Below are 120220 nucleotides of genomic sequence, written 5' to 3'. Positions count from 1 at the left end.
ACTGGTGCAACACGTCTTTGTTCGAGATGAGACTCCAAGCTTCGTCCAGATACTCGTCCAATTTTTCTTCTTGACTTAACATCAGGCATTTATCGTGTTGAATTTGACTGGGATGATCGTTTTGACATCCATAGCAATTTTTCTTGATCAATTCCGTCATTTTGTCGACCAAGTGTTTGGCAAAACAGGAGACTAAATGGGCTTCTTGTTCTGGCCATCTCGACTTCATCAAAACTTCTTCGTCTTTGTCTTGAGATTCTTCTCCTTCCACGGTCTCCTCACATTTCATCTCCAAAGTTTCTCCACTAGGTAAAGAGGGATAACAGTCTTCCATGGCTTTCTAATAATCTAGAATGACTTCTCTCAAACTGTTGATTTCTATGGTATTATCGAATTCTGCATACAGGATGACGTTCACTGTCTTGTCCAGTGGCTTTGCAAACTGAAGTTCCACACGAATCTGGCCAGATTTTATAGGGTGGAAATGTCCCTCGTCGCTGCCTTGGTCTGGAGTGAAATCGAAAGCCCACAAAGTATAGCCTCCGTCATAATCGTCATACTCAATGCCGTGACTGGTGTTGGTTCCTAACTGGCCGGTGGCTTCGTACAGGGACAAGTACGATCTCAAGTAATTCTTTGCATCACCAAATTTAGGTTCGAAAGGTCGGGTACACAAGGTCTTGCCATCCCGACTGACTTCGATCTTGGACACGTTGAAGTGTTGAAAGTTGAAAGGATTTTTAGCGATGGCTCCGTTGAAGGCTTCATTATCGACCATACCAAGGATTAAACGCTTGGGTAACTGTCCTTGAAACAGATGATCTTGGGTTATGGATTGAAGGTTAGCGGGAATGGTGAACGTTTTCACTTCCACGCGTCGGATGGGATACTTGGCGGTCGTTCTGCTCAACGTTTGACTGATTTCGTTTGCCACTTTAGGTAACACTTCTACGCGTCGTACGTAGAGTTTGGCCTCTTGGATTATGCTTTTAGGAGCCTTAGCAAGATCAGCAGCCTGCAAATGGAAAGTGGTACTGCTGCGGTTCAGTCTCAAGCGGACATTCACCCCGTTCAGCAAATATTTCTCTTGCAACCACATGTCCAAATGCAAACGATCCATCAGTTCTAAACTGTTCTTGTTTAAGATTTTGCTTTCTCTTGTCTCAAAGCCTTCATTGCTTGGATCTATTGCGTCGAACTTGTCTGGTGTGTCATCTACCCACAGCACACAGGCATTGAGATGACTTGTCTTGGCATCTGTTCCGTACGTCAAGAGATTTTCCAGGTAGGCACGGTAAGGGTATGTATCCATGCTGCTGCTGACCAGTTTGTTATTCAAGTACAAATCCACTGAGCTGAACAAGGAATGCATGAAATTGTTGACGGGAGCTATATTATCATCGTCTTCTACTCCTTTATCATCTTTTTTTAGAACTTGGACTTTCAAGTACAAGTAACTGCTATTCAGATCGATGTAATCTTCGGGCTGTCCTTTGATTTCAAACTCGATGGGAGCGGAATCGGTCAATGAGGAGATGGGATTAAATTCCACCCATTGGGATTCTTGCATGGTCATCATGGTAGGGGGCATGGCAAACAGATCCAGTTCCGTCTTGGAACAAGCACAAGACTCTCGGTGCATCATTTTTGTTGTTGCTGTGTTTCAATAATCGAAAACGTCTAAGTCTCGAACGGTTCTTCTTTTCTTGGCCTTTCTCGCTTGAAGTCTGGTGAAAGGGTGTTTTCTTCTTCGTCGTCTCTTTCTGCCTTGTCCTTGCTGAATGCTTGACTCGGTAGCGTGCAGGGCATTTATAGGTGTGTCTCGTCGGCCCAAAATGTCTTTGCCCGTTTGCAGCAAGACATTTTTACCTGCCCTCATGAAGGCTTCTTTAGGGTTTTGTTTGTCGATGATGACATTTTGGAGAAATTCTTTGCCTTGTGTCAGTGCCGCATCTTTCAAGGCGTGCAATCCGCGTGTCACCATCGGTTTCAACACTGGGGCCACCGAACGAAAGGCCGATTTTAACATGTCTCCTAAACCGTGTCCTCGCTGTCGAGCTACCCCTCGGTACACTGGATACATGACTTACGAGTCGTGAGAGAACCGTTTTCGAAAATGGAGTTTCACCGTGACTTTTCCTTTGGTGAATGGAATATTTTGTCCCAAATCTCCTTTTATAGTAATGTTGACCGTGTCCAAATACGACTTGCTGACAGGCAAATAGTGAGGATGGACAAATTCGCGGTGGACGTGGTAAGTGTTTCCACCTTCCTCGTCAGCGTTCGTGGCAGAATCCACTTTGAAAGGAATGACACGCAGTAACGGCACGGAGGTGTGTCCCACCACGTTGTATTCCACCACATCGGAATACACAAAGATCAAATTCAGTCCTTGGTTCAGTTCTACCGGGCTATTAAAATACTGGCCAAAAGTCACGTTGTCGTAAATGATGGGTAATTCGGGTGGTGTTTTTTGTTCTAATTTCTTCCTCAGCTCCATGTTACCGCCCAACATGTCAAACAATTCAGGACAAAATTCAATGGACACGATTTTACTTCGCTCAAATTTCATCAAGAAGCGACGAGCTACTTTGTGGTACTCCAGGGTGACACTTTTGTTCTTGACAATGTCAAAAGCTTTCCCAAACACGCCATTAAACCTGGAGGCTATGGCGCTGACCAAATGATGACCACTGAAATAATAGCCTGGGAGAATCACAAAGTGGTAGGTCCACGTTTTAGTTTTCTCATTATAGGTTTTATTGTCATATTTGACATTCTTATCCAAGTACTCTTGCAATGGCTCGTCATGAACTTCCACATCGAATTTATTTTGATTGGGAATGACATTGTGAACTTGGGTCGGGTGAATCATTTCCACTAAAGCCACTTCCCAATGGGCTTCGTGATCTAAGGGGATGGCTTGAGGTAATTTGGCCGTGTAACAGCACAACGTGTTGTTGGGAAATACCTCCATGGAACTGTCACTGGGTAAGGTTAAGTAAAATTGGTTTTGGTGACTCATAATTCTAGAGTTCTGTGGCTGTCCGAGGGGATATTACTGGATGTCAGAGGCGTGTCTCCGCCCAAAATGGGGTTCTGGTTGTGGTTGGAGTGGTGACTGGCACTGACACTGGCACTGGACACAACGTTCCCGTTCGAGGAGAATTTCAGGGAGGGATTGGGAAGTAGGTAACCGATGCAACTGCTCAATAAAATGGTCCACAATTGTTTGTCTCCTTGTTGCAAACTCAAATTGGCGATGGCTGCCCCGATGACACAATACACCACGAAGATTTGGCAGAAAAAGACGATTTGCGTTTTAGGCACACGTTCTCCACACCACACCCACAAGGGTTGTTTTTGTAAATCTTGCACAGAAGAACTAGGGGAAGAAGGACTGGTCGACGTAGCTGCGTCTGATGTGTGAAAGGGCATGATGGTCACTTCTTCTTTTTATAGTCGATGACTTGCGAAGCGTCGATCCAAGAATCGAAACTGGGTGGATATCCTTTCCAACGTACTTTGACTTCTTTGACACGTCGTTTGCCCACTTTACGGGTTCTGCGTTCGAGAATGCTTTCGATGTCGTACACGTCGTCTTCTTTTTTGGTGACACGTTGTAACTCGGGCAAATAAAACGTTCCTTTGAGTACTTCTCCGTTCATGTCTTCCAATTTATAGACGGCAGGATGACGACCATGCACTCGTCCAGTGACGCGAAACAGTTCGGTCGTCCAGTTAGGTAAGTAACCTTTGTCGAAAGTGCGTTTGGTTTTGCCGATGCGCACCCAATCTCCTACGGTCAACTCTCCACTTTTCTTGGGGACAGCCCTCGTCGGGGACGTACCGAACAGGCGCTCGAACACCAGCACTTCGTTGTCGGGAGTCACGTCTTGCGGGGCACGTCCGATGCTTCGATGGTAAGATTGGTTGTACGCTTGCACCAGGTGCGGTAAGATGTCGATGTACTTCAGAGTGTGGTGATGCGTAAAATATTTCCACATGCGTTCTTTCAAAGTGCGTTGAAAACGTTCCACGATGCTGGCTTTGGTTTCGGGATTCTCGGTGGTAAAAAAATGAATGTCACGTTTCTTTAATTCTTTTTGGAAAGCTTGGTTCAGAAATTCGGTGCCTTTGTCCGTTTGCCATCGAAGAGGGTGACGACCGCTTTGTTTCAACACCCGTTGCAGGGCTCGCACTAACTCGCTGCTCGATTTGGAAGTCAATGGCACGACCCAGGCAAATTTGGAAAAGACGTCGATGACACAAAACAAATATTTGTAGCCACGATTGTAGCTGGCCAAATGAGAGACATCGGCTAAATCGGCTTGCCATTGATGATCGATGCCTTCCACTCGGGTGCGACTTCTGGCAAACTTGCGTCGAATGGGTTTGTGTAAAGTGTAGGTAGCTTGTTCTTGTAACCATCGTTGCACTTGAGGTAAACGGAGACTTTTCAGTTGCGTTTTGGCAGCACGATACAATTTTTGAACTCCTGCGTAACCTGCAGAATGGGAGGGATCGTAGTAAATGCTAGCTAAGACTTTTTCCATTTTTTGTGTTGATTGGTGTCTTAATAAGGCACCCACTCTTGGAAGAGGCTACTCTTTTTCTCTTGGGGTATTTTCTTGGATTGCAAGGCTTTGCGTGTGCGGCCAGCAATAGGTGTCGAAGAGGAGGAGGATGTCTGAGCAGGGGATATCGGTTCTTGTTTCACTTCTGTCTTCACTTTCTTTTTCTCTTGTGAGGAAGAAGGGGTCACCATCATCTTTTTAATCCATCCAATTCTGGAGGTAGGTGGTGTTGTTAACTTGCGTACTTTTTCTGGTGGAGTTTGAAACCCTTCTTCTTCTTCTTCTTTTCCTTTTTCTGTCTTGGTCACAGGTACTGGTGGTACTGGTACTGGTACTGGTACTGGTGATGGTGCTGGACTTTTCATCAAAGTCTTAAAATCTTTCAGAGTGGGTAAAGCTGTTTCGTCTAAAGCTTTCTGGTGAAAGAGTTGCAGTCTTTGCAAGAGTTGACCGTACTTTTGCGATTTTTCTGTTTCGGACAAATCTTGGCGATCCAGCAAGGATTGCAATTCGTGTTGTAACTGGGACATTTCGCTCAAATTGGGATTGGGAGGTAAATGCGGGGTGCGTTGTTCTTGCCACCGATGGTATTCCATCCATCGTTTGTAAGGCACTAAAGCTAGTTTTCGTCCTTCCATGGGGTTGTCAGGGGTGAATTCTGAGATCTTGGGACTTCCGAAGGCCTTTTTATCTTGCTCCCATCAGTCCTCCCAACATGGTTCCCAAGACTCCTTTCAGTATGGGGCCTAACAAGAGAGGTAAAATGCCTCCACGTTGGACCAACATCTTCTTTTTTTGACGAATGGGAATTTTCTTTTGAACCATTTTCCGAAGAACGTGACGATGTTTGCCTAAGCATTGTTTCTGGTGTTTGGACAAAGGGATCGTGCCTTTCAAAACGTTCAAACAACATTCGCACACGGTATCGATGACCTCTTTGGAGGCTGTTTGAATGAGTTTTTTTCGTAGGGGTGGAGAAGCTTTGGACAGGACAGATAACAGGTCCCCATGTTTGGCTAAACGTGGTGGTAGTCCTTTTCTTTTCTTTCCTTGGGGTTTTCTGGAGGGTGACATCTTTGAGTCTTTAGGAGCACCTAAAAACACTGATACCCTACTCGGTCACAGGCCTTTTTTATACTGGAACGCGTCGCCACTGATTGTCTTTACGTTTTATCAGTTTGAGGACAGGCATGACACGTCGTGCAGGGGTACGTAACGGACTAAATCGAGCCAGTTCTTGCTTGGACAAATCCAGTAAACTTTGTAACATGCCCGATCTTTCTTGAACTTTGATTTTGGGAGAAGGTACTTTGTGAGCAGCAGCCACTGCCGCTAAATTGGAAGGTCCTACCACTGGGGAAGTTCTTTTGGGGGTCATCAACGGAGAAGTTCTTGGTGTAATCAACGTCTCCAAGTACTCTTCAGTTCCTGGTGACATCAACGGAGAAGTGGACAAACGTGAGGCTGCCGGAGACGTTGTGGCAGGTCGTGGCTTGCGAGTGTAAGGTTGCGTCCTGGCCGAAGTGCCTCTCTTGCGACTAGTTTTCTTCTGTGGACTTTTCTTTTTCTGGGGACTTTTTCTCTGTTTCTTTTTCTTGGGGCTTCTTTTCTTTTTCCGGGGTGATGGTGGTGGTGTCTGGTAAGAGGAGGGTCCCGCCACTGGAGAAGTTCTTCTTGGGGACTTGGTCTTTTTCTTTTTCTTCTTGGGGCTTCGTTGGACTTTTGTCTTGGGGATAACTTTGGGGGCATTAGGATCCCATCTTAAGAGTGAGCGAATGATGACCCCTCCTAGAGTACCGCTCCCTCCAGGTTTCAAAATGATTTGTTTTTTGGTTTGAGTGTCGATGCGGGGATCTGCCAGTTGGACCAAAGCGACTTTGTTTCGATCGAAAAAGCGTTGGGTTTGATGAGGAATCTGAATGATTCCTTGGAGTAATTGACGTGCCGTCACCGTGAACCATCGTAAGACTTCTTTGAGACTAGCTTCTAAGACACGGGCTCGTGTTTGTGGATCTTTTTCTCGACTGATGCCATACAAGGCACGAATCAATTTGACGGGAAGATGCGACTGAAGGGACGTCATGTTCACACTGTGTGAGACAGACGAAAAAGGGTCTGAGGTTTTTATAGATTTTTTTCATGGGAGGAGTGAAATGAAGTCGAGGACGGAGACGTGTACAGGACAGGCCCTCCGTCTTGGCACCAGTGGTGAAACAAGTGGGTACGAAATCGCAAATCCTCGGGGGTCGTAGGTTTCAAATCGACGAGTAAATAGGCGTGTGGCGTTTGAGTGGCATCGTCGTACGCCTGAGTCAGCCAAGGCGTTCCTAACTGTTTGGCTAAGACTTGCACTTGCGATTTATCTCGAGGGCTTTTAAACAAGACTACGTAATGCGCATTGAGACTGATGGTGCGATGGGCTTTACTTTGTTGAAACAAATTTTGGGTGATGTAAACGACACTGGCATTACGGTGATGCCCTTTGCGCGTAAACCACAATTTAATTTCTTCTTCGTCTTCTCCTAACATGTCGTCGAAAATGACCAAATGGGTTAGACGGGAGTCAGAGACGATGCCATCGTCTTCTTTAGGAATGCCTTCCACAAACACGATGGAATCGCCTTGACTTTCACGCAAGAGGCTGTACGCCGATTGCCACTCTTTGTAACACCACACGATCCGTTGAGGGGGCCGATCGATCAAATGATGTTTATGTTCGATCAAACGTTTGACGAATTCGGTTTTGCCTGAACCGCTAGGTCCAGCAATGAGCATGTTAAAGGGATGGCGAAGATACAAAGCCTCCCAACTGGCACGATCTAAGTGTTCGTCGATGACTTTGACAGTAGAGGAAGAGGGAGCAGAGACAGCAGAGGTAGCCATGGTGTGAGAAATGTCACTTGTGACACGAAAACAAACAAGACAAGAGTTTATATACTTTTTCAGAACACGTTTATTGAATGTTTTTTTTTTTTTTTTTTCAAACATGAATACGAAAGACAAAAATACATAAAAGCCAAAGGCTTAAGTACAAGGATAAAAGGCACATGATAACGATGAACGTGGAATAAACACAAGTGTCTGTACAACAATCACATCTTTTGGGTAATGTTCTAACCAGTTCAACAGGGGGTAAGGTCACACAAGTGTCCTCCCGAAAGGGTCTTTCAGGTCTGTCCACGACAGTCCTGTCCTGGGTGACGGGTTCTTCTGGCACCGTCACTAACACGGGTTGAAAAGTAACTTTTTTCCTTGAACAACTCTCGTGCATACTGGGCCACTTCTTGGGTCCAAGCCTCAAAATCCCATTCTTTCCAGGCACGGACATCTGTCCAATGGGGATGTAAGTCACAAGCTACACACACATCGTCATACACGTCTTGGGTCGCTAAAAGTTGACGAATCTTTTTTTCCCGTAGAGGTCGAGAAGTATCCAGATGAAAACGCAAGGCTTTGAGCAAGAGGAGTTTTTCGTGACCATTTAAGGCCATGGAGGTGGTAAGTACTGATCGTAAAGAGTCCACAAAGAATCGGCTGGTAAACGAAATCCCAAAAAACAAGTCACTAAGACACACACCACTTGTCGTCCAAAATTGAATGGATACAGTTCTTGTAATAATTGATGGTAATGATCCACGGTTTGAATATGGTCATTGAGTTCCTTCCACGGAATCTGTTGGATGACATGTGACATAAACCGTGGCATGGCAGCCTGTTTTTATATTCTCTTTTTTTCGGATGCAATAGACGTACTTTCTAGCCAGAGATCTTCGTTCTCCAGTAGGGAATCTAAATCTTGCATACTGTAACCGAAACGTCAGAGTTCGTTTAGGTGTTTCCTCTTCCTCTAAGTAGATTCCACGTAAAATATGTTGGTAATCCTTTAACTTGTCTTCCTCAATGCGTTGTACTAGGTGAATCTCGAAGTAACCATAATTATGAACATGTCGATCATTAGCGACCTCAAAGTGTTGAACAATGTCTGACCATTGAAAGAATTTCTGACGAATCAGTTCTCTTATACCATTCAGGTACCAGTGGTTAAAGATCTGGTGACGTATCGGATGCAATTGTTCTTTACGTTTCACTTGTATTTTCACCAGCTCTCGGTAAATCCTTTCTCTCATCTCCTCAGGCAAAGCACGAATGTTCTCTAGCAAAGTATCCATGAATAGGTCATACTAAATCCTCTTTGGTCTGACACAAGAAATGTACTCTTTGCACAAACATGGTTTCACTTCAGTGTCAAATTTAAATCGTTGAGTCACTAATCTACACATGACAATTCGTTCAGAAGTTTCCTCTTTCACCAAGTTGACATTGTGTTCAAAAAGTTTGTAATTCGTTAACTCTTCCTCTGGAATTCGATGCAATACGTTTACAATGTAGTAACTACAATCGTCCATACCAAACCATTCCTTTTTATAACCAGAAGGTCGTTGATCAATGTCTGTCCAATGGAACACTTTCAATTGAATCAGTCCTTGTATAGCCTTCAGGTACCAGTGGTTCAAACACCGGTGACGTATCGGATGCAATTGTTCTTTACGTTTCACTTGTATTTTGACCAGCTCTCGGTAAATGCGTTCTCTCAACTCCACAGGCAAAGCACGAATGTTCTCTTGTAAAGTATCCATGAACAAATGATTATGGTAAGAAGTTACTTCAATGTCTCGGTCCCACTAAAGGTAAGTAATGACAATTCGGTGACCATCGAGCATGTTCTACGTAGGCCGAATCTTGCGGTTCCCAGTGGTGAAGTGACACACCGCAACTGAAGCACTTGACTTTATCTCCTTCGCCCAAGTAGAAAAATCCGGCTCTGGCTAATTCTTCGGGGGTCGGTCCTCCCAGATACTTTGGCCATTTTCCTTTGAACGATTGAAGACGATTTTCAAAGTCGCAGTATTCCGACAAACGCACAGGGAACGAATATTCGTCTTTCACAGGTTCGTTTCGATGAGGGTTGGGTGACAGGAACAGGAGTTTGCTCAGGGCTGGATGACATCCGTAAGGGGGTAGACGTGAAGGTGGACATTCCCCTTTAAAACGAAACCCAGTAAAATGTCCAAGAGGACGAGCAGCATCGCTTTCGCATCCCACAGGTCTGACACGCACAGCATCACTTTCCATGACAGGGGTAGGAGCACTAAAGTTCCCATGATGCTTTACGGCATCGCTCAGGTCACAACGTACAGCATCGGTCCCATCGCAAGGCTCACAATCGCACTCGTCTGCAAACTCCGTTACGCAATTACAATGGTAACCACATGGACAATCGCAGTTTCCTTCCGGACATTTTCCGTCGCAATGCATGGGTCTTATCCATCCAGTATTAGTCACACTAGAGGAAGATACAACTTTTTTACAATCCCCAAACTGAAACGATGTCTTTTTCAAAGTATTCATCTTGTTCGCTCGGTCTTGGTAGTCACAATGAACTATCGATCTTGACCATAGCCCCTTTTTATACTAGTCTCAATGCAGTCTCCAACTTGTACATCTTTCCTTTTTTAAGTTTTTTATGTCCTGTTCTGGAAGGTACCGTCTCTAAGGTACCGTCAACATTGTACCGTAGTGCAATGGGTGGAAAGGCCATAGAAAGGTAAGGGCAGTGCGGAGACCATCGAGTATGCTCCAGAATAGCTGAATCTTTATAGATACATAGATCCATTCGTAACTTCAGTCCGCAAGCGAAACACTGTACCTCGTATCCCAATCCTGACTTAGGTCCCAAGTAGACAAATCCTGTTCTAGCTAAAACATGCGAAGAAGGTAATCCTTCCCTATCCGTAGGCCATTTCTGAAACGTGTCCAATCGACGGGCACAATCACAATAGTCAGGTAAGAAGATTGGAAAATGGTAGGGTTTGAACTTGGAGTTCTCATCGGGTTTCTCACTCGATTCTTGCTGTGGCGAAGTCATCTTTCTGGTGGGGTAACTATCCTCTTACAACCAATGTTTTATACCAACGTGTCCATACGGTAAGGTGAAATGATTGGGAAGTCGAACTCGCTTCTGGTACACGATTTGATAGACTTTTTCCAAGGGCCGACTGACGATGTGGTGAGTGGGTAAACGTACAATCTTGTTCGGTTGGTGAGTGGTCACTTTAAAGTTTCCATCCTCTCCCGATTGCAAGGCTTCTTTCAATACCCCAAAGTTGACCACTCGACTGGTACGATAATTCAGAGTCAGTCCTTTCACTTTGCACGTCGTGTGCACTTCTCCTTGTGGGTCCCGGTATTCGTAGCCGTAATTTTTGGGACCGCCACTGACGAAACTTAGAATCTTATCGTCGGGATGCTCGTCTGTCCAGGCTCCTAAACGGTCTCCTTCGATGTTAGGGTGATGTTGAATCGGGTGATGGATGTAAATGCAACTGTCCGTGTCAAAGTACAGGACGCGTTCTTCTAACAGTTCTAAAGCTTCGTACAATTTTAAGCGAGCATGGGCTGTCACGTAAGCCGCAATGATGACATTTCCAAAAGGGTCGTCTTGCACAAAGTCCAGATCTTCTTCGTAATTGACCAAGATCAAATTCTCTCGAACGACGTCCACGTGTTTCATGTATTTGGTTTTGTCGTGAATCATCTGGAAGTAGCGGGAAGGTTCTGTCAAATATTCCGTCTTGGGTAAACACGGTCGTTGTGCCATTTTACCCCACAAGCAATTTAACATCACTTTGGCAAACGATCGCCTGCCTTCGTTTTTCTCGATGTGGTCTAAAGAGATGCCTTCTTGTTCGTAGTATTTCTCTTTGAATTTTATTTGGTCTTCGGGAGTGTGACACCAGGAAGGATAGCCGCTGGCTTCTTGTTTCAGTTTCAAAAAGGCATCCACGTAGTCAGCGAAAATGCCTTTCTGACTGGGATCACCCTTGTGGTATTGTTGTGTCTTGGGAAAGTGGCAAATTTCGTACACTTCTAACAGTTGGTATCCCATGTCCAGAGCTTTGAACAATTCTACGCTGACCCAGGTTCCCGTCAAGGCCCGTTCTTCCTGGGTGTGCTGACAAGGCTGATCTTGGTTGCACGTTTCGGCACAAGTACGGCACAAGGGAAACATCAGTTTGCCTTGACAATGGTGAGGTAAGACGGGATGGTATAGGTTCGTGGGAGGCAAAACTTTGCACTTGATCAAACCTTCGTATTGTCGAATGTTGACCAGGTCGATGTGTTCCGTCAGCAATTGCGGGTGCCCTACGGGAAAGCGACAATATTTGCACACGTAGGGATACAGCGAACACACGTCCAAGTATTTGATTTCTTCTCCTTTCTCTTCGTCGGCTTGGTACAGCAAACAGGTGGCATTGGTCCTTCCTCCGTACAAACTATCCCTCGGGTTCAGCGGGTCCACGAACTGGTAACTTTCCACGAGGCGTTTAAACTCGGGATCGGTTTTCATACGGTGATCGTACTCGTGTTCCCACATTTCCACCACTTGGTATCCTTCCTGTTCTAACTTTAGGCGTCGCTGACAAGTGTCCTGGTACAAGTCTTCCATGGTTCGTTGCAAAAACTGATTTTTAGTGCCACGGTCAGGGTAACAGACGGGACATCCGTGAAATAAGCAACCGTTAAACTCGTACACGATCTTGGGGTTTTCTAAGTCCCAGCCATCGACCGAATACGTTCCGATGGTCTTTTCGCCTCCTCCGTTGCGGGCATGCTGAATCCACTTGTCTTCCTTGTCGCACAAGTAATGTAACCAGCGTAGGGCTTTGACCGAGTATTGTCGTTTGACAAAGTGGGTCGTTTGAGGACTGATGACAGCCACGGTCTTTTCAGGCATGAATCGTTGTCGATACACTAAGGAACACGCTTTGGCAATGGTGCAAGCTTCTTTCAAAGGATCGACCCCTCCGTGTTCCATGAACAGTTCTCGAAATTTTCCACAGCAACGCCGTAAAATGTCCACGTCGGAACGACAATACTTTAGCATTTCTTCCTGAAAGTCGAAAGGGTCCGAGGCGTGAGCCTGGTACCAAGCGTAGAAAGCTTCTCGTTGTTCGGTACGCATGTTGTCGGGGTCGTAATAGTGAGCCTCAGGTAAATGGGGTAGAACGGCGTGTTGATTGGCTTCCGTATTGAAAAAGTGTGGAAAGTACCCTTTAGCCATTTCTGTCATTCCAAACGTTTTAGGCATTCGACTCAAAGGCATGGCCAAATAGCTCATCGAATCTTTAAACTGTACTTGTCCCACTTGCATGAAAATGATTTTGGCTCCGTTCAAAGTCACTTTAGGACGTTCGGTGCCTTGTTCCGTATAGTACCTCAAAAGAAACTGTCCATCGTATCCGGAGAAATTGTGAGCCATCACTGTGGCATGACGATGACAATCTCCGTAACGTTCGATGTCCTCTTGGCTCCACGTCTTGTCGATGGGGTCTAAGACCCATTGGGCAAAATCGGCTAACGTGTTCGGTCCCCGAAAGATTTTTTCACGCCCTCCGGGTATCTTGCTGCAGTGAGGGCAATGACTGAAGATAGGTTCTTGAATGCACTTCTCGCACGCTCGATGAGCCACGCAGAAATTAGGAATGTGAATGCCAGTTTCTTGCATGCATTCGAAATCGAAAAAGATGAAATTGCCTTTATTCTTGTGACCGTCCTCTTTCTCTGGTGGGGGTTGGTATTTTTGCACGTAACATTGGTGTTCCAAGTCCACGATGTGGTGACAAATGTGACATTTTTTCTTTCCTCGACATACGTGTGCCTTGGTATTATTGGTACGTATGACTTGTTCACACGTAGAGCACAATCTCAGCAGTTGACAAGCGCATTTCTTCTGTGAACCTTGCGTTTTCAGATGTTGTTGGTAACAGGTAGGGCTGACAAACGTGCGCAGACAAGTTGAACAAGGCACTGGTTCTTCGCTCAGACAGGGTGAAGAGGCCAAACATCCTGTGCATTTCGATCCACAATGCTTGTGTTGCTCTCGATTGTTATAACCATGGTCACATTTCTCACAGTAATAACTGTATTTCAGGAATCCGGTGATACTGGTAATGGTATCGAAATGTTCATCGTGATAATAGACATGAATGTATTTTCCGTCCTTAAAGTCTTGCCCTCGAAACAATAGAGGTCCGCGCACTTCTTGAGGGTGCACTTTCAAGGTATATCGTGGAGCTAGGACATCTTGCAATTTTTGCATCTCAGGAATGCCACAGGGTGTGTCTTTGGACAGGCCAGCTTGTTGCAACAGGAGTTCTGCTTCGTTTCCTTGTTTGGCTCGATGGGAACGTTGAATAGTGTCCCAGGTTCTTTTCCATTCTACCGTGTCGTTCTTGTTGGCATAGGTTCGTCCCACCACGATGGCACGGGCTAAACACATCTGGTCATGAGGGTTGCTAATTCGGACGAGACTCTTTTTGGTGTTGCGAAGGTCGTCCACCAATAACATCTTTTTGCGTCCTGTCCCTTGAGGAGGAGAGACGTGGGTCATGTCCAGTGTGGCTTTACCATCGGTGATGTCAAACTGATCATTAGATTGTTGTACGTGTTGAATCTTGTCCATGACTTTGGAAGCAGTTAATTCTGCAGGGGTGCTAAACTCGATCCAAACAGGGGATTTCAAACCGTCGTGTTGTATGGAAAGTCTCAAGCGATCGTCTTCTTTGGGTTGACATTGTCGCTTGAGTGCAGTGAGCAAAGAATCCCACACCTCGGTGATGAACACTTCTGCTTTCTCTAACGGTACTTCGGACTTGAAATCTTTAAACTTCACCGTGTATTTGTAAGCCGTGGTTCTAAATTTTCTAGAGGAGCGCTTTTCCGTCTCTCGAATGGAATAGTACTTTTCAGGGTTGACAAAGGGTGGTGAACTTGGTTTAGAGGGTTTGGATTCTGGTTCACTCATGTCCTCTTCAAAATCACTGGCATGAATTTGTGCCAAGATTTCAGCCCTGGTACGAGGCGATAGATCACGTTTCTGCCTCTTACTTTCTTCTTTCTTCTCGAATGAATGGGATCGTTTCATCTTGAAAGCAAAAAGTCAAATGACTCAAGTTCAAACACCATAAACTACTTTATAGTCCTGGCAGACCAGCGTATATAAAAGGGTGTGTGTCTTGTCCTTTCACTATTCATTTCACTCTCAAGCCGAGCACAACGATGGAAGAGACTGACCAGATGGAACGTTTCGTCAGAGCTTTGCGAGGGGTCATTAGAAAATTCTCTTCAGACCAGCCTACGGACTACTCTCCTTCCTTTAGAGATAAAAGTCAAGATACTTGCTATATCTGTCAGAAGAAAGGGCATTGGTCTTCAGAGTGTCCAGACCGTCAAAAAAGAAAAAAAAACAGGGACTAAAAGAGACAAAAGTGAAGATACCTGTTATTATTGTCAAGAAAAAGGACATTGGTCTCCAGATTGCCCCAAAAAGAAACAAGAGGAGTCAGAAGAAAAGAGGAATTCTTCAGAAGAAGAGAGGGATTCTTCAGAGGAAGAGAGGGATTCTTCTGAGGAAGAAAGAAGACAGGTGAAGAAAAAGAAACAGGAGAAAAAAAGAAGAAGGGAAGAAAGCGAGGAGGAAGAAGAGGAAAAGAGTGTGACGGTGAAGAAATTCAAAAAACAGAGAGACTAAACAAGGAGAAAAGAAGAAATTAATGAACTTATTATTAAAGTGTTGTGTTATAAATTGTGAATTGGATTGTAAAAAATGGAGAAAAGAATAAATGAATGATATAAGGTAAGTGTCTTTGAGTTGTGATTTTAAAATAAGAAGCTACACTCACACACTCATACACAGACACGTACTATAAGGGTAACATGGGTGAGTTTTTTTGAGTTATTGGCAAATTGAAATTGTATTTCTTTTCGAGAAATGTGGGTGGCCCTGAAAAGGGCCTTTTTTCTTCATGGTGTAGGGGTGAGTTTAAGCAATCAATTTTAACTGCCTTAAGCCTTTGCCACGGCCAAGGCCTACTTCTGGACTGCGTAATGTTGATGATGATAATGATTGGGTTGAAATCACTAAGGGTGGTACGGTAGGCTTAGTCACAGGGTTGACATGTTTGGCTCGGGAAGGTCGTATTCTCTTCGGTCGTGATAAAGAAGTCTGATACATTTGTTTCAGACTTCTTAACTCCGCTAAAATGTCCAACAGTACCGTGACCGTTTGATTTTCACCCTCTTGTTTCTTTGCTGCTACTTCTTCTTGCTGTTGTTGCTGTTGTTTTTTTTCTTACCTCTTCTTCTTGTTGCTGTTGCTGTAGGAGAAAAGTCTGTTCCGCTTCCTTTTGTCGTTGTATAAATTTCTCCAATTCTTCTTTCTGTCTCTGTCTAAAATTCTCCACTTGCGGTAATGAAGAAAGTAACGAAGGTTCTGGAACAAATTCTTGCGAGGAGAGAAAATCCACAAAATCCCAATTCACCTCTTCTGAAAGTAAGTCGGGGTTCCCTTGGGCAGTCTCCCCTGCTGGTGCACCCCACTGAATCGTTTTCTGAGTTTCCGTCATGTTGAATCACTGTCGCATAGATTGACTGCACACAAGCGCTAGCGAATCTATATTGACTACGTGACGTCACAGACTGCTCTCTTCGGATTGGATGCGAGCTGACTGAATTCTGTAACGCGTGTTAGGATTGGTAAATGAACTCAATCCGTTTCAATCCTTCCTCCGCCTATAAATAAGCGCCGTTCACTGCATTGATTCACCTGTTCTCGTCGCTTCAAGATGTGGACCACAGTTGAGTCATCCACCCTTGTGTCTTCCATGATGTTCCGGACGGACATGCTCATGTATGTCCGAGCCAAGTGGACCGTTGTCCACAGGACAAACACCAACCTGTGGATACGTAGGATCTACGTCGAAAGACAAGGATGCCTGAAAAGAGTGCTGATGTACGGACCAACAGTAAGACGCAGCCTAAGGACAAGAAGAAGACCAATGCGGTGCCATTTATGTTAATGAATACATTAACATAAAACCCAAAGGCCCTTTTCAGGGCCAGCCATATATCTCGAAAAGAGATAGTCTTTGAATTGCCTAAATTTAAATTTAAATTTTAAAAATTTTTTTTAAAATTTTTTTAAAAAATTCCATGTTAAATTCCCCTTGTCCGTAAAGTGACCCACGATTTATTCCCATGTTAAATTCCCTTGTCCGTAAAGTGACCCACGATTTTTCTCCATGTTAAATTCCCTTGTCCGTAAAGTGCCCCACGATTTTTCTCCATGTTAATTTTCCATTGTCCGTAAAGTGCCCCAAGGGTGTTTTTAATGCTAATTCCCATTGTCCGTAAAGTGCCCCCCTTCACTACTAGTGGGCATTTCAATAATAACTCATGGTAATTCCCATCCTAACCCCCCTGTCAGCCGTCGCATAAAGTACCGCATGTAACATCTGTGGATATGCGTGTTTGGGTCCCGCATGCCAGAATAATTATAAAATGTTAAAACAATTGGTTCGAGCCTCTATGGGAAATCGCTACGCTAACTAATAACATATACTATTAATAAACGATTTAAAACATTTGCCATCCTAGATTAAACTGCATAAATATGCACACAGGTGATAACGAGTGAGGTCGTTGCAAGATACGGGTATCCAACGTCTGTATCCTCGGATTAAGGTAGACATTAAAGAGTAACATTTTTCAGTGTTTTCTTAGTTGCTTGAAATTACGAAAACAAGGACGATGACAAGAAACCAACAATGTAATAAACAGATATGGAGGTTTAACCGAACATTTCTACAAATGATAAACACCAGCTGGAAAGGTGAAGCAAATGAATGGGATGTAAGCATATGGTTTCTGGCTGAGGTTTACTGTGACAATCCAAGCCAGTCAACTGGGTTAACGCTAAATATATGCATGATTGATAGTGAGTTCCTGGCTATCGTGGTGACGAAGTGAGATCCTAAGGAAATCATGTTGACAAAATCGGAGATCCTATCCATCGTACATGCTTGGTGGCACTGAAACATTTTCGTAAAGCAATGACAAGGCAAAATGATAGCAATAACCAAAAGCTGTACCAACGTGAATGTAAAGACGGGGACCCACTATATCATCTTCTTGAACAGACCAAATTTGGAACATGTTCAAAGGTACGGCTAATATATAAGGATCCTTGTTTTGCTGGGAAAGAACAAATTTATTGAATTTGTACTCGAGAGGAATGAGCGAGGAAAGAAGGAAATAATCGACCATAACAGGTTGAAATTGTAAGTGGGTGACAATCCAGCAAAATGGGTGAACATCACGTACAGATCGTTATTATAACCACGGATCTGAAGAGGGAGGCTAATCCCCGTTTCGCCTCCCACCACGTATTCCCCACGTTATATTACACTGTATATTAGATCCACAGCCCATCAAGGTCCTCTCCAGGATTTGTGACTGTTGAACGATTACGTACAAAACTTAGGAGAAGATTATCGTCACTATAATGAGCACAAGAACATAAATGAGTTATGCCATCTATAGATGGCTTATGTTTCATTGGATGGTTGTAATCTATGACCGAGAAACCGTCCCGTATGCAATCACACTCATACTCTCTGAGGCACTTTTACTGGTGCTCACAATCAAGCCTTTACCTGATGCAGACCATCCAACTGGCAGTTTGATGTTGAGGGATCTAGTATATGGATAATATGCCCCAACCATTATAACCATATTATATATGGCTTATGTTTCATTTCGATCGTTGCAATCTGACTATGACCGATCAACCTTCCCGTAGGAAATCACACTCATACCAGCTGTTCCTCACACTCGAACCTTTACCCAATGCAGACCATCCAGCTGGCTGCTAGATGTTGAAAGATTTGGTCGTCAAACACTACGATCTCTGACTTGCAAAACGACTACACCATACGATAGGACCACACGTGCCGTACTACACACATTATCATCACACATATCCAACTACACAGGATTACCACACGTACCGTACTAGACACTTGATGGCCACACTTACCGTACTATACACAGGATCTCCACATGTACCCAACTACATAAAAGATCACCACACTTACCCAACTACACATAAGATGACCACACTTACCGTACTACACACAGGATCACCACATTTACCGTACTACACACAGGATCGCCACACATACCGTACTACACACAGGATCACCACACTTACCGTACAACATGCATGATCACCACACCTATAGTATTACACACATGATCACCAAACTTACCGTACGATAGACATGATCACCAAACGTACCCAACTACACAAACAGGATCACCACACGTACCCAACTACACACATGATGGCCACACGTACCCAACTACACACAGGATCACCACAGATACCCAACTACACAGATGGCCAAACTTACTCCACTGCACACAACATGACCACACTCACTATACTGCACACAAGATGACCATACTCACTCTACTACTCACAAGATCACTACACTTCCTTTACTACACAAAAGATGACAAAACGTACCGTACGACACACATGATGACCGGACGTCCTCACGTCGCAAATACAGGATAGACAGTCTACTAAATCAGTACGAAGGACAATATATTACTAAATTATGTTTGAGCAATGAATTTTGAATAAATTAAATTAAGTATTTTCCCGATGCCAGTTAAAATTAATTACCCTGCTTACATAGATTTCTAGTTTCAAGACAGTTTAAGGTTTACCAGCAATCTTAATATTTGATACTTCTCCAACAGTCGTCAAACTTTCAAGTTTTCCAGATAAATTACGAGTCAATGATATTTAAGGCTCGGATATTTTCGAATTTAAATCAAGCAAGACGGCTGAAATCCTATATATTGGATATGTACAGCAGCATTTAACAGCCAAGGGTTTTTAAATAACCACATCCTGAAAACAATAACACATGTGTTTATATTTCAAATTTATATTAATTTACTACAGCTGTTTATTTAATAATTATTTTCGAACTATTTGTCTGGAACTTTTAGGATCTTGTTATCTAACACATAATTACTTCATCTGAATTGAGGAACATGGACGAGACATTTTATCACCTTGTATCACACTTAGTACCTTCTCTATATCTACATATGATCGTTGAATGAATAGGTTTCTGATCAAATATCATACTTTCCATGTCTAAAGTGTCATGTGTCGTGAATTGCAATGACTTCGTCAAGTGGAAGAATTGTTTGCAGATACCAAATAGAATCATTCGTAACAGTCGGCACAGTTAAAGGGACTCAACTTTCTCCATGTTGGGGGAAACCAGTCAAAGGGAAAGTTGTCTCCCTTAATATGTTGCCATCCCAGTACAGTTATTATTTCAAACAAAAAATTGGAAGAAATAAAATTGTATTTTTCACAAGATTGTTAGTGGTTGAATACATGTAATTACATGTAATATCGGTCGCTATATAAACTGTAACCCCCTCTAACTATGAGATATGAACGGTAAACCCGACAGCGATAATAAAAATACCGTCTCTATCAATGTCATCGACATGAACAACGAGGTTTCCCGAAGAGTATGCTGCCGCCATTAGCCGAGTCATATCTCCTTCTGCTCTATGTAGTTCATTTGAGCTGGTGTGACGGTAATTGAAGAATATGGTAACTTTTTATACAGAAAATTTACTTTTGTCTTTGTTGCAGGGGACTAGCAATATCAATTTAACACGAATTTAAAAACGATGTGCATGAAACATAAATTTTCTTTTTTTATAAATCGTACAATAACACAAAAGAAAAGTGTAGCGACGACGAACTCAATGAGAACAGTCAAAATATGAACGCGGATTATGATTTATACCACGTGCGTACAAAAGATAACTCCTCGTAAAGTGTAACCCGAAATGTCAATGTGAACACTTGTAAAATATGATAAACAAATGTATATGAGATCGTAAAAGACCGCCTTTTGCGAATAAGAGAATATGTTAACCAGAAAGTCATTAACAGTATTCACAAATTTTACTCGGAACAATGATGATTTTCTTTTGTGCAGAATGCAAATTCTTCTGTACCTCTTCAGTTCAGACATCAGTAGGAGAAATGTCGATAACATGTAGGTACAATTCATCAGAAAACAAGAGTTTTTCACTCAATCACAGATACCCATATATATATATATATATATATATATATATATATATATATATATATATATATATATATATATATATATATATATATATAAAGGTATAGCAATGCTGAGCACAATTTAAAGCACTTGCATGCATATAAGACAATAATAATCTCACCCATGAATGACCAGGGTACAATTTGTAGATAGAATGAGCCATGGACCATAAAGGCTTATCTAAATCCGCCTCAGCTACCACCATGAAAGAATCACGATGATTTACACAAATTTGCCATAGCAAGGACGACGATAAACACAACGGTAGACGTTAGCTTGCATTAAAATCCAGATACATACATTTAAAGACGTTGCCAACAAGGCCAGTATCCATGAATACAGCCACGGACTAGATTGTAGAATAAAGGCATTTGCAATGTGCTCATTTAGTTCGAATTGCATGACTGCATTTTCTGGGATTTGCCGTATTATCCATTGTGGACACGCTTTAGGCATTGAATATAGATAATCAGTAAGAAATACGTTTTAGTTTTTATAATACACACACACATACTCACACACACATACACTTATATATTTCCACATAAAATGTTGTTACTGCATTGCTCTAGAATCCAGTCGGTAAAGTGACACTAAATGAATATTGTATATCATTGTTATGTATATTTGATTTAATTATATTTTATTTAATATATAATTATTTCAATTTAATTGTATGTTAGTTTTAATTTTTGTTCATGACATGCTATTGTACTGTAAATTTATTCACTAGAGATGATACATATTTCAGAAAATAGTTTGACTTTGATTGCTTGTTTCGTAAACACCAAGTGTTGATCTAGATCCTGACTTTGAATCAAAATTAGTAGCCACCACGTAAAACAGTTCTATATGTATTTTAAAATGATTGGTTGTTGTGGAGGTTATGATGGGACTCCGTGTTTAAGATGTTAACTTTTTTATTTCTTATGGCAAACTGATTGGTTTTCGTCAAGTCCATACTGGGTGTACATGATCTTTTTCAAGTACACAATTTCGATGAGGTTCTGGAACATGATCACGTGACCCCCTTTTACGTTTTAGAATACGATATAACCTTTATTTTGGAGAGATATTCTGAGTAGTAGCTGGGTTTTTACTTTACGCTGGACGGTATATGTTGTGCTGTTTTGAGCTATTTCAAATTACTTGGATTCAAAAAGATTAATTCACTTTTTCTGGAAAATACGTGTGATTATATCAAATTCTTAAACAAAGACAGTTCTTATAAAACAATTATTCAGATTCCCAAAACCGGAGTGATAATTCTTGTTTCTACAAGGAACTGTAGACTTCAACACTACAGGTTACAGCATACGTCATCGTCTTCCGTCTTGAATACTTCGTCGGGATTCCAGCTTGAAATCAATAGAACGTTTTGTTATTAGGACTACTAAAATTTTATTCGTGCATTATTATTGGATTACTTTTGGATTTGATTATTAAAGTCTTAAGTTCATATTTTTTATTCATTTTTACAGAATTATTCCACGTAAAAAAAGTATTATAGTTTTCAAAACTTGATGTTTTCTATCTTTCTTGTGTTACTGTTTATTCGAGCCTAAACATGTAACAATCATTATATAATTGGCTGCTTTCATAAAATCACAGACTCTATCAGTTTCATAGATACAGCAAAAGGATGGACTACCTAATACATCCTCGACTATAGACCACCATCCACCTTTTACGACTGTAACACTCCAGGTGTCTTATCTTACCATCAAACATTCCGTTTATCATTAATACTTGCTTATCCATAACGGTAATTGATGATATGGGCACAATCCCATACATTACTCCATAAACCTGCAAGTGGGATCGCAGTTTCATTAAAGCTCTTTGGCTTATTATTAGGAACTAATTGTATCCATGAAAATGTTCATGTTTGTGATTTTAGCGTGTGTGTTGTCTCAGAAGCAAGGTCGCAGCTGGGTTTGGCTCCACAGCACACGCAGCATACGCTGGTGAAAAACTCCCTGAACTGCGAGTTGAAGAACCCGTAGATCATTGGGTTCATCGCACTGTTCAGAAAGTACGAGCGAATACCGATAGAGAAGAAAACAAGCTGTAGGTTTGTCATTTGGTTTACTTCATAGCCTGTCGAGAGACTACGCCAGAGCACCAAACATAGGTAAGGGAGAAAACTCACTATGAACGTTACTGTAATTACAAGCATAAGTGTAGTGTATCTGACTGTGTTTATATCCGTGGACCTTTTCCTACTCAACGAATGTACTAATCTTGGTCTTTTTATATCGCTTGCTGGTCTAACATTATCGTCCCTGAACTTTCCAGAGGTTTCATTGGGCGAATCAGTTCCTTCATTCTCAATGACATCTAGTGGATCTCGCTCTTTCTCGAGTTGGGCTAGATTATTGATTTGTTCTAAAGAAATAGGCCTTATACTTTCGTGTTTGTTTGCTAGGTTATGTTCAGTCAGTTTAGTGGACTCTTCTCTCATACATGAAGCTTCTTTTGCCGTGTCATTGCTTCTGGTTTTGACTTGTATTATGTTGTTATTTGTCATGTTTGAACTATTAGATGCCGTTCCGGATTTATCAGGGATACCAACTTCCGTATTATTACCACAACAGTTAGGCGTGTATTCATTTTTCGTCCATTTTTCGAGTGAACTGCTATTACTGTTGGGAACCTCCGGGGGTTTAGGGGATACTGTTTCCTCCCTTGACCCATATTTTCGGAATTGTTTCAGTCTAATCAATTGCCTGTACACTAATGCATACAAAACTATGAGCGACATGGAGGCCAAAATGAATAGCAGGATCTGAATGATATTAAAGGCATTCAAGTAGACCTTTAAGGAAACATCTTTGACCGTGGTGCAGTCGTATCCCTGAATGATCTCTGACCCGGGAAGGGGTATATCTACAATCACAACTGTGTATAACACAAGACTTGGCCACGACAAAACACAGGCAATAAGCGCAGAGATAACACATATGAGTCTAGCCTGAAAAACCGTGATTTGTTTCCTGAAAGGAAGACATATCCGTCTATATCGCTCTGTTGCTATGGCAATGAGAATAACTCCGGAAGAAATTGTACACACGAAATTGTTCGCTCTAAGAACTTTGCACACCGTTACATCTGGAAACATGTAAAAGTACCTCATATCAACAATCTCCATCGGCATTGAAATAGTGCAGCTTAATAGATCAAATATTGCCAGGCCGAGAATGAAGCAAGATGTAGGAGTTGTCTTTGTCTTACAGCCATAAAAATAACAAACAGCGATGTTGCCGATGAATCCTGTAACCATGAGGACTCCTACGAAGACCATGGACGGGATGAGCAGGACGGCTTTTTCGTCGTTTAATTTCTGTAAGAGACTTGTGGAAGAGTTGTTCATTTCGGAAGTTTCCTATTTATATTTATATCTGCAAAGAAGATATATTCAGTTATTAACTTTCTTATAATTACATGACATATACAAATGCATATCTACGCTATTTACCTTTTACGATATAAGTAGATAATGTTGCCACAGTGGATAAACAAACACTATAAATCAAGAGGCGGTAGGTGGAATCACCAATAACGTGAACCTGTGACGGCAATAAAATAAATTGCGTTTAATATTAAAATTAAGACAAGTAAAAGGGCAATGAAAAAACTTAAAATAGGCAGGGTTTGGAGAACAGATGAAAAATCGTAATATGTAATGGAAATCAACCTGTTGTTATTTTGAGCGTTTAATCTACCAATTTCAATGTAAGTCAATTTTAATCTAGTTATTGTGCAATTCTCTTTCTTCATGACCATTCTGAGCTAAAGCAGTTGTGCTTACAATAGATTCAAAGAAATTTCAAAGCGAGAAAAGTAAATACTCAGAGTTACCCTATTTTTGTCATTTTCGGTATTTCCATTCTTAAAACAACATTGCAGGTGGTCAGAACCTAGATTTTGAAATATTTTGTGTATCTGCGGGTTCAAATCTTGAATTATAACAGATTCACATATTAACGGGTTCAAATCTTGAATTATAAAGGATTCACACATTAACGGGTTCAAATGTCGAATTATAAAGGATTAACGCATGAACTGGGTATAATCTTGATTTTTAAATGAGTGATGCCTTAATGGGTTTAAACCATGAACTGTAAATAATTCACCCAGTAATGGGTTTAGTTCGTAAATTCTAAATGATTCACGCATGAATCTGTTTGGTCCTTGAATTATAAAGGATTCGCATATTAATTGGTTCAACTATTGAATTATAAAGGATTCAGGCAATAATGGGTTTAGTTCTTGGTTTCTAAAGGATTCACAATTTAAACCGAAATTGGAGACATGTTAACGTCATAGGAACGGAGACAATCAAACGAACTATACAATATATATATATATATACAATACAGGGACCGTGCAGCATCACGGGCAACGAAAACAGAGCATTATCATCTGCCAGTATGATATGAGGTCCGACAGCAGAGATGTTTGTCTGGAAGATATCCCTAATACATCAACTGAATCATATGCTGGTGATGCATTTTTCCTTCCGTTACTAACACAGATCGGTTGTGAAGATCTAGGAATAGGAACAGGAGTAGGTGTAATAGATCTCAATCGGAATACGTTCGGGTGATTCCGCTAATGATGAGAAAATACGACAGAAATGCTACAGTATACTCTGTACAATATGACTTATGAAGGGAGTTTTGTATCTAATAGTTAGTATCTGTGAAGTTGATCGGGTGTTTTGATCACATTTGTAACAGACTTTATTAAGCTCCGTCATAAGGTAATTAAATGTCAAACTAATATAAGGGTTGTATTACATGTAATCACGTCGAAGCATATAGACGAGGTATATACTATATGTATACAATGCATACACATGTGGGTACAGTCAGATTTTAAACATGTTGAAATATAAAATATGTCAGCATATTTAAAACCATCCTATGTTAATGGATTGATATATACATGTTTATATCCAATTTTGATTTCACGTGGAGTGAATGAAGGCTATCAGCAACAATTGCTCATAGTACAAATAGTTAGAATGGTCGTTTGTTAGCTAAATATGTGAACAGAGACCAGTAAGGTATCACATGATTTTAGAATTCAATCAAAATTTTATGTTGTGTAAAACTAACGGGTACGGTTACAAACGGTTGTTTAACACTGGTAAGTCATCTAAAAGGTGTGCAGTCGACATTTGAAAACAAAATGTAAAAATGTAAAATCCTGTGTTCGGGGAAATTTCAAGCTCAGTTATTTCTATCTAATTATTAGTATGGTGTGAATGAACATTTATATGAATGAAGCAATTTTTAAGACAAGCCATACACTATACATTTTCCGGTGCCTAATATTGATTCACCTACTCTCGAACATAATGAAAATACTTTCGTATACTCTTTACCCAAACTGTGCAGTCTATATACTGTACGGGTTCTATGGTCTTTGTCCCAAATCGTGTTATATTTGTAATGCCTGAATTATATCGCCTTCCCCAATTTGTAGAGTCCATGTATTGCACTATTTCCATGGTTATGTTCTTGACCCCAAAATGTTCAATCTATGTATTGCACAGGTTATGTTGCTTTCACCCCAAATTGTTCAATCTATGTATTGCACAAGTTATGTTGCTTTTACCCCAAATTGTTCAATCTACGTATTGCACAAGTTATGTTGCATTTACTCCCAAGTTGGTCAATGTATGTATTGCACAAGTTATGTTGCTTTTACCCCAAACTGCTCAATCTATGTATTGCACAAGTTATGTTGTCTCTTTCACAAATGTTTAATCTATGTATTGCACAAATTCTGTTGTCTTTACCCCAAATGTTCAATCTATGCTTTGCACAAGTTCTGTTGTCTTTACCCTAAAAGTTTAATCTATGTATTGCACAAGTTCTGTTGTCTGTACTCCAAATTGTTCAATCTGTGTATTGCACACGTTCTGTTGTCTTTACTCCAAAATGTTCTATCTGTGTATTGCACAAGTGCTGTTGTCTTTATCCCAAATTTTTCAATATATGCATTGCACAAGTTTTGTTGTCTTTACCCCAAATTGTTCAGTCTGTGTATTGCACAAGGTCTGTTGTCTTTGCCCCAAATGTTCACTCTATGTTTTGCACAAGTTCAATTGTCTTTACCCCACATGTTCAATCTACGTATTGCAGGAGTTTTTATGTCTTTACCCCAAACCTTAAATCTATGAATTGCACAAGGTCTGTTGTCTTTACCCCAAATGTTTAATCTATGAATTGCACAAGGTCTGTTGTCTTTACCCCAAATCTTCAATTCATTCATTGCACGTTTTATATGATCAGATTCTCGGCTGCATTAGAAATTTGTGATTTAATTAACATTGGTAACAGGTACGTATAGTCACATGGGGAATGTGGAAGTGTTTCTAATTCATTAAAGGGAATTTGTGGCAATTTCCAAATTTACTTGTCGTTTTATCTGTGATTGATATTGATCTCAGTCGACTTTATCATCCATTTGTTTCACATTGATTCCAGTCAACTTTATTGATCAGTTTTCGTTGAGATTGATTCGGACGTACGTTTCAGATGAGGTACAAAGTTAACAGTTAAAAGAAACATGCAATATTATGACGTAAATCCCAAACAATTCTAAATATTCCTTTACAAGTTCGAAATCATACAATGTTCCACTTGAATTCCTAATAATGCTGAGCCTCCTAAGTTTCTCGATGATGTATTTCAGAATATCTTAAATGGAATTTACAATAATCGGAAAAAGTGTTAATTCAGTACATGAGCACAGTAGTTAATCCAACCAGTGAATTAAATTATTCCGCTAGAATTATAGCAGACTACAGTAGTAAATAACTCTACAGACTGATCTTAAAATAGGAATAAATAAAAAAATGTACCTATACAATTATATAAAATCCTAAGACACAATACGATGGTATGATGTGGTTCATTTATTCGTTCACAGAAAATCAGAGGTAAAAGGACCATGTCAACAAGTTTCCAAATTACCAAAATCTTAAATTACAATCATAGAAGAAAGAAAATAACATAATATCAATATACATAAGAGTAATCTACATCGAAATGAAGAAAACCTAAAATTGTACAACATAACCATGAAATGTCATCTACATCAGTAGTACATAAATCAATCTAATATTATAGAATACATTCATGAAAGGGCATCTACATCAGGAAAGTAGAAATCTACCTAAAGTTGTAGAACACAATTATGAAATGTCATCAACATCAGGTATGCATAAATCTACCTAAAGTTGTAGAATACAGTCATGAGATGTCATCTGCATCAGGTATGCATAAATCTATCTAAAGTTGTAGAATACAGTCATGAGATTTCATCTGCATCATGTATGCATAAATTTACCTAAAGTTGTAGAATACAGTCATGAGATGTCGTCTGCATTAGGTATGCATAAATCTACCTAAAGTTGTAGAATACCATCATGAAATGTCATCTGCATTATGTATGCACAAAAATACAGTCATGAGATGTCATCTGCATTAGGTATGCATAAATCTATCTAAAGTTGTAGAATACAGTCATGAGATGTCATCTGCATCAGGTATTCATAAATCTACCTAAAGTTGTAGAATACAATCATGAGATGTCATCTGCATCAGGTATGCATAAATCTATCTAAAGTTGTAGAATACAGTCATGAGATTTCATCTGCATCATGTATGCATAAATTTACCTAAAGTTGTAGAATACAGTCATGAGATGTCGTCTGCATTAGGTATGCATAAATCTACCTAAAGTTGTAGAATACCATCATGAAATGTCATCTGCATTATGTATGCACAAAAATACAGTCATGAGATGTCATCTGCATTAGGTATGCATAAATCTATCTAAAGTTGTAGAATACAGTCATGAGATTTCATCTGCATCAGATATGCATAAATTTACCTAAAGTTGTAGAATACAATCATGAGATGTCATCTGCATTAGGTATGCATAAATCTACCTAAAGTTGTAGAATACCATCATGAAATGTCATCTGCATTATGTATGCATAAATTACCTAAAGTTGTAGAATACAGTCATGAGATGTCATCTGCATCAGGTAATCTACCTAAAGTTGTAGAATACAGTCATGAGATGTCATCTGCATTAGGTATGCATAAATCAAGCTACAATCGTAAAATACAATCAAGACATTTCATCTACATCAGGAATGCAGAAATCAATCAAACTTAGTATAATACAATCATAAAATATCATCTACATAAGAGTGCATCAACCTACATTTATAGAATACAATCACGAACTGTCATCTATCTACATCAGGCTGCATACATCAACCTAAAATTGTAGAATACAATCATTAAATGTCATCTATATCAGACTGCATACATCAACCTAAAACTGTACATTATAATTATGACTATTAATCTGTTATGGGAATGCATAATTCTACTTATTTAATGCAAAATAAAACCATAAATGACATCGACATCGGGAAGGCAGAAATTAGCCTATAATAGTACATTTATGAAATGTTTTCTATGATAAACGTGATTTGCACTACATGACCTTGTTTTATAGTACAACTGCTTTGTTGTCCTGAAATCAGTAAACACTTTCTTGCAATAACAACACCTGTGAAGTTTAATTGCCTCATAACTAATTGCGTAACATTTGAATAGTGAACCATGTTTGTAGTTTTCTTAGAATGCTGTATTGACAACCGATAGCTAGAGGTAAGTGAGTGGATGTTTTAATTCGTCAATTGAGACACAGTGACGAGTTTTTTCTTAATACAACTCTTGTATAGAAGTCACAATATACAGAGTGTGACGATAAATAATTACCGAGGCTAATAGCGTCCGATTGTGAAACATGAATTCAAATATTAATAACGAACGAAGACTCTCACTTACCTTTCTCGTTTGGTACTTTATGATTTGCCTAATGGCCCTTTAAACAACTTTAGTTTGACCGAATAAACTTCCAAGCAAACTTCTTACATTAGGTATATTTAAACCTGTCAGTGCTTTACTCTCTTAACAAATTCTCTCAGCGCACAATATAACATTGTCTGTTTTAAAGATGAACTTTAATAGTTTTGCACACGTTGTTAATAATAATATTCATATCAGGCCAGTTACGATTTGAGATGTATGTGCTCCCTTCGTTGGATGTTACGGTATTATGGCAGCTAGGTATAGCATGTAGGCTTACAGGTAATATAGCCTTAGGACATGGCCGACACCTTTGTTTCAATCTCATGATCTCCCATGACTAAAGAAATGTCCTTCATATTTCCCACAGACAAAATATATTCTGTAAAATCTCGTTCTTCATCAGTAAATATATTGCTTGACATGGCCAATCTCCTACATAATCACTTTATTTTCTCTTCGATCACAGGCGACATTGGATTTTCTCTAAGACCACTCCGTTTGTATAGCCTTCAAATACTAACCGTCATTAATGAAATATTGGAATCTTACTTATAAGTAGATGAAAATGTAAAATCTCGAAGAGAATGCATTCTTTTAATTTGTACCAACAGCTAAACTGCCTGTCTGCCTTCTTTTGATTTGTTTACTATATGATTAAATAGCTTGTCTACCTTGTGTTAATAATGTGTACCTTATATATTAGCGGCATGACTGCTCCTTTGGAAAGTTTGCTTTTTGTCACACGCCTGGGGCGATGGTAAGCTAAACAATTTTCCTAACGTTGTATGAACGATTTTGTAACAGTTCGCCTACTCTTTGCCCAGTATTTCTGTGTTAATTTTGTTCCATGGTCCCCCACTAATAGATGAACCATAACATGGTTTACCTTGAAAGTACGCTATTCTTCTGAGCGTCATTTTGCTAGTAGACGATCATAATCAACATGAATTAAGACCTATTTCACTACTAGCGGTATACGAGTTAATAGAAATATCGATGAATTCATCCATACGATTGATGCCCATTAACTATTATTAAATCAAGCCATTGCCGTTAAGTAATTAAGGAACTTATTTTATGTCCATATACGGTACTTTTACATAGGGCAGACTTTAGCAGTCCAGCTGCAAACCTGCTTTCCTGATTCATGCTATACATATACGCTTTACTTTTCTAATTGATTGATGATTACATTAGCTTTACTGTGAAACGTCAACAAAAACGAAACGTATTGTCTCAATCATCGTATAAGGAATAACCTTTGACCTTTGATATTGTATAAAATATGTATAAGTTCGTACAGCGTAATGGAAAGTAAATGAAGGTAACTTGATCCCGTCAGATGGCATTTGAAACACTAATTGTAACTGTCACTTTCTGATTCGCAAAACGTCAATTGATAACAAACACTTTTAGATTTGCCAAATGTCTAATTGTTCAGCAACAATATAATAGTCGGAATCGGGACAATTGAGCAAATGCATGACATCCAGTACGTGTCTATGCAATTGTGTTCCATGACATCCAGTACGTGTCTGTGCAATTGTGTTATATGACATCCAGTACGTGTCTATGCAATTGTGTTCCATGACATCCAATACGTGTGTATGCAATTGTGTTCCATGACATCCAGTACGTATCTATGGAACTGTGTTCAATAACATCCAGTACGTGTCTATGCACCTGTGTTCCATAACACCCGGTACGTGTCTATGCAACTGTGTTCCATAACATAGGTACCTTTATATGCAACGGTGCTCTAGCTGGATATATGATCTTTACTTTTATGGGGGTCTTTTTTTGTGACATTGTAATGTTTACCCAGGCTTGATGCACAACGCTTTAAAAGGGATCTAATGCACATAGTTTCAAGCATTTTACTTGGCTTTACTTTTCTTTGTTTCATTACAAGTCTCGAAATATTTTGAAACTAAATTTGTGTTCTAGATTGAAAATCACATCAAACAATGATGAAACTTCGACGAACATATGGCTTTTCTCGCATAAAAAGTACAGCCTGACTACGCTAAGGCGATCACGCGATGTATCAAAACAGTTATTTAAGTCGTAAAAGCATATGAGAGTTGTTGATTATTTCACAATGATTTAAGTTAGAAACAGTCAGCCGAATCGCTGAATCCAAGAAACTTGCATCGAGATACTGGGTCTAAGAAACATGCATCGAGATACTGGGTCTAAGAAACATGCATCGATATACTGGGTCTAAGAAACGTGCATCGAGATACTGGGTCTAAGAAACTTGCATCAAGATACTTGGTCTAAGAAACATGCATCGGGATACTGGGTCTAATAATCTTACATCGAGATAGTGGGTCCAAGAAACTTGCATCGAGATACTGGGTCTAAGAAACATGCATCGATATACTGGGTCTAAGAAACATGCATCGAGATACTGGTTCTAAGAAACATGCATCGAGATTATGGGCACAAAAAGGAGTCATCTAGTTCACTGCTTGTGATAACTTATGTGATAATAAAATACTATGTACTGCTGTCGCCGATGAGATAACATTTTAATACATAGTAAAGTACTCTCCTTAAAGTAGAGCAGTTTGTAGATGCCGTTTTAGAGCAGTGGATAAAGCAAATTATATTTTGTGTAATAGGATCAAATAGGGTCATCTGAAAGTGTTACCGGTTGAAACGTCTTGTTATAACATATTTTTCTCTCTCTCTCTCTTAAAATGAAGGAGTAAAACGATGAACCCTCTGTTAACGTTTATCGTACACGCATACCGATTTCAAACACACATATTATATATCATAAAGCTTAGATAATTTTAAGCCGTACTCTACTGAGATTCTATCCCGGCAAGCGGATAAACGGCACCGATAGCCTTGTCCGTTAACAACGATTCATATACCATCACGACCATGCACACGTCACCATGAAATGTTACTGTGTCAATAATATAGGAATCCGTGCTCAGCAGACATACCTAACTAGTAGTTTTATGGTTTTCATGTTGTTTTTATCAGCGGGCGCGGGTTCTAGTCTCGGTAGAGTACAAATTGATATTCTCCACCTCGTATGGTAATGCTATTCATTCGTAATTTTAACAATTATGTTTGCATTATAAAGCATTCTCCAGTTGAGGCCAAGGATAGAACTTCTTTTCTGATTGGTATAGGTTTGTAATTCTCTCTCTCTCTCTCTCTCTAAAATAAAGGTGTGGGTGATTTAGATTTGTAACGTTGCTTTAAATAAATGTCAGTAATATCGCTACAATGTCTACAGTGTAGCAGTTTATAGTGATGTCTAGCATGGGGCATCATGCCGCAGACATGTAGCATGATGTCCCGCCCGGTCAAATTATCCTGACACTGGGCCAACCAGTCTTAACACGAACCTCTTACTGCTAAGTGCCTCGCGAGGTAGCAGTTAGTGCCATTTTTTAAATATGTCTTTGGTATGACTAAGCCTGGATTCGAACCCGCATCTGAGGCGGACGCTTTAACAACTAGGCCTCCGGAGTGGCGAAAAGAATAAATAAATACATTGATCACTACACTTAGATTTAATTAACAGTAGAAAGAAAATCAATAAAGTCTGCAGGATAAGCATAGTTCAGAAATTGTTTTCATGGCTGCAATGCTTTGAAGGACAGCCCATTTATTTTTGGGGGTGGGTGGGTAGGGCTGAACAATGTTCGAGACAGAAAAACAAATTTCCTGTCTTCATATAGTTGTTAAAATCGCTCCCTAATAAAAACTTTCATTTTCCAATTATTTTAGTTGAAAAGAATTTACTCTTCCGGTACAAGAGCAAAATATTTCTGTTTTGAGAATAAATCTGGTGCCCACTCCCTACGAGGCAAAAAAAAAAAAAATTAATATTGGCTAGTCCCTTAGCATACAGTCTTTGTTGTTCATACATTAGAAATTGTAGAAAATGTAAACAATATTATTTTACTTGTACTGTTGGACCTATATTGTCATTATGGTTCTGAACATATTACAATTTTCTACATGGCTGATGTAAAAAAAAGGATCGGTTGATATGGGGAGTATAATGTATAATGTATGATACTGTATGTGTCACGTGTCACTCGCCATGAAACTTCAGCAGCTGGAACACGCCTCCTATTCTAAGACTATTTCAGGACTATATTCACGTGAACAGTTCATTGGTACCACAATATGTGTCATGCTGAAATTAATGGACATATATTTTAAGAAGGAAGTCGTCAGAAAAGCGGTATGTCCGCGTGATTTTCCATTGTGTGCATTATAAACCATATATTGATATAGCTACAAGGGGAAAATAATTATGACTCTTCAATGACAAAGGTAGCTAAGTTGTATGTACTACAAGCACCGACTATTTCACATTAATGTTACTTGCGTTGATGGCAATAGCATGCTGAAAAACACTCTAAACATCTGCAGATTTGAACTTGAAGATGACGCCCAAACAATGCAAAGTGATACAGCCTCGATTCTACGTAAGATGAGTATCCCACAGCACATTATATATATATATATATATATATATATATATATATATATATATATATATATATATATATATATATCGTGCCATGTTCCCCTGTCAATGACCTTGATCCTATAGAAACCTGTCAGATTCATCATAATGTGTGGAACTGGGTAAATTTTCATCAATATATGAAATCGGTAAAAGTGACAGACAGGATAAAAGAGACCACAGACTTCCCTTTTGTTTGACTTTAACCTTTGGGACAGATTATAAGAAAGTAGACCCTGGAGTCTGGATATAAAGTCTAGACATACAACAGGATAAAAGTGCATGAAAATACCGTCATTGGCTCTACAAATACTCCTGTACATGTACATAAATTGATGATTTATACTTTCTCTAGCTACGACCTTAAGCTTAAGATTGCAACCATGGCTATGTCATCTCTACATATTATGATATGTACCTATTTCGTTTCATTAAAATATCTTCCGAAGTTTAAACGTTATCCTCCGGAAAATGCATTAATTCCATATTTAAATTGACTGTTGTATTGCCACTAACGTAACTATGTGACAGGGTCCTGTATATGATATGTTATGCAGTGTCTATCTATGATATGATGGCTAAAGGTTTCTGATATCTCTCCAATTATCATAAAGTTATGAGATGCAAATGTTAACAGAAAATTAAACGACAATGTTTTAACATACAATTCCTAATTCAATACGGTTTTAGGAATGTATTAATACTCATATCACAATTTAACATGACATGACAAGTGTTTTTGCTTTGAGTTTGATCTTGAGAAATGGCACAGAACATGGTATGTAACACACTCTATGATATGCACGCAATCTTTCTAATATCTTAAAAAGCTTTGGAGCTACAACCTGGATAAAAAATATTAAATATGCTGACATTTAAGATTAAACCATGAAAGTGGTATACGAAACACTGTCAGGTTATCATGGATATAAGCATATTTATTTTCATCTCTCTAAACATGGGTATTTAGTTCAAGCCCTAGCAAGAAATATATCCATCTTTGCATGTGGCCATAACGTTCTGGCTAAGATTATGAAAATCGCAAAAAGTCAGTACTCAAAATTGTATAGTGTTGGATAATGTTACTTTTACAGCAAGACATCAAAGCAAGTAACCGTGAGACGAATGTCACCTGAACATTTCAGATAGGATCTTAATAGCAATACAAAGAACACCATCCAAAATAATGTATTTCCATTACTTCAACAGCTTCTGAATTCCAGCACAACAATGAACAATGGCATTAACGTTTAAATGGTATTATAAAGTGTGTTATTTGAGAATACCATAGATCATTATGCATGACTAAAAACATTTCTGCATCATTATCCTTGATCATTTGTGAACTAATTATACACCAGAAATAGATATTTTTGATATTTGATCTTAACCATGATGGAAATACCACGACAATACATTCAGACGTTATGATTTAAACCTACATTTACTGAAACTACTTTCAATGACTTTTCATGAGTAAGTATTGTATGCTATTTCGATCTTTCTGATAGGACAATGGCATTGAAACACATGATACGTACAAGTGATTTGACCATGATATTGGTGTACATGATACGTACAAGTGATTTGACCATGATATTGGTGTACATGATAGGTACAAGTGATTGGACCATAATATTGATACACATGAAATGTACAAGTGATTTGACAATGCTATTGATACACATGATAGGTACAAGTGATTTGACAATGGCATTGAAACACATGATACGTACAAGTGATTTGACCAAGATATTGGTGTACATGATACGTACAAGTGATTTGACCATGATATTGATACACACGAAATGTACAAGTGATTTGACAATGCTATTGATACACATGATAGGTACAAGTGATTTGACAATGGCATTGAAACACATGATACGTACAAGTGATTTGACCAAGATATTGATACACATGACAGATACAAGTGATTGGATAGTTTTATTGATACACATGATAGGTACAAAGTGATTGTACCATGCAATTTATACACATTAAAGGTACATGAAACATCCTCATGATATGATTTTACGGGGGAAAATATTTAATTGCTTGACCTTAAATAAAGTTTCTGGGTGACAATATGTAGACTCTATAAGCAATATTTGACCTGAGAACTGAGACTTGCCCTTGCAGACAGGTTCATGAAAGCAAACCGACAGCATCAAATCACGTGATATTGTTAAATGACGATGCATATAGCTATAATAAACTTTGTGGCTATTACTTTGGTTAAAGGTTTGCCAGTTATAGCTTCAAAAACATATATTAATGTTCACTTCTGTCCTACGAAAGAAAGCAAAGAAAGTGACAAATAGTGTACCCTTGTAATATATATATATATATATATATATATATATATATATATATATATATATATATATATATATATATAAACGTTTACCGCCCTCATATAAGTACTTAAAAATATTCAGACTTACCAACAGCACACCTAATGCAACTTTAATATGTGACCGTAACCTCCAAGAACACACTCTTTTCTTAATCTTTAGAACACACTCTGTAGTTGTTAAAATTAAACAGTATTCAAACACTCTGTTTCCTAATTTTTTCAATACGTACGTCGACAGTTTGCCACTGTCGAGTTATCACACTGGCTGATTGCTTGTGTAGACGTCAAATTCAATATAATCTATAGTGAATTACCGAAAAGGAAAATCAAATTAGCAGCGGTGTACCCATTAATAGTATTGGCTGATTCTGGGATTGAGATCTTAATAATTTACATGTAATAAACCTGGGTGCAGCTGTCATTCACAGGGCCCAACTTAGGGTATATGAGAGATATATGCATAATTCGATTTCCCTGTGCCATGCAAAGATTTGATCATAGAGCATGTCCCATTCTTCCTGGTTATAAGTAGAAATGTTTAGAATTTCAAAATACAAAATTAACTATCCATTCGAAAACGCTTTGCCATATCTAAAGACTATCCTCAGTCATATTCTCAGATTTCGAGTCATACAGACCGATAGATTTTCATGAAACGAGAAATACCAAGCAAATTTACACACATGTATGCTTTAATATAACTATATAACTGTAAACCACACATAGTATTAATATCATCTAGACTTATCGTGTATGTGTATGTGTGTGATTTGCAATTTTAACGCAGCTTTAACAATTTTTCATTCATATCGCTACGATGTCTGCAGTTTATAGCGATTTCTAGGCATATAGCATGTAGAACGACCTGACCTCTTAATGCTGAGCGCCTAGCGAGGTAGCTGTTAGTACCAGTTTTATAAGTCTTTGGTATGCCTCGGCGGAGGTTCGAACCCATGACCTCCCGCTTCCGAGAAGGACGCTCTAACCACTAGACTGTTGTACGTCTCATAACATGGCAAATAACAGCATGTCGTGCACAGCAACATCTGCAGGACTTTGAGGTATATTCATACAAGTGCACAAGGAACAAAAAATGCATATTATTCGTGCAAAGGGGTACACGTTTTTCGTTTTGTTAATATGAATATTTATAATTTTGCAGCGACTATTCATATAACAGACCTTTACTCTTCTCATGTATGGCTTTACATATCATGTTTGCCAGATCCCGTGAGGTAGGTATAATTTTGTGTTTCTGATATTATCAGGTACGCATAAAGGTAAATGTCCTCTCGATATCATTATAGATTATTGTATAGATTAAAATTACTAATGTATTTGCTAAATTGTAATCGGATCTTACATATGTTGTGCGAAGATTGAAATATAGATCTTATACATGTATTATTATGGATGAAATGAGGAAATTAAAGAGGTTATGCTATGGGTGAATTACATATGACGATCATGTGAAGGGTGAACTGTACATCTCACTGAGGCTTTGCTAATATGTTTTCCCCTCCTAAATCCATAAGCAGTGTCACTGAAAGGAAGTTTCATTTTAATTATATTCTTTACATGCTTAAAACGACAAGCACGTGCAAGTTAATACCTAGTATCCTTAATTCGTGTACTGAGTTGGAAAAGCGTGTATCGGATATCTCGTCAATAACTAATACATTGTATAAAAAGAAATTTAAATTTCATGTTATTTCCAGAAATGACATGTGTTTAATGATTTTTATTTTTTTTGCGAGTGAAATGTAATGAACTTCGCGTGACAGCTGAAACAGAACGAAGCAAAAATCATTAAAAGACACAAGTCTGACCAGGAAACAAGTAAGTGCAGTTGTATCAGATGACCGTTGATATAAACGATTAGCTATATTGCAAGCTATTGATATTTTTCAAGTGCAGGCTTTGACAATCAGCTTGAAAGGTTTATAAGTAACTTGAGCATGGTTAATTATGATTCAGCAATTGGATGTTAATGTTGTTTCTAATCTCCTATTACGGTTAACGAATACCAATTTGTTTTCTCTACCCTACTATCTACCTATATTCTCGCCAATCCTCACGCACGGATGGATGGATGGTTGGATCGACACTTTCATATGTACAGACAGATAGGTCTGATGCACATGAAAGGTTTTGGAAGAGGATGCACGGGTGGGTGTATGTATTCATATAAATGAAAGACGTGTATGTTGAATAGAGTCTGGTCCGACTCCTTACCTTGAAAACACAAAACGTTAGAGCATGAGTTAGGCTGCGAAAAATCGAAACGGAGTTTACATTTTATTGACATCCATCTTTAGTCTGTGTGCAATCGAAAGCCAGTTTACATTTAATGTAATCGGCCATTGTCTGAAATTGGACATGCAATCGCATGATGCACCTTTTAACAGCACTTCGAACTTACATTAATAAAATTGTCTAAACAAGCAAATGAAACTAAGTCGCAACCTGCCAGAAGTGACACAGTACACGTATTATTAACCGTACTCAGAAGCGGGAGGTCGTGGGTTCGAACACCGGCCGAGTCATACCAAAAACTTACAAAACTCGTACTGACATCTGCCACGATATGCGCTCAGCATTAAGAGGTTAGTGTTAGGACTGGTCGGCCTGGTGTCGGGATAATATGACTGGGTGGAACATCATGCTACATGTCTGCGGCATGTTTTCTCAGTACTAGACATCACTATAAACTGTCACACTGCAGACATCGTAGCGATATGACTGAAAAAATTGTTAAAGCTACATTAAAAATCCTAATCTCTCTCTCTCACACACACACACACACACACACACACAGAGACTTAAATTTGCATAATTTTACAACATCAATTTCTCGATTTCATAACGTTTCATACCAGGTATGTCGCCAGTGGTAAAACCATTTGACTATTCCAAAATATCACTCTCTTTGAGAAGTAGAAACTAAAACTACTTTTTAATCACATTCTTCAACAACTGTGAATTTGCAAAAAGTCACCGTGAAATATCATCGTTTCCTCACAGTCGTGCCCGACGGAAAAAGCCATATCATCATAGTGAAATATACTGAATTTTCCTGAGATGTTGTGTTATATAGTTCAATCGTATCCAGTGAAGAAAGTCATACCGCAACAGTAAAAATATTGAAAAAATGTGATAATTTGCATGAAAGGTCATGTTTTAACAATCAAGCATACTCAATGAAAAATAACGCCTCACCAAAGTGAAAATAAAATGACTCTCCCTCAGATGTCATGTTTGAACATTCACTCGTACCCATGTGAGAAAGCCACAACACCAGAAGTGAAAGATAGTGAAGGAACATTATATTTCCCTGAGATGTTATGTTTGAACAAACCATATCCTATCGACAAATTCACAGAACCATAGTGAACAATATGACATTTCCGTATGATATTAGGCTTGGAAATAAAATTATGTTTAATCAATAAAGACACAACGACAATGTGAAATAAATTCAAGGAAAATATTGTAATTTTCATAAAGTCATGTTTGAACTTTCAGTTATGCCAAATGAAGATCAATCACAGCGCAGTGGTGAAGTTTGATGCAGGGAATATTGTAATTTCCAGGAGATGTCATCTTTAAAGATACTGTTACACGCACAAGCTCTAATGACGGAGCGAATAAAACACCCGCCTGAGTCTGGCTTGAGGCCCATTGTTTTCATATTTCCAAGGAACTAAAAACAACAGTCGTTGTCAACTAAAGGGGTATTAAATGCGCGCATACTATAAAATTTTTTCTACAATCACTGAATGACCACACATAACACAATTTTAATTTCACGTTTTTAATAATTCTCTTTTTCCGATTTGCTTGACTCGTAAGTAAGCTTTTTTAAGTGGAATAACAGTAATTTACGCCATTCGCAGCAAAACCTACCCAAACACCTAATACAAAGAACTATTCCTTTCACAAATTACTAAATATTAATAACAAAATATAACCTGAGAAATTCCATCTGTTAAAGATGTAGGAAGGGTCCTTTTCACGACGGTAAACACTATCACCAAAATGTTTCTTGAATACTGTATATTGTGACGTCTACATCTGGACATTGACTAATTCATCGGTTTCATAAAATTCGTCCTTACACCGACTTCCCAGAATCAATAAAGAATGATTAAAATCAAGCGAAACCATAAAAGGAGTCGTAAATACAACCTAGCTTTGTTATAATCTAATCACACCAAAGGAGAAAGCCACGGCACCATGTTGAAAGAAACAGAAAGGAGTATTGTAATTTCCCTCAAATGGCCTGTTTAATGTCAGATGTAATGAAGAAATATACTGCGCCATATTGAAATAAATTGAAGGATATGTGGCGGTTTCACTATACTGTTTGTACATACAATCATACCCAATGGAGACAGTCACAGCGCCATCTGAGATGTCATGATCGATCCTACATTCATACTTGCCACAGCGCCATCTGAGTTGTCAAGACTGATCATGTAATTATAATCAAAGGAGATAGCCACAGCGCCATCTGAGATGTCATGATAGAGCATGCAAACACACCCAACTGAGATAGCCACATCACTATCTGAGATGTTATTTTGGATTATTCAATAATACCCAACTGTTCTAACAGAAAGCAAACGAAATATAATGTATAAATCTTATGGCCATATTATATATTGTCCATTACTAGGTACGCTATGAGTGTCTTGTCACGTGCCCACGTATTACTTATTTAAACTGTGCGTGTTGCTTAAGTTTTTGATTAATCTGTGCATGATATAGATCAGTTTAATTACTTATTGGTAGATTTGATGATTTTACCTTTTGAATAACGATAGCTAAATTATCAGTCCATCTATTACCGTTAACAAATACACGTACTTGAGCTTCCTTATCAAAGAAGAGAAGACCGCCAAAAAAAAAATTCAATTTAAAGAATGACTTCTAAACATTCCTTGTAAATAAAAGATGTATGGAGATTCTATTTTTGAATGATATATATTGAAATGTCTTTATATGCGTGAATATCGCATCGAGATTTAATTATGAGTGTTTTATAAAGGATTCTTTGTTAGCATAAGGGACCCTAATTCACGATTTCGAATATATATATATATATATATATATATATATATATATATATATATATATATATATATATATATATATATATATATTAAGAAAGGTCACGAAATTAGGAAAGCTTCAGCGAGTAAAACTTACATCTTAATTGTTAGTACACAGTATAAACTCACTTGCAAATCTTTACTCTTGTTATAAAACAAAAATGCTGTTTCAAAGGAAAATACGCGTTTTCAGTCAAAAGACCCAAAAGAGACTGGTATGTGATAAATAATATCGGCTAGAAAAAAAAACAATTCAAAGTATCGCATTGGAATAATAGTTTGAATATTTCAAGGAAATAAATAAACACAAATAGTGACGAGTAAATAAATCCCGAAACGGTGCAAGCGCCTGATGTCGATAAATATTGCCTGAATGACCAATTTCAACTGAAATATATATTAAAAATTGTTAAAGAACTAAAGAAATAAACCAAGTTCAATTGATAATATGCTAAATGAAATATAAAAAAAAACAATAAATGAATCGTTAAATGTGAAAGTAAAATGTTGGGATATAAATATAAGCGTCTAAACTGGCTTCGTTCCAGATGGTTGGACTAAAGGTGTTATTATGCCATTTTATACAAATAAAGGCGACTCAAATCCGATAAACCAAATTATATGGAAAGTTCTCCAATGGCCTGAAAAATACATTATTTATAGAACAAAAAAGAATGCATTTAATTAAAGTATGAACAATTTTGATGTGCCACTGAAGTGTCAGCTGAAGCTATTAGCTTAGACTAATCTAGCAATTTTAACACATGCTTGTGAAATCCGAGGATTTATAAGATGATATATACTTGAGCAAACTCATCTTTCTTTATAGGAATGTCATAAATGTACCCCTCTGTATATGGTACGGGGTAACGTTGGTCGGTTCCCCTTTAATTAGTATCGTAACAACCCGCACAATAGACTATTGGGCTAGATTAGACCGTGGATATGAAGAATACATGCTATATGTTTTATAATTTATATGACCATTTTTATGATAAGTACCATTACACTGAATGGATACTAGAAGTAAATCTATGTTAGATAATGCTGGGATTGGATACGTATGGAGAAATCAACGTGTTGTGTCAGCTAACTAGCAAACATAACCAACATATCTAGAACTAAAACACAAATTCAGCCACGTCTGGACATGTAATATCAATACATCACTTAAAGGTCTTAATTAAAGGTTATTTAAGGTCTTAATTAAAGGTTATTTACAGGTCTTAATTACAGGTTATGTAAAGGTCTTAATTACAGGTTATTTACAGGTCATAATTACAGGTTATTTAAAGGTCTTAATTACAGGTCATTTAAAGGTCTTAATTGCAGGTTATTTAAAGGTCTTAATTACAGGTTATGTAAAGGTCTTAATTACAGGTTATGTAAAGGTCTTAATTACAGGTTATTTACAGGTCATAATTACAGGTTATTTAAAGGTCTTAATTACAGGTTATTTAAAGGTCTTAAGTACATGTTATTTACAGGTCTTAATTACAGGTTATTTAAAGGTTTTAATTACAGGTTATTTACAGGTCTTAATTACAGTTTTTGTTACTAGTTTCGATTTAGAAGAGATATGATTATTACAAAATATTTAAAAGCTTAATTAGAGCGTAAGACTGCAAATCATGGGTTTCCAGTTGAAACTGGTAGAAGGGTTAATACATCGTATAAAGGAATATATTGTGCACTCTGTCAGTCAAATGAAAAAGATCATACATATCATTGCCTGACGAAAATGAACACATAATTTTTATAGTTAAACCTCATTTGTACACTAATACCTCATTTGTACACTAATACCTCATTTGTACACTAATACATCATTTGTACACTAATACATCATTCGTACACTAATACCTCATGTGTACACTAATGCATCATTTTACAGCTATGATTCTAGTCATAAACTAAGCAGCATAAACAAGTCTCCTCTGTGATGCAAGTCTGAGAGGGACCACACCAATAAATGAAGCATTAATGTACTAGTTATGAAATGATTTATATTTTCCTCAGTCGTGTGTTTAATAAATATTGTATATTACTATTAAAATTAGTTACATCTTTCACTAACTTTGATTTAAAAATTGAAAAAGTACATCATGTTTGATAATATTCCAACACACCCTAGTAAAGACGTGAATCGTGTATGTGTGTCTCTGTCTGTATGTGTGTGTGTGACTGTGTCTGCGTGTATGTGTGTGTCTGTGTCTGTGTGTGTGTGTGAGAGAGAAAGAGAGAGTGAGAGAGAGGGGGAGAGGGAGGGATTGTATCATTTTTGAATGCTAACTATGTTTATCGAGACGCACATTTAATTTTTATGGAATGAAATTTGCAGAAAGATGTGTGAAAAATATGCAATTACTCCGAAAAGTTACGCATTATTTTCAAAAACTTTTTCTTCTTTGATTGTTATTTGAGAAATTACGCTCTCACATCTAAAGTTGAAAATCACTCAAATATTTACGAAAGACATGCAGTTAACAACAAGCTTTACTTTCGTTTAACTTTGTCGAACGTCTTAACTGTAATATGAAAGCTTACATATTCAAATAATGAAGTTTGGTTTTGTCCTAAAATATTACATCAAAAACTATATGTATACGTTGACCATGGTAGGACATGTGCCAATCATTTTTCAAAGAATGCTGATTGTGCAAAATGCAGCTTAACGTAATACAATTTACATTTACAACAAGTCTATTCCTAAGTTCAAACAGCCTCCGTTCCTCGAAAAGTGCAACCAACAATATTAATTACATAAATAAATAACTGAAAAATGTAAAATTAAATCAAATAACATACATACATACAAACATACATACATACATACATACATACGTACGTACACATATACGCAACTAGTGTAAATAATATTTAAAACTGTATCGACGCAAAATTTAACATGATTCTGCCATCGACGTATCCTAGATATATGGACCCTACTATAATGGATAAAAAAGTCGCACAACAATGCAGTTTCGTTCCCTGAAGAGATCAAGGCCGTTTGAAGAGCTGGTTAACGGAACAAATGCACTAACAACAACACCTGATGCTCGAGATCTGCCCGTTGCGCTGTTAAACAATTCTTACAGGCATAGATCATAATGACTGCACGGACTACATGTTGCATAGCAGAATGACAGATGTCATGCAGTGAATAAGCAAATAGATCTTGCACACTGAAATAACTGTCACCAGGCACTTAATACGCAAGCCTATCTAACACATTGGAAAGACAGTCGTCATTTACTGAATACACAAATATATATCAAACTTTGGAATGACAGCTGTCATACACAGAAGGGCAAATACATAATTTAATTTCTATAAAGAGCAGCAAATCACATGTCGTCATTGGCTACAGAATATTGACACTATCAATATGGGACAGTAATTCTAACTACTACAGGCTGTCATTTGCAACAGAGTATTGACACTTTCAATATTGGACAGTAATTCTAATCACTACAGGTAATTATTTGCAATAGAGTTATGACACTATCAATGTAAGACAGTAAATTAACTACATTTATGTAAATGTGGACATCAAATTTATCAAAAATACTAGTTTAATTGCCCGGAAAAAGCGTATATATATATATATATATATATATATATATATATATATATATATATATATATATATATATATATATATATATTACACATGGAAATAAAGACAATTGTGGGTGTTTATATTTAAGATTGAATGAAAATCCACTACTACATCGTATATGAAATCTAAATGAATATATGAAATAAAATCATGTCTGTATGTAGTAGTCTTACGACACTGCAGCAACATGTTGGCTATATGGCCAGAAAGATTATATTGACATGGTTCTATGAAATGTCCCGTATAAGAGAACTCCAAGTATACATTTTAATTTTGCTTTTCATTGTACTTGTATGATATATGCTATCAAGTACAGCAAGAATGTGACATGAAACCGAACATCATTAAACTTAGGTCAAATTACGATAGATGAAAATTCCAAACGTGTTACATATGATTAGTTCAACCTTAAAAAATGACAACTGTACAAAATTGTATGGGCTGTCCTCTCTGTTTACACAATTGCTGTTTACATCTCATGCTAAATATGATTACAAAATTCGTCCTCTCGTTATCAACCAGCTTTCTCATTGTCAACCTGCCTTCTCATTATCAATGGTTTCTTTCATTATCAACCAACCTTCTCATTATTAACTGGCCGTATCACTGTCAACCAGTCAGTTCATTATCATCTGACCTTCTCATTATCAACTAGCCTTCTCATTATTAACTGGCCGTATCACTGTCAACCAGTCAGTTCATTATCATCTGGCCTTCTCATTATCAACCAACCTTCTCATTATTAACTGACCGTATCACTGTCAACCAGTCAGTTCATTATCATCTGACCTTCTCATTATCAACCAACCTTCTCATTATTAACTGGCCGTATCACTGTCAACCAGTCAGTTCATTATCATCTGACCTTCTCATTATCAACCAACCTTCTCATTATTAACTGACCGTATCACTGTCAACCAGTCAGTTCATTATCATCTGGCCTTCTCATTATCAACCAACCTTCTCATTATTAACTGACCGTATCACTATCAACCAGTCAGTTCATTATCATCTGACCTTCTCATTATCAACTAGCCTTCTCATTATTAACTGGCCGTATCACTGTCAACCAGTCAGTTCATTATCATCTGGCCTTCTCATTATCAACCAACCTTCTCATTATTAACTGACCGTATCACTATCAACCAGTCTGTTCATTATCATCTGGCCTTCTCATTATCAACTAGCCTTCTCATTATTAACTGACCGTATCACTGTCAACCAGTCAGTTCATTATCATCTGACCTTCTCATTATCAACTAGCCTTCTCATTATTAACTGACCGTATCACTGTCAACCAGTCAGTTCATTATCATCTGACCTTCTCATTATCAACTAGCCTTCTCATTATTAACTGACCGTATCACTGTCAACCAGTCAGTTCATTATCATCTGACCTTCTCATTATCAACTAGCCTTCTCATTATTAACTGACCGTATCACTGTCAACCAGTCAGTTCATTATCATCTGACCTTCTCATTATCAACTAGCCTTCTCATTATTAACTGACCGTATCACTGTCAACCAGTCAGTTCATTATCATCTGACCTTCTCATTATCAACCAACCTTCTCATTATTAACTGGCCGTATCACTGTCAACCAGTCAGTTCATTATCATCTGGCCTTCTCATTATCAACCAACCTTCTCATTATTAACTGACCGTATCACTGTCAACCAGTCAGTTCATTATCATCTGACCTTCTCATTATCAACTAGCCTTCTCATTATTAACTGACCGTATCACTGTCAACCAGTCAGTTCATTATCATCTGACCTTCTCATTATCAACCAACCTTCTCATTATTAACTGACCGTATCACTGTCAACCAGTCAGTTCATTATCATCTGACCTTCTCATTATCAACTAGCCTTCTCATTATTAACTGGCTTCTCGTTATCAACTGGCCTCCAACTAAATTATCTTCTTTTTTTCCCAGCTTAGACCATCATCTTGTAAAATAATGCAACACATTGTATTATTCTGCTGCATTGAATTAGCCTCACAACTTCAACTTTAAGCTGACTACTTCTGAAAATCAGAGGGCTGAAAATTGACATTTGCCTGTAAGTTCTTTCAGACATTAATTAAAATTCTTACTGTATACTATTTTTATTTAAAGTTCTGACGTAAATTAAAGTGTTCCATTGACAAAGCTCTTTGGCCTTCATTGAGAATTTTGATTACAGATCACTAACATTGAATCTCAAGTTCAGCCAACGTTTGAATGTGAAAAAGCTTGCCAGTAGCTTTCCCTAAGCTGTTGGTTTTTCTCGGGGTTTTCCCGGCTTCTTCCTCAACCAGATATACTGGCCGGCATGTATATCCCATCACGCAGGAAAAAATGGCAACAAACCATAACAACGTAGAAATGAACTGGGAAGGACGGTAAGCTCTACTGAATATAATTGTGTTACGAGTCTATGTTCTTAAAACAAGTAACAGAAAAGAGTGAAGACAACAAGCTTTGTAAAATTTAACAAATAATTGGTTTCCTTATGATACAAAAATGTGAGAAAAGAACTTGCGATATTGCGAATTAAATTTAAAAAGTCAAGATTTACTAATAATAAAAGTCCTGAATAAAACTCAGTTCAAGTACCGAAGATATCAAAATTGAAGGCGATGACGTGTCTGTTATAACCTGCGAAGTACTGATGTGTCAACAGTCTCTTGTTGAATCACACACATATTATTCAAGGTTTGAAATTAGTATAAATTCCACTGAATGCCTTTATCCAAGAATTTTATAAAAGGACATTTGCATTTCCAGCGAAAATAATCAGTTGAATTAAAAAAGAATTTAAGAAAATAATATTCAGCACAAATTAGTCACAACGTAATACAACTTAAAGTGCTTGATGTTAGAGCACCACTCGTAAAATCCTCACACTCAGAAAATAATATAGTTCTCTGGTTGACCTCATGTCGCATTTTCTAAAACATGCCACTACCTAATCTAAAATAACCTTCTAGAATGATCTAATGAGCCTTTTTCATTTACAACACAATTCACTTAGGAATCTCCAAAATCCCAACCCTTGATCAACATATTTACGCTTCAATGTTTACCTGAATAATAATCCTGATAATAAGCCCATAAACATACAGGATAATGAAGCTATTATTAGTTGTTTACATAACTGAAAAAAAAAAAAAAATTAAATCAGCTCAAACAGAAATAAACAAAATTTTGGACAAGGTCAAGTCCAGAATACAATATTACATTACAATAGCATGTAATGAAATATATAAAAAATTAAACTAACAGACAAACAATTAAATTAAATATACATAACACTCGTCATAGAGGGCCCGGGTGGACGAGTGGTCTAAAGCTTTTTTCTTTACGATCACTGCCATCTCACCTCTTTGCCAGTGAGTTCGAGCCTCGGCCTCAGCCACTGTGGGTATGTGCGAAAGCTGCCAGTAGCTTATCGTGGGCCGGTGGTTCTTACCGGGGTTTTCCACCAGATATACTAGCAGCCATGTATACCCTATCTTGAACTGAGAAATGGTGTCAAACCCAAAGCAACAGCAACAACACTAAGGTGATTTCAATTTCAATGGATTATTAGACCATTGTCTCAATTTAGGGTTATCTCAGTTTTCAAGGTGTTTTGTTAGTTCACCTGTGTTAGAAGAGCATTCATATACTTATACCAAACAGATTTTATCACCTAATGGAAACAGGGAAAGTAAAATCTTTCCGCATCACAAACTAATCCCCTCTTCAGTCGACATGAATCATAACTTCTACATCAGTCATTGAACAGGGGTCACAAAATAGAGCGGTCTTTAGCAATGTTTAAATCTATATATTTTTTCACTGACATGGCAAGATTGAACTATGTGTACCTTATAATTAATATAAAAACCCAGTAAAGAGACAGAACTTATATAGGATTTAAGACACATACATTTATTCCAATGAATTTTAACACGAGCTGGATAATTTCATATTTTGCAAGTCATGGTTGGCTAAATTTTGACATCACTGAACAAGTTTTGCAAAAATAAAAATAATGTATTATTCCACTTTATTACGACCGATAGTTTTTTGAGTAAATAAATTTATGGAAATTTCAATGTTTTGTTTCGAGCATTATCTGTTTTCTACTGTAGCGTCACTATGTAACTTATTCACGTTCTAAAGACGCCAAGACGTACAATTCACTTGTTTCATATTAAACATAGAAAAGTAGTTAACGTCATATCGAGTAAAAGACATTTCTACAATTATTTTCAAACGAGTTGGATTCATTGCAGAGAGAAAGAGGCATTACAGAGATAGAGACAGAGAGACAGACATACAAAGAGACAGACATAGAGAGAATTAGTCTACTCACTTAAGTGCGATGAAATTTCCCTGACTAAAATCTCTGGTTGTAAAAACACCTGTAATGCAGCACTACACACGCATATTCCCTTTATAACAGGAAGCCATATTTAATGATCGGTGTGCTGTTACAATGGAACATAAGTTGAAGAGGTTCAACTTTAAAACGGAATAAAGAACTGCCGAAGGCTATTACCATGCGTACCAGCAAGAGTACACCTTCATTTTGTAGAATAAAAGTACAAATTCATAGACTGCATAGAACGATCTGTTAAAACAAGATTGAGCACTCACTTTGCGTGTTTGCTGTCAAAGATGCATGCCTGACTTTATTCAATTGCTAGGTCCAGTGACCGTTTACCTTCTCTCGATTACCTGGACAGGGTACATACACGTACTTAAAAGAACTTGTTGTACAATCGAAAGGAAATAAGTAAATATGTATTTATACAGATCATAAATGCCCTTATCTTAAATGTTTAGTATTTCTGAATTTCCCTCACTCTTGTTTTGCCTGGATAATGCAAAATGTTACAGCCTCCATTCGAACCTCAACAGTCCCTTTTTATCTTTACAAATGCCGACACTTGAAAGGATATTCACCTTCCCACCAGAGTCGCTGGTTTCCCTAAATTTTTTAATTAGTCAGACCTTTACCCACATGGAACACGTGACTCAAACTATATCAATATGTTGCACTCATAACAAGGTCATGATCACACCCAACCACGGGTCGCTGTCCTCCCCCATCCCGATCCCCGTTAAACCAGACCACATCACGCAAAATAAGAGTGTTGTGCAAGACTTGTGTGTAAACGACGAAAGGTAAATAAAGATCAAATGAAAGGTATTCTCGTAAACAAGAATTATTACCAGAGAGAAAATCCTTCGCTAATTTTAGCCCTCATTCTTCGTTCAGTTATTATTTCTTCCCATGATATAAACACATAAAATATTTGTTGATATATAAATACGTATTGGTAAAAAAAAATCATGCTGCCTTTATATTTCATTTAGAACCAGCCACATAGGATAATTTGGTAATTTAATCTTCTGGTTAAATTTCTTGTCGCCTTGGAGAAATTACATTTCACAATAAATATAAATTACCGAAATGCAAGCAAACACCGATAATATTTGTGAATAATTTTTGTGATTGTAAAACAAAAATCTTGTAACATCTTTCGTTGAATCTGAAAAAAATAATGATACATCAATATTGTTTGTTTTGAATGAAATGCAAATAATAGATATTAATCATAAAAAAATTACTAAGTAAATTCATTCAAGTTCGTGAGAAGCTAATGCATTCATATGTTTCTTAAGCTGAAAATAGCTACTGCAATCACAGTTTTTGCCATTATGATTTGTGATACCAAGAACAATCTAATATTTGAGCAGTTAATATGATTTTTCGGAAACGCACCAACGAAGGTGATATTCGACCTTCTTGGCTTTTATTTAGTTTATGTATGTTTATCGGACTGGAAGGCGTGGATTTATTTACTTATCTTATTTTTGAATTTTATATATGAATTTCTAAAATATTTAATTCAGGCCGATAATAATAGCGTTATGCATTTCTATGTTTAAGCTTTGGTGTCATTGTTTACCCTCACAAAGCTGAATTCTTTATCACATTTTATTCTTTTCCGGTGAGTGGAGAGGGAAATAACTTCTGTGAAGTGCCACTGAAATGTTTACTTTCGGTAAAGAGAATTTACCACATAGACAGACGTATTGAATCAAGGCATCAAGACAAAAATAAAATCTCCTTCGGGTTACATACCTGGGTTGCTGTAAAAGATATCACGAATTTGTTTACGTTCATAAATATTTTGCATTTGATTGGCTAAAAGCTTGAACACCTTTGAGGGAAACTAAAGAATATGTTACAGTACTCGCAAAACCGGGATGGGTGGGGTGCAGTAAGTACGCTGGAAACTAGCTGCATTTCGCCTATACTATTTTGTTCATGTATAGCAATTTCCACTCCATTCTGTCACGGTATCTGTCCATGACTCTGTCTGTCTGTCTGTCTGTATGTCTGTCTCATCCTATATGTTATCTTCTGTTCACATTTACCTTCAAATATTTAAACCAAAATATATAAATTTCAGTTTTCTTCCCCTTCATTTATAAAAGCTTATTTCTGACGTCTTGAAGGCCACTCCCTATTGTTCTAATCCCGACTACTCCTGAACCATCCCCCAGTTTAGTGAATTTATTTCATGTTTTTCTTTTGTTTAAATTTATTTATTTATCCATTTACATTGATTTTGACCGGATCGCGTGTCATATAACAGAGAGTTGGATAGATTACAGTGTATACAAGAAAAATAACTCACTTGGCTATCCACTAAGACATACCTGAAACTGACTCTGTATGTGATTAGGAATCAAAACAACAACAAAAGTTGGTGTAGTGTGGCTTTTCGTACGTTCAGGAAGAATGGGGTATCTTCCAAAATGTTCGATAATAATAGATCAATCAGTAATAACTTGATTATTTTACATTATTCCTTGATACAGTTTCTGGCCGTGTGTTCGTGGTACTTGATTTTATATTGAATAACATTGTTAAAGTATGTGTCAGTGTGTGTACGGTACTTGTTTTTATTTTCTTTCTTTCTTCTTCTTCTTTTCAGTAATACATTTGGTAAAATACGTGTACGTGTATACACGGTAGATGGTTTCATCTGTAATAATATTGGTAAAGTTATGTGTACGTGTGTGTACGGTACAGGGTTTTATTAATAATATCATTGGTAAAATATGTCTATGTACGGTACATGGTTTTATTTGTTTTTGATGCTGTATGGATTAACGCAATTTTTCAGCACAAGATAGGCTATACTGTAAAACTGGTGGAGGAAGAACCCTGGTGGAGGAAGAACCACCGACCCACGAGAAACTACTGGCAAGTTTTCTCACGTACCCACGTTAGCCGAGCCTGAGACTAGAACCCATGCAGACAGAGATGAGATGGCAGTGATCTGGAACGGCGAGTACTTTAGACCACTGGGTCACTCTGGGCTCCCGGTTTTATTGGTAATAACATTGGTACATTATGTATCAGCGTGTGCACGGTACATGGTTTCATCAGTGATAACATTGGTAAAGTTTTATTGGTAATAACTTTATTAAAATATGTGTACGTGTGTGTACGGTACATGGTTTCATGGGTAATAATATTGGTAAAGTTATGTGTACGTGTGTGTACGGTACATAGTTTCATCGGTGATCACATTGGGAAAGTTATGTGTACGTGTGTGTGCGGTACATAGCATTATTGATAATAACACTGGCAAAGTTAGGCATACGTGTATGTACGGTACATAATTTTGTCGGTAACATTCGTAAAGTCATATGGTCGAGGGCGCATCGATTTCATCATGCGTTGACAGGAGATACGTCTTGGCTCCAATATGCGATACTAATTTATTTGCAGCATGATTGAAAAATGTAATAAATATATACGTCTACAGCTACATATAAACTGTAGAAATTCTTAAATAAGGTAAATATTTGTCATGATCATCCTCGTGTTGAGATAAATTTATGTATCGATAGTTGATTTTTGTGTATTAACTATCGGTACATGCTTATAAAGATATGTGCTTGTAAAGGCATTCTGTCGGTGCAACCACATTTATAATTCTCCATTATCGAGTTGAGATGAAAGAGACGGGACTACGTGACACCATCTGACACTGCATAATTGCACGGGCACCTTGTTTCATGTGAGTGTGTGTATGAATTGTAACGGTAATATGTGACATTGATTGTCATAGTGACGTGACTATGTCTTTGTCTGACCCATGATGAGTTGCGTAGACACATTTTGTGTGTGTGTGTGTGCGCGCGCGCGCGCATTGTTACAGGACTCTGTGACAGTACTTGACTCACCTGACGGTGCCTGACTGCATGACTGTGAATACCTTTGTGCATGTTCGTTTACATAATAACAGGTCTGCGTGACCCAGCCTGACTGCAAGAGTGTTAAGTACCTTTGTGAATGTGGATGTACATAACTATGGAACCACGTGTTACTGCCTGCATTCACAGTACACGGGCACCTTAGCACACGTGATAACTAGTATTCATCCGTTATAGTTTTACATATACAGCCTGGGTTTATTATATCCTAACCAATGATGATATATTGCGATATATCATGTCTGTCTGTGTACGTGTATGTCAACCCGTCCGCCTCAAACTTGCGATTGTATGGTGAGCCCCATCTTCACCTATTAAAGGTGTGTAAACATATTTTGTATCATGTTTCGGTAGAAAGTGTTGATGTTGTCAAAGTTTTCGGATTCCGTATCGTTTTGCAGTTCTAGATAAAAAGTATATTTTTTTCTTTGTCTTACCACCCAACAGATTAGAGAGTCTTGAATAAACAAATAATTTAACTCGTTGTAGGCACAAAAACCGACCACCGGGTTAGTGCGGACAACTTTCTTTTTATATCCTTGTCATAATTATCTTTTGTGGCGAGGAATACTTTTCAGTTCTGTTCCTGTTTACGTGTATATGTTTTACCAACACCAGAAGTTTTCTCTTTCTTTGCCGAAAATAAATATTATTTCCTTCTCAACTCACACTGTTCCAGCTCAGGTTGGCCGCCTAGTTGAGTCTATAAGAATGGAACATAGCTCACACTTCCTTGACATTATTTAAAGAATGATGTGTTTAAATCACCTCTAAAAATAGACCAACACATTTTTAAATACTTAACGTTGTTTCCTTCAACAACCTCCATTGAACATCTTATGAGAATTTAGTATACTAAAAACGAAATATCCTCATATCACCGTTTTATTTGGAGATTTTAGTGCGCTGTAAGTCAAATATCCCTATATCGCCCCTTTATTAGGAGATTTTAGTACACTGTAAGTGAAATACCCCTCATAGCGCCCCTTTATTATGAGCTTTTAGTACACTGTAAGTAAAATACCCCTCATAGCGCCCCTTTATTATGAGCGCGTAGTACACTACAAGTGACGTATTCATCTTATCACCAATTTATTATTAGCCTTTATTGATATAGATAGAAAACATTGCGCCTATACCAGTAAACAATAGATGAAAATAGCTTCACAGTGAGCTATTAAAATGTATCCATGCGAGAGAATTGATATCGCCATTGTGATGATAATACTTCTAGAAATACCTATTTTCCCCCTCATATATATATATATATATATATATATATATATATATATATATATATATATATCAGTGAGTTACAATCAAGAAATACATAGAAAGGAACTCCCAAAAACAAAACGCAATCTTCAGGTATTAGCATTTTAATTAGATTAAATACAGTAATACAGTTTTTAAAGTAGCATTTTTAACACAAATCACAATCGTGTTTGAAAACGATTGATAAAACGGATGTTGATTCGTGTTGACTGCAAACCAGACTTAAACGAAAATCGAAAATTGGATACAATGTATGTTACCGTGTAAGACTGCAAGCTTGCGAAAGCCACACAAAAATTAAGTTGAGTACAATTATAAACACAACGAAGAAAGCAAATCCTTTCAAGTTAACTCGCAATTATCAAAATGTTTTGTTTAAATCTGTTATGCTCTGCTGTCTGTCACATTCAACCGCTATCTGATGTCCGTCACATGCAACGCTATCTGATGTCTGTCACATGCAACCGCTATCTGATGTATGTCACATACAACCGCTATCTGATGTCTGTCACATGCAACCGCTATCTGATGTCTATCACATGCAACCGCTATCTGATGTCTGTCACATGCAACCGCTATCCGATGCCTGTCACATGCAACCGCTATCTGATGTCTGTCACATACAACCGCTATCTGATGTCTGTCACATGCAACCGCTATCTGATGTCTGTCACATGCAACCGCTATCTGATGTCCGTCACATGCAACCGCTATCTGATGACTGTCACATGCAACCGCTATCTGATGTCTATCACATTCAACCGCTATCTGATGTCTATCACATGCAACCGCTATCTGATGTATGTCACATACAACCGCTATCTGATGTCTGTCACATGCAACCGCTATCTGATGTCCGTCACATGCAACCGCTATCTGATGACTGTCACATGCAACCGCTATCTGATGTCTATCACATTCAACCGCTATCTGATGTCTATCACATGCAACCGCTATCTGATGTATGTCACATACAACCGCTATCTGATGTCTGTCACATGCAACCGCTATCTGATGTCTGTCACATGCAACCGCTATCTAATGTATGTCACATACAACCGCTATCTGATGTCCGTCACATGCAACCGCTATCTGATGTTTACTATCAGTTTGATAATACACACGATTTTAATCAAAATATATGTACAAGCTAAATTTGTAAAAGATAGCTCTCCAAAAATCATTGTCAAATTTAGGAACTTCTTTTTAACGATGCGATGACGAGGCGACTAACACCATTCGCAAATTCAGCTATTAATGCCTCGGATGCGGGAGGTCGTGGGTTCGATCACCGGCCGAGTCATACCAAAGACTTACAAAAACGGTACTAACAGCTGCCTCGCTTGGCGCTCAGCATTAAGAGGTTAGTGTTAGGACTGGTCGTCCCGCTGTCAGGATAATGTGACTGGGTGGGACATCATGCTACATGTCTGCGGCATGATGTCCCAGTGCTAGACATCACTATAAACTGCCACACTGCAGACATCGTAACGATATGACTGAAAAATTGTTAAAGCTACGTTAAAAAATCCAAATCACATCACATCACATATATATTATAAAAATAAAGTAAAATCGAAGCTTTATACAAAGATATTATAAGTATTTTACCCGAGAAAAGGAAATATCCTGTTTATTCAGTCATAACATGGCAACAAACAAGTTATTTGTTTGAATCATTCACTATGGTGGTCAAAATTTTCTGAGTGTTAATTTTATTTTTATGTTCGCGAAATTCTAGTTTTAGCACCTAAAATTATGGGGTTTTTTTCACCACAAATATTACCGAGTTTTAGTATGTATGCATGTATGTATGTATGTGTGTATGTATGTATTGCTTTAAAACAAATAAGATTTGATGTTTGATTATAATTTGGCCATAACGCTAATTTTGTCTGGATACAATAGCTTGGCGTAAGAACAATCTAAGAATATAATCATGAGAGAGAGAGAGAGAGAGAGAGAGAGAGATTGTATTTGCCATATGTATATATGTGTTATTAATAATAATGTTGGCTCTTTTTAAAAACTACAAGAATTTTACGAAGAAATAACTCCACAATAGTCACCTAAATCCAGTCCAACTACGGGAGGTAATCCAAGAGAGATAGCATAGACTTATTGCAATTCTTACTTCCCGTGTCATTAGTAAAGGACACACGGTACTAATTCAACTGGAATAGTAAACATATGGGAACACCATCATATTCAAAATTTAATAACTTAAAATAACTTAAAATTTCTGGGTGCTGATGATGAGACCTATAATTCTCCATGCAAATCTAACCTTGGTGCAAGCTTATGTGTGGAGAACACCATATGACCCACGACATTTTGTGCATATACTTGTGCATGAAACACATGTTATTGATTCTGCACCAAATTAATTTGGTGCTAATTTCAGTATTGAGTACTCCTGAGTCAAACCTGTAAGAATGCTAAAATTGCAACAGTAAAAATTTTTCTATATTTTTAAAAAAATTACATGTAGGATAAGCTCTCAAAAGATATTTTTACTAAAATTTTAATTTTCATTATTAGCTAATTATGGACCACCAAACCCGTAAATGCTCTATTATTTCTTCACCCATTTCTAGACTGGTAAACAGTTCTTCCGTATAATTAGTACCGTGTGACCTATAACCAGATTTAATTTTTTTAGAAAAAGTTGTATTTTACTCCTTGATATTAGATCATAATTGTAAGAACGAATTGGCCATGCTTGTGCATGGATAAAAGTGCAATATCATTTTATGTGATACCAATATATATAGTTAAATTGCATCCGCATTAAATGTTGCTGTGTTGTATTGTACTTATTAATGGCTTATTCTTGTTATTAAAATAATTGTTTTCTGTCTTTGTATCTTCATGTTATCTTTCTATGGCATGCATGCTACACAAAAGAAACACAAGCATGCTGACATCAGCAAGTATGACATCACAGGGTATCAACTTACATGACGCATTGTATTTTCATCTCTTACTGACTATAAGACAAGTTTTAAATGTTTTAAATTTCAAAATTCCATTTCTTTTCTTGCTGACTCTCACAGAAATAAGATGCAGCGCATCCCTATTCACATCAGTCAAACAAAACAAATAAGTGTGCCACATGACAGGTCAAAATGATAAGAGGCCATTGCCCTTTTGTGACTAAAACAAATACACACACTCATGAAGCATCAAGAGATGCTGACATTCAAACTTATTTAAACTATCATCACATGTGATGATCACCCCCAAATGTTAATAAAAAGGTATAAAAACCAAAGAAAAGTTCCATAAGCTTTATTATACTGAATAATTAAATAACATAGTGCTACCTTTTAGTATAAAACTATGGGGAAGGGTGAGGAAGCAAGGAATAGACAGAGTAATTTCTTCAAGCCTGGTAATGTTCCCCACAACAAGGGGGAAATGTGTATCAATCCAAAAGACACATCAACATGAGGTATGTTACATACGGACAACAAGAGACAAATTTGAAAAAGCTATCCAAAGTTCCTATAATGCTGACATTGATGTTGGAGACAGAAAGTGTATGTACAAACTATTAAGCCTCATGCTATTAAGTATGCTGGAGGTGGAGAAATGTGTGAAAAACTCTGCTGTGCCAAAACAAGTCCATGTCTCTATGCAATATGCAGACACTGATAAAACTTGTCACTGCATAAACTACATGTTAAATATAAGTAATAGAATTGAATTGCATATTAAAGTTGTCTAATACATAAAATATATACCTACATTTACCCAAAACTCATAAAAAGTTAAGAAAAAGTCTCAAAATCTTTTCCACTATAAGCAGTGTTAAATTACTTACTTTTTAATATAAAGCTGAATAAAATGCACACATTATTGAAAACAAAGAAACAAAGCAAATCTTGCAATCACTCAATTACAGTAAAAGGGGAGGTAATACACCTTGATTTGGCTAACCAAATGGCAAGCTCTAATTTACAGCTAAATGATTCCTTACTATTAGTTGATAGTAAGAGCAGAGCAATGTTGGTTTTGTAAATAGCTTTTGTTTCAAATATGAAACCATATTTCTGACATGAAGCTTGTTTTCGTTTATTCACAACAACATATATGGTGAACAAAACACATATCGCTTAGTGCAGACAGGAAAGAAATGCTGAGATTTGGTATAATGTGTTCTGAGAGCACCAGTTGCAACACCCTGACTATAAAATAAGGTTTTCTATCATTGGACTTGGTACATTAAGAAAAAAGAGATTTGGTGTGGTGGGAGAGAGCAGTATGTTCACCATGCAGTTATACATCAAGAATGTTTCAATTATATGAAGAGAGGTTGGGGAAGAAAAACTGCCTGTGTAAATAATGCAATACATATAGGACTTTTGCAGACTTATATTTAGAATAAAGGGTTGAAAGCTATTATTTTAAGTGAAAATGTCCCTCCCTGCTCCCTCAACAAAAGGGATGCAGAAAAGTTCCAATACTGTTTGCCCAAAAATGTAATGTACCAATATGAGAAACATACTGAACATATAATATGTGTCAAGGAGTTCAATTCTAGGACAAGAAATAAGACAGGTAAAATTGATATTCAATGTGACTCGACATATAATAATTCAATTTACAGGTTGAGCCAATGCAGCATATGCAGTTTTGTGCACAGTCCTTATTTTTACAATGTTCTCTGCTTTGATCAGCTGAGTGTGTCTCTAAAGTTAAATGATCAGTATTGATACAGAAGTGATTGTGACATAAGTGGCTTACATATAAAATCTTCCCCAACCCCCTTTTGGGGAATTGTTGCATGTGTTAAATGGTATTTGACCATATAGGCCAATCTGTGGGCACCATCATATTAAATTCTGCCATCAGGCCATACTATGCTCTTTTCCCCATGGCCTGAGCTATCTACTTCCACTCTCCAGTGTATAAAACCATTCCCATCTGTCTTTTGTATATAATTTTTCTCCAAAATCACATGCAAGACATTAAATAAAGACTCCATTATGATTGTCGTATGCAAAAACCACCAAAATGATAGTCTGAATGCACATGGTAACCATGGAAACAACAAGCTCCTATTATGGTATAGGTCGCATATAGGACACACGGTACTAATTCAACTCCAATAGTAAACATATGGAAACACCATGATATTCAAAATTCAATAACTTAAAATTTCTGGGTGCTGATGATGAGACCTATAATTCTCCATGCACATCTAACCTTGGTCCTAGCTTATGTGTGGAGAACACCATATGACCCGCGACATTTTGTTTACATACTTGTGCATGAAACACGTGTTATTGATTCTGCACCAAATGCATTAGGTGCTACTTTCAGTATTGAGTAATCCTGAGTCAAACCTGTAAAAATGCTAAAATTGCAACAGTAGAAATTTGTCTATATATTTTTTTAAATTAAATATTGGATAAGCTTTTAAAATTAATTTTCATTTTTAACCAGTTATGGACCACCAAACCCTTAAATACTCCGTATAATTAGTACCGTGTGTCCTAAATATGTGACATCAGTAGTTAACACAGCTATTCGATTCATTCTTTGTCATCTGTGTATGGATATAACATTTTTTTCTGTTGTGTTCGTGAGAACCTATATCACGCGCCAATTTTAATCACATTGTTCTCATAGCACTCATTGTTAGTCGCCATTTTCGTATTCTATTTCATTTGAACCTACATCTTTGTAACAATGTTGACATATGGTACACAAATTTGATTTAATTGTTAAGTAATTAGTAACGAAATGTTGACGAACTCATCATTATATTATAATCAAATGGAATTATCCAGCAGTGGATTTGACAATACAAATTCAACAAGGTACTAGAATTAAATGGAAGTGTTCAGCAGTGGATTTGACAATACAAATTCAACAAGGTACTAGAATCAAATGGAAGTGTTCAGCAGTGGATTTGACAATACAAATTCAACAAGGTACTAGAATTAAATGGAAGTGTTCAGCAGTGGATTTGACAATACAAATTCATCAAGGTACTAGAATCAAATGGAAGTGTTCAGCAGTGGATTAGACAATACAAATTCATCAAGGTACTAGAATTAAATGGAAGTGTTCAGCAGTGGGTTAGACAATACAAATTCATCAAGGTACTAGAATCAAATGGAAGTGTTCAGCAGTGGATTAGACAATACAAATTCATCAAGGTACTAGAATCAAATGGAATTATCCAGCAGTGGATTACACAATACAAATTCATCAAGGTACTAGAATCAAATGGAAGTTTTCAGCAGTGGATTAGACAATACAAATTCATCAAGGTACTAGAATCAAATGGAAGTGTTCAGCAGTGGATTAGACAATACAAATTCATCAAGGTACTAGAATCAAATGGAAGTGTTCAGCAGTGGGTTAGACAATACAAATTCATCAAGGTACTAGAATCAAATGGAATTATCCAGCAGTGGATTTGACAATACAAATTCATCAAGGTACTAGAATCAAATGGAATTATCCAGCAGTGGATTAGACAATACAAATTCATCAAGGTACTAGAATCAAATGGAATTATCCAGCAGTGGATTAGACAATACAAATTCATCAAGGTACTAGAATCAAATGGAAGTGTTCAGCAGTGGATTAGACAATACAAATTCATCAAGGTACTAGAATCAAATGGAAGTGTTCAGCAGTGGGTTAGACAATACAAATTCATCAAGGTACTAGAATCAAATGGAATTATCCAGCAGTGGATTAGACAATACAAATTCATCAAGGTACTAGAATCAAATGGAATTATCCAGCAGTGGATTAGACAATACAAATTCATCAAGGTACTAGAATCAAATGGAATTATCCAGCAGTGGATTAGACAATACAAATTCATCAAGGTACTAGAATCAAATGGAAGTGTTCAGCAGTGGATTAGACAATACAAATTCATCAAGGTACTAGAATCAAATGGAAGTGTTCAGCAGTGGGTTAGACAATACAAATTCATCAAGGTACTAGAATCAAATGGAAGTGTTCAGCAGTGGATTAGACAATACAAATTCATCAAGGTACTAGAATCAAATGGAAGTGTTCAGCAGTGGGTTAGACAATACAAATTCATCAAGGTACTAGAATCAAATGGAAGTGTTCAGCAGTGGATTAGACAATACAAATTCATCAAGGTACTAGAATCAAATGGAAGTGTTCAGCAGTGGATTAGACAATACAAATTCATCAAGGTACTAGAATCAAATGGAAGTGTTCAGCAGTGGGTTAGACAATACAAATTCATCAAGGTACTAGAATCAAATGGAAGTGTTCAGCAGTGGATTAGACAATACAAATTCATCAAGGTACTAGAATCAAATGGAAGTGTTCAGCAGTGGATTAGACAATACAAATTCATCAAGGTACTAGAATCAAATGGAAGTGTTCAGCAGTGGGTTAGACAATACAAATTCATCATTATACTATAATCAAATGGAATTATCCAGCAGTGGGTTAGACAATACAAATTCATCAAGGTACTAGAATCAAATGGAAGTGTTCAGCAGTGGGTTAGACAATACAAATTCATCAAGGTACTAGAATCAAATGGAAGTGTTCAGCAGTGGATTAGACAATACAAATTCATCAAGGTACTAGAATCAAATGGAAGTGTTCAGCAGTGGATTAGACAATACAAATTCATCAAGGTACTAGAATCAAATGGAAGTGTTCAGCAGTGGGTTAGACAATACAAATTCATCAAGGTACTAGAATCAAATGGAAGTGTTCAGCAGTGGATTAGACAATACAAATTCATCAAGGTACTAGAATCAAATGGAAGTGTTCAGCAGTGGGTTAGACAATACAAATTCATCAAGCTACTAGAATTAAATGTAATTGTCCATCAGTGGATTAGACTATACAAATAGATCAAGATACTATAATCAAATGGAAGTGTTCAGCAGTGGATTAGATAAGACAAATTCAACAAGGTACTAGAATCAAATGGAAGTGTTCAGCAGTGGATTTGACAATACAAATTCAACAAGGTACTAGAATCAAATGGAAGTGTTCAGCAGTGGATTAGACAATACAAATTCAACAAGGTACTATAATCAAATGGAAGTGTTCAGCAGTGGGTTAGACAATACAAATTTATCAGGGTACTAGAATCAAATGGAAGTGTTCAGCAGTGGGTTAGACAATACAAATCCATCAGGGTATTATAATCAAATGAAAGTGTTCAGCAATGGTTTAAGCAATACAAATACTTCAGTGTACTAGACTCAAAGGGAAGTGTTCAGCAGTGGGTTAGACAATACAAATTATTCAGCGTATTATAATCAAATGGAAGTGTTCAGCAGTGGGCTAGACAATACAAATACATCAAGGGACTAGAATTAAATGAAAGTGTTCAGTAGTGAGTTAGACAATACAAATTCTTCAGGGTATTATAATCAAATGAAAGTGTTCAGCAGTGGGTTAGACAATACAAATACACCAGGGTACTATAATTAAATGGAAGTGTTCAGCAGTGGGTTAGACAATACAGATTCTTCAGGGTACTAGAATCAAATGGAAGTGTTCAGCAGTGGGTTAGACAATACAAATCCATCAGGGTACTACAATCACATGGAAATGTTCAGCAGTGGGTTAGACAATACAAATTCATCAGGGTACTATAATCAAATGGAAGTGTTCAGGAGTGGGTTAGACAATAGGAATTCATCAGGGTACTATGATCAAATGGAAGTGTTCAGCAGTGAGTTAGACAATACAAATTCATCAGGGTACTATAATCAAATGGATGTGTTCAGCAGTGGGCTAGATAATACAAATTCTTCAGGGTACTATAATCAAAATGAAGTGATCAGCAATGGTTTAGATAATTCAAACTCATCAGGGTACTATAATCAAATGGAAGTGTTCAACAGTGGGTTAGACAATACAAATTCTTTATGTTACTAGAATCAACTGGAAGTGTTTAGCAGTGGGTTAGACAATACAAATTCTTCATGGTACTAGAATCAAATGGAAGTGTTCAGCAGTGGGTTAGTCAATACAGATTTATCAGGGCACTATAATCAAATGGAAGTGTTCAGCAGTGGGTTAGACAATAAAAATTAACCAGGGTACTAGAATAAAAGGGAAGTGTTCAGCAGTGGGTTAGACAATACAAATTCATGAAGATACTATAATCAAATGGAAGTGTTCAGCAGAGAATTAGACAATACAAATTCTTCAAGTTACTAGAATCAAATGGAAGTGATCATCAGTGGGTTAGACAATACAAATTCATCAGGGTACTATACTCAAATGGAAGTGTTCAGCAGTGGGTTAGACAATACAAATTCTTCATGGTACTTGAATCAAATGGAAGCGTTCAGCAATGGGTTAGACAATACAAGTTCATGAAGATACTATAATTAAATGGAAGTGTTCAGCAGTGGGTTAGACAATACAAGTTCATGAAGTTACTATAATCAAATGGAAGTATTCAGCATATAGTTACGCGTCATTAATATACACATATAACCACACGTCATTAATATACACATATAACCACACGTCATTAATATACACATATAACCACTAGTCATTAATATACATATATAACCACACGTCATTGATATACACATATAACCACGCGTCATTAATATACACATATAACCACTAGTCATTAATATACATATATAACCACACGTCATTAATATACACATATAACCACGCGTCATTAATATACACATATAACCAATAGTCATTAATATACATATATAACCACACGTCATTAATATACACATATAACCACACGTCATTAATATACACATATAACCACGCGTCATTAATATACACATATAACCAATAGTCATTAATATACATATATAACCACACGTCATTAATATACACATATAACCACGCGTCATTAATATACACATATAACCACTAGTCATTAATATACATATATAACCACGCGTCATTAATATACACATATAACCACGCTTCATTAATATACACATATAACCACTAGTCATTAATATACATTTATAACCACACGTCATTAATATACACATATAACCACACGTCATTAATATACACATATAACCATTAGTCATTAATATACATATATAACCACACGTCATTAATATACACATATAACCACGCTTCTTGTTTATATCATGTAGCATTAATCACTGCATACCTAATATTTCAAAATGTACAGCTCTGTTATCATTATTTAAATTTGTCACAATTTCAATGATAATATCATGGCAAAATTTAAAAAAACTCAAATAATTAAATCCATTTAGAAAAACGTTATTTTTTTTAATACATTGAAGGTAAACAGCTGGACCATGCGAAATTGTTTACGCACGTCATCCTTCTAGTCCCCAACTGCGAGCTTGTAACTGCGCGATGCACTCCTCTTTGAATTATGTCATTCAATAAACAAAGAAATTCATTTATATTTTGGGTTATGTTAGGAAATTGACAAACGTATCAGATTTTTTACCACAAATATCACGCCGGTCATTTTTTGTCAAATGTGCATGCAAGGTCATTTCTTCCTAAAATGCATAAAAGGTCATTTCTTTTGAACATGCATGCATGATCATGTATGGTTATGATACAGGGAAGTCAGACATAATTTCTCCAAGTCAGGAATCGAAACCCTGCAGCGATTGACGATAACACTAGCATCAAGTATCGCGTACATCTCGTGCACCAGCATCCCACCCCCACAAGGTGATGCGCTATGGTAAGATTTAAGATGCACGAGAACTGATGCGAATGTGACACTCAGCTATAAGCACCAACCCACTGGATTTCCATTGAGAAATGCGTGGTATGTTCATGGAATTTTTATTTTTAAAATAATACATGTACAATTCAGAAGAAAACGTTTATCTCTCGACCTCTTAATTATATCTTTTAAAAAATGACTATATAAAAGCAATTTACATGGAATGAAGTGAAAGTTTATCCAGCCAATCAGATTGTAGCAATTAATTTTAATCAGGAATAGAACTCATGCCGTGAATATAAAAAGTATTGATTAGCGCTTATGAAACAGCACCCTAAGACAGTGCCTAGCTTTTTAGACTTGGAGAGAAGCTTGAACGTGATAGCTAGGTGATAATAATCGCTCCTCGCAGATTTGGTACCATCGCCCTTAACCACGAATTGTATATATATATATATATATATATATATATATATATATATATATATATATATATATATGTATGTATGTATGTATGTATGTATGTATATAATACTGATGCTATGACGTCGCTTATCCTGCATTTATCATTGAAACATCGAACGTGAATCACACAATATGTTGTATACATCATACTAGACTTTTGTCTTCCTTTATTAAGTTAAAATATGTTTGCATTATATACATGGGTATCGTCTTCCCAATCGACAGAGCGACAAATCATATATTGTACAGAGTCGTTCACATTCATGACGGATCATTAATTATCGTGCATTTACGATGAATACAATTTAAGAAAACATGAAAGAATTGATAATGTAAGAAAGTGGTTGGGTTTTGAGGTTTGTTTATACTTTTTCAATTTGAGACATATGACTTCTATAATAAGCATTAGTACTAAGTGCCTGAAAAGTTTTACTTTATTTTCTTTTAAATTTGAAATGCAAAAATGTGTTTCAATAATGACGTCTTTGAATGCAGGCACGTGTAACGATGACAAAGTACTGTCGGAATTTGGTGTTAAAAAGTCCAGAAAACAAGTGGATTGACAGAACAACTAATCAAGTACGATATTAGCCCGATAGAATATTAACTGAGTTCTTTGTCTGTCATTGCCTCACCTACGTTGCGATTGATCAACGTTCTCCAGAGTGAGAGAGTGAGGAAAGGCAAAAACCTCATCACAAACAACAGGGTAACCACAAACATTATCAGAGTATATATTGTTGAGCTGATCCCTGAGATTGATTCAACCGCCACAAATCTCTTTCGCTCTGGAAATCTAACTTGTATGTAGGTCTTCAGTGATGCGATATTGTTTGATATACTGGAATGCAAATACTTTGTCGAGGAAGCCGTTCGTAAGTCTCTATTAGCACTACTATTATGTGATAACCACGACATGCATGACACATCTGACAGGATACGGACATGGGTGTCTCTGTTCAAGAGGCCGTAATCTGCATTATTATTTTCCGCAGATTTATTTGGAATTGTTTCAGGCAGAAAATCTACCGAGTGAATCTTTCATTCTGCTGAACTTCCTTCATCTGAGCTGGCGTAACGATATTTGCAGGATTGGTGATGGTTTCCATCTGGTGCTCTACTTTCGCTCTCACTATCTGGGACTGAAGATCATCTAGCTGTGTAATTGGAACCCGTTAGAAAGCGTTGTATATGACGCCGAAATGTTTTATGCTTAAGAACTGTGTAACCGATACAACAATAACATACCTCTATGATGGTGGCAGTAACTAAAAAGCCATATATATATATATGTATTTATATAGTTTATGACGTATAAATGCATTTCTAAAAAGCTATCTCTTCGTATATACAGTCAGAAACCTCAGCTTGCACAATCTTAAAGTGTGTTATTGGGTTATATTCGCGTGTATGATGTCATTAAATATTGCCATCGGCCTGGATAAAAACAGTGCCAGAAAGGCGTTTAGGGCGCATGCAAATTGTGATTGGACCAACGAGAGTTTTCCTTTGTACGGAGAGCAAATACCCCTGCGTCTCTCCAAAGGGATGACCAACGGGAGTAAGGCTGAGACCAGTGAGAGAGAATGACTCAAGAAGCGTAGTGATTTGCACGCTGTGACGTTCGTGAAAACATAGAACATGGCCATTTCGTCGATTTCCATCGGCACGGACAGTAAACACATACATAAATCCACTGAGGCTACTACCACGATGAACACAATTTCTGGCTTTTGCTTGCATTTAAATCCATATAAATACAGACTGCATGCGTTGACGACCACGCATATAACCAGCAATGAAGCCACGTATAATATAGCCTGAATTATTGTGTTTACCATGTGGTCGTTGAGTTCCGCTTGTGAATCAGTATTTGATGAAGTCTCAGTATTGTTCATTCTGGTCACTATGATTCAACAGGGAGTAGATGTAATCTGAAAACAGACATGTCTCTATATTTAATTTTATTCTAATATACATATGATATCAGTAGAAACAGACTTCTACACCAATGAACTTACGAAACATACATTTTGTTTGTTAAGTGAAATAAATATACATCTAGATCATCGATTGTAAGAAATATAAACTCCTGTAACACTGTATTACTGAGTCTATGAATCACATCACTAGATCTTTTCATGTGAGTTAAATACAGAAACCCTGAACATAATTTGGTTCGACTGTGTGGAAGTCTGTACAACACATCTAAAAAAATAAAAGAAAAAAACTTGCGTGTTACCATCCTAGAAAAAAGTAAGCGTGAAAGACTACGCAAAGCTGACTTCTGAAGTACACGTACCTTGGCTTCTTCCTTTTCACATGCACCAGCTTATTGTAGGTAAACCATCGTACATTTTATGAAATATAAGTAAAGTTTAAGCAATATTCCCTACTTAGCAATATCATTACTACCCAGCTTCAACTGGTGTTTTGTATATTTGAACCAATGAAATAAAATTCTTCAAAAATACAACCTATATCTAGGTCTTAACTATATTTGTGACTGTATATGAAGTTATTCTTTTGTCCGCATAACATTACAGCTATTCAGTGCTACCAGGGTTTTGTTATCGACTTTTCACTGTTGTGCGTGAATTGATTTTATAACCCCCTTATTTCACCAATGAAATAAAAAATAACGAACAAGGTGGTACATTTATCGTCTCGCACTGCCGAAGACGTGGTTTCAACCGGTCCGATAAAATGTGATAAATGGCTGCTAGGAGCAATATATTTATATTGATAAAATATAGAGAAAAACAACTTGGCCTATCCTGGACCTCCCACACTATGAATTTTCGAGTAATTCTTCTGCAGACAACGATGCTTACAATCTGTGTCATTCAGAGTTAGATATACATACAAGGTGGCTGTTTTTTATACCCGTGGTAGAGTTAGAATACTGTTATTTACATTGCTCTTCCTTGTTTCTTGTATGGGTTGTTTTCACCGACGTCACGATTGAGTACGCAAATACCCACAATGCAATGCGATCGCACTTGCGCCGCCATTATGAGTCCCTAACAAACCTTTGTCAACATTAGTCATCATGTATATTCTAGAAAATAATCTGATTTTACTGTCGATAAGGACATTTACTTCATTGAAACAATACATATATTAAACTTGAAATTAAGTGTCTTAGAGAACGAAAATAAAACTAAGGCTAGAAGTTCCCTTGCTTTTATCCAAAGACATAATAGTGAAGCTGAACCTTAATCATGTATATTGCTATCAAATAGAAATGCATTCTTATTTTACAAACAGGCAATATTTACATTTTTTAAAAGTGTGTCGTATCATATCCCTAAGCTTGTCATCTTGAAAGAGTATTTCCGGACAATGAATTTCGGGATACAATATCAGTTATGAATTAAAATTTTACAGCATGTGTTTTATGCCAGAACTTTTATGTACAAATACATTTCGCGACAACAGGTGTTTGTACCAAAGACAGTAGACAAACCAGTTTAATTAGACTGGTCAAATATTGTATTTGTTGTGGAGATGATGGACGTAGGATGATACTGAATATAAGTGATAACCGTTCAAAAAGACGTTACATCTTCACTGTATTCAAACGAAACATATGCAAAACGGAACATGACTTTGTGTCGAATGTCAAAGCGAAGTATTCCTGAAATGCTTTTAGAAATATTAAATTATATATTGACAATTAGCTTTTTAACTTGAAAGATAACCAAATAATTGATTGCATCCCATGAAAATTAAAAATTATAAAATGCTTCTGATTGTTTGTTTATCCATTTTTTTATGCGTTTGTTTATCAATCGATCTTTTTGCTTATGAAAGAATAACAAAGATTGTTGAAATTGAAACGTTTTACTTGAAGAAAACAAGTAGAAAAGTCACGCATTCTGTCTCGTGCGTTTGACATGCACAACAGAATGTGATGTATTATTATATTCTTATGCACAAAATGAGACGTGCCTTCCTAATTATGAGGGAAGAACAATGTTATTAGGTGCCGATTTGAGGGGCTAGGGGCTCAAAATGGCGGATATGGAAGTACACACGTTTTGTGACGTCACGTGAAAACAACGGATACACTGCGGTCTATGCACTCTGCACACGAGACACAATATCTTAGCTGCCAATACTTGGCGTGAAATACCATGGCACGACTACATGATATTTAGACAGGAAGCTAATATCCACGTGACCGGAAATGTCTACTCTGCGGGGTAAAATGATCTTTTAAATATTATAACGGCTAAAGAGATTATACAGTCGTGGAAGACGAGTTGGACTATGCAAAATGTAGTAGATTATATTTTGTATTTTATATTGTTTAAAAATATTTTCCATCCTGTCAATAGCACGCGCAAGCTGTTGGCCAGAGATGGCAGTATAAGAACGTAAATATACATGTGAAATTTAAAATTAAAATTGTACATTTATATAAAAAGGTTTATTTTCCTTGCACACTTCTAATTTTTTCAATGGTAAAATAAAGTTTTTATCCCACTTATATTTATCAAATTCACAGAAAATATTTTGTTTAAATTAGGTTAACGCTATTGGAAGTAAGTGCTTATCAACACTTATAATAATGGGCTTGTTATATTCTTAAAAGCTACAAATATCAAAATTCAGTCTTGACAGTTGCAATGTGAGACGTATTATGGGATAGCTCTCTGGGAAGGAAGTGTTCTTTGCACTAAGAACAATATTAGGAGAGATTTTACCAAACACCCAAAGCAAAGGTTGCTCAGACTGTGTCAGTTAATTGCCTGATTCAAATAGTTCTTCCAAAACCACAAGTTTAGATTTCAATTCGCCCCTGAATTCGTGAATAGAACATTGTATTTTCTATTAATGCTAGGAATTTCGGGATTCGCCATTCATAGTATTGTATACTGCGTCTACGTCACTGCACCATAGCAAAGCGTTGCTAATAAGAAGTGAAACATAAACTTTATTTGCATCCATACAGATGTTCAACATGAATGAGGCTCCAAATTTACTCTGTGGCAATTGTATTCAAGCCGATGTTCAACATGAATGAGGCTCCACTTGTACACTAGATCAATTTCATACAGACCTATACTTAATATGAATGAGACTCCACAGTTACTCTGGGGTAATTGTATTCAGGCAGATGTTCAACATGAATGAGGCTCCACATTTAACCTGGGGGAACTAGTAAAACTCAAATGTAAAAACTCGAACGCGGCAACAGATGAGCAAATGTCTTCACTAAGAAAACGATAATGCGGAGTCAGAATCGCAGACTAACAAAATGTAATCGCCATGTAGCCATGAACTACATACATTACACATGCTTGTGTAATCGCGTATGTCATCAGATATATGGTTTGGGATTGTATTACTACGCGGTGTGTGGATAGCCACAGGCTCTGAATAACGATTAAGTGAATTGTAGTATGTGCGTCTTGAACTGAAGGTATACAGTATTATGGGGTAAATTTGTCCTTTAAGGAACAGCTTTCTGTGAGGAAGACGAGACAGTCCGAAGACAGGAATAGGGGAAAGGAAACAAAGAAAGACGGGGTCAAAATAAAGGGACCACGGAATTCATGAAGGGCAGAACCTAGAGTTTAGGAAGGATGAACAAAAAGACGTTGAAATACGATCAACGTGAATGAAGATGATGCAACTGATCGAGGACATCGTGCTCTTTCCGCTTCTCGTTATGATGATGCAATACATCCAAATTGGATACACCTGTTAGTTCTACTTATATTATCGAACTTGAATTTGAAATGCCTGTATTAATTTGTTCTGATTAAATTTGTCATTTTCTTGTCAAAAGGGGTTCGTATTGTTTTATTTCTTCCCAGTATTCTCGCTCAGTTCTCTGTTGAAATACCATTCTTCTTTCACTCCAGCCGGGCTATAATATAGAGGGAGACCATCCTCTGGATAACGCCATCCAAACCCAATTAACCACCCCTCTTTCTAAGAGGGCGACGTTACGAATATATTTATCCAATATCCAGAATTTCAAGTTATCTTTATTATCAGAAAAGCACATATATTGTCATAAACAATGCGATGGAAAATAAAAAAGGTTTTTGAATATTTGTTAACGCTTTAACAAATTTAAACGTCATGTTTCATACATTCAGCAATACAAAGCAACAAAAGAAACATAATGTACTACTGAAAACGAATGTGAATGCGGGTTCATAAAGATCCACTCATTTATTAATTATAAACAGTCAAACATAAACACGGTTAAATGGCAGCACACTTGCCATAATTTAACTAAAGAAGAAAAATTTCCAAAGATATTCAACTACTCTCATTTGAAATGTAATTATAATATATATTCGCCGGACATGAAGTGGCTAATTACACATATTATATTAGGGGTGGTGTTTTTGTACTTCCTATTAGAAATATTGTTTGATAATACATCATCGAATGGCCATTCAGGTGTTTTCTTTGTTGCCATGATTTGCACAGGAATGGAGAGGGGTCAGTGTGTTTGTTTTTGTTATAGTTGTGCTTTTCTAGGATCCACGCCTGTCCAAATCGTGTTTGTTTTATGTCTTTCTAAGTCAACGAAATAATTTCGCATGCACAAACATTTGCATTAGACGCTAGATGGGACAAAATGTTCCAAGTAATATTATGTATACTTCTCAGGTTTATTAGATGCATCAATATAATGCATCAAGTTTTTCTTTTATTAAATCAAGTGCAAATGCAAATTTACAGTGAGTGCATTCCAAAAGGTACGATTCGCTATTCTGGTCACCCTTCTAAACTGATTACAATTATTCAATGCATTGTAATAATAGAAACAAAAAAGTAGGCGGAAAGAATATATACAAAAGAAGACCAAAGTCCCTTTAAATGCGATTTAAAAACAAATCAATCAAAACACAAAATACCAAACTAATGCAAATATGTACAAATGATGAAGTCTCCATTTTTAGTCTGCATAGTGTGGAAGAATATACATGTAAAACAGATCCACATTCCGGTATAAACTTCTGATTAAATCTCTGCTTTCTCCAAATTAACAAGACCAAAAACGATGCAATTTTCAAAATGGCTGTCTCATAACGCTATATTACTGACATTTTAAGTCAAAATTGGAGACAGCTAACTTCAACTACGTTTTGGCCACTATATTTTTTGCCAGGACATTTCATTCGGTGTCATAATTTTTAGGCCACATTTTGTTCTTTGATAATATTACAAGAAGGTCCTGTCCATATAATAATTGTCTATATGCGATCATACATTTAAATGTCAGGTAAACTATCGTAACATCACTATGAATCTCGGGAATTTGTGTCGGTCAAAGGCACAAAGCCCGAAGACTCAGAATATAGTAGGTCATTTCATTACTTTTATTGAGGCTTCATAAAAAATCAGTATTTGTTATTCATTGGTCAAGAGAACATGATTCCTCTTATTAAAATATATGGAACATATTCAATATTAAACTAATTTACACATTTCAATCTTTTGCTCACCAAGTCTTATAAAAAGAGAACTTAATCGACTTGTGTCATATATTTAAGATGAAACCAGCACTTACGGAAGATACTCTAGTTATTTCACGTGAAAATAAAGATCGGATTGACAAGTTAAATTCCATCTTCATAGACTTCTCTTCTATTACTTTCATACAGTTATTTCCAGTCTAGGGATTTTCAGACCCATTCCAGGAATTATGTCACTGCAAAGTCGGTATTATTGGAATAACTGTTGACAATATCAGTTAAAACTAATTAGAAATTTTATCGAACATTTCCATTAATAAGAATTTAAAATTATCTCTTCACCATTTTCATCTCAAATAATAATTATCCATACCGAAATATTGTCCGTTCATTTCACATTACATTCATGATTATTAATTATGTTAATTGGTACTTAGACTATAATGGTTTGCCCCATCATCATCTGTTTTGTTTTGCTACTGTTTCCGGTCTTTCCGACATTTGAAAGCACATATCAACGCATTGGCGAAGAATGTCCTAAATTGCGAGTTGAAGAACCCATAGATAAAGGGGTTGATGGCACTGTTCAAAAAGTACGAATGGATCCCAATTGTGAAAAGCACCAGCTGCCAGTCTGTAATTCTGTTCACTAAGTAATGCAATGAGAAGCTTTGCCACATAGACAGACAGAGAAAAGGTAGATAACTCACAACGAATATGACAGTAACCAGAAACATGATGGTCGTGTACTTATCACTGTTTATGTCTGTGGATTTCTTTCGAGTCAAAGAAGATACATTAGTTGACTTATTGTGAGCCTTTGTAAGACTCACTCTATCTCTGTCATATTTTCGTTCATTTTCACCGTCATATTGTCTCTCATTTTGAAGCACGGTCTTAACAATTTCACTTTCGCATTGTCCATCATTTTGATGCAGTGTCTTAACAATTTCACTGAATTCTAATGAATCAAGTTCATTTCCACGGTGCGAAAGAACATCAGATTGTTTACTCGAATCAATGAATATATGACTTTCTTCATTGCATAAAGCTTTACCTTGTACTAAGTCTGTAAAATGTTCTTTGACAACTATAATTTCCTTTGTCATTTTATAATTGTTTGTTTCAACGTTAGTTATCTCTTTTAGAATATTATTGTTGACCTTGGTATCATTATTCTGCTCCCAAGTAATACTTGAAATGCTGACCTCAGTGTTGCCGCTGTCAACATTTTGTGAGAGTTTGTGTTGATTTGACATTTCTAGTGGACTATTGTACCATCGCCGGATTTGTTTCCTTCTACCTAGCTCTCTGCATACGAAAAAATACAGTACACTTATCGCCATGGTGGAGGAAACGAACATTAGAATATTGAGCGCAGACAACAACAGTAAATAAATACGTAAGGACTTGCTCTTAACTGTTGTACAGTCGTATCCTTGAATGACATCTAATCCGTGAAGGGGTATGTCTACTGGCACGATGGAGAAGAGAAAGAAGCCTGGCCAAGAAATTGCAAAGGCTATCAGTGTGGAAAGGATACAAATGAGTTTTGCCTGCAAAATAGTGATCTGTTTCCTGAAGGGACGACATATTCGTCTGAAACGTTCCGTCGCTATTGCTACTAGAATAAATCCAGAGGAAATTGTGCATATCGCATTTAGTGTTTTTAGAAGTTTACATGTAGTAACGTCTGGAAACATGTAGAAAAACCTAATGTCTACTATCTCTATAGGCATTGAAACAGTGCAACTAATTAAGTCTAATATTCCTAACCCGACAATAAAGCAAGTGGTTGGTGTAACCTTTGCCTTACACCCGTAAAAATAACAAACAAAAGCATTGCCGATAAATCCGGTGAACATCAGTAGACCTATGAAAATGAAGGCTGCAATGTGCAGAACAGCCTTCTCATCACTCAGTCACTGCAGAATATCTGTGCTGGATGAGTTATTCATGGTAGAGGTTTATAGGATGTACTTCTTTGACAGCAGGGTTATTTACAGTAGACGTCTTACATGAGATACTTCTATCCAATGATGTCTGCAAAAAGAGAAAATGCTTGACGAGAAAGTTTAGACTGTACATACTAATGCTATAACATATACGATAAATCATGTTCTTTACATGTCAAGGAATGAACGTTGTCTATGTGCGTGAATACAAGTAAGTTTTTTGCTTTAAGCTCCTTAACTTTACCCTAACTGCTCTTCTTTCCCGAACTAACTAGCGATCTATTTCCTCATCGATCCCAATCATCTTATGTTAACTGTTTCTGTTACAATATATTGACATGCTTCAAAATCGCAATATTTTCAATACATTTCAAGAGTAATTGTGTAAAGTGATTGAATTTTATCAGTTTCAAAAATGAAGGGACTAAATTAATTACCATGAATTATTAGATATGCACATTCCTAGGAAACAGAAGAACACAACATTCTATCTTTCTTCCTTCTCTTCCATTATGGTTTCGCTCCAAGACCCAGTCGTAATACTGATGGACATAAAAAAAATTATTATTTTATATATCTTGCAGGTGGACTCATGGTAACCTTGATTGGGCTAATGTTACAGTCATTGACACTTTACTGGGATACAGTTATAGTCATGGATACTTTTATCCGGGTCCAGTTATAGTAATGAACACTTTTATTGGGGTAAAGTTATAATCATGGACACTTTTACTGGGGTACAGTTATAATCATGAACACTTTTATTGGGGTACAGTTATAGTCATGGGCACCTTTATTGGGGTACAGTTATAGTCATGAACACTTTTATTGGGGTACAGCTATAATCATGAACACTGTTATTGGGGTACAGTTATAGTCATGAACACTTTTATTGGGGTAAAGTTATGATCATGAACACTTTTACTGGGGTACAGTTATAATCATGAACACTTTTATTGGGGTACAGTTGTAGTGATGAACACTTTTGTTGGGGTAAAGTTATAGTCATGAACACTTTTACTGGGGTACAGCTATAGTCATGACCACTTTTGATGGGATACAGCTATAGTCATGGACACTTTTATTGGGGTACAGCTATAGTCACGGACACTTTCATTGGGGTACAGCTACAGTCATGGATACTTTTATTGGGGTACAGTTATAGTCATGAACAATTTTGATGGGATACAGCTATAGTCATGGACACTTTTGATGGGATACAGCTATAGTCATGGACACTTTTATTGGGGTACAGCTATAGTCATGAACACTTTCATTGGGGTAAAGTTATAGTCATGAACACTTTTACTGGGGTACAGCTATAGTCATGGACACTTTTGATGGGATACAGCTATAGTCATGGACACGTTTGATGGGATACAGCTATAGTCAAGGATACTTTCATTGGGGTACAGCTATAGTCATGGATAATTTTATTGGGGTACAGTTATAGTCATGAACACATTTATTGGGGTACAGTTATATTCATTGACACTTTTATTGGGGTACAGCTATAGTCATGAACACTTTTATTGGGGTACAGTTTAGTCCTGAACACTTTTATTGGGGTACAGTTATAATCATGAACACTTTTATTGGGGTACAGTTATAGTCATGAACACTTTTATTGGGGTACAATTATAGTCATGAACACTTTTATGGGGTACAGTTATAGTCATGAACACTTTTATTGGGGTACAGTCATAGTCATGAACACCTTTATTGGGGTACAGCTATAATCATGAACACTTTTATTGGGGTACAGTTATAGTCATGAACACTTTTATTGGGGTACAGTTATAGTCATGAACACTTTTATTGGGGTACATTTATAGTCATGAACACTTTTATTGGGGTACAGCAATAATCATGAACACTTTTATTGGTGTACAGTTATAATCATGAACACTTTTATTGGGATACAGCTGTAGTCATGGACACTTTTATTGGGATACAGTTATAGTCATGAACACTTTTATTGGGGTACAGTCATAGTCATGAACACCTTTATTGGGGTACAGTTATAGTCATGAACACTTTTATTGGGGTACAGCTATAATCATGAACACTGTTATTGGGGTACAGTTATAGTCATGAACACTTTTATTGGGGTAAAGTTATGATCATGAACACTTTTACTGGGGTACAGTTATAATCATGAACACTTTTATTGGGGTACAGTTGTAGTGATGAACACTTTTGTTGGGGTAAAGTTATAGTCATGAACACTTTTACTGGGGTACAGCTATAGTCATGACCACTTTTGATGGGATACAGCTATAGTCATGGACACTTTTATTGGGGTACAGCTATAGTCACGGACACTTTCATTGGGGTACAGCTACAGTCATGGATACTTTTATTGGGGTACAGTTATAGTCATGAACAATTTTGATGGGATACAGCTATAGTCATGGACACTTTTGATGGGATACAGCTATAGTCATGGACACTTTTATTGGGGTACAGCTATAGTCATGAACACTTTCATTGGGGTAAAGTTATAGTCATGAACACTTTTACTGGGGTACAGCTATAGTCATGGACACTTTTGATGGGATACAGCTATAGTCATGGACACGTTTGATGGGATACAGCTATAGTCAAGGATACTTTCATTGGGGTACAGCTATAGTCATGGATAATTTTATTGGGGTACAGTTATAGTCATGAACACATTTATTGGGGTACAGTTATATTCATTGACACTTTTATTGGGGTACAGCTATAGTCATGAACACTTTTATTGGGGTACAGTTTAGTCCTGAACACTTTTATTGGGGTACAGTTATAATCATGAACACTTTTATTGGGGTACAGTTATAGTCATGAACACTTTTATTGGGGTACATTTATAGTCATGAACACTTTTATTGGGGTACAGCAATAATCATGAACACTTTTATTGGTGTACAGTTATAATCATGAACACTTTTATTGGGATACAGCTGTAGTCATGGACACTTTTATTGGGATACAGTTATAGTCATGAACACTTTTATTGGGGTACAGTCATAGTCATGAACACCTTTATTGGGGTACAGCTATAATCATGAACACTTTTATTGGGGTACAGTTATAGTCATGAACACTTTTATTGGGGTACAGTTATAGTCATGAACACTTTTATTAGGGTACATTTATAGTTATGAACACTTTTATTGGGGTACAGCAATAATCATGAACACTTTTATTGGTGTACAGTTACAATCATGAACACTTTTATTGGGATACAGCTGTAGTCATGGACACTTTTATTGGGATACAGTTATAGTCATGAACACTTTTATTGGGGTACATTTATAGTCATGAACACTTTTATTGGGGTAAAGCTATAATCACGAACACTTTTATTGGTGTACAGTTATAATCATGAACACTTTTATTGGGATACAGCTGTAGTCATGGACACTTTTATTGGGATACAGTTATAGTCATGAACACTTTTATTAGGGTACAGCTATAGTCATCAACACTTTTGATGGGATAAAGCTATAATCATGGACACTTTTATTAAGTTACAGTTATAGTTATGAACACTTTTATTGGGTACAGTTATTGTCATAAACACTTTTGATGGGAAAAAGCTATAGTCATGAACACTTTTATTGGGGTACAGTTATTGTCATGAACACTTTTATTGGGGTACAGTTATAATCATAAACACTTTTATTGGGGTACAGTTATAATCATGAACACTTTTATTGGGGTACAGTTATAGTGATGAACATTTTTACTGGGGTAAAGTTATAGTCATGGATACTTTTATTGGGGTACAGCTATAGTCATTGACACTTTTACTCAGATAGTGTTATAGCCATTAACACTTTTATTGGGGTGAACTTATAGTCATGAACACTTTTATTGGGGTAAAGTTGTAGTCATGAACACTTTTACTGGGGTACAGATATAGTCATGGATGCTTTTACTGGGGTACAGCTATAGTCATCAACATTTTTGATGGGATACAGCTATAGTCATAGACACTTCTATTGGGGTAAGCTATAGTCATGGATACTTTTATTGGGGTACAGTTATAATCATGAACACTTTTATTGGGGTACAGCTATAGTCATGAACACTTTTGATGGGATACAGCTATAGTCATGGACACTTTTATTGGGGTACAGATATAGTCATGGATACTTTCATTGGAGTACAGTTATAGTCATAAACACTTTTGATAGGATAAAGCTATAGTCATGGATACTTTTATTGGGGTACAGCTATAGTCATGGATACTTTTATTGGGGTACAGTTATAATCATGAACACTTTTATTGGGGTACAGTTATAGTCATGAACACTTTTATTGGGGTACAGCTATAGTCATGAACACTTTTGATGGGATACAGCTATAGTCATGGACACTTTTATTGGGGTACAGATATAGTCATGGATACTTTCATTGGAGTACAGTTATAGTCATAAACACTTTTGATAGGATAAAGCTATAGTCATGGATACTTTTATTGGGGTACAGCTATAGTCATGGATACTTTTATTGGGGTACAGTTATAATCATGAACACTTTTATTGGGGTACAGTTATAGTCATGAACACTTTTATTGGGGTGCAGCAATAGTCATGGACACTTTTATTGGGGTACAGTTATAATCATGAACACTTTTATTGGGTTACAGTTATAGTCATGAACACTTTTGTTGGGGTACAGTTATATTCATGGACACTTTAATTGAGGTACAGCTATAGTCATGAACACTTTTATTGGGGTACAGTTATATTCAATGACACTTTTATTGGGGTACAGCTATAGTCATGAACACTTTTATTGGGGTACAGTTATCGTCATGAACACTTTTATTGGGGTACAGTTATAATCATGAACACTTTTATGGGGGTACAGTTATAGTCATGAACACTTTTATTGGGGTACAGTTATAGTCATGAACACTTTTATTGGGGTACAGTTATAGTCATGAACACTTTTATTGGGGTACTGCTATAATCATGAACACTTTTTTGGAGGTACAGTTATAGTCATGAACACTTTTATTGGGGTACAGTTATAGTCATGAACACTTTTATTGGGGTACAGCTATAATCATGAACACTTTTATTGGGGTACAGTTATAGTCATGAACACTTTTATTAGGGTACAGCTATAGTTATGAACACTTTTGATGGGGTAAAGCCATAGTCATGGACACTTTTATTAAGTTACAGTTATAGTCATGAACACTTTTATTGGGGTACAGTTATAGTCATAAACACTTTTGATGGGATAAAGCTATAGTCATGAACACTTTTATTGGGGTACAGTTATAATCATGGACACGTTTATTGGGGTACTGCTATAATCATGAACACTTTTTTGGGGGTACAGTTATATTCATGAACACTTTTATTGGGGTACAGTTATAGTCATGAACACTTTTATTGGGGTACAGCTATAATCATGAACACTTTTATTGGGGTACAGTTATAGTCATGAACACTTTTATTAGGGTACAGCTATAGTTATGAACACTTTTATTGGGGTACAGCTATAATCATGAACACTTTTATTGGGGTACAGTTATAGTCATGAACACTTTTATTAGGGTACAGCTATAGTTATGAACACTTTTGATGGGATAAAGCTATAGTCATGGACACTTTTATTAAGTTACAGTTATAGTCATGAACACTTTTATTGGGGTACAGTTATAGTCATAAACACTTTTATTGGGGTACAGTTATAGTCATGAACACTTTTATTGTGGTACAGCTATAGTCATGGATACTTTTATTGGGGTACAGCTATAGTCATGAACACTTTTGATGGGATACAGCTATAGTCCTGGACACTTTTATTGGGGTACAGCTATTGTCAAGGATACTTTGATTGGGGTACAGCTATAGTCATGGAGAATTTTATTGGGGTACAGTTATAGTCATGAACACTTTTATTGGGGTACAGTTATATTCATTGACACTTTTATTGGGGTACAGCTATAGTCATGAACACTTTTATTGGGGTACAGTTATAGTCCTGAACACTTTTATTGGGGTACAGTTATAATCATGAACACTTTTATTGGGGTACAGTTATAGTCATGAACACTTTTATTGGGGTACAATTATAGTCATGAACAATTTTATTGGGGTACAGTTATAATCATGAACACTTTTATTGGGATACAGCTGCAGTCATAAACACTTTTATTGGGATACAGTTATAGTCATGAACACTTTTATTTCGGTACATTTACAGTCATGAACACTTTTTTTGGGGTACAGCTATAATCATGAACACTTTTATTCGTGTACAGTTATAATCATGAACACTTTTATTGGGATACAGCTGTAGTCATGGACACTTTTATTGGGATACAGTTATAGTCATGAACACTTTTATTAGGGTACAGCTATAGTCATGAACACTTTTGATGGGATAAAGCTATAATCATGGACACTTTTATTAAGTTACAGTTATAGTTATGAACACTTTTATTGGGTACAGTTATTGTCATAAACACTTTTGATGGGATAAAGCTATAGTCGTGAACACTTTTATTGGGGTACAGTTATTGTCATGAACACTTTTATTTAGGTACAGTTATAATCATAGACACTTTTATTGGGGTACAGTTATAATCATGAACACTTTTATTGGGGTACAGTTATAGTGATGAACATTTTTACTGGGGTAAAGTTATAGTCATGGATACTTTTATTGGGGTGCAGCTATAGTCATTGACACTTTTACTCAGATAGTGTTATAGCCATTAACACTTTTATTGGGGTGAACTTATAGTCATGAACACTTGTATTGGGGTAAAGTTGTAGTCATGAACACTTTTACTGGGGTACAGATATTGTCATGGATGCTTTTACTGGGGTACAGCTATAGTCATCAACACTTTTGATGGGATACAGCTATAGTCATGGACACTTTTATTGGGGTAAGCTATAGTCATGGACACTTTCATTGGGGTACAGCTATAGTCATGGATACTTTTATTGGGGTACAGTTATAGTTATGAACACTTTTATTTGGGTACAGTTATAGTCATGAACACCTTTATTGGGGTACAGCTATAGTCATGAACACTTTTGATGGGATACAGCTATAGTCATGGACACTTTTATTGGGGTAAGCTATAGTCATGGACACTTTCATTGGGGTACAGCTATAGTCATGGATACTTTTATTGGGGTACAGTTATAGTTATCAACACTTTTATTTGGGTACAGTTATAGTCATGAACACTTTTATTGGGGTACAGCTATAGTCATGAACACTTTTGATGGGATACAGCTATAGTCATGGACACTTTTATTGGGGTACAGATATAGTCATGGATACTTTCATTGGAGTACAGTTATAGTCATAAACACTTCTGATAGGATAAAGCTATAGTCATGGATACTTTTATTGGGGTACAGCTATAGTCATGGATACTTTTATAGGGGTACAGTTATAATCATGAACACTTTTATTGGGGTACAGTTATAGTCATGAACACTTTTATTGGGGTGCAGCAATAGTCATGGACACTTTTATTTGGGAACAGTTATAATCATGAACACTTTTATTGGGTTACAGTTATAGTCATGAACACTTTTGTTGGGGTACAGTTATATTCATAGACACTTTAATTAAGGTACAGCTGTAGTCATGAACACTTTTATTGGGGTACAGTTATAGTCATGGAAACTTTAACTGGGGTGCATCTATAGTTATGAACACTTTTATTGGGGTACATCTATAGTCATGAACACTTTTATTGGGGTTCAGTTATAATCATGGACACTTTTATTGGGGTACAGTTATAGTCATGAACACTTTTATTGGGGTACAGTTATAGTCATGGGCACCTTTATTGGGGTACAGCTATAGTCATGAACACTATTATTGGGGTACAGTTATAATCATGGACACGTTTATTGGGGTACATTTATAGTCGTGAACACTTTTATTGGGGTACTGTTATAGTCATGGGCACCTTTATTGGGGTACAGCTATAGTCAAGGATACTTTCATTGGGGTACAGCTATAGTCATGGATTCTTTAACTGGGGTACAGTTATAGTCATGAACACTTTTAGTGGGGTACAGTTATATTCAGTGACACTTTTATTGGGGTACAGCTATAGTCATGAACATTTTTATTGGGGTACAGTTATAGTCATGAACACTTTTATTGGGGTACAGTTATAATCATGAACACTTTTATGGGGGTACAGTTATAGTCATGAACACTTTTATTGGGGTACAGTTATAGTCATGAACACTTTTATTGGGGTACAGTTTTAGTCATGAACACTTTTATTGGGGTACAGCTATTATCATGAACACTTTTATTGGGGTACAGTTATAGTCATGAACACTTTTATTGGGGTACAGTTATAGTCATGAACACTTTTACTGGGGTACAGTTATAGTCATGAACACTTTTATTGGGGTACAGCTATAATCATGAACACTTTTGTTGGGGTACAGTTATAGTCATGAACACTTTTATTAGGGTACAGCTATAGTCATGAACACTTTTGATGGGATAAAGCTATAGTCATGGACACTTTGATTAAGTTACAGTTATAGTCATGAACACTTTTATTGGGGTACAGTTATAGTCATAAACACTTTTGATGGGTTACAGTTATAGTCATGAACATTTTTATTGGGGTACAGTTATATTCATGGACACTTTCATTGGGGTACAGCTATAGTCATGAACACTTTTATTAGGGTACAGTTATAGTCATGGAAACTTTAATTGGGATACAGCTATAGTTATGAACACTTTTATTGGGGTACATCTACAGTCATGTACACTTTTATTGGGGTTCAGTTATAATCATGGACACTTTTATTGGGGTACAGTTATAGTCATGAACACTTTTATTGAAGTACAGTTATAGTCATGGGCACCTTTATTGGGGTACAGCTATGGTCATGAACACTTTTATTGGGGTGCAGTTATAATCATGGACACGTTTATTGGGGTACAGTTATAGTCATGAACACTTTTATTGGGGTACAGTTATAGTCATGGGCACCTTTATTGGGGTACAGCTATAGTCATGAACACTTTTATTGGGGTACAGTTATAGTCAAGGGCACCTTTATTGGGGTACATCTATAGTCATGTACACTTTTATTGGGGTACAGTTATAATCATGGACACTTTTATTGGGGTACAGTTATAGTCATGAACACTTTTATTGGGGTACAGTTATAGTCATGGGCACCTTTATTGGGGTACAGCTATAGTCATGAGCTCTTTTATTGGGGTACAGTTATAGTCATGGGCACCTTTGTTGGGGTACGGTTACAGTCAATGCAACATTGATTAGAATAAAGTTAAAGTCATGTTCTCCTTGATATGCACAACATTATATTAATAATAATATTTTTACCCCCATGCGACAGAGAAGTTGATCTTTTTCTCTAACTTTGCTTGTTCTATCTTTGTCTGGTTGCCAAGGTCATGTTGTCTCCGTCATTGTGTCCGCTATGGAAACAACTTTAAAAAAATGGAAAAATCCTTCATGTCTTCTGCTGTGCCTCACGGAGTTAATCTAAAATCAAACAACAACAGCAGATATATAAAACACACATAAACCGACATAGCAGCTTAAGGTCTCTGCAGCTTTGAGAACACATCATACGAAACATCTTGACAGTGACAGACATACACACGCATATGGAGTCGGTCAATGTCTTATTATGCTAGAAAGTAAAATTCGTTCTACACAGCATGGTGAATTTTATCCTTTCTTTATGGCTAAGTAAGTAAAGTTTCAGATCAGCGTCATTAAATGTAGTTACAAGTAGCAATATAGTTTTAAATACTTTGTGGGAAACGAATTAGGTAATGTTAGCTTTATTTGATGAAGGAGATCATACTCTTTACATTTCAATGAATTAACGTTATACTGTGCTTGACCGTATATCAGTTGTTTGCTTGAAGCTCCTTCATTCTACCTTAACTCTCCCCCTCTACACTCATAACTTGCAATCTATCTTCCTATACATTCCAATCATCTTATGTTAACAGTTCCGGTTACAACGTGTTTGTATGCGTCAAAAGCTCACTATTTGCAATATTTTTCGAGAGAAATTAGGTATTGACTTATATCGGTTTCAAACATGACGAAACTTAATTAAATGCCATGAATTAATTGATATGAATATCTCAAGGAAACAGTAACACAACAATATATCATTATCCTGCTCTTCCATTATCGTTTCGCTCTATGACCCAATGGATCTGGATGGACATATACTAATGTGTTCTTACAATGTCCTGTTGGTGGCTTTGGGACTAGAGTGGGGTTTTTGTCCAGCATTTTTAATACAGTACAACTGGACAGCTTTCATTTCCGGGTATTTGAGAAAATCCGTCTTCCCGTGGTGGTGCCAACTCTGTTTTTGTTCGTATTATCATTGTCAAATTAAAACCTTAAAATTGAAAATGTGTTTTTAGTAATATATGTTTAACTGAAAATGATGCATGGAACATGACATCGAACTCCACGCACCTTTTCAGTAATCAATATCATACGAAGACTTAGATCATTGTGACTTTTATCAATTTGATTACGATATAGATGGAGTCTATGTCACTTTAGCTTGGATACAATTAGTGTCATAGTTTAGTGAATGTCAAGTGAATTAGGTAAAATTAGAACCAATTGGATTTTGTATATATAAATGAATGCACTTAGAGGCGCGTTAGCTCTGATTGGCATAAACTTTGAGCCATGGTAATACATATTATTGAGTTAAAGTTAGTTATGGTAAACTTACGATAGAGATAAAGTCGTGGTGACTAGAATTGCGATAAAATTAGAGACAAGTATCTTTGATTTAAAATATTTGGAGTCATGGTAACTTTGACTGAGCTACAGATAGGATAAAATAACTATGACAGAAAACACAGGCCTAACTATACAGTTTTTACACATCACTCACTACAAAAATGAAAACCCAAAAATCTCTCAGGAGCAACCGGGAAAACGGCAACAACATGCAATATGTTGTGTCAGACATGCGTTCTTCAAACTTTTGTCAAACACAACTAGTCACAGGTGAGTCAAACATTGCAAACAAATGAGAATGCATACACGTACCAATAAGAGTGGTTCATTCATCAGTCCACACGCTATTCCACAAGAAGATTTCCATATAGCGTATCACTGCACTTCTAAGAGCATCTCTTTACCATATGTTCATGAAAGAAAATATCAATTTCAATGATTCTTGTGAATTAGAATTCCATTCCATCGCTATACAGCTAGTTAGAAATGCAATGAAGCCTGTACACACTATTATACTTTATCGTACCGTTTTATATAATATAACCTTTTTTCCAAATTAGAACCGATGTAATCTAAAGCTATCCAATTAATAGATGTCAATTACTTGGGTAACTTCATATGACACTCATCGATTAAATATGATAATATAACAAACATGTACTATGATATTATGTTTATGTTTTCTCGTGCAAATAACATGTCGATAGGTCTCCTCATTGGCCTCGTTATCATATTGATATACATGTGCCGGACTGTATTTTGAACAGTAACACGGGATTTGAAACCTATGCTTTGGAATACAGGGATAAATTTATAGTCATGGCCGCTTTGACAGGGATAAATTTATAGTCATGGTCACCTTGACAGGGATACATTTATAGTCATGGTCACCTTGACAGGGATACATTTATAGTCATGGTCACCTTGACAGGGATAAATTTATAGTCATTGTCACTTGTTTAGGATACATTTATAGCCATGCTTAATTTAATTAGGATACAATTAGAGTCATACTCACTTTGAATGCGATAAAGATATTTTCATTCTAAGTCTGATTGGAATAATGCTGTATACATGGTACTTTAATTGGTATTAACATAGAATCATGGCAATTGTGCCTAGGATAATGTAAGGACCATGGCCACATTGATTAAGATCATGTCATGGTCACACTGATTAAAATCGTGTCATGGGCACATTGATTAAAATCATGTCATGGTCACTTTGATAAAGATCATGTCATGGTCACTTTGATTAAAATCATGTCATGGGCATATTGATTAAGATCATGTCATGGTCACTTTGATTAAGATCATGTCATGGTCACTTTGATTAAGATCATGTCATGGTCACTTTGATTAAGCTCATGTCATAGTCACCTTGATTAAGATCATGTCATGGGCGCATTGATTAAGAACATGTCATGGCCACTTTGATTAAAATCATGTCATGGGTACATTGATTAAAATCATGTCATGGTCACTTTGATTAAGTCCATGTCATGGTCATTTTGATTAAGATCATGTCATAGTCACTTTAGTTAAGAACATCTTATGGTCATTTTGATTAAGATCATGTCATGGGCACGTTGATTAAGATCATGTCATGGGCACTTTGATTAAGATCATGTCATGGGCACATTTATTAAGATCATGTCATGGTCACTTTGATTAACATCATGTCATGGTCACTTTGATTAAGATCATGTCATGGTCACTTTGATTAAGAACATGTCATGGGTACATTGATTAAGATCATGTCATGATCACTTTGATCAAAATCATGTCATGGGCACATTGATTAAGAACATGTCATGGGCATATTGATTAAGATCATGTCATGGGTACACTGATTAAGATCATGTCATGGTCACTTTGATTAAAATCCTGTCATGGGCACATTGATTAAGAACATGTCATGGTCACATTGATCAAGATCATGTCATGGTCACTTTGAATAAAATCCTGTCATGGGCACATTGATTAAGATCATATCATGGGAACATTAAGATCATGTCATGGTCACTTTGATTAAGATCATGTCATGGTCACTTTGATTAAGATCATGTCATGGGCACATTGATTAAGATCATTTCATGGGAACATTAAGATCATGTCATGGTTACTTTGATTAATATCATGTCATGGTTACTTTGATTAAGATCATGTCATGGTTACTTTGATTAAGATCATGTCACGGTCGCTTTGATTAAGATCATGTCATGGGCACATTGATTAAGATCATATCATGGGAACATTAAGATCATGTCATGGTCACTTTGATTAAGATCATGTCATGGTCACTTTGATTAAGATCATGTCATGGGCACATTGATTAAGATCATTTCATGGGAACATTAAGATCATGTCATGGTTACTTTGATTAATATCATGTCATGGTTACTTTGATTAAGATCATGTCATGGTTACTTTGATTAAGATCATGTCACGGTCGCTTTGATTAAGATCATGTCATGGGCACATTGATTAAGATCATTTCATGGAAACATTAAGATCATGTCATGGTTACTTTGATTAAGATCATGTCATGGTCGCTTTGATTAAGATCATGTCATGGTCACTTTGATTAAGATCATGTCATGGTCACTTTGATTAAGATCATGTCATAGTCACATTAATTACGATAAAGTTATATTCATCGTTGCTTTGATTACGCTGAAGTTAGAATTATGGACACTTTGAATAAGATGAAGTTAGAGTCATGGTCACTTTGATTATGATAAAGTTAGAGTCATGGTCAGTTCGATTCTGATGAAGTTGGAGTCATTGTCACTTTGATTAAGATAAAGTTAAAGTGATATTGAATCTTATTAGGATAGAGTTGGAATCATGGTATCTTTAGAAGAAAGTCACAACAGTTTCAGGGGTGTTTTCAATATGTCTTCTACCAACATACTTATTTTTATTAGCATATATCTCATATATCATATTTGATGTTAGATGTGAATATCTATATGTGAATATTTATTCTCCAATGTACAACTGGGCTACAACGATTCGAGAATAGGTAGTCTTGAGAAATATAGGAGTAGTGTGTAGGAACTATTAGATATTTAATACTTTGTATATGTACTAATGAAATTGTATTCAGAAAAAATATGTTATTTTAAATTCGTTCAATAATATATACATACATATATACAGAGAGAGAGAGAGAGAGAGAGAGAGAGAGAGAGAGAGAGAGAGAAGAGAGAGAGAATTATAAATATACACCAGATAGAACTGAAAGTGCTATCCCTGGATTCTAAAGAAAAATGCTTGATATCTCCGTAGAGTAACACTTATTTGTATTGAAATATTAATTCTGCATAGCATTATCAAACATTCTTCGATAGAATCCAGAGATAGCACGTGCAAGTAAACATTTTGATGTCATGCATATTAATTAAGTCATTATTTTACTGCGATATTAACAAAATTTCATTTCAACATATATATATATACCATACGTGCACGCAAAAAGGAAATTTCTAGTGTTTGAATTGTCATACAGGTGCATCAATTCATTGACACTTTGTCAAATTTGATGCGAACAAATTAAAGACATTTCAAAGTTCATAGGTTCTTATGAAATGAAATTGTATTAATGTATTGATACAATGTATTAGTGTACTGATACAATGTATTAGTGTACTGATACAATGTACAAATAATCATGTTTTAATTTTTTATAAAGAATTAGCTTCAGTAATTAAGATCTGGGTGTAGAGTACGTATGAAATAGAGTTCATATTCTTCAATTAAATATTCGCTATTAGTTAATACTTTATATAAGGGTAAAGACCTTTATGTTGCCTCCTGAACAGTTATGTATATGTTTTGACTGTTAATAACCTGAGTTATTCTCATATATATTCATATATAATTAAACTGACTATAATTAACTAGAGCTATTTTCTACTCCCTTTCCAATTTATATTTGCAACATATTCTGAGTACGAGGTGCCTTGTTTTATTTTCTAATACTGGTTTGCTTTACTCGTGCAGGTTGTCATGGAAACAGTGCACGTTTTTCACATTGTCCACTTGTTTCTCACTAATAATATCTATTCATTAACTAATCGATGTATATGAAATGATACTATGTATTTTTAATATTTTTCTGATGCAACATTACATAAAATAAAGTTGTAATTTTACAAATACAATAACCGATATAATAACCGGTATGAATGTTAGTAACCAATAACGAATATATCGAACTTACAAGTCAAGTTCTGCACAAAATAAGACAGTGATCAAGACAAAAATGAAATATTAATTGATAGTGTTAGATGATATGTTTGATGGTGTGGCTTTCAATAACCTTTTGACTTTTCTGAAAATATTTCCGTTGTTACTGGAATTTAGAGATGTTATCTTTACAAATATGTTTTCGTAATTTCGTGACAGTGTACACACATTTTCACGAATACAATTCCACCCTTACCCTGTCTCCTCGACCTTGAAATCAAATTCAAACAATCACTGACTTGTTTTTAAAATGTCCCTGGTTTGGTCTCCATTGTTAGAATGTTTTTCAAAAACTTTTTGAAAAACGTATTTATTTTTGTCTGTACATACACCTGATATCAAGTTTGCTTATGTATGTCATTAAAACAGAAAATATACAGTTTATAGATTGAAAGTTTCAATTTCATATCTACAGTTTATAGATTGAAAGTATCAATTTCATATCTTTGATTGTTTGTCATAATCACAGAAATCGAAACGTTTAGTCAATCTTCATCCAAATATGATATTACTGATATTGACATCCATGCATTTGTTAATGACAATTGGTTTCATATTTCATTCGCTTAGTCAATATGTCACACTTTAGAGGTTTCATTTATGTTCTTCCGCTTTTGGTTTCGCTTTTATTCTTGTGTTTTTCTTGCAAGTATTGATTTATCAAGAACGTTTTTATGGCACGTACTCAGTTCTCATCAACCGTATATATGGCTGTAAGTAATAATTAATTGAACTTTGATTCTGCCTGTAGAAGACAATACTAATTAAAAAATCAGGAACTTAACGTCAATGGGTATAGTAATAATAAAACAACTCGGACGTTCAAGTCCACGGCATTCTGTGCACAAAAAAATAGCATATTTACATAATAAATGATATATGTTCTCTCTTATTAGTACGTATACTTATACAAAATACACATTTTTGCACATGTTGAGTGTTGTTACACGTATCAGCTTCAAAGTCGCACCGAAAACTGGATGTGAAATATGCATGTATAACTCATAATTTTAGTTCTTATGTGTTTCAAATGGTTTCAAAGGAATGCTATATCTAATTGATGATGGATAACGCCCCGGGAAAGCACTTAATACTACGTTAACTATGTACCTTATATAAGCCGATCAGGAAACATACACACATACATACACAAATATCTCACTCTGTCTCTTTTGTCATAATCGTTATTAATGAGTCAGTGTTATATCGTCTTTGTAATTTGTAAAAGCAGCATACCTCTTGTATATATTTGTAGAAGTTCTTTATTTCCATATTAGGACGTCAATGCTGTAGACAATTTCCATTAAAGTAAAACGAAATACCGCCTATTTGTTTATTTTTTCGATCAGAGTTTCCCAAAAATATGGAATCTTAGAATTATTTTATTCTCAGCCATTGTAATCATATTTTGCGGGATTTCGTAGTCACCACTAAATTGTTGTCTTTTGTCTAGTGTTGTTCTTTTTTGTGATGTTTTGTTGTTTTCTGTTGTTAAGGTGGTAGTGTTTATTTAATATTTTTCTTATTTTGTTTTAAGAATGGGAGTTGGATGGCGATAGTGAATTTTTGTCTGTCAAACATTAGTAGTTGATGCTCATTATTGTACCCAACTTACTACAAGCCTATTAAAACCCTTTAGATTGCCTTCTCTGAAATATTATACGTCTGTCTTTAGGTGGTATTGGCAGTAGGTTTGTGCACCGGTCAGAAAGCATGTTAGCTAGTATGACGACGTTTCATAAACTTCACAAACAATTTGTTGCAGGTAATTAAAACAGTGTCGATTAGTAGGTGCGTGTGCTGTTAATACTCTATGTTTCAGTGTGTTTGCTGGTTAATATGACTGCAATGTTTCAGTAGGTGTGAGCGTTGGTCAATACGTGGTTGTAAAATATGAAGGTTTGTCATTAGGTGTGGACATTAGGTACATATGCTTAGTAGTGGGTGGTATTTTGGCCAGAAGGTGATCGTAGTTTGGTCTGTTGAACAGTTGATGTAATTTTCACTTTGACCTCTATTCCAAGAAGTTACAATATGTGGTCATAATGTTACTTTCTTATTCACCCAATGAAATAATAGGTTGCAAATTTCTAAGCATGTTGTTTTAATGAAAGTCACTAGTTTAAAATGTTAATCAATTCTGACCAATAACGTTTAAGATATTACATTCAAAGTTTTGAGCAAATAATTAGTCTTAGTCTAGAAATGTATATGAATCTTAGGACCTGTTCACCGGGGTTTTAAAATCGTGTTTGTTTGATTCTTAATGTCTGATAAATGGTTTTCAATATACTTTTTGAATCTAAATATAGTAATTCGGATTCATTAGCCTGTCTGAAAGACCTTAAGAGCACAATAAATAAATTTCAATAGCGTTACTCCCCTATGGTCATAACCTAAGTAACAGAAAAATGCCAAAACCAAAATTTTGTGTAAAATTGAAGAAATAATTTTCGAAAAATAGAAAGAGAAAACTTAAAAATAATTTACTTCATGCTGAATAAATCCTAAATAGTCCTTCAGTTATATCGAATGTACTAATTTGTCGAGTTCAATCTACTTTGCCGATGATCTATCAGTATCGATGTATCACAATGGCATAATGCAAAATGTCTTTAAATGAATTCACATTACAAAAGTGTCACCACATTTTAAGACTGAGCACTTTGTAATTCCAGTGAATGATTAAACAAACAAAAAAATCATCCACAACGAATTGAACACAAATAATTGTTTTCTCTAAGGCTGATTTTTTTTTAGAATTAACTAATATTTATTAAATCACACCTTCTCTAAAAACAGATTTGTCTGTGCAAATGTTAAGGCCTGATAAACGAATTTCGACGATATATCTTGTAGCCTAAAAAATTGGTTTCAGTACCTTGTCTGTATAAATCTTACAGCCTGTTAAAGGGGATTCAATAGCTAGTCTGTACGATTCTTAAGGCGTGATACATGAGTTTTAGTAGCATGTACGTTTGAATCTAAAGACCTGATAAATGGATTTCAATATCATGGACGTATGAATCTTAAAATATGATTAATGAATCTCTACAGCCGCGTTGTATTAATCTTAGGGCCGTGTGAATCGGCTGCAATAGAGTGTCCGTATCAATCGTAAACCCAATTAATGGGTTTTAATCGTTTGTGTTTGAACCTTGAGGCCCCATATGTGGATTTCAATAACATGTCTGTTTGAATTGTAAGGCATGATAATTGTGTTTCAGTAACATGCGTGTATGAATTTTAGAATCTCATAAATGCGCATGTCTCGATGAATATCTAACCTTGATAAATGGGTTTCAATATTAGGTCAAAATTTTAACACTTGATAAATGGGTTTAAACAGGTCCGTCCGCATTATAAGGCATGATAAAGGGTTGTATAGCCTGTCTATGTGAATTGTAAGGCTTGATAAATGGTATTCAATAGCATGTTTGTGTGATTATTAAAACATGATACATGGGTTTCAATAACACGTCTGATTCGTAAGGCCTTATGAGGTTCAATAGACTTTATGTTTGAATATTAACGTCTGATTAATAAGGCCTGATAAGTAGGTTTCAATAGCCCGTTTGAATGAATCTTAAGGCGTGATAAATTGGTTTCAATAGCATATCTGAACAATTCTTAAAGCCTGATAAATGGATTTCAATTATCATGTCTATTTTAATCTTTAAACTTTGATAAATGGGTTTCAATAGAAAGACTGAGCATTAAGGACTGATAAAATAATTTCATTGGTCGGTCTGAATTATAAGGGCTGGTAAAGGGTTTTCAAAAGCCTGCCTGTGTGAATATTAAGGCTACTTAAACGGGTTTTAATAATCCTGTCTGTTTGAAACGTAAGGCCATATAAATGGATGTCGATAGCCTGTCTCTATTTCTCTTAAGGCCTGATTAGTGTGTTTTAGTAGCCTGTCTGTACGAATCGTACATGCTGATAAATGGATTTAATAAGCTGTATGTATGAATCTTAAATCGTGATAAATGGATTAACTAGCCTCTCTGTATAAATCTTAAATCTTGATAAATGGTTTCAATAGCGTGTTAGAATCTTAGGGCTGGATAAGCATATTCGAATAGAGCCTCCGTTTGAATTCTAAAGCCTGACAAATGGGTTTCGTTAGCCTCTCTGTATGAATCGTAAGTGTTGTGCATTATTAAACACAGCCACACATACACACACCATACAGTGTTTATAAAACTAAACGTCAATACCTGGCACAAGTTGTGGTGTGTATGTTTATAATGATATTTTCAGCATTCATCCAGTGGTAATTATCTCAGATTACTGCAAAAGAACCAACCAAAATAAATATGTGTATCATTCTCTGTATATTTTATCAAATTATGTTAATTTATAAATATTAATAACGTTATTAGATAGGCCAAACATTTATTCTCAATTACAAATAATGTAATTTAAGTACTCATAAAGCACATACATTCAAAGTTTAATGAATTATAATTTTTCATCCAATTTCCACTTTGACGGAAATTATATCTCCAATAAGTGATTTAATTTTGAAATGAAACACTGGTTTTATATATAATGTCATGCTAATGAGTAAATATAGGATATGTACATGTTTGCGTGGTTGTACATTAGTATTTCCTGATTCAAATGGAAACAGATTATTGTCAAAAAGAATATTGAACTGAAGGAAATTTTACCTTTACCTACAAATATCGAATTAAAGGATTATGTTCTTATTGCCATGGAAATGTTGAACTAAAGAAATTTATAGTATTGACAGGAAAAATATGTAATCTATGAAAACTAACAGGCTACAAAGCAATTCATTTTCAACTCGAGGTCAGTGGTATAATATCAGTACCCATACATGGTTTTATTGGACAAATTGTCTCCCTTAAAATGCACAATAAGACAAATCAGTGTTCATTAAAAAAGCCAAATGAATAAAATATGAGATTTCGAATAATTTACCTATTATTTTTTTAAGATGAACCATAATTAACATTTAGATTAAAGACGGTAAACTTGGAAAATACTCAAGTTCTTTGAAATTTCAATTGATATAATGCTTGTGAAATTTCGTATATTTTTGCATACTTTCAAGGAGCAGCAGGGAGGGCGAATCATACAAGTTTTTTTCCGCCTGAAATCATCTCTATCAATCCATTTACAAAAACTAAGTCTTATTTTGGAAAACAAACCCTTATTTTGGCGACAATGACAATAAAGGTGTCTATTTACCAAAATGACAGGTTTAAACGTGTAATCTAGTCTTGGAAACGTTATTGCTGCACCGATTACATAATAAAACCATCGTGATTTAGCGCCCTCCCTGCTGCTCTCAACAAAATAACGTAGCAGTGGAATTAAAAATTTAAGTTAACAATAATGGCCAACATTGGAGAAGCACATTCTGCTAAACTAGCTCGAGAACGATTAGAAGCAATAAAAAAATTTCTTCCTGTTCGTGATAGTGTCAGAGAAAAATTACAAGCACGGCAGCTAGCACAAGTTGAATTTGCAACAGGTGCAGAACAATTATTTAAACCCGTTACAACAGCCAATGAAAAAGCTGCGGTGGTCACTGAGCGAGCTTTAATGGGAGAACCCAAGACTTTTGAAGAGGTGGCGGATGTTGCGGAACGGGAGCGGAGGCTGCGAGAACCAGAAGAACAACGAAAACAAGGTATTCTTCCAACGATAAAACAAACTGCTGCGCGTACTGAAAAAATTGCTAGAAGAACCAAACAAATAAAAAAGATTTTACGAGATCCAACAACTCAACCTCCATCCGCCGTCGGAGAAATACTTGAAGGTATTGGGGAAATTCGTGCTGAACTCGCGTCCAAACCAATAAGGGAAAATATTGGACTGATTGCAAAATTTAGAGAAGGGTTTGTTGAAGATATCAGAAATACTCCAAGAAGAGAATTGCCCAGAAAAATATTAATTGGTATGTTTAATAAACCTAGTATATTAAGACACGGTTCTGAAACCGTGAGTGATGATAATTTTATCAAATGGATATATCGCATATATAAAAACAAAAAACAAGCCAGAGACGATGATTTAGAATACAGAGGTCTCCTTGAAGAAGTAAGAGAAGATTATAACGAACAGGTAAAACAACTAGAATTCCCGCAACAGATAGAACAACAACGGTCTCCTTCACCGCAGCAAAGGTTGTTTTCGGAACTTGAAAGGACTGAGGATTTACTTAAGCAAGCAAAGAAAACTACTGGTAGTGGTCTTAGTGGTCACATTACTTGTCCTGATAATGTTATCAATGATGTATCGCGGCTAGAAGTTCTCATCGGAGGAAAACGTGCCGGAAATAACTCTCCGGAAATAATTAATGAAGGTGCTGATATCTGTCAGCGACTATTTCGCGGCGGCATCATGGATTCTCACATCTATCGAGAACTTATTAACGAACTCGCAGACGGTTATTACAGCGACTAATAATTTTAGTTAGAGAAACAATAATTAAATAAAATGATACTACACGATTCTTTTCGCAGACCAAGAATGGTTAGAGTAGTAAACTCACGATTACCAGTATACGAGGTTGTTTACGGAGATGGAGTCGGTGATGTTGTCAGAGATTTAGTCACAAGGATTGCTCCAAAGGCAGGACCGTTAGCAAAACAATTCGCAATGAAAGCTGTTGATGTTGTCAAGGATAAATCCATTGGCGCTGTTGGTAATCTTGCCGGGAAAGCATTTCAATCAATCAAAGATAGAATAGCACAACTGATACGAAGAAAACCACGTGTGGTTCAACAGCCAGTAAAACTACCATCCACCGAAGCTATGCCGGCAAATGTTAGTAGCGTAGTAAATAAGGCTGTAAATCAGAAATTAACTGAGCTCGCAACAACGGGAATTACCTCCAAAGCGCTGCAAGATAGTTTAACCGCTAATTTGATAGCTGGTAGTGGTTTCCGACGATGACAACATTTTTTATTTAGACCGTTGTATTCATAATAAAATGTTTGCACACAAATCCAATGACGCGTTTGATATGTCCAAACCAGTACTTAAGGATGATTCTTTACGTGATTTTCAATATTATTCTTATGATGCTCGTACTCCTGATCAGCGTGGGCGAACTGAACTGCAAGCCCAGGATACAAGTAGATATTTCTTACCCGCTGAGGCTTTCATAGAAGTCGAAGGTAGATTAACAAAAAATGATAACACCCTTTATGACGCAGCTGATAAAGTTGGTTTTGTTAACAACGGCATCATGGCGTTATTTAAAAGCGCCATATACGTGATAGATGGAAAAGAAATTGAAACAATTCATGATAATATCGACGTTGCCACAACAATTATCGGTTTAGCAAGATATTCGGATGATTATACTAGATCAGCTGGACCGTCAATGATGTTTGCAAAGGATGCCAGGGACGTTGCTGATCAAAGTCCTTATATTTTTAGACAACCACGCAACAATCTTGGAGTCGCCGATGCTGATGTTGAAGATTTATATTTTCCAAACCTGAATCATAATCTAGGATTTGCAGCGCGTAAAGCCATGTTAAATGGTGCTGGTCAGTTCTCGTGTGTGATTCCGCTGTCTCATATATTTGGATTTTGCAGAGATGTCCATAAGGTTATATTCGGCTCCAAACACACAGTTGTACTTGTACGAAAAGGTGGTGATGATGATGCTATCTGGCGTGCGTATCATCGTTTAATGTCATTTATGGGACGCGACCTTAACGTGGATACTGGTCTGCAAATATCACAAAAAGATTTTACAACGTTGTATCCGATATATTACTTTTCGTTGGAACATCTTGATCTTGTTAAACAATCTGTTGTTGATTTACATTTCAAAGCTCGTATAGGCGGTCCTATACTAGCTGGTGGTTTTAGAGCGATCGCTGTTATACTTTCCGATAAGGCAGTGTTGCTTGAGGGTATTGGCGGCCGAATGAGAGTCATCGATGCACCAGTGGAAAACTTGTAAACAATTAGATCAATATCGTATTAAATAAAATGTCATACAGTTATGTTAATGTCACTCTGACTCCTGGTCAGGCGAAGAAATTACAATCGAAAAACGCGAGCACATGTGGGACATCAATAACGTTAAAACACGATCAGCTAGCGGGCGGTCCAAACAAACTGTCATTGACCAAAACTCAGCTAAAACATTTCAACAGCGCGAAGCAGGGCACGAGTGGAGTTCGACTTGATCTCTCTCCGGCCGCGGTCAAAGATATGGTTAAAAATGGAGGTATATTTCCTCTTCTCGCAGCGATAGCAGCACTGATAGCTGCTGCTGCTCCCGCAGTCGCAAAGGCAGCCGCGTTAGGAGCAGTAGGAACCGCAGCTGGAATGGCACTAAAGAAAGCCACCGGGAAAGGACACAAAAAAAGGGATCCGATCTAAGACTACCGGGAACTCCGGCGTCATGGTACCCAAAAAGGTTTTGAAAACACTTCCAGCATTGAAGCTTCCAGCTTCTAACTTTGATTTACTTGATGCTGTTAAACAATTACGTATAAAGAACATCAGAGGTGTATTTATGCGAGATGAATTACCAGCACGACCAAACAGCACAGAAACAGGAATTATTAATCTCGACAACAAGGGAGGCCCTGGAACTCACTGGGTTGCTTACACGATCGACCCACGCGGAATTATCTATTTCGATTCGTACGGGCTAGCACCGCCAGTTGAATTTCTCAGGTACGTCCAAAGATTTTCAATTCCAGTTTGGCAGTCAACGTTACCAACACAAACACTAACCGATCCTCCGATATGTGGTCAGCAGGTATTGAATGTTCTTGATGCGATCTCGAAATCAGCGATTCCTCCTCCCAAAGTCGTGCACGAATACACGTTGGAAAATCATCAATGATTTCCAAATTTAAACAACCCCATAACAGATAATGGTTGATATTTACGGAAGATCAAGCAGATCCAAGGAGCGCCGCAAAGACGTCGATTTATCGAAGTATGCGACCAAAGATGAAATTGATGATCTTTTAAATCTAACCGGGATAGACCCAGATGAGGTTGTTATTTTTCAAGACAGACACGGCAAACTAAGAACCCGTAACATTAGGTGGAATGAGATAATTCGCAGGGTTGTTGGAGCTGTCATGGACAACATCGTTGTATTCACTGACAGCGGCAGAATCAGAGATTCGTCGATATCAATTGCGATGCTGCGAGATGATGCACGAAATGTCGCAGGGGGGCGTGTAGCGAAGACCGGTGATACAATCACAGGTGAACTCAGCATGAACGGCAACAAAATAACCGTTCTAAAAAATCCGGAAGGTCCCGAAGATGCCGCAAACAAACAATATGTAGACACCGTTGACGGTAAACTAGCCACGTTGCGGGCAGAGTATGATGTTCACGTGGGCGCGTTTGTAAGATTTCGAAGAAACACTCAAAAAACTGGTGAGACCGTGGATAAGTTCTTTGGGGTTCCTCCAGTCGTCGATGTGAAACTCGTTGATATCAAGACCGACATTGACACAATCAAACAAACACAGCAGGATATCGTATCGGGAATTCCTGAGATCGTTAACAAAACCAGTTTGATTAAAGTCCCCACTGGAGTTACTCCCGGGCAAATCACCAACATCGCATACACGGTATCATCGGGATTCGCAACATGGTCCCGACAAAATAATACTATCAAATACACAGCAACAGTCACTGGCGTGTACAGGTTGTCTGTGTTTTCAGCCGCTAAATTTGAAATCTTCACAACATATCCCTGGAGACATTCCACCGATAAGTATTCCGGGGTTGTAACCGTAATACTAAACAGCGGAACCGAAGAAATATTTATACTTGAAGCCGCAGACGAGAAATTAACCGCAACATCCTACTGGTGGTGTTTGGAATTCGTCGCAGAAACACCTCAATTGGTTACCGCGTAATTGAAAATCACCAGCGATTTTAAATAATGTCAACGACAACATTGAAATCCGAAGGATTGCCAGATGCTCAGCAATACCGGTATGATCAGGTACGCGAGTGGCAATCAACGTTGAAAAACACCATTGACAGATGTGCAACAAAAATAAAAAAATACAAACGCCGCGTAACTGCACTAGATATAACAGTGTACTCGGTATCCGCGGTAGTTGCATCCACGGGTGTGCTATTATCAGCGCTAACTCCGGTAACGACCGCAATCGCTATCACAATCACAATTTCAGCATCAACGACAATTGCGGGAGTCGCCAATATCATCGCGAAAAAATATCCTCGTGCGCGACAGCAAAATTGCACGAGTATCAACAACTAGCCAACGCGGCCAACAGCGCCTACTCGAAACTGTCCTCGTTGATATCATCTAGTGTAGACGACAACAACATATCAGATCCCGAATTCACGCTGATGTCCAACGTGTACAGCGATTATGAGCGCACAGCGAATACTGAAACCGCAAACGGTTTTCATTTGAAAACGAAGAAGATAAATAATGACGGATATACTTCAGCATCGAGCGCTGCTCGACATAGCCGCGAATACAACTCCGGTAAGGACCACAATGATATCAATATCGTCGACGCAACCAGAGTTCAGCATTAATTTTCCAACTGCAATTCCAGTTACCGAAATTGCGCTGGCACAATTACGAGTATATCACAGTTGGCCCAATATCAGGGCGACATCATTTCACGGACAATCGCCGAATAACTCATTTGTTTTTTTGTATCAGAATAACGCTGATGGAACCCCAGATTGGAATACTATTACACTTCCCACTGGGAGTTATCAGATCGAAGAAATCAACAAAGAAATACAGCGTCAAATAAAACGTGTCACCGGAAAAGAAGCAAAGATCAGCATATCAGCACACGAGCCAACGTTGTCAACGGTCATCGAAATCTCAACGCCGGGTTACCACGTAGACATTAATAACAGTTCAATCAGAACAGTATTAGGATGGCCTCGAAATCCACCACCGGCACCACCGATACCACCCCCTGCACCCGAAAAATCCGATTACATCACTGACGCGAAGTCATATCACGGAATTACACCCGGTTATAGGCCGCGTCTGGATGATATAAAAGGTGCAACGGTGGATAGGTGGATCCCTTCTCTTAGTGACGGCTGCGATATTGTGTTGACTTTTACTCGTGCAACATATTCAACGGGGGTGGGAGGATTAGGATTTCGTGTTTATCTGAGTGAAATTACTGAATTTTTTAAAACTATTAATGTGGCGCACCGCACGCAACTAGCGCATCTACGGCAACGCTTCCAAGAACATCTTTCTGATGTAACAGGTTCACGTGGAGAAATTATTAAGCAAATCGAAATATTAAATCAGATTGCCGCAGATATGGAATATATTAACCAGCGAATGATTCAGGTAGTAACTAACAGTAGCTCCATCATTAAACAACAATTTTTGGATAAGTACTCGCTGACCGAAGCTGAACTACCGAATTTTAAATTACCAGGATATGTTTCCCCGGCCATCTTGCGAAAATTCGTCACTGATATCGTCGATGAATACTTCGATGACATACTTGCACAATACAAGCGAATACTACCAGAACCCGTTATCTTGGCACATGATAATTCCACCAGCGGTGATGGCCGGCATATTTCTCCGGGCATAGTGAATATCACCGATGTCGTCGCGGTCAATCTTGTGTGTTATGTCATCGATGGCAGCTACAGCATAAACACGAGCGAATCAAATCAAGCCCAGCAGGGGTTTATATTGTATTCATTTACTCCTACACAACCGCCTGGATTTTTAATCGTGCAAGAGCCAATCAATCCAGTATTTCTGCGGTGTCATAATCCGACGCTGACAAGAATAAATTTTAAAGTCACTGACCAACAGCAGCGACTGTTGGACCTGCGTGGGGAAACAATTAGTGTGAACTTGCTAGTGAAATCTTCCAATTAGCGATATCCATAACATAATAACATGTCATCGTGCAGTGATTTCACCGACACTGATTTTATTGTTAGTGAAACTGAATCTGAATTCGAATCTGAATTCGAATCTGAATCCGAATCTGAATCACTTCGTGATTGCAGCGATTTCAGTGATTCCAGCGATTCCAGTGATTTCAGCGATTCCGATGATAGCCCGGTCGGAAACGCTAACATTTCAATCAACAACAGCAACGTCGTGATAAATTATGTTAAATAAACACAATAAATATAATGACTGAAAGATTTTACCAGCATGTTCGCGTGCACATACTTGACCGAAAAGAACTTGCCGATGCGATCAGAGCCGCATTTACGCGAAATGAAAATGATCGATACCAGCTGAAAGATACCCGGATACGGGTGGGAAATGCTTTGCATTTTAGCGGCAGCACCGATAAAATATTGCTGAGCAGTGACGATATCGAGCGACTGCGTGACAGCGATTACATTTATGTGTTCTTCAGCGATGACGAAATTTTGAACTATGCACATTCTTGTTTGACCAGGGAGCAGTTAGTTGACGTTCTCGCGGGCGGAAATATTCCTTGATATCACATTTAAACATATATATTCGGGCAAATATAACGTGATGAGATTCTCATATATCCGCGCCAAAAATATACACTACCTGGAAGATCTGAAAATTATTGCCGTTGGAAGAGGATATAATTCAGTCTTTGACAAACTCAGACGGCAGCGCAGACACGCTTCCGTTGACCTTCCTGATGACGAATTACGTCACCTTTTAGCTTTCATCGGAGAAGGCGTTTATGAGTTTTCAACGGGCGAAATGTCAAGCGATGATGACGAGGAATTATTTATTGACCACAACAGCGTATTATGCGAATACAACGACGTTAACAAATCCTTTTTTGTGAGAATTCTTTATGACACTTTCCAGCGCGATAAAGGTTTTCGAATGGATTATCAGGAAACTAAATCACGTCCTGTTCGCGACGTTGATGCGCTTAAATTTCTTGAACGAATCATGATAACAGTGTTATCAAGTTGACGCAGTTGTTGCTCCCAGTCCGTCGTGGATTTATCCACGACGACACAGGGCGTTTTTGAAACACAAGGTGTTTCCGGGCAATCTTATTTTTTACCGTGGGTTTCGCGTTACGATGACGGTAAAAAAAATGTGCAAAAAAATTTTTTTTTGTCAAAATGCTGCAATTATTCGCTAAAATAATTATTATCAAGAAATTTTCCCCGAAATTATTCGTCGATGAGTAATTTATCGAGCTTATCAGAAAGAACCTTTGAGAGTTTTTCTTGCTCAAAGATCTTTCCGATGTCATCGAGGATCTTTTTTATGGTCCGAGCCACCTGCACGAAGGTCTTAATTTGGTCTCGGTGTTGACAGATAATTTTGTATCTGAGTTCATCATTTAGTAGCTTTACAGTTCTGTATTCTCGCTTATGACTTTTATAACCTTGTGCGCGAGCTTCCGAAATGCTATCATACTGATCCTGCAGCCACGCTGAATTAAAAATTTCGCTCGATTTTGTGAATTTCCTTACGGCGTTGATTTATTCGGTGAGTGTTGCAACTGTTTCCTCGTTCATTATACCTATAGCGGCTTTGTCTCTCTAATATAATGTCAAACTTAAACAGGCTCATAAAAAGATATAAGCGCATCATACTTTTTCGAGTATACAAATTTTGTTATAAGATTAATATTACGGTAGATTGATGCCGGTTTTATCTCAAAATATTTAGCGGCGGAATTCATCGACGGGAATTCTATTTCATCTGAGTCCATGACGGCAACGACCGGTCTCGAAGGAATCCTTTGAGTAGCTCTTGTTGAGTTACGGTTATTTTCGCTCTGAGTAACTGCTCTCAAGTTTTCTATGCGATTATCCAATTTATCTCTGTTAATGTGGTCGATAACTAATCCCGCAGGAATCGGACCGTAATGGCACTCGAAAACAAACCTATGAATACGATAAGTTTTTCCTTCACCAGGTTTATAGACCCTAATTTGTTTATAACCATGTTTATCAATATTTCCGAGTGGAATTTATAGTTTACAGTTTCTAACTGCTCCGTCTGCTGAGGCTTCGTAGTTATCGTAGATGGGATGTCTTCTGAATTTCATTTGTCTATACTAGATGGCATTTGTTTGTCTAAATAGTAGATTTGGTGGTTGTTGATATACTCTTGTTCCGTAAATACGCGATTGTGTTTGCGCCGATAATATCGGGCGAACTCGCAAAATCTTTTACCACCGCAACTTGAGCACAATTTTGTTTTTCCGCGGACTGCAACGTCGCACACCGCGCAGGTAACCCGCCGTTAGACCCTCGCTTGAAATTTTGATTATGAGAAGCACAATATTCTCCGACACATTTTCGTTGACAGCGTTTTTTGGTCCCGACAATTTTCCAGTTGCAATAGTTTTCAGGCATATATAATTGGCTTTTTTTTAATTAGACAATACTTGTCCTATTGTTATATATGGAAGAATTTGACAGATTGTCATCGATAAGACCAACCGGCGGCCGGTTTGACCTCGATAGGTTAACCGGCGATACACAACGAAAAAAAATTGACAACGTTAAATAGCATCATCGGGCGCGCGAAACAGGAATTTCGTGCCGATGGTGCATCTCACGTATTCTCGACCTATAAAATTATCAGCGAGAGCTCCGATGATATCTTTGAAGAACTGTTTGGAGAAAAAGATTTTTTCAATGATGTCATTGACGGTACAATGACGGATGCACGCGCTAGCAGTATCATTAAATATCTCGATGATACCAATCACAGTATACTAATAAAATTTATAACCGGAGTCATCGACGAGAACGGCGAGGAGAAGTGGATTATTCGTGATAAACGTGATCCTGTCCTTGCCAACGGGAAAACAGTTTTATTAAGTCGTCATAGCAGACCAGGGATGCTTGTTGGAATTGATAGTCCATATTATGTCAGAGCGTATCCTGTAACTGCGGTTGTTTACGGAATATATCCGCTAAAGAAACCAAAAATCGATGAACTTGCTCCGATGCGGATGACTGGAAATGCGAGCATTTCTGCGTTGAACTGTGTAGCCGAGCGGGTAATGGAACACTTCAGCAACGCAGTGCGGGGCAACGGTTTAACGCCGTCGAGAAAATCCAAGATAACAACGTGGGCCAATCGAGTCAGCGACAGTGGGGCATCAATAGCTGATGTTGCTGCGTTGGAACGTTTGCTGAGATTTCCTATAACTGAAATCATTGACCGGAGAAGAATTATACAAATCAAAATACAACTGTTACGGATCGCCGATAACAATTATTGATCATAACAGTCACGCGAGGACGGAATCAGTTAGGATATTTCCGCGAGATCGTGTTGTAAGGTTTTACGACGGAAACATATTCGACTGTATTTATGAGGCAAGCAAAACAGATCCTGTGTCGGTGTGGCTATTTAAAAGCGATGAAGAATCCGAGTATGACCAGTTTGTGAGACCTAGCGGAGAAGTATATAGAACCGAGACGTTACAGCGCGATATGAGAAAACTCGCGGTAAACTACTCAGTTCCCGCCGACTCGTTAGATCAGTTGCTGACGCGCTGTTTCACTGTTCCTAGTGTTGCCGCGCACATAGCCAGAGAACGAAACTCGTGGAAACCAACCAGCGATAGATTCCTCGAGGATATCAAACTGAGTTGTGTTGAATACGGTCACGGCGGGCTGTGGAATATTCCGTATGATTACCACGACATGATATCCGTAGATATGACCGCGTGTTACCCGGGAAGTTTTCTCGGGTACGGATTGTGTAGTAAATATTTTGCTAGATTTGGACATCCGACTAGTTTGATGACCAGAGTGTCAATTAATGGTCCGCTGCCCGATTTTGACCTCACAGGATTCGCCCGAGTAACATCATTTGGATTCGCTGCAGGATTACATCCAATCAACTACGCGTGGTTCGGCCGACACCTTGCAGAGAAAGGTTGGGCTGTTATTGTGTTGTTACGATATATGCTTGACAGTGGCATACTAACATCGCTGACTGTCGGTGAAGCAATTATATGCTATCACAGGCAAACTACAGTTTGGTTACCAACCCCAATTATTGATGAGGAGCTCATGACGGGGTGGACTCCCAAAATGATCAAGGACTATATTAGCTGCAGAGAGAGTGCAGCGAAAGATCTCGGACGAAGGTTAATAGGGAAGTTTACTCAGGGCGCAGCATTTGATCACAAAATACATCACAGCAGATTAATCCTTGATGATGCCGAATTGAATTTTATAATAGCTGACGCCGCCGCAAGAGATATATTTTGTCACCGTGAAGATGCGTTGTTGTCGAGCGGAAAAAAATTGGGAACGATTATTAGTTACCTTGATGGAGAATCACGCCAGTTTACACACTTGAAATCATCGATGTTGTCTTATGTTTCTGTGAATTTGCTGTCGATGGTAAACAGATTTCTCAGCACCGCAGTGAGAGTTGCGACGGACTCATTTTATATATCAAAAAAATACCTGACGTCGGTGAAAAGCATCGTCGGGGAATCGACATCTTGGGGGTGCTGGAGAGTGAAGAATGAGCGATTACACGAATACTGCGGATCGGTTGATGTTGAAATTAAAGACACTTATCGTGATATGACTGAAACATCTTCGACAGCGTCAACGTTACCGTCGGTACACGATCCTGTTACAAGACATAGAACTGTTTATCTGAATGGACCAGGTGGCTGTGGTAAGACAACTCGAGTGATTGAGTTATTTCGAAACTCTGACATGATAGTGTTAACTCCCACACAAAGACTTGCCAGGGAAATGAAACAACGCGGAGTTAATTCTTGTACTTATCACAGTTTTTTCAAATATAGCGGAGGCGAATGGACTCCTGAGCGAATGGGCACAAAATATATTCCTGAAGTAATTATGTGGGATGAAGCAGATACCGTGCCACTAGATACAATTAAAAGGTTCCTTGAGTGGTTGTTGACGAAAAATACTGCGGTTATTCTGTGCGGTGACCACGGCCAACCACCGCCGTTTACAGGCGAATCTCCGCATGATTGGCTGAAGAACTTTGTTGATTATTACGAAGAAATCGATGACGACATCAGAGCACTTGATGATCAACTAAAGAAGTTTAAAAAGCTGATTAGGCTGCAGAATAATAAAATTCAGTGCATAGTTATGCGCAAGGTGATTCCGAGGACATCAATGAAAGACTTCCTGGAAACGTGGACCCCAAGTGATCTCATAGTGGCAAGTAGAAAAGTGGTCAGAGACGCACTTCAACAGCGATTACTTCAGCTGCACAAAGAAAAATTCCCAACGCTGCCGGTACCGTTATGTTATAGACCAACAGACACACGACTACAAAATATCGATGTTGATATCCCCGGGAAATCAGAAAAGCATTAGTTAGTGTTAAATGATATTGTGTTAGTTGATATCGATGTTGTCGACGCTGGACTTACCGCGAATAAAACCCCGTGGATGTTAGGATACGCTATGACAATTCACTCCGCGCAGGGATTAACCATCGAAGACACAAAAGTCTGGATCGTTGATGATCGCATCGAGTGGTCGAATTTAGTTTACTTGGCCGTGTCAAGAGTGCGAAGAATATCACAGCTGGGAAGAATTGTGTTAGATACGTCAACGGCATCGGCCGCCAATAAGTCAGTGTTGATCGACACGATAAGAAAAAAATTAACCAATTGCAAACACAGCGACAAAAAAAATAATCGGGAGTTTGATCCCAAACAAAGTTTGGATGTTGAATTTGTAGTCGAGCTGCGACGACAACGACGTAATCGCTGCGTGAATTGCAATTGTGTAATGTTATGGAAATATCCGAAAAATGACCCAAGACAGTTTACGTTAGACAGAAAAAATAGCAAACTTGGCCACACACGTGAAAATATCATGTTGACCTGTCTTGAGTGTAATAGACGCAGAGGCGCCGCTGCAGCTAGTGAATCACTTTAGTGATCGAATCACTTCAGTGATTTGGGCGGTAATTGTGTATCATCGGGAATCACCTGAAGTTGCTCACGGGTGAATCCGCGTTGAGGAGCAGTTGAATCTAATCTATAGATTGCTGGTCTGCCAGTGGATCTTGTCACGGTGGATATCTTATGTGTGGTAACACTCCAAATGGGATCAGTCGCTCTTCGTTTACCACCTTCAAGTTCGCCTGGTTCGTATAAATATCTAACTGTAACATTACCCATCATTGGCTGTGTTGAAATATTATTTCGTTGTATTTGTATATATTTTTTTGTGATCGCGATGGCAGGTTTCATGTTGGTGGCTCGGGTGATCTCGTTATTTAACGCAGTTATCACACTTGGTAATCTTTCAACCCATTCGCGCGATCTCGCATCTTGAATGAATTCTTTCGCGTATTGATATCCAAATAATCTTTCGGCGAGTGTTCGATTAAATCTCTCAACGATTGCCTGATCACGATGAATTTCAGTGTGTCCTCGTCGTATGGTAACGTTATGTTGCTTCATCACCGATGATACTGCACCTTGAAATTCTTTGCCAGGATCAACTTGTAGCAGATGTGGCCATCGTAGACCACCTTGTGGTCCAGGCCGTCGCTGATAAATTCGTTTAAACGCATCGGATACCTCAGACGCCGTTTTAGTTGTTAACGGTTCCGCATCTTTGTATCTACTTGCAACATCAACCACTGTTAACGCGTATTTATATGTTTTTCGACGAACAACATCATGTGGCAGAAATAGTATGTCAGCCTGATGAACTTCGTTGGGTACACTAACATCGAAATGCGCGAAGTGAATTTGTTTGGGCGGTGGTAAATAAATTTGCCATATTGCCTGTTTCGATATCAAATTTTTGGCAACCTCTCTTGTTACCGACGCTGACTTGGCGAGTTTATTAATTGCTGCGTTACCTCTCCAGTATCCGATCGGGGAATAATAAATCGACTTCATTGGAGATGCTTGCATTGTTATTAATTACTAGCGCCTAATACTAGTTTAGATTTCATTGCGGATCTTATTAACCAGTTAGCGAGTGACTCTTTAAGAGATTTATTTTTGATGACGTTTAGCGCGTGAATTAACTTCACATCCGCGATATGTCGTTGCTGCAAATCAGGATTTTTATAAGCTACATCATGAACATGACAAGACGCATCGATAGCATTTATCGGATACTCGCCAGTTTTTGGTTGATTTTCGCTGTCAAGTCTTATGTCAAGTCTGGTTCCAGGACCGCAGTAGTTGTATCCGGGAATGTGTTTTTCCCCCGGATACTTTGCCCAGGGAGTTCCAGGGAGTTTTCCAAGTTGGGCTGCGATGTCGCCTCCGCTAAACTTTTTTTTTTGAAATCTAAATTTTTTTGTGCCACATCGAGCACATATTCCTGTGAGCGCCTGGCGATTGTTTTTTGTCGTAATTGTTGTTAAGTCATTTGTTGGGGTTCGTGCCTTACACTTCACACAATATAAATCCATAATGCTATTCATTTGTATACAAATGGAAGTCACTGATTTTTCCGCGACGAAGAAAAAAGAACCAGTAAAACATAATAGTGTGCTACCAAATTCTATCCGCATGATCATCATAGGACCATCTGGGTCGGGTAAAACACAGCTGTTGTTGAATCTGATAATGAAGTGGATGAAATGGGATAAATTATATTTGGTAGCACCATCTGTGGACGATCAGCGATGCTACGATGTGATAAAAGATTTCAACGAGAGTGCAAAAGCGGCCATAGGAAGCGATAACGACATAGTTGAGTTTATAACTGACATCAATGACGCGCCTGGCGTAGATAGCATTGATGGATCAATTAACAATCTAGTTGTGTACGACGATGTTATGCTGGATAAGCAAGCAAACCCTGCGAGAATATTTTCTCGTGGTCGTCATAAAAACACTGATGTCATTTATGTAACTCAACGTTATACACAAATTCCAAAAGTGATCTGAGATAATTGTAACCTACTCGCGGTGTTCAACGGAGTCGACGTACACACGCTACGAAATATTCATCAGAGTTGGTGCAGCGGAGACATGGACCTAAATAAATTCAAAAATTTCTTTAGTCATGCTCAACGAAAACCACACGGGTTTGTGACGATAAATTTACACGACCCCAGGACACGATATCGAGTTGGACTTGATACGTTATTTTGTTGAGAGCAGCAGGGAGGGCGCTAAATCACGATGGTTTTATTATGTAATCGGTGCAGCAATAACGTTTCCAAGACTAGATTACACGTTTAAACCTGTTATTTTGGTAAATAGACACCTTTATTGTCATTGTTGCCAAAATAAGGGTTTGTTTTCCAAAATAAGACTTATTTTTTGTAAATGGATTGATAGAGATGATTTCAGGCGGAAAAAACTTGTATGATTCGCCCTCCCTGCTGCTCAAGGTTTTATTATATTAATATATTGAACACGAAAATTAACTTATTCTAATGTCTAAACAGAAAGATCTTAACTTTCACTGACACTTAGGTAATAACCTAACGAAGGTGATGCATTATTAAGATGCCTTCATATCACACGAAAGACTCAACTAGAAACTTACATATAAATGAAATGTCTTGTCTATTGTATGGGTAGCCTGATTTGTCTGCTACTTTGTCAGAGACAAAGAATTGTCTCATTAGCTGCAGAATCAGTCTATGCCCAATAATATATTAAACACCGTATCTAAATAACAGTTATTATTATTATCATTATTATTATTATTATTATTATTATTATTATTATTATTATTATTATTATTATTATTTCCATATTAATAAGCAAATAATTCACGTCTTTCTCATATTAAGGTAGCCATGTACACTATAATCCATGAATTACTTATGTATTACTTATGTATTATGCTGCCCATTATACAATCATTTTTTTCAGTAACACTAAGCAGTTTGATAAATCTAAACTTTACAAACCTGTGGAACCTTTATTTAAAAATTGTTTAATTTACATTGATGAATGATTTGTCATTCGAGTTGCATTAAAACCGTATACATCTTGTTCTTTGCGGTAGGTGGTAAGGTTAAAACCCTTTAGATTGCCATCTCTGAAATACTATCCAGGCAGATTTAGATTAGGACGCCCCATTCAATTACATATTTCACAGAGGGTTGAAATTAGGCAGTGGGACACAGAGAGAGCCAGTCGCTTGTTCTTCGGTTTCACACAAGGAAATTAAGTTTCTGCTTCATTACACAGTTTCACGCAAGGAAATTAAATCCTTTGTTATATTGTTATAGGCAAAGAAGAATTCCTACGTTGCTTTATGCTCTGGTCATAAGTGGATGCTGCATTGAGAAAGAGATTGGTTTGGAGACTTGTGATTTTCGAATTCTTGGCTTAAAAATATCAGGTAATGTTAAACAAATCTGATAACAACTCAGCAAAATATATTTTGGGACAGAATATGAATTCCATTTGCAACTGGATATCACATGTTATTTAGGTAGTTGGGATATAAAATGTATACGTAATTGGGACATAACATGAATATTTAATTGCAATATAACATGTATTCGTAATTGAGATAAAGCATGTATACGTAACTGAGACATAACATGCTTTAGTAACTGAGATATAACATTTATTTCATTGATAATTTGGGCAAAACATGTACATATCAATAATCTTTGTTAATGATTATCACGCTAGAAATTAAAATATGTGTAATTTCACGTAATGAAGAAAAATAATACTTAAGAATTATAAGGTTTTATATCATAACTATTTTGAGAATTCTTTCTACCAATATATATCTTATTCTACGATAAGGATATATAGATATCGTAAACATAGTATGGAATACAATTATAGGTGGAGTTTTATTTATATATAATACCAGTGTGACTGTGTATGCCTACCTTAATATGATCAGGGCAGCTTCTGCAATGGTCTTCCGTCTTTATGATTAATGTGCTTGTATAAATATACCTGACAAACGTTATCTCTGTTTCATCTCTAATGATCATATAACAGTATAGCTTTATGGAATCCTATGTTGTATTACTGATTATCATGCTTTTATTCTACCAGTATGCCTGTCTTTACGTGGCATATAATGCCTCTATTTTAGCTCTGTTGGTCATATATCAGGATAGAGTATGGAATGGTATGTTGTCTTCATGAGCATCATGTTTGTATAATACAAGTTTTATACTTGGCACATTAGTAGTCATATATCAGGATATAGTATGGAATGATATGTTGTGTTCATGAGCATCATGTTTGTATAATACAAGTTTTATACTTGGCACATTAGCAGTGATATATCAGGACAACGTATGGAATGATATGTTGCCTTGATGATAATCATGTTCGTATAATATCGATATTGCGCTCAATACTTGGCATAATATGGCTCATTTTAGCTCTACTGGTCTTTGATCAGAAGAGTTTACGGGATAATATATTATATATCACATTTCCATCTGTTACCAAAATTTTATTTCACTATTCATAACTTTTTTTTGTAGACTGGCTTGGAACATTAAATACATATTTATCTCATTGTCTAGTAGTAAATATGGTGCTGCTCAGATCCACATTATTGCCCCTACAGTGGCCATCTTAGCATCCTTTTTTTACTTCTGCTCCTGAATGGATAGTCATATCTACATGGAGTTCCAGAATTATGTTTGGTAGTAAATGTTCGCTAACTGTTACCACTTTATGTCTTTAACTTTCTGACGACAAGAACCGAAACAAATAAGTTTGCTAAAATCAACAAACAATTTATTTCTTTATAATATAAATCTTAAGAAAAACGAGTATTGTGATTAAAATCCTAAATAATCACAAATGTCCTCTTACAAAACCAGAATAAATGAATTTCTTAATGCATTCCATTGATTCATAATGTGCCACAATATTGTAATCCAGAATGGTTTTGAATGAGTCCTCAATAATCGTAAAATCCGTTTGAATTCATAAAGCCAGTGAGAACTTTGTAATTCCAATGAATATTTTATATTAATAATTTCTCCCAAATAGTATCTGAACATAAATAACAATGACATCGCAAACTGATTTTAAGATAGGAATAAAAGTTTTGATTATAAAACCTCTATTAATATACAAAATGTCACATGCCATATGACAGCATAATGCCTTAGAATTCCGTACAAGATAGTAATTTAACAAATCCAAAAATATAGAATCTTAAGACTGAATTCCAATAGTATTGAATATCCTATTACACCAATAGTCTTAAATGTCTTGGTATACTTATAAAGTCATAAGACGTTTACAAAAATCCAAAATAATATGTTGATCCCATTTTCAATAACCATTTTAGTAATTCCAATGAATAATTTGAATAAAAAAACTTCTCCGATAATTTATGATTTAAACAAGACAGAAATAAACTCAGATGATTTTCGTTGTTTCCTCTAAAACAGGAATGAATTATGTGTCTATCATCTTCTAAGTTTTTCCCACTTGACGTACGGCGCTAAATAATGTGAACGAAGTTTCTAATCTATTTGTAAATTAGACTGGGTCTGAAATGCTTCAAACCCATTTTAAAACACTCTGTTTACATTATCACAATCATGGACACACGTTTGATACAAACGATGTAAAAAAATATTTTCTACATGTAGGACTGTAGATCCTCGGATTGAATGTATAGGGAGGTTATTTTATGACAATAAAATGTTCAGAACGGTACACTGGAAAGACAAATACAGTTACAGAAAATCAAACATTTAAATTACAATGTGTCAAGGTTGAAAGAAAAACACAAAAACGGAAGACGGTGCTGGATTTATAATATTATTTGCAATCGTATTATTATTCTGTATCATGTTATATTGTACGATATTATATATTTGTTAGTTCTAACATAATAACCACAATAAAAGTATCTTCTTATCGTAGTGACTGACGTCCTAACTGACTTTATCGATTCTTATTTACCTTTCTTTCTATCAATGATAGCGTATCTGCTGTCAATATATTTCATAAAATGAAATTAATGTAAATAAGTCTAGATGTAACTATCGTGTAAATAATTTCGAAATTAATACTGTATGATTATTTTTCGTTTTTCCAGAAATAACCATATTCTAAGATGAACAAGTACTCATCCACGGGTCTTATGCAGAAATTAAACGACGAGAAAGTCATTATTCTTATACCTGCCATCGCCTTTGTTGGAATCATGATATTGACAGGATTTGTAGGCAACGTCGTTGTTTGTTACTTTTATGGTTATAAGACAAAGACAACTCCTACCTCTTGCTTCATTCAAGGCTTGGCAATATTTGACCTCATAATGTGCACTATTTCAATGCCGATGGCTATTGTTGAAATGCGATTCTTTTACATGTTCCCAGATGTAACGGTATGTAAAATGTTAAGAACGACCAATTTCGTATGTTCAATTTCCTCTGCACTTATTCTCGTTGCCATAGCAATGGAGAGATATAGACGTATATGTCATCCTTTTAGGAGACAAATTACAGTGTTTCAGGCAAGATTTATATGTTTTGTTTCTTTTATTATTTCCTGTACCTTGTCATGGCCAAGTTTTATGTTCTTCACAGTCGTGACTGTAGATGTCTCCATTCCTGGGTCAAGGGCCTTTCGGAAATACGATTGCACGATAGTTAAGGATGATTCTTTAGAGATATACTTATATGCCTTTGTTGCCATCCATATATTGCTTTTCACTTCTGTCGTCGTAGCGCTCACAGTAATGTATATTTTGGTGGGCAGAGAGTTGATTAGACTGAAAAGGACACGAAAATATGAGCCAGCGGAAGCTAGATTATACTCTATACCATCAGAATTTCAGATCAGTGAGAGTAGTGCACCCGGAATGTCGAACACAAGTAAAGACAAACATAACAAATGTTTCCACAATACTAATGTAAGCAAATCCAAAATGCAAGGTAACGGTTCGAAACTGCCAAACAACTTCTTAAAACAGAGTACAAGTTCCAACAAGTACACGACAAATGAAGCTTCAGTTGTGGAAGCAGAGCCTACTAAATCGGAGAACGTAATATTGCTACCAATGATGAAAACATAAAATACCTTAAATTAGAACAAACAAATATTCCAGCCAAACACCAGAAAGAGTGTATTTCTGTAGAGTTCAGTGAGACCGGCTGGACTGAGTCAACCAATTATACGTCTGGAACATTCAACAACGACAACGTTAGCCGTTCAAGAGATAAGAAAATAGATAAAAGTGTAAACACCGTTAGGTACCATACACTCATGCTCGTTATTACAGTAACATTTATAATAAGTTATCTCCCTTATTTATGTTTGGCTATCTGGCGGAATTTTTCAAAGATTTACGAGACAAACAACATGACAGACCTTCAGCTTATATTCTACTCAATTGGTATTCGATCGTACTTTCTGAACAGTTCCCTTAACCCAATGATCTATGGACTCTTCAACTCGCAGTTCAGGCATTTCTTCGCCAGCGTGTTCTGCGCCCGTTGTTTATATAAAACCAACTGTAAATGATGCCGATCTTGGACAACATGCAGGATAAAATCCAATACATGAACATTTACGCAACATATAAGAAGACGATGCACATGGTCATGCAAGGACATTAATTTTGGAAAATGAAAAATGTGACTACAGGAAAAGACAATATAGTTGTTAGTATATCGTATATACTGCTTGCGTCTTCAAATTAATATTTTAAAAAATATAATTTAGACCATTTTTAATCAAAACTAATTTCAAAGCTGAGGGACACACTTGCTTATTTAGCTAGTGTCTGGCATTAAGCTCGTGCAAATTGCTGACCTAACTGGGGGAAAAGCAAGATGGCCACCGAGGTAGGCGGTTAACAAATAAATCCTCTCATGCATGTTAATGATATTACATAGTTAACAGTGTCATGTAGTTATTCATTTCCAGAATAAATTATATGTGATACCTTTATCCTTCAATATATGGTTTCATTGTGTTTGTAGATTATACGTCTTTTGTAAAAGGTATGGAGTTTAGAAATCTCAAAGTGAACTTTCTTTCTCTTGTGTGTATACTTTGTATCACTTTGTACCTTCTTGAGATGATCGCATTGTTGATCCAATTACACAAACTACATTACTTATTCGACACAGTCACTGGGGCTTCTGCATTAAGCTGTAATGAACTCTCTTAACCTGTCCAGATTACTGTTGCAAAATGAATAATAATATGACAACTGTTTAGTCTAGCCTGAACACAAGATTCATGGGTACCATTAAAGGCAAACAGCAAACCATTAACTAGGTCAGCTAAAATCTGACTATCCGGGGACGTGGTTTTGCTATATTCTAGAGGTACCTTCCTGAAATAAAAAATGTTTAAAACGAAACGATATATGTCCTGAAATTGATGTTAACTGGTTAGTTGCCAATTTAAAATTACAGGGAGTTGATTTCTCTTTTCATTTGGAGGATATGGTTGAACGTAATTATTAAAGGACGTTGAAGGAAGTAAAGATATTGCTCAGATGGTAGAAGAGGAGGACTTTCTCCCTTATTGGAAAAATAAATTCTTGATTTTGCCAAAATTTATTTATCTTTTTGCTGCTCTACCATGTCCTCCCATAAAGAAAATGAAATGAATACATTTTTAACATCATTATTTGAGGTGTCAAAATGGAGAGGGTAAAATATATACACTTATAGCTCCTTGTAAGAAAGGGGGACCGAATACGATTCACTTTTAGTCATCTATGTGTTATATCAAACTTTCCTGCATTAACCTCCTTATACTGCATGAAAATGGTTTATGGCAAAACATTGTTTCAGAACATGTATTTGGAACGTTTGTAGGTACTCAGCTAGTAAAATTAGGAAAACCTAACTTGAAAGATATCTCTAAATCCATTAAAAATATTTGTTGGCGCGACGCTATTTATGCTCTATCTCAATGAAAAAATGGACCATCGACTGTGCCGGAATACCTTTCACAATAATTTCTTGATGCAATATGTATCGACAATTCGAAGTCATACACAAGGTGCAAAACACATGTTTGTAGCTGAAGAATTAAGTGTTGATGAAATAAACAAACAAAACAAACTAATAATTTTATACAATACTTTGCTCTGATCTCAAAGATATCCGTGAGGTAGAAAAGAAAATTAGAAGTATTTTAAAAGTGAAAATACCTTCCAAGTAATACTCGACATAATTTAGCTTCTTAGGGTAAGATTACAGAATACATTTATTTAAAAAAATCTAATGAAAACCAAGATACATAAGCCAAAGGCAAGAATGAAATTTGGTCCAGGCAGCTAGGATATGCAATTACTGTCAATGAATCGTCAAAATCTTTTGATCTGGCTAAGCTTTTCACAAAAGTTTTTATTTTAGATTTCTACATTAAACGATTGCCACAAATCAGTTTTGGAAAAGGATTAATTAAAGTAATAATGATATATGCACCTTTTGTAAGTGGGGACATCACACATTGAGGACTTATTTTTCGACTGTAAAGTTACTAAACATTTCTCGGAAATTATTTTTGGAATGGATCTAAACGTTAAACCAAAATTTAAAAATTACACGAAAAGATATTTTTATAGGCACTTAAAAATGTGATGATCTTGCCAACTTTCTAATATTACTTGGAAAATGTTTTATATACCAATCGCCTTGTGCCAAAAAAATTACATCTTGCTCGCACTACTTCAGATGCATAGAAATTAGTAGTGTATTGGGACGTTCACCACTAGACTTCATCTAATGTATAATTGTCCTAAATGAAAGTTGCGTCAATCGGACATCCAATATGAGTAGTGAATGTGGTCACCCTAGCCTCAATGGGAATTAGCATTACAGAGACCCCTGGGTCACTCTAGCCTCAATGGAAATTTAACATGGAGAAAAATCGTGGGTCACTCTAGCCTCAAGGGGAATTTAACATGGGAATTAGTCTTGGGTCACTCTAGCCTCAAGGGGAATTGAACATGGAGAAAAAACCCTGGGCCACTCTAGCCTCAAGGGGAATTGAACATGGGATTTTTTTTTTTAATTTTTTTAAATTTAAATTTAAATTTAAATTTAAAAAAGGGGTAAGCAATTGAATAAATTCATTCTCTTTTCGAGAAATATGGCTGGCCCTGAAAAGGGCCTTTGGGTTTTTCTTCTTCTAACTTCTTAACTTCTTCCACCATCCTCTTATTTTGTCCATCATTCCTTTCTTCTTTAAATCTGATTCAGGCATCCAGTCCTGGTGACCCATAGCACGGAATTTCTCCTGTATTCGTATCCAGTTATTGTTGAGTTTCTCAAAGCTTTCTTTTCTCTTTCTATTTTCTTCTTCTTTTCTTTCCTTAGTCCACTTTTCTTTGATGTTCTTTACCTCTTCCGTCATCACTTTCCTCATTACTTCTTCCGTTTTTGTCAGCTGGTCCAACCCCCATTTCACATGTCGCCACTCCGTCCAATTCAATATCTTTTCTAAGAAGCACCTGACTTCGATGACATTTTCAAGTGCTTCCTTTAAACTTCCCACTCTTACATAAGGCGGGTTAATCAATCCTCTAAGTCTCTTTTCCTCTTCTTCCATCATTCCTGTTACTATCTCCTTTGCTTCCTTCAAATTACTGAAACAGTCGAGACACTTTTCTAATTTGATTTCTTTCTCTATCTTTTACATGACAAACGTAACATCTACTATCCAATAATAAATGCCTATCAAATGATTTAGTAACGCTGTTGCTACCACCATTTTCTATGTCTTTATTCCGTAGAATGGTTCCAAAGACGAACGTGATGGGTTCTTATAGTGAAAGTGCGGACGTGAAGGAAAACATCCCCCTAAAACATAAAATTGATCTTACCTAGATCATGGCCTAACAACGCGCGGACGTGAAGGAAAACACCCCCCTGCTTTCTCATTTCATATAATAAAACCAGAACTATACTCTCCACATACGCTAAGAAACAATAAATAAACCCATAATCTACTATTCACACAAACATACCTTAGCTCTTACAAACACAAACACACAAATACATACCCTCACACTATCTTAAAATGAGTTAGTGTTTATATTCACACTACTCTATCTACACACACATTGGCAAATTGATCGTTATTTCTTTTCTAGAGTATTGGGTAGCCCTGAAAAGCGCTGTTTTTTCTTTTGGAACTTCATGGACACCTGGTTAATGGTGGCACCTTCCAGGCCTGGCGCCACATACACATCTTATCCCCCAGTTACTTTTTACCTTTTGGGGGGAGAGAGCAGAGGCAGGATATGTCGCTTCAGAATCCCAATTTTCGGTTTCTGGGATTCTGAAATTTCTTCTTCTTCTCTCATTTTCCTCCTCCTCCTCCTCCTCTTCTTTGTATCTTCTTCTTTCCTCTTCTTCTTTATATCTTCTCTCCTCCTCTTCTTTGTTTCTTCTTTCCTCCTCCTCTCTTATCCTTCCCTCCTCCACAATGGCTTCCGCGGCCAGTTCATTTAATATGCGCCTGGCATATTCCAGATGCACATGAAGTTCCAACAGTTTCTCCAGTCTCGTGTTCATTTTTGGTGTTGATCAATCAACAAGGGTAGCTGGACTGCCGAACGAGTTTCAATTTATACTGAAAGCGCGGACGTGAACGAAAACATCCCCTAAAAACATAAAATTGATCTTACCTAGATCATGACCATAAAACAACGCGCCGACCTAAAAGAAACACTCACTCACTTTTTTATGCTACCCATCACTATTTTAAAATATTTTATAAATCACTTTAATAGACTATCCACATACGCAAAGCAATCCAATCTAACTCCAAATATACACCTCAAACACCAAAAAAAGACATCATTTTAATCTACTATCCATACCAACTTACTTAACCACTTACAAACACAAACACACAAACACATACCCTCACATTTTTTTTAAAAAAGAGTTAGTGTTTATTTTCACACTACTCTACCTACACACATTGGCAAATCGATTGTTATTTCTTTTCTAGAGTATTGGGTAGCCCTGAAAAGGGCTGTTTTTTTGTTTGCTATGGCATT

At 36.9% G+C, this 120220-nt stretch overlaps 2 protein-coding genes and 1 pseudogene across 7 annotated transcripts; 1 reads left to right on the top strand and 2 right to left on the bottom strand.

The window, feature by feature from the left end:
* Positions 1-22103: 22103 nt before the first annotated feature.
* On the bottom strand, positions 22104-53432 carry LOC149788856 (uncharacterized). Of its 5 annotated transcripts, none has more exons than XM_089974967.1 (3): positions 49515-49716; positions 28904-28960; positions 22104-24054 (listed from the first exon to the last, which is right to left on the bottom strand). In XM_089974967.1, the coding sequence occupies exon 3, from the start codon at positions 24024-24026 to the stop codon at positions 22536-22538; it is 1491 nt and encodes a 496-aa protein (XP_089831093.1). In that variant the 5' UTR covers positions 24027-24054; positions 28904-28960; positions 49515-49716; the 3' UTR covers positions 22104-22535. The 5 variants fall into 5 exon arrangements, with proteins under 5 accessions (XP_089831093.1, XP_089831095.1, XP_089831097.1 ...); XM_089974969.1 differs by lacking the exon at positions 49515-49716 and adding an exon at positions 36517-36661; XM_089974971.1 differs by lacking the exons at positions 28904-28960; positions 49515-49716 and adding an exon at positions 53414-53432.
* A 20280-nt stretch (positions 53433-73712) lies between these two features.
* LOC149788855 (uncharacterized) lies at positions 73713-75191 on the bottom strand. Its single transcript, XM_089975796.1, has one exon. The coding sequence runs from the start codon at positions 75181-75183 to the stop codon at positions 73795-73797; it is 1389 nt and encodes a 462-aa protein (XP_089831922.1). The 5' UTR covers positions 75184-75191; the 3' UTR covers positions 73713-73794.
* Positions 75192-75214: 23 nt separating this feature from the next.
* LOC149788854 (uncharacterized) lies at positions 75215-116147 on the top strand (annotated as a pseudogene). The gene is made up of 3 exons (XR_016424452.1): positions 75215-75484; positions 111468-111580; positions 114281-116147. The product of XR_016424452.1 is annotated as an uncharacterized LOC149788854 (transcript).
* The last annotated feature ends 4073 nt before the right edge of the window (positions 116148-120220 follow it).

This window comes from Sinohyriopsis cumingii, chromosome 11 (genome assembly GCF_028554795.1).
Source record: "Sinohyriopsis cumingii isolate HCF-2022 chromosome 11, ASM2855479v2, whole genome shotgun sequence".
Classification (NCBI taxonomy): domain Eukaryota; kingdom Metazoa; phylum Mollusca; class Bivalvia; order Unionida; family Unionidae; genus Sinohyriopsis; species Sinohyriopsis cumingii.
This window is presented reverse-complemented; position numbering and strand designations above follow the sequence as displayed.

What these genes read in the sequence shown, in the direction of transcription:
- LOC149788855 (XM_089975796.1), bottom strand. Translation starts at nt 75,183, where the DNA reads ATGTTCACCGGATTTATCGGCAATGCTTTTGTTTGTTATTTTTACGGG.
- LOC149788856 (XM_089974971.1), bottom strand. Translation starts at nt 24,026, where the DNA reads ATGAACAACTCTTCCACAAGTCTCTTACAGAAATTAAACGACGAAAAA.